The following is a 128,711-nucleotide window of genomic DNA, read 5'->3' on the forward strand; positions in this document are numbered from 1 at the left end:
TTTTCCTTTTCATGCATCTATGTCATCTGCATGTAAAAGATAACTATGCAAAATACTAAATGCTACAAGAACACTAAAAATAAAATAAATTATTCATTTATTTGTCTTTAAAAAACTTACGATAAAAGAATATTATAGAAGTGAAACGTTTGTTCATTTTTTCATAAATTCAAAAAGAAAAATGAACAAATTTCGTTTACATGTGCATCATACAAATGTGTAAGTCATGCGTAGGCTATATTATCTACATACATATATGTATTAAGCAATTAAAAAACATGAGAATAAAATAAGTTGACGGCTTTTATGTACATCATACATGCATACATACATATACATAGTTACACACATACACATTATATACATTCTAGGCTGTAAGGTACAAAATTAAAATATGAACCATTAACTAAAAGTCCATTGCATAACATTCTTTGTTTATGGACGTAGATTCAACCACGTAAACCATTATTATTTATCACTTACTTTACACTTTCATTATATAAAAATATAGTCCCAAACAACTTAAGATATTATACTTAGCACAAATAATTAAAAGCTTTAAGCTAGTCATAAAAATTTAACTACTACTAGCACATGAACAGTACTATAAAATAAGCAAGCAAACAAAACAAAAGCAAAAGATGGCGAATAATGCTATAGCTCCTCTGCATTAAGAAGCAGGCAAGCAACCGCTTCTTCACCCCATTATCCATCTTTTCAGTTAGCAGTTATCTTTCTCGTCATATTAATAATATATAATTTATGATGGCGGAGGATAGTACATTATCGTTCTCCATGGCTTCCGTCGTTGAAGACGTCCAACCGCTCTCAATCTCAACCTCTCGATTTAGACTCACGCAGAGCACAGGAAGCCGGTATGGTTATGTTTATTGCCTAATTTTGTGCAGGAATTTGTATTATGTTTGTGTTTATGCGTAATTCGTAGCTTTAACTGCAATTTCTTCGTCTAGTTTCTCGTAAATTATATCGGATCTGAGTCCATGGCTCCGCTTTATCTCTGTATATTGTAACCTTATTGACTGATTACTATTTTTTGAACTTGTCCATTTTTGGCAGAATTTTGGAGACTAGTTTATTATTATTATTATTATTATTATTATCATCGTTTTTTCTTTTATGTTTTTTTTTTATAATTGTTTTCTAGTCTGAGTTATTTACCATTCTGAGTGCGGCAGAGTACTGAAATATAATATTTCGAGCTTTAGTATTGAGTGTACGGTCCGGTTTATCTCTATATATTGTAACCTATTTGATAATTTACTATTTTTTGGAAACATCAAGTTAGCTTGTGGATTTTTAGCAGAATTTTGGAGATTAGTTTTTATTATTATTAATATTTATTGTTTTCTCTTTATGTTTTCTTTTCAATGTTTTCTAGTCTGAGCGTCGGATTATTTAGCGCTCAGCGGAGGGCTGGAATATAGTATTTACGGTTTTGGTATCGAGTCCACGGGTCCGGTTTATATTCATCTTTTACCATCTTACATGAAATTTTGAAATGTGTATAGCAATAAGAAGATATGAAGGTGCAGCATGGTTGAGAAAAATGGTAGGAGTTGTTGGAGCAAAGGATTTGCCTGCGGAGCCTTCAGAGGAGGAATTTAGGCTCGGTTTAAGGAGTGGGTTAATATTATGCAATGTGATTAATAAAGTTCATCCAGGAGCTGTGTCTAAGGTCATCAATTAGTCACATTGGGTAATTATTAGTTGGTTTTATTTTAATTTTATATTAATTTAGTTTTTGATTTGATCAGGTGGTTGAAAGTTCATGTGATTCGGCTGCTGGACCAGACGGAGCTGCGTTATCTGCGTATCAGTATTTCGAGAATGCTAGGAACTTTTTAGTGGCGGTTGAACAGATGGGGTTGCCTACCTTTGAAGCATCTGATTTAGAACAAGTGAGTATTTAATTATTGAGATATTATGTGATTATTGTGGATTTGTGGTCATGATCATGGAAAATGATGATAAATGATGGTAATGTTTCTAAATTTCAGGGCGGAAAATCTTCAAGAATTGTGAATTGTGTGTTGGCACTTAAATCCTACTTTGAGTGGAAACAAACAGGTGGTCATGGGACTTGGAAATTTGGGGGAACTGTGAAACCGGGCACGCCTAGCAAAAACATTGCTCGCAAAAACTCAGACCCGTTCACTAATCTTTGTCGAGGATGAATTTGCAATCTCAAGAAACTGATAATAATAACAAAACGGTAGGTAACCTTTTGCATTAGAACAATGAATCATATTACTCACTTTTTACAGAATTATTTAGTGGAAGATACTTAACAGTTCTTACCTAAATATGCAAGTTGTTCATTAAATGATAGGAAAAGGTAAGTATGTTGCATTAAATGGTTAAAATATAGTAATATTTTGCATTAGATGGTCACAAAACAGCATATTTAGTTGAAGTGGTGAGTTTGTTTCAGTAATTCAGTAAAAGGTAATAGCATTTTCTTAATACTTGCAATGTTCTTCTATGCAGCATAATTCATCCTTAAGTACACTCGTTCGTGCAGTTTTGATGGATAAAAAACCTGACGAAGTTCCTGTTGTAAGTTTCAGTGAATTTTTGTGAATTTGCGTATAAAATTAACTAAATTTCAGAAATACTGTCCTTTATCTTTCTTTAATTTGATAATACACCATTTGATGTTTTGATGGCATTTCTGCTTGTGTATCTTCTAGAATCGTTGCTAAGTAAGGTCATGGAAGAGTTTGAACATCGTATTGCAAGTCAAGTCGAACTGGTAATCTATTTAATCAATAATCATGTATAAACTTCCAAATTGTTTTGGGCACCATATTTACGTATCACTTTGATTTTCTGTTCAACAGCAAAAGCCTGTTCCCAAAGATTCTCCTACTTTAAATGGAAACCGAACTTTTCTGAAACATACATCTTGTGATGCCAAGGTAGCTTTGTTTGTTCATGATTTTTTGTTTTCCCCAAGTGAACAACTTTAACACTATTTCATATGCAAGCACTAACATGTTACATTTTCAAAAAGGGGTAGCGGTGCAGCTTGTTGCCCGCTTGCCTTCTGTTTCGATGTAATCTAAACATTGAATTCTTTTATTATCTTTAAAGGTAGAAGAAAGAAATTCTGCAACTGTAGTGAAAGATAAAATCTCTCATAAGAACTCCATTCATGATGAAGAAATAAAAAAGAAAACACAAAATACATCAAATGGCTTTTGATGCACAGCAAGAAGATATCAAGGTATGTTCCATTTTTTTTAAAAGTTTATGCTCCTTTATGTAGTTATGTTAATCAACCAGCTTTTCAGGCATTAAAGCAAACTCTGTCAACCACAAAAGCCGGGATGCAGTTATGCAAAAAAAAATTCCATGAAGAAATTCAGAACCTCGGTAAGTTTTAGAATAACATATTTTTATGTTAATCCTTCTCTCAGTTAGTCATTTTCTAAAACTAGTTCTTTCCCTTTGTTCTGTTTGTAGGTCATCACATTTTCGGTCTAGCTCATGCAGCTTCAGGATATCATAGAGTTCTTGAGGAAAACCGAAAGCTATACAATCAAGTACAAGATCTTAAAGGTGTCTATAAGCTTCCATAAGTCTCATCACCTTGTTTCTAATTGAATGTGCCACAATCTCTCACGTTTGTATTCTCATAACAGGAAACATTAGAGTTTATTGTCGGGTGAGACCGTTCTTAGGAAGACAGTCAAACGTTACAAACACCGTGGATTGCATTGAAGAAGGAACAATTACCATCAACACCCCACCAAAGTATGGTAAAGGACGAAGATCGTTTAATTTCAACAAAGTTTTTGGACAAGCAGCAACCCAAGGTTGGCGTTTCTTCTCATTTATACAATTTAGTTATTACTCGGTTATTATATCTTTATATGAATCGCATCTTGTGCATACTTATGTGAATGTTAGAGGAAGTATTTGAAGATACCCGACCCCTAATTCGCTCGGTTCTTGATGGTTACAATGTTTGTATATTTGCTTATGGTCAGACTGGATCTGGGAAAACACACACAATGGTAACTTACTTTTACATTTTGGTAAATAAACTAGAATGTATTATGTACATCAACCAACTATTAACACATGTTTTTTTTAAACAGAGTGGACCGAAAGATCTTACTGAGAATAATCAAGGAGTTAATTATAGGGCGTTGAGCGACTTGTTTCTTCTACCAGAGCAGAGAAAGGGGACTCTTCAATATGATGTTTCTGTTCAAATGATTGAAATATACAACGAGCAAGTACGGGACCTCCTCGCTACTGATGGCTTAACTAAAAGATATCCTTTTTCTTATTATTAAAAATAAAGCAACAAATTTTACTTTACTCTTACTTCTTAATGTAACATAATTTAGATTTCCTTAATCTGTTATTACATTAGAGATACGTAACAACTCACAGAACGGGTTTAACGTTCCAGAAGCTAACTTGGTCCATGTTTCATCCACATATGATGTTATTGATCTCATGAATTCAGGCCAAAGAAACCGGGCCGTGGGTGCAACTGCTCTCAATGACCGTAGTTCTCGCTCTCACAGGTTACCTTAAATCAATACTTTTGAAACTTTATAAAGTTGGTACATCGATTGACCTTTGACCGTTTAAATTTCGAAAAATGCAGTTGCTTGACTGTACACGTTCAAGGGAGGGATTTGACATCAGGAGGCGTTCTTCGTGGCTGTATGCATTTAGTTGATCTTGCAGGAAGTGAGCGGGTGGATAAATCTGAAGTGACTGGAGATAGACTAAAAGAAGCCCAACATATTAATAAGTCTTTATCAGCCTTAGGAGATGTCATAGCATCGCTTGCTCAAAAGAATGCACATGTGCCTTACAGAAACAGTAAACTCACACAATTACTCCAAGATTCACTAGGTAAACAAATGCAACTGTAATATTGTATACATGCATATTCGATATACTTTTTGTGAATTGAATATTTAATGTTGGTTGATGTTGTACTGTGTTAGGTGGGCAAGCAAAGACACTTATGTTTGTTCACATAAGTCCAGAGTTGGATGCTGTTGGAGAAACACTTAGTACACTTAAGTTTGCTGAACGGGTTGCTACTGTTGAACTTGGTGCTGCACGGGTTAATAAAGACAGTTCAGATGTCAAAGACCTCAAAGAACAGGTCCAAAAAACCAATTTAGCCGCCACGTTTATTGAAAACTATTGTTTTTTTAGAACAGTTGATTAAAATTATAATTCATATTTGCTTTCTCAGATTGCCAATTTAAAGGCAGCTTTAGCACGGAAAGAAGGCGAAAATGAAAGTGTTCAGGTTCGAAGGAAACTAACAACAGAAATAGGCAACATTGAGGTAACTGTCACCCCCAACACCTAAAAATAACTAATAAAAGAAACAGCATTATAAGCCTCACAAGCATCATTATGGTATTGTTGATATGGGTTTGCACAAAACTTAAATAACCGAATCCAACTCAAAAACTGACGGGTTAGGTTTTATGCTCTCGAAAAAACCAAGCATTCAGTTCGATTTCTGTTTTGCATGTAACTAAAACCGAACATAATTTATGTTTTCATTTTTTATTTTAAGCATAAGTTATTTAAAAGAATTTTAGAGAGAGTGTTACCCAAATACTTTAGCCCAAATTTATAATAATCAATTAATTATTATTTAACAAACATATTTAACTGAAAGTTTTAGGCCCAAAATTATTATTTTTGGCCAATTTTTTTTGGCCCAAAAATTACAAGTCTAAAATGGTAAAACTGAAAAATTGAAACCTAAACCGAAAAAACTGCAACCGATCTGTTTCATAAACTCAAAACCTGAATTTTTGGTTTCTGTTTCAGTCTAAGCCCAAAACCAACCCATACACACCTTAATGGTTCGTGCCAGTTCCATCCAGAAATTGGTAAGAACATGATAAAATGACCAAAATACCGCCTTAAACTATTTCTGCCACATCTAGAGTTCAAAAATTTCAAAAATGACCCTAAACTAGTCAATTATTTTATAGTAAAGTCAAGACATTTTTATCTTGTTACACTTCTTCAGCAAGCTTATGACCAGAATTGGCATAAATGAAATGATAGATTGATATGTAGATGTCCACAAAGTAATCTTTTAAATGAGTATGCATGCATTTTCTCAATTATCCACTATTTCTAATATATGAAAACAACATTTTTATTTATGTTACAGGCAAGAAAAAAGTACAGGTCAAGGCAAAAGACACAAAGTATTGATTTAGATGAGCTGTTAGGAAACTCGCCACCATGGCCACCAGTAAGCAGCCCAGGTGAAACGTACACTGAAGACGATAGAGAAACCGGGTCGGGTGACTGGGTGGATAAGGTGATGGTAAACAAACAAGATGGATCACGTGGCACAGTTGGATGTTGGGAACCAGAAAATCCTAGATTGTCTGAATCCTTTTTCCAAAAATATCTTCCGGAACAAGCTTATAACATGTTTCCTAGTGCCAACGGGTTTGATGTTGCTACAACCGATGATCTCGATGAACTTGATGCTGCCACTAGTGATTCATCTGAGCCGGATTTACTCTGGCAGTTTAATCACTCAAAACTTTAAGTTTGACCAGCGGTGGCATGTCAAAAGTCAATAACTTAAACGCAAAGTCAACAAGGAGCCCAGAACTAAGGTAGTAACTCTGAACTCTATATCATATCATGTCATATCATATCATATTTACATATCATATAAAAAAAGTCTTTTAACATATTTGTTTGACGCATTGTAGTAGAACTATGATTCCGAATCTCGCACCTTCGCCTTCAAGGAAAATGACAAATGTACCCCTGCAGCGAGGCGGGAGGCCTGTGGCCTCTGGGGAAGTTAAAAGGAAAACTGGGAACAGGAAGTAGTAAGATCTGCTTTTGGTTTTCTTGTTTTCATTTATTTGATCTTATTTTATTTTATATAGAGAGTGAGAGTGATGAGAGGATTTACATACATATTATGTTTTTCTTTTTCTTTTTGGCTTTTTTGTTAATATCTGAATTAATTGTTTATGTAATATACAATATATATGTGTAAATTTGTCACAATGATTTTTTGTTGCTTGCATCTTACTTGGCATAAAGTTGCTTGCATCTTACATAATGTGACATAAAGTACAGCTTCATAAATTTTTGGACAAAGAGACCAATGGAACACCTTCTTGAGCTATTATTTTGACACTAAATAGTTTAGAATATGATGTGGCCAATGTAATAATTTGTAAAGAAAGTTTGAAATATGATGTGACAGTTTAGAATCAGATACGATGTGATAGTTTATGATAAAACTGGGTTAGCCAATTTGATGGTTTGTGAAGGTTTAAAACAGATTTTCTTTTCTTGTTTGAACCACCAAACAAATTATTATTCTTATGCGAAGGGCCAAACAAGATGCTTATCACGCCAGCCACAAGCCAAAACAAAACACTTGAACAAACAAAACGCCTAAACGTTGTACACTAAAATATCCCCGGCCAATCCTCCCAAGAAAAAATCTAAGATTTAGATTATTAACCCAAAGAAAATCGCAATCCTTAATATCCCAACGCCGGTTCAAAATAACTGACTTTCCTTCAAACACCAATTTATTCCTTGCCTTGCCTCTCATACACCAAAGCATGATGAGAATAATAGCATTGACGCCTTTGTAGATGCTCTTGCTCAAATTTGTTACGTGTAAATGTGTGATGCGATTGAGATTAACTTTTGAAAGCTAATCAAACGAACTGCTTTGACCCATAAATTTTACGTAGTATTTGGTTGATACAACACCAATTCGAAGAGTAGTTTGATGTTATGCGGTTCGCTTGAGAGTTCAAAAGAAAAAAAGAAGTAACGTTTGACACAAACAATATTCATTTTATTATTAAAAGCAAGTAAAGTAAGATTACAAAATGTAGCTAGACATAAATTCAAAATGTAACCATACTATCTACTCCCTACCTAGTCATGGATGATGGAATGTATTAGAATCGAGGCCTCATCCGCAGCCGGAGCTCTGTCCTCTGTTAATTTCCCACGCAAACAAACAAACACATAATTTTCTTTTAGTTTCACTCTTAACTTTAAAAAAAAAACATATACATATACAAAATTTAAAATAAAGTGAGTAACCTGAAAGTGTTCTCGGCAGCCGCGCCACAATGCTATCGATAATGTTCCTATCTTTCTCATTCTCGATCACTTCTACACTGTCCCCTTTACTCTCATTTTTGCCGTTATCATTACCGTTACTTGTACATTTTCTTCGTTAATCCTCTCGGATTCGGCTTCCGGTGTATGATCACTAGGTTTGGGGCTACTAACCAAATTGGTAATGAGTTGATTGAACAAACTAGGAGTAGTGGTTTCCTTCTCTTCTTCATATTTAACCCCATTAATCATTTCATCACCATTGTACTCCTCTAACACAACCACCCCACTTGCTCTTTTTTCAAGTCTTCCAACACCACCCTTCTCGTCATCAGCATCTCTTCCTCTCTTGTTACTAGTCTTCTCTTCAACCAAATCACCTTCCATCTTAGATTAGATTCTTAGTTATTAGTTATGATACCTTAAAAAACGAGTATGTGATAAGGTCAGAATAACGTAGTCCTGGTTATATTATGAAGATCTGTGCTTGGTGACACGTGCTCTGCACCCAACCACTTTCCTACACGTGGTACCTCCATAAATTGTCGGTTCTTTGAACGGATGAACACTTTAAAAAGATCACATACTTTGTCTCCTACTTAATTTAATATATTCGTTAAAAGTATTAAACCAACCGACCTTTCAGCAGGATTCCTTTGAAAATATGTTTCAATGAAAATATTATTTGAAAATACTCACGTTGTTAGGGATGTAAGAAAAACGGATGTCCGTCTACGTACAGTTTGTTTATGTCCGTTTATTTAACAAGTAAATGGACATGAATTAAAAGTTTTGTTTGGTAAGCTTAAAGAATAAACGGATAGAGGTTGAATTCGTTCAATAGTGTTCGTAAACGTTCGGTAATGTGTTCGCTTACATATGTCCGAATACATCCATTTGCATTCGTCCAGTATTAGGTTCTGTTAATGTGCGTATTAATATTTTGTAATTAATATTTTTTATTCATTTGTTTTTCTATCCACATATAACCAAGTTAAAAGATAAACCTTAAATCTACCATACACCGCTACCACCATTCCACCAGACGTCCCGGCTTCCACCACCACGGCTCTGGTATCCGACCTCCTCCACTGTCCGTTAGTGCTTGTTTGTCTATTAGTGTCCGCTACCATATGTTTACAATATTACGAGCGGACATGAATAAACTTGATCGATTTCTTAATAACTAACACATGCACAAATTTTCTTTCGGTAGAGTGTTCGTGAACCGTCCGCTAATCCGACAAAATCTTAATAGACGAACACAAACAAGGTCTCGTTCGGTTCTGTTTGTTTACAACCCTACATGTTGCAAAGTTGCACGTCTTCTTGTAAATTAAAACAGTTGTTGGAATAAATTCAAAGCACGTGGTCTTTTCTTTTTAGTCAAGTTATGGAGTCATGGAGGTGAGTCATCAATTGAGTCGTGCATTATGGAAAAAGAGTCTGCCGAAAATCAAGTCCTTTTAGTTTATTTATTCAGTATTTGTTTAATGTATTCGTGGGTTTCGTGTCCTGGTCTTTTAAGTGGTACGTGCTTTGTTAGTGGTATTTGTTATGGCTATTTTGTTTCCTTGTACTATTTAAACCTTTGTTTGGTATTGAATGAAAGTAGAGTCTTTGGCAATTTGTGTGAGTTCCAAAGTCTGATTACCAACATTGTGGTATCAAAGCCACCATTAAAAGAGTCTTGACGTAGGTTATCGCGGTCTACTAAAAAACAATTAATTAAATACTTAAATACCTATAACTAGTACAGGTAAGTAAGGTCGTCTCCACAGAGACTCAAGGAAAATGCAAGTTTATTTAATTTATAACTAATTATTTAATCTAAGCGGACAGATGATGTCAAGCGGTTTTTATAAAAATACTTAATTAAAACTAATTATTACTTAAAAAGATTTGTAAACAATATTAATTAAAAAGCATTCATTCTAGGTTCGGGTTATGTGTTCCATACATCAATCACAGATTCTTTAGTCTTTGGTTTTATAATAATTGCTAGTCCTATGGTTTGATTTATGATGACAAACGATACCCTAACCGAATTGTTGACACAAATGAACCCAGACTCCACAATTGTCAAATCTATGTCTAGGACAACTAACTTAATGATAAGGTTTGATGATTCTAGTTCAATGACACAAGAGCTTAACCCTAAATGTTGATAAACAACCAAACAAAGGTTACACAAATCAGTAATCGCAAACACAAGCCTTAATCAACCAAATAACTAATTAAGCAAGACAAATTCATATAAAATCAATCAAGCTATATTCATTAAGCATAAGAATCTGATCATAACAATATTTCACACAAAACCTTAGCCTAGAACGAACACACACGACTAGCCGGACATCGACATAATCGTTAAAGCACTTATCTTGATGAACATATGATCAATGACGGAACCGGAAGCTTCGGGATGGCTGAAAATTGTCCTAGAACACCTCTTCTGGCTCTGGAAGTCGTAATATGCCGAAAAGGGTCGAAAAATCTTTTATATAGTGAACAACCCTAATTTTTGCCGACATTGAGCATCTTCGCGTATCGCGAAGTTGCATGTCCTGCATCTTCACGATACGCAAAGATGCAACTGACTTCATATTCGAATTCCTCTCATTGAGAAACATGAAATTCATATATTATGGATTCCGTAACTCATTTTCTAGGCCAAGATATGCCCGTTTTACTAAAACACACTTTCTTGGTAACCCATGTTGTTCAGTTTTCACTTCGGCTTCATGTTTCTCATCCAATCCTCTCCCAAATCCTTCTTAACCCTCAATACATGTTTCCTCATGCTTCCATCATCTCGAGGCTTGCTTAATCTTCATCTGGATGGCTCTGAATTAGCTCGTTTAAGCTCCTTAACTTCCAATGTCCTGAAAACACATAACAACGCTTGAAGTATCAATGTTCATTCGATTATTTAACTAAAATAAACTAATTAATATATGAAATAAACTAACTTTTACCCAACCATCAAGTCTTTTTCATAATTTTCTTTGTCACATGGCTACTACTTCATCCGAACTTACTCAGTCCTCTACTCCCATCTTTAAGGGTGAAGGGTACGAGTTCTGGAATATTCCTATGAAGACGCTACTAAGATCGAAAGGGCTGTGGGAATTTGTGGATCAAGGCTTTTCTGCAACAGACACCGATTTAGACCGATTGAAGGAAAACACTAAGGAAGATGCAAGAGCCCTCACGTTGATCCAGCAAGGGGTGCATGACAGTGTGTTTTCCCGTATTGCTGCTGCTACAACATCGAAGCAGGCCTGGACCCTTCTCCAGACTGAGTTTCAAAGGGACTCAAAAGTACTTGCCGTCAAACTACAGGGTTTGAGAAGGGAATTTGAAACCCTACAGATGAGAGACAATGAAGCTGTGTCTGATTTTCTGTCAAGGGTTATGAAGATTGTGAACAACAAAAGGGCTTATGGTGAAGATGTGTCTGATCAAACCATGGTGGAAAAAGTGTTGCGAAGCCTGCCGACAAAGTAGGACCATGTGGTTACTGCTATTGAGGAGTCCAAAGATCTTACGACCCTTTCGTTTGATCAACTCATGGGATCTCTATAGTCTCATGAGGCTAGGGTTAACCGGTCTGTGGATCCTGTTCCGGAAGAGCAAGCCTTTCCGGCTGAAGGAGATGGTTTCCAGTCACAAAATAGAGGACGAGGACGTGGGGCATATCAGGTTAGAGTCCGGGGACGTGGAAGATCCTCTGCTTAGGGGAGAGGTAGCATTCAGTGCTACAATTGCAACCGGTATGGTCATGTCAAGGCAGATTGCTGGGTAGAATCGCAAGCAAATGCAGCAGTCAATAACGATAATCTTGAAGAAGATGAAGGAGAACTTTTTATGGCAATGGGTTTCGATAAAGAAGTTCAAGGCACCGGGGTTGCTGAAGATGAGGAAAAACCACTGCTTATGGCACAAAATGGAAGTAGTGGGAGCAAAGTGTGGTTCTTAGATAGTGGTTGTTCAAACCACATGACTGGGCAACGTGTGTTGTTTAAAGAACTAGATGAAAGCAAGAAAGCATCAGTAAAAATGGGGAATGGTAAACGTATCCAAGTTGAGGGGTCAGGAACTATCAAGATCAATGTTTCTCCAGGAAAAAGTAAGATCATCTCACAAGTTCAATTTTCACCAGCCTTAGGTTACAACCTCCTAAGCGTTGGCCAACTAATGAAGGTGGGCTATGCCCTATTGTTTGATGATGGGGAATGTGTAATTACTCACAAACAATCTGGAGAGCAGGTGTGTAAAGTCAACATGTCAGCTAACAATGTATTTCCTTTAAGTATTGGGCAAGAACATGCCACTGCTCTTGCCGCCATGGAAACAACCCCAACAGACCCCTCGTTATGGCACCGTCGTTATGGTCACTTGCATGACAATGGGCTACGAATGCTAAGTGACAAAAGCATGGTGTCTGGCCTACCGCGAATACAATCATTATCCTTTTGTGATGGTTGTGTTTATGGAAAACTAGCACGGCGCTTGTTTCCTCATCATGCTTACCGAACTTCACAAGCACTACATCTGGTTCATGCTGATTTGTGTGGCCCTATGCCCACACAGTCTCTTGGAGGTAATCGTTATTTTTTCTTGTTGACTGATGATATTACTCGGATGAGTTGGGTATTCTTTCTTCAAAAAAATCAGAAAGTCTTGCAAAATTTAAGCTTTTTAAAGCAAAGGTTGAAAAAGAATTCGGAAAGTTTTTGAAAACTCTCCGGACTGATCGAGGGGGAGAGTTTTGCTCTCGGGAGTTTAACGTTTTTTGTGAAAAAAATGGAATATGTAGGGAACTTACCGCTCCATACACCCCAGGATTGCAGAATGAAAAAATAGAAGTGTTGTGGAAATGGCGAGATGTATGCTTAAAGCAAAAAAATTAGGTAATCAGTTTTGGGGTGAGGCTGTATCAACAGCTGTGTACCTACTCAACCTGTCTCCAACTAAAGCCGTGGCTGAAAAAACTCCCTTTGAAGCATGGCATGAAGTTAAGCCCTCCGTAAATCATTTAAGGGTTTTTGGGTGTATTGCATACGGGTTAAAACCATCCCCACAACGAAAGAAACTAGATTCTAAGGCCGATAAATGCATCTTTGTTGGGTATTGTTTGAACTCAAAAGCGTATAGATTGTATTCCAACAAAGAAGTCTATCATCACATCTCGTGATGTTGTATTTGATGAACAAGCAGTGTGGGTTGACGAAGTTGGTAATAACTCAGCTCCTGTCATTCACGAAGATGAAGCAGGAGAACAAGTGCAAAACAGCGGTGCAACTTCCATTAGAAACCAAATTGAAGAAGAAACTGATCCAAGGTCAAGCGGTGATAGTAATGACAGGGTTGAATCCAGTGAGTCAGAAGGTAGTCCAATCAGGGTACGTTCTTTAGATGATCTTTATGACTGCACATCTCCTATGTTAGATGAAAGTTGTCAGTTTGCTTTTTCATTGGTTGAACCAAAGTCATTTGTTGAAGCATCAAAACATGAAGAGTGGATGCATGCAATGAAAGAAGAATTGCATGCATTAGAAAGGCATCGTACATGGTCATTAACCAAACTGCCTAATGAGAAAAATGTCATTGGTCTTAAGTGGGTCTATAGAACAAAGGTTGGTTTGGATGGGAAGGTAAACAAGTACAAGGCGAGACTCGTAGCTAAAGGGTACACCCAAGAGTACGGGATCAATTTTGAAGAGACATTCTCATCGGTGGCTCGTTTTGAAACAATTAGGTTAGTTCTCTCACTTGCTGCTCAAAACAAGTGGGAACTATACCAATTTGATGTTAAGTCGGCGTTCTTGAACGATCCGTTGGTCGAAGAGGTCTATGTAACACAGCCTCCAGGGTTTGAAATAAATGGAAATGAAGACAAAGTATATAGGCTTCACAAGGCCTTGTACGGGCTAAAACAAGCCCCCCGCGCTTGGTACAGTAGAATCGACTCATATCTTCAAGGGCATGGATATGAAAGATCAAAAAAATGAGCCTACTGTGTACATAAAAAGGACTCCAGGTAATGACATTATTATAATTTGTCTTTATGTAGATGATATAATTTATACCGGGTCCTCTCAAAGTTTGGTAAAGGTTATGATAAGTGAGTTTGAGATGACTGACATTGGAACGTTAAAGTATTTTCTGGGTTTGGAAGTAGTTGCAAGGGATGATGGGTTCCTGATACCCAATGCAAGTATGCTTAAGACCTGCTCAACAAATTTGGCATGGGAAAATGCAAGGCAGTTCCGGTCCCAATGAATGTCCATGAGAAACTACGAATGGATGATGGTAGTGCACCTGTTGATGAAAAGAAGTTCAGGAGTCTTGTGGGTGGTCTGATCTATCTCACTCACACGAGACCTGATATCGTCTTTTCTGTGAGTCTAATCTCTAGATTCATGCATAAGCCTTCATCCATTCATCTTGGGGCTGCGAAAAGAGTTTTAAGGTATGTTGCGGGAACTATTAACTATGGTCTTTTGTATGAAAAAACAAAGGCAGTTCAGCTTGAAGGGTTCAGTGATAGCGATTGGGGTAGTGCCTTTGAATATCGAAAAAGTGTATCTGGCAATATGTTCTCAGTTGGGTCAGGGGCAATTTCGTGGTGTTCCAAAGAACAACCAGTGGTAGCACTCTCTACATGTGAAGCTGAATATATTGCAGCAAATTCAGCAGCTAGTCAAGAGGTATGGTACGTGCTTTGTTAGTGGTAGTTTGTTATCTAGTGGTTATTTTGTTTCCTTGTACTATTTAAACCTTTGTTTGGTATTGAATGAAAGTAGAGCGTCTTCGGCAATTTGTGTGAGTTTCAAAGTCTGATTACCAACAACAGTTACTTGTTGTTTTCTTTAATTCGTAACGATACCGTCATTATCTATAGTAAACAATGTGTGTAACATGTCCAGTGATGAAGCTTGGAGAAAAATAGGTAAATTTACACTACACATAAATTTTTTTTAGAAAAAAAAAAGTAAATTTACAATATTCCTGGCACTTACAAACCTTTGCCCATGAACATGTTTGATTTAACATTATACTATAAATAAAATTTTGTATCTTAAAAATAATTTAGTTAAGAAAATAACAAATTATATTGGTTCACTCACATGATAACAAATGTGTCTAAAGAAACGAAAACGACTTAATTAAATTTTAAATCGAAACGAGGATAAAAAATTCTCCACAAACGCTTTTATAAAAAATAATTACTATTCTTATTATCTTGAGAACTAAGGATGGCAATTTTAACCTAAACCATTTTAAATTGGTCAATTTGGGTTGTTTTAAAAATTATATGAGTCGGTTAGGGTTATAGATTTTAACTAAATGCGTCAAAATGGGTAACTTGAAATTCCACCTTATTTTCGGGACAAAATGGGTTGACAAAATTAAATAAATGGGTCGATGTGGGTTAATGTCTTAAGGGAAAATGGCAGGTTAGGGTCGAAATGGGTTTTGGATTGGAACGAGTTTGGTTTAGGTTTTGGCTCGGATTAGGTTTCGAGCCGACATGAGGTTTCGCACTGGACGGGTTGGCTTTCGGTTTCTTTTGTTTCTTTTCGTTCGATTTTGGATTCGTTTTCGGTTTTTTGTTTTGTTTTGGTTAGTTTTTTCAGTTTCATTTCTGTTAGGTTTTAATTTTTTAGTTTCATTTTGATCGATTTTTTCGGTTTCAATTAGTTCGGTTCAGTTTTGGTTTTCCGTTTCGGTTTCAACTCATTACTCGGGTCAACAGGTTCGGGCTTGAACGGGTCGGAACAGGCCAAAACGGGTTATGAATCGTTTTTTAAGAGGACAACGTAAGAAACTTTTTTGTTTTGTTTTTTTACTTTTTCTGTGTTCGATTTATATTTTGAGTTATGATTTTTTTATTATTTTCTTTGAGGGTTTTTTGATCTTAATAAAAAAAACCCCTAAAAAATTCATAAAAAAAATTATAACTCAAAATATAAATCGAAAACAAAAAATGTAAAAAAACAAAAATGTTTCCTCCTTGTCCTTGTTCAAAAAAAAACAAGAAAAGAAAACGCTGACCCGAAACCTGTTTTGACCCATTCCGACCCAGAGCCGTTCCAACCCGAACCTGTTGACCCTAACCCGTTCCGACCCGAACCAAAACAACCTTTTTTTTTAATTAACCCATTCTGACCCTAACCCATTTCAACCCTAACCCGTTCCAACCCATGACCTTTTTCGACCCAATCCAGCCCATTTGCCACCGCTATTGAGAACGTAACTCAAATTACTTTTTTGGCTATCTTACTGAAACGTATCAACTTAAATTTTTAAAAACATTAATTAAGTATTTAATAGGAATAATATTATAATAACCTTGTGTATGAAATATCAATAGAATTTCAAAGTCACATTGCTACAAACACTAGTACAGAACATGCCTAAAGATGCGGTTAATTTTCCCATAAGATGCGGGTCAAGGACCGCCCCTCATACCATCGCATCTTCTGATAAAATCCAACCGCACCTTCTTCAAACCGCATCTTCCGCTCATTTAAATGTTTTAAAACTAAACCGCACCTTCACATTAACTGCACCTTCTTCTCTTGTATCATGAACCGCTTATATGAACCTTTTAATTTAATTTAATATTTGAACCTTCCAAAAGATGTTGTTTTGATGACCGCACCATTTGATTATTATTATTTTTTTTTTAATTTCCAAAAAGCAAATAATATTATATGTAATATAAAGTTCCAGAAAACCCAAAATAATAATATACAAAACGAAGTTTCATTGTCACAAAGATAAAGTTTCATTGTCACAAAATAGATAGGTTTAAACATAATACACACTAACTTTCAAAAATGACATCTTCATTCTAACAACTCGAACTCGAACAGATGTCTTCATTCTTGCAACTTGCGACTTGAACCGATGTCTTCATTATCATAACTCAAACCGTAAAATCACCTAACAAAACATAGTACATTAGTAAAATGAAGCTTAAAAAATATATGTAAGTGTTCGCTAACAAAATAAACGGTTCACTAGCATTAATGAAATCACACTCCACACAAGATCCACCTGACCCAACCCATGTATCTTCTTCGGCTACTCTGTTTTTGTACAGCCCAATTCTCCTCTAAATATTGGGCCGTTAGATTAAACAAGCATTAAATAGTAGATTTGTCTAACCTTGAGATACCTCAACAGTCCAGCAGCCTTAAAGCATTTGTACAGTTTGTTGTTGGTCCATAGATATTAACTAAATAAGATTATCAAAACATTAGTACTTGTGTAAAAAATATATGTGTGTACATACAAATTGTTATATAAACAAGTTTTTGAAAATTTACCACATTTAAATAACCATCTTCAAAAAGATTTGATTTTAACACTTGAGGCTCGTAATTGTCTTCATCAACCTATATTAACAAACAAACTGTTACAATACTAACAAATCAAACTAAATGAACAAAAAATATGAGAGTAAACGGTTCGGCTACCAGCTGATAAAATGAACCGCTCGCCAAGTTCTCATCATGAGATTGTGGGGAGCCACGACTCACTTGATCAGCCTAAAATAGCAAAGCAAATTATTATAACATATTAATATAACAAATCAAACTAAATTAAAAAAATATATATTAGAGTAAATTGGTTGGCCTTTTCTGAAGATAAAGTTAAAGCGTCCGAAGTGTCATTGTCATTTATTTGTGACGGGTAACTTGTATGACTCGGTGAAGAGGAACTCATATTCACTCTTGAGGGACTAGATGACTTGCTTGGTGCCGTTTGGTTCACAAGCTACAATTTAACAAAAAAAAAAAAGAAATATTCTAGTAAATAGTGATACACTAAAATATATTTTAAAATATAAACAAAAATATACCTTTATCGCTTTTCTTGGCCACTGAACGATTTGACCAACCAACTACTCAACCTTACCAACTTCCGTTGTTTTTGTTACATTGTAGACATCAAAATCTTTATATGAATCAACAATGCCATCCACGGAAACCTTGACACAATCTACCATTATTGGCTTAAAATGTAAAACCTCACCCATGGTCGGCCATGCCTTACCTTCAGCCACCTTTACTAGTGAGTCACCCACACTTATTAGCAACTCACATCGGGTTTTGCTCTACAAAACCATTCAACATTTTTAATACAGATACATATATACACACACGTATAGCAAACTATAAATATATTACCATGATAGGTGGATAGTTGAGCGGTCCATCAGAACACGTGTCCACTTGTTGTACTGAGTTTCTACCATAGATCACATTTTTAAACAGGCCTCCATGGACTTTAGTATAACCTATAAACTCAATATAACAATATTAATTTCAGCAACTCAAGATATATATATATATATATAGTCATTACCTATTATCTGGGACACCGTCCGTGATCGGCCCCCGTGCTCGGGTCCAACAACTCGAACCTGCGGGTCTTCCTTATTTTCATAATAACTTCCATCCGCTATCATAACTTGCTCCACCCGATACTATAGAAAACATTTGTTAAAGCATCTAACTATAACATTAACAAATCAAACTAATTCATTTCCATATAACTAAATAACATAATCATTTACCAAAGCAGCAGCCTTCTCAATCCCATCATCATCAAGTGAATACAGCTTGGTTTTTTTGTTTTTTATTGCATGACCCATTATAAACAACCTAGAACGTGAGTTTTGTATTCCTTTTAAGTCCCGGGTAGCTTTCCTCAAGTTGGGGCCATATGATATCTTGCTTTCGTTTCAAACCTCTATAGCCTTTTCGTCCTACCTTAGGCTTATTTTTGTTCTTGGAATTACTAGCTTTTGCTTTTTCTCTTTTTGCCTTCACATAAATCAACAAACTGTCATCAATTGCATGCAAACATATACATATAATATTATTAATATTAATAAACAATCCAAATATACCATAGCCTCCTCACTAGTCCTTTGTATAACGAACACCTTCCAATCTTCTTCGTCAATAAATGGAAATTTTTTATAAGCTTTTGGGGCATTGGGATCAGGGTCCGGATTATATATATACTTTGAAGCAGTCCTAGATCGAAAGTTTGTGCCAAGTCTCATTGCCCACTTCCTCATATATTCTTTAGGTGCATCAGTCTCAATCTTCCAAAATTGCTATAGGATAAAAACATTAAGTTAAAATAATAACTTTATAGGTATTTCATATTTGTTACAAGTTAAAATATAATACGTACCTTCGTTTCTGACCATACGTGATCAAAATCTTTGTCTTCGAATTTGCACATTGGAATATGAATTGGAAAGCAATGTTGAACCATCATCCCGTAGTATGAACTGAAGTTGGCAAGTATTTCCTGGTCTTCGTGTAGCGGCATATTATTCTCATCAAATCTCATAGGTAACTTGTCCTCAGGAATGTTCGTTAAAAAAGCAACAATCCCGCGTGATATTTTCTTTATGTTACTCATACCTATGGTGCAATATATAAATATTAATGAAACTACTACACGTGCAATATATAAATAATGAAATTGAAACAAATCTTATATCGGGACCACCTACAATCGCTTTCTTTATTCACAACCGCATCAACCCAAATATATAAATAATGAAATTGAAACAAAACAATTACTTTGGTTTCGGTTCCCCACTGCCTAACAATTAACAAAATATATAAATAAGAAACTGAAACAAAACAATTACTTTGGTTCTGACTTACTGTGTTTGAAGTGGCAAAGGGGGCTGACGAGTAGTTAGGGTTTGCCGATAGATCGACGAGCATGCAGTGACCCGAGCAGTAGTCCGATTGGGGGCTGACGAGCAGTGGTCCGAGTAGCGGCTGACGATTGGGGCTGATAGATCGACAGCAGTGGTCCGATTGGGGCTGATAGATCGACGGCGACGGTGGTCCGAGCAGTGGATGACGATTGGGCTGATAGATCGACAGCAGTGGTCCGATTAGGGCTGATAGATCGACGGCGGTGTGCAGATGGAATTTGACTTTTGAAATGAAATTAGGAGGTCTGCCAAATCTTATCTACCGCCAAATCTTATCTACCGACATTCCGCCAAGATTTACATATATATTGTAACAATAAATAAAAAAATACTTGTATAATAAACTTAATAACATAGATAAAAAAATACTTTTAAATTAGGTATGAGATCGGTACCGTACCGGTACCGAAAATCCCGGTACCAAAGATCCCGGTATTGAAGGTAAAAAATTCGGTTCGGTACCGGTGCCAGGACGGGACGGGACGGTACCGGTACCCGTACCGAATTTGCTCTCCCTACTTTACATCGCTTAAGACAATAAATAAAACAACAAATTAAACACGTCTTTTTTAAAAGTCTTAAATGAAATCATACAAACAATCCACAATGTCTCCTTTACACTAATAATCAAACGCGTCTATTAATCATCATCATTCTTGTTTATTTTGCATAAAATAAAATTATATTAATAAATTGGTTATTAAAATTAAAAAAAATAAGTAAATTATATTAATAAATTGACTATATCAAACCTTCATCAACATAACTCGTCGGTGTATCCCGACAAGCTTTCTTACCCTTCACCTTGTATCCCGGCAAGTTACCATATGCTGGAAAATCATTTATTGTGCAGAAAATCATGGCACGCAATTGAAAGTGCTCTTTCTTATAAGCATCGTATACATTTACACCTGAATCCCAAAGGGTTTTTAAGTCATCAATCAAAGGAGACAGGTACACGTCAATATTATTACCAGGCTGCCACGGACCCTGAATCAACAATGACATCATAATGTATTTTCGTTTCATGCATAACCACGGTGGAAGATTGTAGATGCATAAAAGAACCGGCCACGTACTATGGCGACTACTCATGCTCCCAAAAGGATTGATCCCATCTGAACTAAGCCCAAACCGTATGTTTCTCGCCTCCTTCCCGAATTCATGATACTTGTTATCAATGGTTTGCCACTGAGGTGAATCTGCCACGTGTCTTAGTTTTCCGTCAATTACACGTTCTTCAGAATGCCAACGTAATAATTTTGCTTCTTTTTCGTTTGAAAATAACCTTTTGTCTCGGTATAATAGGGAGATACCACAACACTTTAGCTGGTGGTCGTTTTTTTGTTACCTCATCGTCAACGTCACCCGAATCGTTTATTTGATTATACCTCGATGCACCACACACAACACATTTATGTTCATTTTCATATTGATTTCTATACAATATACAGTTATTTGGACATGCATGTATTCTTTCAACTTCCAATCCCATCGGACACATCAACTTCTTTGCTTGGTATGTTGAAATTGGTAATTCATTGTCTCTTGGAAGCCTGTCATGCCAAAACACTAACAGTTCTGTGAAACTTTTATCACTCCATCCATTTTTTGACTTTAAGTTAAGCAAGTTCAACACTGTATCAAGTTTCTTAAAATTAGAACCAGGATATAACAGGTTTTTTGCATCTTCTAATAGGTGTTGTAAATTTTCAGTTTTGGCATCACCCATGTTAGTCTCCATGTCATGTAACATTTCATTTGTGTTGTCATTAGGATCATTTGAATGGTTTTCATCGTCTTTGGGGTCATTTGAATTTTCATCATCACCATTAAGGTTTAATGGGCCATTGTTATATGTGTTATCATTAGTGGTCGATGACGTGCTAAAATCAACGAGTGATTCTCCATGCCTTGACCAACAATGGTATCTAGGCTTAAAACCATTTTCGAACAAATGTGTCTCTATTTCATTGGTATCATTACAATATTTAAAGTTTTGACATTTGGAACAAGGACAACAAATCGACCGACTTCCTTTATTGGTGCGATGTGCTTCGGCAACCCTAAGAAAACTTTTAACACCCTTCACATAAATTTCGGATTGTCGCAAAGCTTTGTACATCCAATCATCACGATTCATCTGAAAATTAAAATAAACAAACAAATGATGTAAATGTATGTAAACAGGTGCTCTAAGGTAGTGGATCCTAACCCACTTTTTGAATATTCTATCTCATATGTATATATTTTAACGTGCTAACTATTTAAGAAAAAATCGGCAGCATTTCCCCTTAACTCCTCAAGTATGCGTATAAAACGCAAACCCGATGGAGTAGGAGAAAAAGCTACCGTTATTTCTTAAATAGTCAACACGTTAAAATGTATACACGTCCTAATGAGATAGAATATTCAAAAAGCAGTCTCAAAGGGGACAATCCAAAATTTATCTCTATTAGATAAATTTTGGATGAGTATTCTCTAAAAGGTTATCTTAAATGCATATGTTAAAAAGTATATCATATATAAAATATCTCTTAAAATTAAAACATACCTTCAATTAATTGGCAAAATTTAAGTTGAGAAATCTAGAACTTTTTTTGCAACGAGGAAGAAGGAGTTATGAAGTACTGTTTAAAAGAAAAAGAAGACGATGTAAAATTTTGAATTATAGCCGTTTGAGATATTGAAGACCGATTAATGGGAAATACAAGAAAAAAAATAAAAGAATAATAAATGTATTGACCGCATCTTTTGCTTTCAAAGTATTCAAATTTTGATTTATTTATTGGAACCGCACCTTTTCATTTAAATTTATTAAAAATTCAAGTTATAAATCAAATTTATCAAAAGGTGCGGTGGAGTTTTGGAACCGCACCTTCTGAACTTCACCCCTCGCACCTTCTGCCCATTTGTGTACCAGTGAAATATATCCGAGCACAGTAAATAACTGACCAAAAGATAAAAACTTCTAGCTCCGCCATTGATTCGAACATCGTGGTCATCTATCCAAAATATTACTATCATAAACAAATCCATTTATACCATCCTACTACCAAGAAGTACAATCTTTTTTGTTGCTAGAATCCCTTTAGTCAGTTATTTGTGTGGGAAGGATGCAGTCTTTTTGTAGTCTTGGCTAGATGAATATCTGTGTGTGATAAGCTCGCCGCTGCCATGATGGGTTGCGGCATTTGGACTGTTGCAGTGTCCTAGCCTCACTAAAAAACTGACCATTGTTCCTTTTCCCAGCCCTTCACTCTCAACCCATATATGACCACCCATCAGATTCACAAACCTGTAATCACATTTCTCTAAGTGAGAAAGTAAATATATACTAAAACAATGTTCAAGGAAATGGTTAGCAATGTATCCGTGCCTTATGTGCATGCTCTTGTTTACGATCGAGCTCTCATAATTAAAAGGAAATTAATGTTTGAAAACAAGATTTTAGAAAGGAAAAATCAGTAAGATGGTCACCTTTACCATTATTTTAATAAAATAAGCTTTACTTTTAACAATTTTCAGTCAACAAAATGCTTGAAAAGTGTCTACCGCAACAGATTTCAATGTTGGTACATCCAAATAGAAATCTAGAGACCTTATTAAATTTACAACTGGGTATGCCATAAACGCTTCTAGTTGGCTGAAAATATCAATGTATTTTGCAAAAGAAAAAAGAAAGTCTATTTTGTCAAAAAAATGGTCACTTAAATTTTCTCTTTTGTCCCATGGGAATATTAGGTGGTTAAGTGGTGTTTCCTATAACCAAAATCTTTAGGTTAAAATATTTTAGTTGGAATTTTATGAAATGTTTGAAAAAAGTGATTTTCCATTTGAAGGCCGGCCACACGAGATGGACTAGTGAAGGAACCGGGGAAATGGTGGGAAAAAACGGGCCGACCAGGTTTATCATCCCCTCAGTTTGTCCTGGCTTTTTTTTTCATAGAAATGGGATTACTCTTGAGTGGTTTTGTGTTTTTGGAAGAAACAAGGATAATGGGAAAAGGTGGGATGACAACATGATGTTTGAGGAAAAATGAGAAGATACTAGGAAAACGTGGAAAAAGCTGAGGTGACATACGGGATAAGATCAGGAAAATGAGGGAATATCGGAGTACTTGCTATGCTCTAAGAAAGCCATATATATACCTTTTACAGATGGCAAGTCCAAGGTCTGCACCATTGTTTTTAATGGAACCATTTGCGAATTTGGAAAAAATGTGTGGAATATCTTGTTGTGCAATGCCACTACCAGAATCCTTAACCTGCACAAGCACTTTAGTACGTCTTATTTTCTAGAACATGCATCTTATATTCTCATTAAAACATTGTTTGTTTGGATCCTATCAAATTATATATGGTATGCGGACCTGTACAAGCAGGTAAAACAAGCCATCGCTCACGGTGGGGCAGAACTCAGGTGTTCGCCACTCGCTTACAAAATCAGAACTCAAAATGGAGGCCTCAACCTTGACATGACCTTCCTTAGTGAACTTAACCGCGTTACCAGCGACATTCAATATGGTTTGCATAAGCCGTTTTTTATCGCCAATCCCATAGGTAGGTAAATTCAGATCAAAGTTTAAGGTCATGGATATGTTTTTCACACATACGACAGGGTGTATTGATATTATCACCTGCAACAACAAAATCATGGTTTGGGTATGCTAAAGAACTTAAAAGTTGGGGGGTCTAGAAACCGAATTAACTAAACTGTAACCAGAATAATTGATGAAAGCGAAGCAAATAAAAAACCTATTGTTGGTTTTATATGTGTTTTCTAAAAACTGGTTTTTCGGTTAGGTTTTGATTCTTACATGCCTTCTGTTTCGATGTAATTCAATAACAATCCATTTGTAGCATGGATTCTTACATGGTTTTGATTTTGCTATTAATAGAAAATTAACCAGAATAGCCGAACCCTAACCTAACTTAAAAAACTGATTTTTAAGTAAGTTATAAAAAATTAGTAAATTATGTTGCACACAAAAAAATAGGTTCAAATGTGTAATATTTAGTTTAGCATTAAATAACCAAAAAAAAAAGTTAGAAGATTCAAAAGTAAATTAATTATTTTGGTCCATTTTCTTCAGCCCAAATGGTAAAAACAAAACCGATTGCTAAAACAAATAACCCAAAAAACAAAAACCGAATGGTTTTGAAAACCAAAAACCTAAGTATCTGTTTTTGGTTCGTTTGAGACCCAAACTGACCCTATTACGTGCGGTTTGAGAATAATAAAACATGAAATACATGAAAAGCGGAGACAATACCTCACTAAACAATTCACGGATGTCAAAGATTTCATTTTCCAAGTGCAGGGTACCATCTTCCAACCTAGAAAGCTCAACAACATCATTTATAAGTGCCGCAAGAAGGTTACTACTTCTAAGCACCGTCTCGGTCATGGCTCGTTGTTCCGGAGTAAGCTCAGTTTCAAGCAGAAGAGACGACAACATCATAACCGCATGCATTGGTGTTTTCATTTCATTATTCATGACACCAAGAAAGTCATTCCGAGCATGAACAACCATCTCTGCCTCTTGTCGGGCCAACTCCAAAGCCACATTCTGTTGCATTAACTGATCTCGCGCTCTCATAGACTCTTCAACAATCGCAGCATGAGACAACGCCACGGCAACCTATAGAATAATGAAAACCCAGTAAGATACTATGTATTATATATATATATATAGGGAGAGGATCAAGAGAAAACTCACATTTAGAGAGAAAACTAAAAAACTCCTAAACAATTATTTTTAATTAAAAATAAAAAAATATTTTCAAAATTCTGTTTTAGCCATTATTCTTATATTTTCTTATATTTCACTCGAAAAATATAAAAAAAATACACAAAAAAAAACCCCATGTAATGCACATACGAATTCCACATGTGTATTACTATGTATTTTTGAGTTTAATAGTGTTTTATTGCATATATTCAATATTTGTGTATTGTATATGTGTAGTAGTGTTGTATTATATGGAAAAAAATAATAATAAAATAAAAGTTGATGTGGTGCACATGTGCGTTAATGTTGTATTACACATACGTACTAATGTGTATTCGATGTGTGTATCAGTCTTATGTTGCATATATACAATAGTGTGTATCAAATATGTGCAATAGTGTTGTATTCTATGCAATACAAACACTTTTGCATATTGCAATGTACACTATTACACATGCGCACTATACCGACGAGGTTACGACAAGTTTTTTTTTTGAACCAATAACAACATATTAGAATAATGAAAAATAAAAACTTCAAAAAATTTTTTTTTAAAAAGTTAGAAATAGTTTTTTAGAAGTTTTATGAGTTTTTAAGTTTTCTCTTTAAAATGAGTTTTCACTAGAACCCACCCATATATATATATATATATATGGGAGATTTCAATTAAGAATCCCTTTGAGTTTTAAGAACTCGAAAGAACTCAGTGTAACGATTTTTTTTTCGAATTTTTTTTACACATGCGTAATATATGTAAGTTACATACACGTAAAAAAATTACAGAATTTTTTACGCACCGAGTCGACTTTTTACACACGTGTAACGGATGTAAAAGTCAGTGTAACCACTTACACACACACACAGATATATATATATATAGACTACTGGGGAAGGATATTTTTGAGAACCATGTTGAGTTGTAAGAACTTAAGAACTCTCATTTTAGACCACACATTTAATTAAATGAATTGGAATATGTGGTTGAGATTAAATCTGGCAAAAAAGTCAAAGTAGGAGAGAGAATAAATATGTAACTGATTACAATAACTTTTACGTCCGTTACACATGTGTAAAAAGTCGACTCGGTGTGTAAAAAATTCTGTAATTTTTTTACGTGTATGTAACCTACATATATTACGCACGTGTAAAAAAATTCGAAAAAAAAAAATCGTTACATTAAGTTCTTAAAATTCAAAGGGGTTCTCATTTGAAATCTCTTCATAGACTACTTATATAGAAAACTTAATAAAATCATATCTTTTAACTATTGTATAACACTATATATAATTATATAACAATAAGCTCTAACTAATATATACGCGTAACACAACCTGGTCCGCAACAGCCTCCACAAGCTCCAACTCATGATCGCGCCATTTCCTTAAACCATTCACCGGCAAAACCAAAACCATGATCGCAAAACTATCTCCAACGCTATCAACCCAGTCATCGATTTCAAAATCAGGGAGAATCAAGAGAGGGACACGAACAACAACAGCCTCAGGCACCACGTATCGGTCCAAGCCAGATCTAACCCTAGCCAAGGGGCTCAAACCATGAACTCTCACCGGGCCCGGGCTATTCAACACCCGAGTCACTTCACTCAGACTCATGGGAACCGTAGACCCCACCGGTATCAAATTATTCAAAGAGTGAGACACCTGAAACACCATACCCTTTGGCATCCACAATGCACATTCGTTAAGATCCAATGTCTTACCTAACTCGATCATCGTGGTTTTCAGTATAGTATCGCGATCAAGCGTGCTTCGGATTTCATGCGTCAGCATTCGAACATGCCGACTGGCTTCTTCCTTTTTAATAATCAAACCCATCTCTTTATCAAGATCTTCTGCTCGTTTTCTCAGAAACCGCTCTCGTTTCTTGACATTGAGCAACTCGGGTATGATATGAACAAGCATTAAAGCGGTGATGCATGAAACGAAAGCTGTGGACAATTTAGCCACAGTCATAACCATGACAACAGTTCTTGAGTGCGGGGAAAACATCCAAAGGTTTATGAAGTGCGTCGAACCGCAGAGAACGATGAAGGCACCGAACTGCAGGAGGACCCATCGGTACGGGAAGTAAGCCGATTTCTGGACGAAGTAGATAAGTTCTAAGGGGATAGAAAAATAGGCAAGTGAGATGAAGAAATCTGATATGTATTGATATTTGACCAGGACATGATCATCAGCTGGCCAATGGGTCTCATAGCAATAACAAGACTCCATGAAAGCTGCAAGATTTAGTTTAGACGCTGGTGATGTAAATTAATATAGAAAAAAGAAGAAGAAATTAAAAGGGTGGGTTAGAGTCTGGCAGAGACAGATATTTGATCATGTCATTCACGAAAAAGTTGTCACCCTGCACGGGTTCATCTTAGGAAAAAATACTTTTTCCTCATTTGCTATCATTTTGGGCCCTACCTTTTGATTTTCTATATTTTCCACATCTTATTATTATAATCCTAGTTTTAGAGCCCGTGTCACACACGGAATAATTCAAATTATAAAATTATAAGTAAAACAAATAATTACATAGTATATATGAAAAAAAATGTATAAAATCTATGCTTGTATCTATACAATATGTACATACATTGATTTTATTTATATCACAAAATGATTTTTTAAATGAACTTAATAAAAAAATGTCCGTGAAAAAACGTACCCGAGAATGCTTCTTTCTATTGAAAAATTTATTCTCGGTGTCATATATGTATAATTGAAAGAATTTTGGTTATGAACCAACTTCGGAAATAAGACTTCTCATACGATACTAGTTCTAACCACTCAGCCTAAATACAAAAGGAGCGTTACCTTTTATTGATATATTTATCAATTTACCACCCATCAAAGGAAAGTATAACATTAAATTGTAACAATGGATATTCTTCAAAAACTATGTTTTTTTGAGCTACACCATGAAAAAGATTTTGATAAGTTTCAGAGTGCTTCTTGATTTTATCATAATGACAACGTAAAAAATAACATGTTAACCCATTAAATTTTGTGAATATTTTTGTCCTATTTGAGCATAGTTTTGCATGACATGCTTCCAATACAACGTTCTGATCGCTATTGAGGAAAAATTAATATTGACATAAATATTTCAAATTTGATAAAAGTTAAGCATTGATAGGGATGGGGTTGACAATCTTTTCTTAAATTTTAATGGTTGAGAGAAAAATAGTCAGTTTGTCAAATCCTGAACCTTTTGATTATTTCAAAAAATGCCTATAAAAATAAAATTGAAACTCGAATCATGTTTAAAATTCTAACTTTCATACTTTTGACAGTTGAAAGTCAACACTTAGAACCCATAACAAATTTGACGATAAATCTATTTTGCAATCTCAAACTTTTAAAAATACTTAAAATTTTTATTTTTGACCCGTAACAAATTTTGACCCAAATATAGTTAACTTATACCAAACAATCTATTTACCAACTTTTCGCCCATAAAATCAAATTTAAGTTTCACAAAAAAAAAAAGCCGAAACAATTTTCATTTGAGAAACATGATTTGTTGTTGATTTTTGGAATTCACTAAGTATTTTGAGAAAATATAGTAAAATAATATGTTAATATTTATATTTATAAAAATACATAGATATTATATAAATATAATGCAAAATGAAAGTGAATAATTATTGAATACATATATTAAGGTATATTAGTTTTGGAAGGAAAAAATTGTGAGAATTAATCAAAACATGACAAATATCCACATTTATTTTACTTTACTAGAATAGGTAGATGCGTACATATTTGGTGAGATGATGAAATATTGTCAATTAAAAATTTAATGATGAATATAGTTTATAAAAAAAAACATAAAACAGTTGAGATGTTAAATTGTCATCATGGTAGGATTTTGGAAATTTATTAAAGATTTTTCTTTTTTTGGTTTATGATCACAGGCAGTTAGCTAAGAAAAGGATTATCAAAGCACACGAAAACCATAGAGTTAATACCAACTCTTCGTTATGATTCACCAGAAATATATCTTAGGCGAAACGAGAGAATTGTAAACTAATTACCAAGAGTGTGCCTCGAAGTGAAGGCCCGGGGGGGGGGGGGGGGGGGGATTGAAGCAATCAGGTTAGGCGAACGGGTACACATCCCTCAACACCATTTCCCTCATTAGTCACGTTTGCATCACGTCAGCTTAGATCTCGGATCTTCCTTTGAGATTATTATTTCGGCTTTTAGAGAGTGATGAGAGTAGTTGGATGGATAAGACTATTTTCCAAAAGCTTGTGTATTGCATGACCATGTCTCCTATATATTGGAAGAGCATGACATGCAATAGAGGTGTACAAAACCAGTTTTAAACCCAAACCGAACCGGTTTATAAATTGAACCGGTTTGGTTAATGGCTGGTCAAAACCGGTTTGACTTAAACCGGTTCGGTTTATAAACCGGTTTAGACACAAGATAGGTCGACCTGGTCACGTCGGTTCAGTTCGGTTTATAAACCGGTTTTAGCCGGTTTTTAAACCGGTTTTTCTCAAACCGGTCCGGTTTTAAAACCGGTTTGGTAGATCTTAAGGGGAACCGGTCCTGAAACTGACGGTTTGGGTCGGGTTGGAAACCGGTTTGGGTGAAACCGGTTTTTTTGTACACCTATAACATGCAGCCATTCTTATTAATAATAGCCCAATGGGCTTTTGTTTACATTGGCCTTAGGCCCAATACATAATAACGAACAAAGACAACAACATACGTAACGTAAACAATACAAACGACTATTAATAAACAAAATATGACCCAACAATTTTAACATCCCTTCAAAATAACAAACATATATTTCAATCAAAAATTTTCACACACAAAGTTATGTTAAGAGAAACACACTTTTGTAATGATAATTACTATTTTTTTCTTCCAATATTATCAATTATATACCCTTTGATTAATTTGGTCGCTAATTATATCAACACCCACACACATTTGGTATTTTTGCTAGATTAAAAATATGTTTCCTTTTCTTTTCTAGATTTTTTTTTCTATATTGAAAGTAAGTGTGGTTGTTTTCTTTTCTACAATTCTTCCATTTGGCAAGTTTCAAGATTTTTTAAAATTCAACACCTTACTTTACAAAGTTTGTTTATTACCCCAAAATTTTATGAAATCAATTTATTAGCAAACCTTATAAAATATGAACAACTAGTTTATGTATAAGCACTATACTACAACATTTAGTTCATTTTGACAAAATCATAAATCTTTATTGATATTTCCAAATAGTTATTTAAATATTTAAACAAAAACTTGAGATGTTAATTTGACAACTTCACATGATTTTCAATTGAAAAATATATCTGGGTTTCAAAAACTTGTCATGAAAATAATTTATGACTCTTACAATGCCTAATATTGCATGCATGATGCATGATGCATGGTGCATTGTTTGAGTTGTACAATCGTCAAAACTCGCATGTTATGTGTTTCAGTGAGGTTGTTGGTGTCTTTGAAAACATCCCATATAGTATATTTTTTCTCAAAATTAAATTATTTGTTGAATTGGTTACTCGGATTCCGATTGGGGAAAGTGATTGGTTATCAGAAGATGTGTCAGTAATTTTTGTTCTTTTTTTTAAGGGGGGGGGGGGAGGTACTTTGATTATTTTAAAAGGCATGAAGCAATTTACTGAAGTAAACTATTGAGCAAATTTATATGACGACTTGTGAAATTGTTGAATTTTGTAAATTATGGTTGATCTTAATATTCAACCTTCTTTACCAGTAAAGCTATTATGTGACAACAATGTTTGCAATTCGCATTATTACATATCATGTCTTTTATATGAAGAACAAAGTATTTTAAAATAGACTCACATTTTTAAATGGAACATTGTAGCGGATATTCTTAAGGTGTTTAAGATTGATATTGAAACCGGCTTGTGAATGTCATTACAAAAGGTTTGTGCTACTCTTGACATAAATTGTGTGCGAAATCATATTCATATATGATGGACATGTTTGTCATTTGAAATAAAGGGGTGTTGACATATCTACAATTCCTGATTTAATAAAAAATATGTATATAAGCTATTTCTAGTTATGTTTAGCATTTGATTCTTTTGTATTTGAGCTTGATAATGTTTGAGTGGTCATTTGATATTTTAGCAAATATAAGGGCTAAATGGAAGTTATTGGAAAGCTAGAGGCCGGAGACAGAAATATGAAGGCGTATAAGATGACCTTTTGTCACTCTTCGCTTATTCGCACCGCTTAACTTCGAGACTCTATCTCAAAATCCTTGTTTACGATTCTCTCATTTAGCCGAAGATTTTCCGGTGAATCATGTTGATCATGAGGTTTGTATCTTACGTATATGTATTTTTGTTTGTTGTATATATCGTGTCCACTTTATAACAAGTTTTTGCAACTAATTGTTGTTCCAGGGTTTTTTTTCACGTATTTCGATACTCGGTACTTTCTAAGTTTTGATCGGATAACCGTTTTATTTTCTTTGATTTATCAAAAGTCTTTTTATCAAATCTACACAAATCTTCAAAATCCCCTAATTTGTAAAGCAAATGATGGCAATTTAACATGACACAAAAAAATAATAATAAATAAATAATAGAAAATAAAAATAAAAATAAAAAGAACCCAATTTTATTATTATTTTTTTAACTCATATGTTCTTTATAAGATACTGAAAATATTGAAAAAAGAAAAGGTAGGGCCCAAAATGATAGCAAATGAGGAAAAACTCTTTTTCCCAAAATAAACCCGTGCGGGGTGACTGAGATTGTGTCACTTTTTCGTGAATAATATAATCTGTATATATTGGCAAAACCATAAGTCATTATTATTATTATTATTATTATTATTATTGTTTCCTTTTTTCTACAACAATAATAATAATAATAATTCATTACATCAACTTCTATACTAATTAATTATTCTTGCAGGTTGCTAAAAGCTTTCATGGATGCTTTGGTGACCCAATGGCCAGCTGCTGATACCCTCATCAAATATCAATACATACTTGATTTCTTCATCTCACTTACCTATTTAACAATCCCATTAGAACTTATGTACTTCGTCCTGAAATCAGTTTACTTCCCGTACCGATGGATCCTCGTGCAGTTCGGTGCGTTCATCGTTCTCTGTGGTGCGACACGTTTCATAAGCCTATGGACGTTTTCCCCACACTCAACAACAGTAGCCATGGTTGTGACTATTGCTAAAGTATCCACAGCTTTAATTTCATGCATCACAGCTTTAATGCTTGTTTATATCATACCCAAGTTGCTCAACATGAAGGAAGAAACGGGTAGGTGTGTTCGAAAGCTGGCACATAAAATTCGAAGGACACTTGATCATGATACCATATTGAAAACCGCAATGATCGAGTTAGGCAAAATGTTTGATCTTAATGAATGTGCATTGTGGATGCCAAATGATCATGTGATGGAGGTATCTCACTCTTTGCATGGTTTGATACCGGTGGGGTCTACGGTTCCCAAGAGTCTAAGTGAAGTGACTCGGGTGTTGAATAGCCCTAGCGTGATGAGAGTTCATGGTTTGAGCTCGTTGTGCCCGTGGGCTACATCTGGGATGGAACGATACATAATGCCTGAAGCGGTTGTTGTTCGCATACCTCTTCGGATGCTCTATAATTTTGAACTTGATAACTGGGTTAATGCCTGCTATGCGATCATGGTTTTGGTTCTTCCGGTGAATGGTTTAAGGAAATGGCGCGATCATCAGCTAGAGCTTGTGGAGGTTGTTGCGGACTAGGTTGTATTAGAGAGAATATATTAGTTACAGTTTACTATAATTATCATATCATTTTATTGTTCTTTCAATAATACACTATATCTAACAGGGTTTTTATTATTTTACAAGTTGTATTGGAGAAAATATATTAGTTACATTTTATTGTTATGATGTAATTATCATATCTTTTTATTGTTCTATCAATAATACACTATATCTAACAGGGTTTTTATTATTTTACAGGTTGTATTAGAAAGAATATATTAGTAAGGTTTTATTGTTTTAAGATTATATCATAATAAGAATATATAATTTAATTAATAATTTAATTAGATTTCCTTTAATTTGTGAGTAGTGAATAGACTATCAATAATGCATAATATCTTACAGGGTTTTCATTATTCTATAGGTTGACGTTGCTCTGTCCCATGCTACAATTGTAGAAGAATCTATGAGGGAGTGGGAGAAGTTGATAGAGCGGAATGTTGCTTTGGAGTTGGCCCTACATGACGTGGAGGTGGCACTCGCGGCTCAAAATGACTATTTATTTAATGTCATGAATAATGAAATGGGAACACCTATGCGGACAGTTATGACGTTATCGTCTCTTCTTCTTGGAATTGAACTTAACCTGGAACAAAGAGCCGTCAACGAGCCGGTTCTTGGAAGTAGTAACCTACTTGCACAACATATAAATGATATTGTTGAGCTTTCTAGGCTGGAGCATGGTACACAGCACCTGGAAAAAGTATTTGACATCCGTGAATTGTTCATTGAGGTATTGTCTCCACTTTAATTTCTTGCATCTCAAGTTTCATTACTTTTAATAGGCCCGTCACGTGTGAATTGGCCGCTTTGGGGCTCAAACAAATCAAAAACATAAAATGCGGTTTTTGGGTTTGTGAAAATGTGTGGGGCCCTTTGGGTTGGGGGGTTGAAATTGCACTAGTTTTGATGCTATTTTACTAATTTCATGAAAATAACGTTAAAAGTGACGGTAAATAAATCATGCATCATGTGGCGTTGATAGCCGAAAGACAAAGGTACATATACCAATCGGCATGTGTCTCGATGGTTGAGTGCTATGTACCTTTATGTCAAAAGCTTGATGCAAAAGTACTATCAAACGGGGGTCTCATCAGAAGTAGTCTCTCTATTCCTATGAGATAGAGGTAAGACTGTATACATCTTACTCTTTTCAGACCCTACCATAGCTTTGTTATTGGTGGGATTTAATGAGTACGATGATGATGACGACGACGATGGGTTTTCTCGGTTTTCCATTTTGGACGAGAAAAAAGTTGGACCAATATAATGATCAATTTAGGCTTAAAACTTTGGGCTTAATTTATTTTGTTAATGATTAATTGAGTATTACGCATTTGAAATGAAAATTTTTGGCTACACTTTTTATTAATTTCTAATAACTTAAAACGTTTTTTTTAGGTTTGTCTTGTTCCAATCAGTTTGGTTTTTGGTTGATAACAAAATTAAAACAAACCAGAAAATCATCTTTTTTCATATAAAACAAAACTGTCGGTTTTTCAATAGGCATTGGGTATTTAAGTGAACTCTTATATCCTCGTGTGAGCTGAAATCAGGGCCGTCTCCGAGGATTTAAATACCTCGGCCGAGCTGAAAAGAAAAAGGCCCATAGCCTTAACGAGTAACGAAATATATAAGCTAAATTTTTTACATGAGGCTTAATGTTATAATAATAAACATAGAAAAATATATTATTAAAATCAAATACCGTAATAATTAACGATTAACCAGTGATTCGTGAAACTCTCCTAAGTCCTAACATTGGAAAAAAAAAATAGTTTGGTCCTTGGTGGCTAGCTTGGTCAACCGTGGAGGAGCCTGGTGGTTAACAACGAACCAACATTGATGGTCGGCTGGGTTGGTCGTTGTTCAGCATTCGCAAAGAAGGAAGGAACCAAAGAGAAATTTCAATCGACCGCTATTTCTTTTATTTTATATCGAGTTTTTTTTTTAATTTTTTTTAGTTTTTAGTTTTAGTTTGGGCCCAATAATTTAAACTTAATTAAATGGATTATGGATAAAAAATAATTTCGGGCCCAATAATTATAAGATGATAAAGAAAATATGTTTTAAATTTTTAATTGTATATATAAAAAATATAGATATGAAAATTTTTGGCCCCTAAAAATTACGTGCCCTGGCTTACTGTCCAACCGGCGCCACCCTTAAGCCGGCCCTGGCTGAAATATTCACCACGTGACATGGTTCGGTTATCATGGCTTGGTGCAAATTCCCTAACTTTTAAGTTCTTTAACATACGCAAACTATGATTTTGTGTTGTTGCAGGTTGATGATTTAATACACCCTATCGTGTGTGTGAAACACATATTGACGTTCCTGACCTTCGATCGGAATTTACCAATGTATGGGATTGGTGATAAAAAACGGCTTATGCAAACCATAATGATCGTTGTTGGTAATGCGGTTAACTTCACCAACGAAGGTTATGTCAAGGTTGAGGCCTCCGTTATGAGTTCTGAGTTAGCAAGAAGGTGGGGAATGCCTGAATTCGCCCCTACAGTGACCAACGGCTTGTTTTACATGCTTATAAAGGTCAGCATACCCTATATAATTTGATAGGACCCAAACTATGTTTGTTCTGAAAATAATGGACATGCTAGAAAAAAAATACTAATATTGTTTGTGCAGGTTGAGGATACTGGTAGTGGCATTGCAGAAGAAGAGATCCTTACATCTTTTCCAGATATTTTGACCCTGAAAATGATTGCATAAGAAACAATGATGCAGGCCTTGGATTTGCCATCTGTAAAAGGTACATGACCTTAGAACATCACAAAATGACCATTTTGACAGATAAGTTTGACAAAATACCCTTGAATGTTTCATTCTATAAAACTATCATTTTACCTTTCCGTTTTTTAGTTTTCACGTTGCACAACCTGTTGCGCCAGCACAGCATCCATCGCACTATATTGAAACTTGGGTCAAGATTGAAATTTTCTACTTTCTCATGTTTAGTAAAATATGATTTCAGGTTTGTTAATCTGATGGGTGGTCATATGTGGGCTGAAAGTGAGGGGTTAGGAAAGGGCACGTAGTTTTTGTGAGGTTGGGACGGTGCAACTCACCAAATGACCCAACCCATCATGTCAGCGGGGAGCTATTCGTACCAAGTCACAGATTGAGCCAAGATGACACAGACGATGCATACATCCCCAACAAAAAAAAGAGGCAGCGCCGCCAGTTATAAAAAAATTGAACTAAAAAGTTGAAAATAGTTGTTTGGTAGCAGGATGTTATGAATGGTTTTGTTTCTGATGGTTATGTTATGTTTGGAATAACATATACTTAATCGACTTATAGTATAGCTTTATATGGTTAACTTTCTTTAGAAAGCTTTCGGTCATAGTTTAATTATCAAGAAAAATCAAACAAGACCAAAAACTAGTACAAAAGCTACAAGTAGTATAACCAACAACAAACAAGCAAATGAGTAATCAAGTATCAACATAAGTTTATTAAAAACTGTTTTATAAAAAACGATGAAAGACGAACATGTCAAAAAACTAAACTGCATTGACTAAATAAAGCATCAACATATTCTTCACCTCACAACATACAAACCTCACTTCTTGGATTTCTTTGATGCCCTGTCAAAAACACAAACACAAAAATGTCACAAAACCATTCATCCAACGCTAAAAGCATCAAAAAACAAACATTTAGATTTTAAATTCAGCACTCACTGTGCTGGCTGTGATGCTGCTGGTGCCGCCACCGGGGCTGCTGCCGGGGCTCTCTCTTGCGGGCCCTATATAAAATCAAAAGCAAGTGTCACAAAATCACAAATAGTTAAAAGTAAAAAATTTATGTTTGGATTACATTGTGAAACTTTATATTACCTGAGCCAAACGTTCTTCTCTTCGTGCTAACTTCCTTTCACGGCTAGCCTTGTTTTTGGCTCGCTTGGCTTCAAACTGGTCAGAGAGCGTCTTTTCACGGGCCTTCTCAGCCTTTGACTTGTGAATGCTTTCCATGAGCACGCGCTTATTTTTAAAAACGTTACCCTTGACCTTCATGTACATATCATGATACATATGCTTGTCGATCTTCTTCGCCTCCCGATACTTACGGAGCAATCGCCTCAACACCCGCATTCTCCTCATCCATAATATCTTTGTTGGCAACCTTGCCTCTCTTGTACCCTTACGTTTACCTAAATTCCATTAAACAGAACCATTATTATATTACCAATCAACAAAACTAAAATTGTTTCTAATGAATATTGAACGTTGACTCCATACGATATGTATCATTCATAAAAACGGTGAAATACCATATCCTGAGTGACGTCCCTTCCTTTTGGCTTCCTTCATGCGACGTGCACGGGATCTTGAGTGAATCTTGGTGGGCTTCCTGATAATAAATCCATCCTTGACCAGCTTCCGGATGTTTTGACCTGAAAAACTCAAGCAGAAAACAAAAAAAATGAGAACTTTTATACTTAAATAAACTTAAAAATAGATGACATGTGTTTAAAAAAATTTCATAATCAATCAAATAAAAGATGCATAAAAAATGTGAATCTAAATAGACATAAGCCCAGTTTACCACAAACATTAAAGAGTAATCACCAAATAATCACAAAATTAAGAGTTTGACATATAGCAAATATTGTCATTTTTAACAAATCACAACAAGCTAATAATTCAGCATTTAAAAACACCTCACACAATACACCTAACTGTTTCACCTTTCACCAAGGTATCTGGCTTTTGTGTTTCAACTTTAGCATTTGATTATCATTTTATTTAAACTAAACTCAGATCATCAAATTCAATAACATTCTAAATTCTAAAGTCAACATTTAATCCATAAAAAGCTCAAAACTCAAATAAACTGTCCTAATAATCAAATTAAACACTAAACCAGTTGGATCCATAACTTAACAATCCAGACGCACAAAAATTATCAAAACCAAATATTCAATCCAGCTTTCAGAGTGAAGAAACGTGGATCGACTTACTTATATACGATCAACGTTCTTCGGGTATCAGTGTGCTGTATCACCGATGGTTTTCCGGAATATGAGTTCTTCCACCTACAAAATGAGCAGCACCGTGAACTTACCCCTCAGAAAGGGACAGAGGGGTCCTCTTTGAGGTAACCCTCCGGTGTGAGAATAAGATATTGTAGGAGAAGATGATAAGAATGTGAAAGTGAGTAAGAACTTAGAATATATTTTCTTGCTTACCTCCCACTGTGGAGGTGGTGTGGTATTTATAGTATTAGGGTTTCCAATGATTGGGCTCAGACCCAATTAGGGCCTTTTTGGCCTCCTCCTATTGCTTCGCGCCACGTGTCCTTAGGACACCTGGTGCTTTTTCATTGATTATTCTCTGACCAAGGTATTTCACCTGACCCATGTGCAATCACGTGGTAGCACATGGGCTTTGCTGAGTTGTCCACCCTTCATTGGCAGCTGTCAACATCAGCATATTCTTTATTCCTTAAAGGATACCTTCTGGAAGGTTGTCTGATGAGCACAATCATGGTTGTCCTTATCCTGATTTGGATAAGGACTGGTTGATTGTGTGCATGTGTGATATGCGCCTATCCTGGGGATGCGCGAGGTCTTCTCTTTATTCTCACCCGCAGATGTTTCATGCGCAGATGTGATATGCGTGAGCATGTGATATGCGCGAGCATATGTGATATGCGCCACGCGCAGATGCGCCACGCGCAGATGTGATATGCGTAAGCATATGTGATGCGTAAGCATATGTGATATGCGTGAGCATATGCGATATGCGTGAGCATATGTGATGCGTGAGCATATGTGATATGCGCCACGCGCATAGGTTTTGGCTTTGCGTCTTCATGACATCCTGATTTCAAGCCTCTTGTTTATATCTTGTGGGTTGACCCGCCTCGCTCGATGTTAAGACGGGTGCATACCTCTTCACAGAGCTATATGAATTAAGACACTAACAACAAGTAATGATTACGTACGTGAATTGGCCATGGAAATCTCATTGCCTTCATTAGGATCTAACCAAACCTTGCCTCTGCCGCACTTGAGGACACTGGCGGCAAGCCTCTTCTGCAGCTTAAGCGACACCATCTGCTTCTCTTAAGCAAAACCCACACCACACAACACAGGGTTGTTATGGTGGCTTAAGGACTGATAACTTTTTATATCATTACACTCTCTCTCTAGGGTTTACATATGTGTCTGGACTTGCTTTTTATGGGCTTCTAGTATTTTATATTATAAGCCCAATATAACAACCAAATGGGCCAAATTTGTACAATTTTGTAATGTTTTAAAAACCGGTTTTTTTCGTATCCGATTTGGCTAAATTAAGGTATAGTCGGGTCGTATCAGGAGGCTAACTTGAATAGTTTTATTGTAATTTCATATAAATGTAGTTTCAACTCAAAATATAATACAAAAGCACTCGATTTTCAAATAAAGTTTTTTAAAATAAACGTATGCATCGAGTTCACAATCAACGTTCTCAGTTTACCTGTTTTACAAAGTAATTTTTAAAAAATATGAGCCGCGAAATATCAGAAATCTCTTAAGCTTAAAACCGTTTTGCCGGTTCAAACCACTATTTTAGAAAAAACCGCCGGTTCAATGTTCTAGAAATTCGTCCAAAAACATCTGGCTCAAAATACCGGCCTACTGTATGAAACCCGATATTTCCGGTTTAGGTGTTCAACGGACCGGTACAAACCCGTTTTTAAAACACTAACAATTTGTACGGGGTGACCACGTTATAGCCATTGGTCAAATATAGGGTCGTGCTTACAAGTTATCCACCATCTCCACAATCATTTAGATATTTTAAACAAATCATTAAAGAATATTATATTATAGAAAACATATGTATAAATAGGGTGACAAGGTAAGGCTTCTACAACACAACTTATATTGTTGCTTATTTAGAAATCTCCATCTATAACCATAAAGATGGAATCAAGTGCTAAGCGATTCGCTTTGATTGTTGTTTTGTTGTCGGTGATTGTTGTCTTTGCTTCGGCTGACGGTGGTTATGGAAAATCACAGCCAGAGGGATATGTTCCACAAAAACCCGCTACCCCAAAAGAGCAAACGGGTTATGAAAAACCCAATCCTAAGTTGCCAACAAAGCCCGTGATACCAGCACCAAAAGAGGAACATGTGGGTTACAAGAAGATCGATCCTAATGTACCAACAAAGCCCGTGATACCAAAAGAGGAGCATGTGGCGTACGAGAAGCCCAAGCCAAAAGTACCAACAAAGCCCTTGGTACCAAAAGAGGAGCACGGACCCTATGAAAAGACGGGTCCTAAGTTGTCAACAAAACCCGTGATACCAAAACCAGACCATGAAAGTTATGAGAAAAACTATCCTAAGGTACCGATGACCAAAAAGCCGGTTTTACCCAAGCTGCCTGAGCACCCGAAGAACATAGCAGTTCAAGGTCTTATTTATTGTAAACACGGTTCCAAACTCCTCCCACTTCAAGGTAAGTTTTATGTAAAACTAGTTTATTTATATAAAATCATATTATAAACATACATGTATGAGTTTATATAAAATCATATTGTAAATATGTATATTCAACACGCTAAAGCATTAAAAATTTTACAGGAGCGATTGCAAGAGTGACTTGTTTGGCAGTGCACAAGAACGGATATGAATCCGCCCCGTTTTCTTTCTCGAGTTGTCCAGCAAACGACAAGGGTTACTTCTTGGCCAAAATACCATCATCAAAGCTTGTAAAAGACGATTTATGGGAGATCACAGAGTGCAAGGCATTCCTTGAAAACTCGCCATGGCCGAGCTGCAAGGTTCCGGAAGATACCAATGGAGGAATTACTGGTGCTCGTGTTACATTTTCTCGTCATCTCAACAACAATGGATATTGTTTGTCATCGGTAGGCCCGTTTATATACAATCCGGGACATGAGTCACTACCCAAAGAAGGTTACTAGTCTCGTTGATTAATTCTATCATCATCCAAAGAAGTCTTATTTTTCATTATCTTTTCTTTTTGTTTTAACAATCGTAAACCTGTGTGATTGATTATTCATTTCTTCATGCATGCATGATATGTTATTTATTTTGTGCTGAATTGATATTGATGGCAATGACTCATAAGTCCATATTTTTTTGTTAAATATTTCATCGTAAAAACTCATATAACCATGTTGATAATAAATTATTAAAACTATGATTTAAAGCTAGAGTGGTTGTTGGGATGGGCTAAAAGTTGAACATCACATTTACTCGGGAAACCTGTGGGTTCTTTTATACTCATGCATGCACATCTTTCAAAAGTTTCTCAGCGGTAAAAGAAAGATGTGTACGTGTCAGAACTTACAAGTGTTTATATTTCTCGGTACCGACTTGCCAGATTTGGAGTCATCCGTTGATAAAACTATTGCAAGAGAAATCAGTGATCCATGATTATAAGTAAGCTAGACAATATGTCGATATAGTTGTTCATTAAACATCCAAGGATGTCACACTACAACGCTCTTATAAAATGCTTATAAATGAACAAAAGAAATATTTAATTTGCAAATCTCGTTATTTTATTATCATTATCATTATCATTACTACTATTATCATTATGAGCAGTACTATAATTAAGTTGTCATTTTGTTATTATTTGTACGATGTATTATGCCGCTAACATCTCTTTTTCATTTTTCGATTTCTTTATTTGTTTTTTATATTTTTTTTATTTTTTATTTGATTTTGTATTTCATATGATTACCGTTGGGGGCAATACCAACCGAAGAATCTAACTAAAACATCTAATAAACAGTATAACAAACAAACATTAACGAACACATTTTCGTGTATTTAGTTTGTCGAACTTTTGATTTGGTTACAACCCTAACAAGAGGCATGCCCCCATCTTAACTAAAAGCATTCGATCTTAAAATCTCATTTAAAAACACCTATTCAGCCATTCTCTCAAAATATATCGTGCAATAACTAGAACAAGTGTGAGCAACGCCACTAGTAACCATCACTGGATTTGGTAGCGTAACGAACGAATCTAACGAAAACCAGTCGAATCCTCAATTGGATATTAGCGAATTTCTTTTTTTGATCTAGTTTTGGTACTGTTTCCTATTTAATCATTTTAAATACGTTAATTTTTTATCTTTGACTGTTGATGAATGTATTTTTGGCTTTAGTTAGTTATCATCATGAACCTAACTGATACCAACCAAGTTTGCGACGACTTGCAGCCCCAACGAGGGGGCAATACCAACTGAAGAAGAATTTACTTTTTGGGTTTAGTATGGCGGCGTTTCCAATTTAATTTTTTTAAATATGTTAATTTTTCGTATTGGGCGTTGACGAATGTATTTTTAACTTTAATTACAATACCATCACGAACCTAATGGATACTGAATTCACAATGACTCGCATCCACAACAAGCATGTTTTACCAACCGAAAACACATCTTTTTTAATATGTTTTTTTTGTTATAAGCTATAAGAGTGCCAATATTATTTTCGGCATTTACTAATTTATTTGGGGGGGGGGGGGAGGTCGTGACCGTAATTAACGTCAGTGATACCAACTGATTCGCGTCGTTGTGTCGGCGCGACGCGGCTGGTTTTAACACCTAGTTATCATTATTATTATCGCCTTTTTTTAATAGAAAGCATCCTTTTTAATTAAAAATATTTAGCTAAATAAAGTAAAGTTCTCGATTGTATATTATATATTTTTTTCATATTAAAAAAATTTGTCATTTTATGTAACAGTTCTCTACATAATAGTTTGGTCGACCATATGAATGTGATATTGATGTTATAATATATGGAATAGACGATTGGTTGTCCATTGCTAGGTAGACTGATGGTTACTAGAAGCGTGGCTCACACTTGTTATAGTTATTGCACGATATATTTTGAGAGAATAGCTAAATAGGTGTTTTTCAACGAGATTTTAAGATCGAATGCTTTTAGTTAAGATGGAGGCATGCCTCTTGTTAGGGTTGTAAACGAATCAAACGTTCGACAAACTAATTGCACGAAAGTGTGTTCGTTAATGTTTGTTTGTTATTTTTGTTTATTAGAGGTTTTCTTTTTATATTTTTAATACATTTTCTAATCTTGTTATATAGATTTAAGCAAAATTGTTGATACAAGCGACCGTGGGACTAGCTTGTTATTATTATCCATGTACTTACGCGGCTAGAGGTTTGTTGGGCCGGTTCTAACACAAAGGGATGACCACGTTATGGCCATTAGTCAATTATAGCATCGTGCTAACAAGTAATCCCACTATCTTGCATCTCCCAAGTCATGGACACAATCTTAAATATTAATTGAAAAAACATTAAAATAAAAAAATTAAACATTCAAATATCTTACCATAATGGTATTTCCCTTACATATTTTATTATTATTATTATTAGCTTTTATATTGCGGTTAAACTGCGACCTTATTATTAATATTATTATAACTAGTAGTAGTTTTTTTTTATATAACTGTTAAACTTTTTTTTTTTTTTTTTTTTTTTTTTTTTTTTTTTCATACACATGTTCTTAGAGCCGAGGGTCTCTCTGGAAGCCACCTCTTTATTCCTTTGGATAGAGGTACGGTGTGCCTACATCCCACCCTCCCCAGACCCTACCTATAGCTCTGCTGTCGGTGGGATTTTACTGGGTATGATTGATTGATTGATTGATTGATATCTATAAATAGAGTAGCAGGATATATAGTCCCTATAACATACCCGACATTTTTTCTCATTTATACAACTCCATCTATAGCAACAAAGATGGAATCATATGCTACGAGATTTGGTTTGCTTGTTCTTTTTTTGTCGGTGATTACGATACTTGTTTCAGCTGATAGCGAATATGGAAAATCACAGGATTATGGAAAACCCAGTCCAAAGTTACCAACAAAGCCCGTGATACCAAAGGAAGAGCATGGAGCATACGAGGAGCCCAAGCCTAAGTTACCAACAAAGCCCGTGATACCAAAGGAAGAGCATGGAGCATACAAGGAGCCCAAGCCTAAGTTACCAACAAAGCCCGTGATACCAAAAGAGGAGCACGGGCCTTATGAGAAGACCGGTCCTAAGTTGCCAACAATACCCTTGATACCAAAACCGGACCAAGAAAGCTATGAGAAAAACTATCCTAAGGTACCAATCAGCAAAACGCCGTTGGTACCCAAGGTGCCAGAGCACCCGAAGAACATAGCCGTTCAAGGTCTTATTTATTGTAAATATGGTTCCAAACTCCTCCCAATCCAAGGTAAGTTTTATGTAATATACTAGTTTATATAAAATCATATTTTAACTAAGCATATATTAATCTATATAAAATCAAATTGTAAATAAGTATATTCAAGAAACTAAAGTATTAAAAATTTTACAGGAGCGACAGCAAGAGTGACTTGTTTGGCAGTACACAAGAACGGATATGAATCCGCGTCATTTTCATTCTCGAGTTGTCCAGCAGACGAAAAGGGTTACTTTTTGACTAAAATACCATCATCAACGCTTGTAAAGGACGATCTATGGGAAATCACAGAGTGCAAGGCTTTCCTTGAAAACTCGCCATGGACGAGTTGCATGGTTCCGGAAGATACAAACGGAGGAATTACCGGTGTTCGTGTTACATTTTCTCGTCATCTAACCAACAATGGATATTGTTTGTCATCGGTAGGGCCGTTTATATACAATCCGGGGCCTGAGTCACTACCCAAAGAAGGTTACTAGATCAATTATATCGTCCACCAACAAAGTTTTTAATCTTTTTTGTTTTATTTTTTTACCATTGCAATTCATTGTTGTATTGTTGATTTCTTCGTTATGTTGTTTGTTTTGTGATGAGTCAATATTTGACGTAACAAATCATCAATCCATATCATTTGTTCTACAAATAGGTGATAAAAATTAAAAACTCATTTAAGCATGCTTGTGTTAAAATCTGAAGCTAACTACACGAAAGGTCCCAACCAGGGGTGACAAAACAAACCCAAATGCGTTGTTTTGGGTTAATATGGATAACTTTTAAAATTCAAAATAATGAGGATGGATCAAAAGAATTTTTCAAAAAGGTCAAGATGGTTGGAAAAATGCTAGTGACTTTTGGTTACGGGTTAAAATAAACTAAAACAAGCTTCATCTTATCTTATTTCAAAACAAAGCCCACAATCTTAATTTATTGAAACTGAACAGAAATCAAAAAAATCAAAACTGAATAGAAAGCGAAAACATCGAAACTGAAAATAAACTGATACCGAGATACTGACCAAAACGAAAAAAAAAAATCAAAACCGGACAGAAAAAACCGGAAAAACCAAACCTAAACCAAGACATAACCATTTTTTTTAATGAACGAGGATAATGGGAGAAACATTTTGGTTGTTTTACTTTTTACGTTTTTTATTTATATTTTGAGTTATAATTTTTATATTAATTTTTTTGAATTTTTTAGAGGTTTTTGAAACCCTGTTGTATTTTAATGTTTATTTGGGTCCAGATGGGCTAACTTAACCCATGTTGACCTTAACCCATTCTAACATTTAGAAAAAAAGAAAATAAAATAAAATAAAAAACCCATTCTGACTCATACTCATTTTAACCCATACCTATTCTGACAATCTTATCAATGACCCAATCCAGCCCATCTCATTCACATTACCACCTATAGGCTCCCAGTAGACAGTAGTATGTCATTTTCTCGGGCTGGATCCTTAAGTATGAGTAACTACATGTTTAGTCCAAGTGTAACACAAAAAAGTTCCATAACATTTAAGGAAGTTAACTTTTTCAAGTAACTGTGCTTGTAAAATGATCAAAATGCCTTTAAATAGAAGTCAAAATAATATGTTAAATGAGAGTTAGGTTCAAATAAGAAATTTGATTTTTCTAAGAATGCTAAGAATTGGGGTATTTTAGTCTTAACACTTTAATATCAAAATCCACTTACTTTAATCTCAAAACCCACTTAAATTAATTTGAAAAACCCATTTATATAAAACCCACTTATATCTTCACTCATCTCCTACAACCACCACCACTCCACCTCCCAGCACCACCACAACCGTCACCTCGTCGGAAAAGTCTATAGAAATTTCGCCAGAAAATTTCACCGGAAAAGTTGTCGGAAAGTCACCGGAAAACAATACTCGAGAAAAATCGCCGAAAAGTCGCCGAAAAAAAAGTCATCGGAAAACGGCCGCCGAAAAAAACACAATGGAAAACACTATGAAAAACACAATTTAAAAAACACAATGAGAAAAAAACACTATGAAAAAAAAAACATAATGATAAAAACACAATAAAAAACACAATTGTATGGCACAATGTAAAAAACACAATGAAAAAAAAAACACAATGAGAAAAAAAAACATAATGATAAATACAATTATATAACATAATTTTGGTAAAACACAATACATAAAAAACCCATTATTTTTTTTTTTATTTTTATATAACAATATGGTACTCATATAAAAAATAAAAAGACACTCGTTATTATGATGAATTTGTTTTCAATAAAAACGTCGTAAAAAATAAGTCATGGACGTTTTAAAATGATGGGGGAATTTGACATGTATCTTGCATGTGGAGATGTGTTGTATTCCTTTTATGCCATTTCTCTTATGTTCACACATGATTTCCATCTAAACTAATCTCATCCCTTCATGTTCAAAATCAATGAACAAGATTACTTCTTATCATTCCTACAAAACTATACTTCCTATTATAACCTAACACTGCTAAATAATGGGCCCACAAAATATTAAGAAATAATAATAGATTAATGATATGCTTAAAATTACACATATTTATTTACTTAAAATAATTTAGTTTCCTTTAAAGGGTATAATAGTGAAAACAACATTAGCGTTTCATTTTCTTTCTTTTCCTTCACTTTTCATTAAACTCGGGAACAGACAATAAAATCACATTTTTTTCTTTCCTTTATTTTCCCTTCTAGTTTTATTTCCTTTTTTTCTCTTGTTAAATAAAACTTGGAAACACAGGGTAAAAGAAGGAAAGCAAATAACTTCCATATAAATCAGATCTCATGTTGTCGAGTTAAATAAAAAATTTTAGGGCCTTTACATAATTACTTTATAAAAGAGAGATCAAAGAAATTTGAGGGGCCTTTACCAACCAAATCAAGCTAAAGCTTTGAAGTTGTGAAGGAAGTTTATAGTTTAACTAGTGTTTTACCCGGCGCAATGTAAAACACATGCAATGGTAAAACCCAAGCGTTGTCGGTCGCAAGTGTAGAGACGGTAAGACGACGCGAATTCGGTTGATTTCGGTTATATATGTTATCGTACCGGAACTAAAACCAAAATAAAAAACGATAATAATAAATTTATGATGGACCAATAGGGTGCGTCGGCGGTAAAACTCGATCTTTGTCAATCCCGGACGTTAAGGCGGTAAGTCTACACAAATTCGGTTGGTTTTGGTTTATGTCACATTCGTTGCGGTACCTGAAGTAAAAAGAAAAAAAAAACAAAAACAAAACAAAATCAGCATTCAGTCGGTTTTCTTTACGTTTGTTACGCTACCAAAACTAAAGCAAAACGAGTTAAGTATACTCAAATTCGGTTGTTTTCGTCACATTCGTTACAGTATCGGAACTCAAAAACAAAGCAAAAAACAAAATTGACATTCGGTCGGTTTTCGTTAAGTTTGTTACCGACCAAAACTAAAACAAACCAAAAATGACCAATAAGGTGCCGCAAAGTAGCCCAATAACTTCTTAATTGTATTATATAATTGGCTTACTAATGGGTAATAACTTAATATCTTGATTATGGGTCAAGTCCCGGATCGATAATTAAACACGAACTAAACGAATAACTCTTGTTTATATTAATTAGAAAATATTACTCAAAAAACTTATTACAACTCTCAAACCCTAACTCGGTTTGACACTTGATGAACCCAAACTTGGTTGCATCCAGATGAACCCTAACTCGGTTACATATCGTTGTGTGTCTCTAGATGAACCCTAACTCCGTTGCATCTCACTCGTGTATTCTATAATGTCTAACCATGACTTGGTTTATATACACTAACCTAACTTGTTATCTAAGACATTACCTATTATAATTACATAACAATTAGGAAACATGGTTTGACTAGGAAACATAACCAACTATGACCGTCTTGTCAATATTAATCTTTCAAGTTCACCGACTTGTAACTTGAGTCCGAAATTACTTCCAACAAAGGGGTGTTTGGGATTCCTAATTTTACCTCCTTATAACTTTTGGGATAAGTTAATAAGTTACAATATTGTAACTTATTAACTTATCCTCTCACAATAAGCCACATTTCCAAACACCTTTTAACTTTTTCAAAAGTAAATAAGTTATAAGTTGCATAAAATAAGCAATCCCAAACACCCCCTGAATATATTTTTTTTTTTCAAAATCCGATAGATACCCAAAGACAATGCTAATAATGCAACAAAGAAAATAAAGCATAAAAGCAAAAATCCGTTGCACTTCTTCACAGACTATCAATGAATCCACGCGAATCCATTATATCTTGCATCGCTGTCGTACACAAATCATCATTATTCATACAACGTGTGCTTGGACCTTCTTCATGCACTTCATTACTAGTGCCACTTTCTGTGGGATTGTAGGATTTTTGTTGTACCCCGTTAAATGCTTCATCAAACCTGCCAACCTTCTAATATAGTTGAGGATGGTCATTAATGCTATCACAATACACACTTGGTACCCATACTTGTAATTAACAAGCATATCTTTCGATAGTGCCCACATAGCCTTCTACACTCCAAAAGTTCGTTCAATGATATTTCACAATGAAGAGTGATAATAGTTAAATGTCTCTTTCGGTCCACAAGGAGCACGTATGACACTAGTCTGTCCACGTTGAAAATCAGGTATATGACAACGAATGTTTGTACCTTTGTATGAAGCAAGATACCCTTCAGAATTTGGGTATCTGGCATCAACAGCATAAGATTTATCTGCAAATAAAACAAAGAGTTGTTATTCGTTGCAAACAAGTATGAAAAACATAAACATTGGATTACTCAAAAATTAAATTAACCACCTTGGATGTGGAAAATGTAGCTTACGTCTTGAAAGGGTTTGTTGAAAAATCTTGTGTCATACGCAGTCTCCTCTCATCCGGTCTATACAAATGTAAAGCACATGCTAAAATCACAAACATCCATTATATTTTATGTAGCATATCCCTTTCGACAATTGTACTTTACTTGATCGCTTCAATGGAAGATTTAAACATGTGTTAAGAGAAAGAAAAAGAAGGCCCATACAAATATAAAGCACATGCTAGAATCACAAACAACCATTATATTTTTTTTTGAAGCTTATCGCTTCGATCAATGTACTTCTCTTAATCGCTTCAGTGAAATATTTAAACATGTGTTAAGAGAAAGAAAAAGGAAGAAATATAACTCACATTTTTAAAGCTCAGAAAAACGTCATCGAGAGCTCAATAGAATTGATAATGTTTCATAAGACGCCATTGAAAGTTTGCTCTACAAATCCTTATATACCTCATCCTTGTTAGGTCTAAAAAATAGGTGAAAATTACAAGGTAACTCGGATGAGATTTGTAGCCATTGTCTCTAAAAGCATGAGTAGGTGAGTACTAACAAATAAATATGCATTTCAAAATCAAAAGAACATTGAATGTTTTTAGAAGGCCCTTAACATAGAAGGTGGAACCGATTGAAGGGGGCTGTCAACTATTTGAGTTGTACTCAGATGCGAGATCGGTGCTTCGTCTGCTAGCAGAAGCAACTTTCTAGCAATGCTCAAACGAAATATTTCATTTGCTCAAACTTTATACAATACATGCATTACTTTTATAAGCATGCGGATAAACTTAAATGTGCATTAAAAATGAGGTTGTTACGTTTTTTAAATGTTGCATTCAATTAAAAGTTCAGGGCATTTATTGCCAATCACTGGGTTTTAAGACACGACAGGCGAGGCACAGCACAAGCTAATTTTAAAGGCACTATTTTTTAATTATTATTGCTTTTGATTAGTTGATATATCCTTTGGTAAAAGGGTATGGATCAGTGAGCACCCCCACTGATCCGATTTGGCACGCTCCTCATTCAAATAAGGCCAGTGAACATCACTCCCTCCTATCTCATTTCACTAGTGATGTGAGGCCACTGATGGTGGTCACGCACATCATTGGCTATTCATATATATTTTTTTTCTTTTACAATTGTTTATAATATTAAACAATGAAATGGTGAAGAATGACTGAGAATGAAGGGAATGATCCATACCCCTAGTTGAAGGGGTGATGAAGAAGGGAGACAAAGTTGATGTCTCGCATACGTGACGAATGAGGGGGAATGGTTCAAATGAACCATACCCACTAGCCTTAGACCACGCCCAATGGTTGAGGCAAGCTCACGGAGTCACGGAATGGTCCTACATGGCTGGAAATCTCACTAGTGATGGACAGAGAACGCCTAGTCACTAGTGACAAAGTGCCAATGAGGGTGGTCATGCAGGCCATTGGATAATAAGCTTTTTTTTGTTTTTTGTTTTTTTTCATATTCTTTTTATTCCTTTTTGTTATTAAATAAAATGGGATGGTGGAAAATGAGTTGAATGGTGGGAATGAATGATAGAGGAAAAGTTTACGTGACAAATAATAGAGAATGAGCAAAATGAACCATAACACATAGCCTTAGGGAATTAATTACCGATATTGATGTATGATGTTCACGATATGGTTTTAGGTTAAACCGTGAGCCAAACCAACCATGAGTAGGGTTTTTATTCTTGTAAACCGAAACCAGACCGAAGATAACAGGGAGGAAAAACACAATTTTACTTGAATATTTATTGTATCACAGCAATACAATGCACATGGTGGTAAATGAAATCTCAAAGCTGTGTAAAATGTAAATATCTCACTATTTAATCCTTAAAAATACATTTACACCTATACTATTCTCTTCTATATACACTCCCCCCTTCCATCTACTACATTATTTCATTATCATTGTGCAACAAATGTATATATGTGTATATAACTACAGAAACCCGAGAAAAAGAATTGTGTTTATTCTGAACCGACAAAACTTGTTACCCTGCATCTGTTCGCGATCAGTAATTAACATTCGCGTATGTGTTGATTTTCGCCTAAACTAGGCCAACTACACCCTGTGGACCATCCTAACACACCAAGGACAATGTCAACCCTTGAACATGCGCTCACCTAACCACCAAAACACACATTTAATATTTTATAAAAAAACAGTTAAGTTATAAACTACTAATAATGTAATAATGTTCTTGATACATACCAGATTGTCCAAGCTTGCTTCAACATGAAAAAGAATTACAGCCATTCCTCTTCCTCTGTCAACCTCGGCCTGTTCAATAAACAGGAAGATTAAATAAATGTGAGTAAATTGCAGTTTCGTTCTTTATTTATAAAGCAAATTACACTTTTCGTTCTTAAATCAAGGAAATGACATTAATCATCCTCATGTTCATATGTTGTAATAATTTTATGCTCTTTCCTCTAACGGGTGTTTGTTTTCTTTAACTCCAATCATGTGCACTGCACTTGAGGTATTTTGGTCTTTGTAACAAAAAAAACACTTAAAATTAGAAAGTTATCAAGAAATTAAATACTTTAGTTTTTTTTTATTAGAAAGACTAAAAAGGCCAAAATACGCTCATGTGCGATGCACATGACTGAAGTTAACAGAATAATTAGCGTCCGTTAGAGGAAAGAACGTAAATTGTTGCAGCATATAAGAATGAAAGGTGATTTCTGCTATTTTTTTTAGGTTTATAAAATATTTCACTTTTCAGACCTCAAACTAAGGAAATAACAGAAATCAACTTTTATGTTTACATCATGTAACAATTTACATAATTTCCTCTTGACAGGTTTTAACTCCCTCCAGTCATGGCACTACACATGAGGGTATTTGGTCTTTTTAGTATTTCTTTTATAAAAAAAACTTAGGTATTTAGTTTCTTAATAACTTTTTATTTTTTAAGTTTTTTACTTCAGAAGACAAAAGTAACCCTCGTGTCAATGCACATGACTGGAGTTAACAGAAAGAATTATCGTCTGTTAGAGGAAAGGACACAAATTGTTACAACACATAAGCATAAAGAATGATTTATGTTATTAACTTAGTTTAAGGACGAAAACTGTAATTTACCCTGAAATAATAAAACAAAAATAAGAGAAATGAAATACTTACAGCACATGAGCATATACTAATGCCGGCATCTGCTAACGCTAGGGTGATATCAGCCATCATACCTGCACATCAGTTAGATTTATGAACATTCATATTGTAAAAAAAATAAATAAATAAACTTTTTACCTTTTCGATCTATACATGCGATGCATAACCATTGGATGGAGTGTCCTTGAAGTTTACTCCATGATGAAACTTTCCCATCAAGCCAGCTTTCTAAACTTGGTAAAACTTCCTTATACATAGGAATATTAGCATACATCAATTTTCCAAACTCAACTTCATGTGAGCTTGATTTTAAACTCACATGTTGCATATGGTTCACTTTACTGACTTTAATACTACCATTTTTAAACCAAAAAAGATCTTCATCCACCATTTTTGAAGATGACATTTCCATAACATTCATTAATATCTTTTCCCATGTATGTTGTGTCCCTTTAGAATAATCCAACACGTCTTCAACTTCACTATCGTCTTCAGTATCAGCAATAAATCCGTTTACTGAATCAGCGGTTATTTCAGATGCAGATAGTGCAGCTTGCTCCCTTAAAAACTAAACATAACACCAATTAAACTAACATACATAAAAGAATGATAATTAAGTAACTTACTTTCATAATTTTGTGTCTGGCGCTACGTGTTTTGGCATGTTGTAGCCATTGTTTGTGCCTCTGGAAAGCAGATTTGCTTGATAATCCCTGGTAATGATGAAAAAACCACATTTTTAGGAAATTATTATAAAAGATGAAACCTTATATTTTATCTAATATAAAGTACATTATAGGTTACTATCTCCACAACTTCAGCATTTGCAAGCACGTGCAGAGGAGGAACAAGATTGCCGTTGACCTGCAAATGATATAAACCAAGCAATTATTGATAAGCATGTAAAAGAACCCAACGTTCAGTGAACCTTTCGTGAAATGTTCGGCAGGACTTCATCTTTGTTCATTTATTTAATAAACGAACGAACATGAACACACGTCTTGTGCTTTTGTTTATGTTAGTTCATTCACGCTCGTTTATGTTCGTTCGTATACGTTCACTATGCCTGGTAGCTTATGCTTGTTTAGATTTGTTTGTTTCTATACTCAACAAAACTACAACTTAGTCTAGTTTTATTTATTCTTTAGGCCCAGCAGATTGATGCTCATGTTTAATTGTAATTAGTGTTCACTCGGCTACGTTTGTTCATCTATGTTCAATTATGTCCGCTCGTTTATCTAAGTGAACCATTCATCTATACTATTAACAAATGAGTATGAACATGCATTTTTTTCTTAAAAAACGAAAAGAAAGCCCCATTCATTTAATTGTTCATGCTCGTTTGGTTAAAGCTAAACAACCGAATACGAACTTGTCCTATTCGTGTTCATTTGGTTCAATTACTAGCTTAATTATTAAACTTTCAAGAAAAAATATTCCATCAGTCAAAATGCCGTTAGACTTGCCTTTGCAGCTACCATCTTGTTTCCAATTTCAGTGTGTATCATATAAGCATAGTCAATGACAGTTGCTCCTTTGGGCAGATTTTTGATCTGTCATAGTAAGAAGACAAATACAATAAGAAACCAATTTATAAGAGAACTCGAAAAGGGAAAAATTATGTCAGGCGTTTATTTTTTTTTACCTCTCCTCTTGGTGTAAATACAAATACACGACTACCTAGAAGATCTTTGGTGACTGTATCCACAAATTCTCTTGAACTCATATTACCAACAAACTCCTCTTGCCACTCTCTAATTGCATTCAACCAACCAATCTGACAAAAAGGAGTTTAATGAATGATCAATAAAAAAGTTAATGCACATCCTACCGGATAGGAGTGTGCATGAAACCAAAATAACCGACATAAACGAACAGAGATAACCGAACCCAACCCAAAACCAAAGGTTTGTTTATATGATTTCTTCAAAAAAAAGGAACTCCCGTTCAGTTTCGGCTTTGCATGTACCGAAAATCAGACTGACTTTTATAACCAAAACAAACCCGTAAAAAAACGAATTTTGTTATTGAATTTATGGGTTATAAATTTTATTATTGAATGCTAAGTAATTTATAAAAAAAATAAATAAATAGCGTAACCCACATATTTAGGTTCAAATATGTAATAATCAATTAATCATTAATTAACAAAAAAATAAAAAAAACAGGCCCAAAGTTTCAGCCCAAAAATTTCAAGCACAAGTAGCAAACAAAAAAAACCCAAAATCGAACCGAACTCATTGTGAAAACCGAAAAAAACTATACCAAACGGTTTTTAAAAAATCCAAATTTTCAGTTTTTGTTTCCGAAACGACCCATGCATCCCCCCCCCAACCACCACCACACACCCACCCTACTATCAGAATAGTAGAGGTGCCAATTTTGATCAACTGTATAAACAGTTCGACTCAAGTTTTGTGAAAAAATAGCTAAAATGAAACATGTCGAGCAGGAAAAAGCCATGAAAACAGTATTTATAATGCTAATTGGATTATTATTAAAATACGAGAATCTTTGTAATAAAAATTGGCAGACTTATTATTCATTAAAAGAAATAAATTTGGGACAAAATTGTTTTTAGTCAAACAGACCCGTAAAGATTTTACCCATTCGGACCGAAACCCTTCTTACCCTAAGTGCCACATTTGCATTGTTAAGAATGGTTGTTTTTCCTCTCAAATTTTTATCTTCGCAAGACACTGTATGTCTGATCAAGTCATTAACAAAAACTTTCCCACTGTAATGAGCAGCAATGCCTCTATTTGCTATCAAGTTCATCTCTTCAGTTCTAATCTGCAAAACATATTATAGCATTTTTCATGTAAAACTTGTAACAGCAAATACTAGAAAAATATAATATAATATAATAATATGAAAAGAGGGTTTACTGAAAACCTACCTGAACTTCGAGACGAAATGTACTCTCGTAAAGAAATGGAATTACAGTAGTATGAAGACTTTGATAACCATTAGGTTTTGGGGTTGCAATGTAGTCTTTCATCTGTGAAAAAAAGGTGTAAATGTAAACAGTAACACAAAGAAGAACATAAACTTTCAGAACTGCCAAATGACTAAAATACCCACAGTTCGAGGTATAGGGGTCCAGATCCCATGAACTAGCCCAAGAACATGGTAGCATATCTGTTGTGCATTACATAAAGGGGCAACACCAACACAAGGCTTCGGTTTAACAATAATGCGGAGCTGTAAAACAAATGCATAGGTTCATGTTAATAAGTTACAATAAAAGTAATTATAAATTCTGTGCCCATCATTAAGAAACTTTGATTAATTACCTGTGCAATTTGGTTAACTTCATTGATTGAACCTCTGGATTTGAGTACAGACTTATAGATGCTGCAAATAAAGAAACTCAAAATCAATAAAGAAAACTCTTCTAAAACAGTTTTATTTAATTATTCTTGGCACATTACAATAGTATATTAATATTATAAAGAAAAAGAGAAATATTACCTGTAAGGTTCCTTACATACCGATTGAACCTCAGTTTTCATAGCCACGAGGTTTAAGAACTGATCATCTTCAATCTTCTCAATAAGTAATTTACTTGCCTGAACATGATAATAATATATAAGCAACAAAATAGTTTGATTGTGAGGCACGTCTGCCCATGAGCTAAAAAACTTAATCTAGAAAATAAATAAAGTACCTCTTCAATTTCTTTCTCATGGTCTTTATAGAGTTCTGCTACCCGTCTCTTGATTTTACCATAATCTTGAGGATTTGTGTACATGAAGGACAAATTCTCAAGCTCAGACTGCATGATTTAAAAACAAAGAAAATGACCATATTTAGGTTCATATATAAAGCAAAAGTTAACGGAACTATTGAAACCGTATAGAAGTGGGAATAATATGAGATACCTTAATTTGGTACATTCCCAGTAGCTTTGCTAGAGGAGCAAAAACTTGCAGGGTCTCCATTGCAATGCTGGACTGGATGCATAAAAAGACTTTGAAAATATCTAAAAACAACAGAAAAATGAAAAATTAACAGATAATTAATGTAAATTTACTCCACCTGCTTATGTAGAGGCATATGTGAAAGAGTTCGCATGTTATGTAATCTGTCTGCTAACTTCACAATAATCACCCGGACCTGAGAATATAACATTCAGTGGCTGATGAAATTAACATTCGGACAAATTGAATAAAAAGTATGAAAATAAAAATATAAATTAGTAGATGACCTCCTCTGTCATAGCGAGAAACATTTGTCGAAGATCATGTGCTTTAACGTCTTGTACGGGTTCATTATTACACTTGAGCTTCCCAAGTTTAGAAACCTGAATCAATAAAATTATTGAATAAATTAAAGTGTCATAAATGCAACATGTTGAGAAAAAAATTATGTAAAAGTTTCAAATTGAGAACCTTTGTTTCTCCTTCAACAATGTGACGAACCGTGACACCAAATTCCTTCTCTATTCTTTCAAAAGTAACAACGTTTGTATCTTCAACAGTGTCATGTAATAAGCCAGCAGCTATTGACTCCCAATCTAATTCCTTTTTAAATAATTACTAGAAGTTAATAAAACTAAATGCATTACTTTAATTAAAATGATTTACAATATTGCCAAACTCACTAATTCCCCCAGAATTCGAGCGACTTCAACAGGGTGAATAATAAACGGTTCTCCACTGCGTCTTTTTTGCCCATCATGTGCCTCAAAGGCCAGCTACAGAAAACGATCAAAATAAACTATAAATAAATGCATTTTTCACATTTACTTCATAGATAGAAATGCATAAACACTACAAAGAACTTACTTTTAGAGCATCATGCACTAAATCTAACTCGTTTGATGTAAGGTATGCGATATCAGTTTTAAGATCCTGAAGTAGTAAAATAAACCATCAGTGGCCCGTTTAAGTTACACTTTTACATACTATTAGTGTATCATTATATAGTTTTGATCAGAAGCACCTCTGACAAGACAACAACGTGACATACCTCCCACAATATTTCAGGTGAAAGTTCATCATACCCTGATTGGGAAGATGACAAAGAACAAGAAACTACCCATTTTCTACAGCCAATATGAAGCAAACTTGATTTTAACAGTTTTCTTGGAGGAATGAAGTCTGAAGTTTCAGAGGATAACCATAATCTCTTTCCAGAAGCTTCACATCTCTGGCATAAATATCAAGTGGAATGACACATATCATCAGTACATATTTATAAAAAATGTACCACTTTTATAAGATATAGAAAAACTTATGGCTGTCAGGTAACACATTTTAATCCCAACATTTATGCACTCAGTTGTATCAACTTATCAAATAGATGCTAAAACTGCCCTCTTCCACTTATCAACTTATCCATATGACTCTTTTAAGTCTTGAATGATTTCATCTTTTTAATCATTTTTAGCATTCATAAACGGCTGGCCCAGACCCCATCCTAGGCTCGTCAGGCGTTTAGGGCACCGTCTCGGTTGGGGCACAAACATTTTAATTATACACACACACACACATACATACATATAGCAATTTTTTTTAAAAACATTAGCAAGTGAAATTGGGCCAAAAAAGTCTGAAAAAAAAGGGCCTAGTAATATAGCAATTAGTCTGTTTTTGTTTAATTGCGCCAAAAAAATCTAAAAAAAGGGCCTAGTAATTTAGCAATTAGTCTGTTTATGTTTAATTGGGCCAAAAAACCTGAAAAGAAAATTACATAAGACCAGTTTTTGGGCACTCAAAATCTCAAAGATATCCCTGCATTCATTCATCTAGTAATCAAAGTAACCAGTCACAATAATGTGCTAGCTTCTACTAATAGCAAATAGCAGAATCAACTACCTTAAGTCTAAGTCTATCTACTAGATAACTCAATCAGCTTAAAACATTCCACACATTTGAATCCACAAACAAACAATAAACACAATAAACTACAGAGCAAGCGAGAATTACACGAACCGAATGACAATTGGCGTCAATTTGTCCACTAACCAAACCAGACGAATGCGCAGTGGTTGCTAAACAGCCCGTCAAAGCCCTCGGTGCCTTCCAGGCACACGAAACCACACTACAATCATACCGTCCACTTCCATCCGCTTTCGGAAGCCTACATACATTCACACATTCCACTGACACTGCAACTTTACACATAAACCATCAATCAAACCCTAACTAACATCAAACATCAACAAAATCAAACAAACACACGCACCGGATAACGACGGAGCAGAAGCCATAACTAACAATCAGCATCGGAACATAACATAACAGACAGAAGTCTAACAGAATCAGTTATCAATCAACAGAAGGTGAAAGAAGTAGGGTTTATGGTGGGAGAATTAACGATAGATAGATATATGTATGTATGTGAGGATGGATAGATAGAGGTTAGCGAAAGAAAGAAAGCCACACAAATTAGTGTTATGCGAATAATATTATTTAAAAATGTGTGGTTTTTGAAAAATAGTTGTTGGTGAAATGAAATATTCGTGGCGGACCAGTAAGTAAGAGAGTACGTGAAGATAACGGATATTCCGTTTGTTTTCCCTCTTTGTTATCAGCCCATTACCAAGACTAACGGTATTTGTAGATGTTAAACTTTCTTTATTCGGCTTCGTGTCCAGGTTTGAGTTTATCCTAATTCCGTCTACAAACACATCTCTCTTTGGCGGGATACTGGGATGGAGACGTCGTTTCAACTCAGACTGGTAAATTTCAAATTTCAAATATACAAAATGAGTATGATATTAGCCTATTAGGTGATATCTGATGTGATTACTTGAAACATATTTACTTTTAATTTAAAAAGTACCTATGAATATTTTTTACCCTGTGTTTGTGTAATAAAGTAATTTGATAAATTTGACTTTTTGTTTTTATATTACTAATTCTAATGATAATAAATTTATAAAGAAAGTAAAATAGTAACAAATGTATTTGAGAATTTCAATTCGTAGCTTAACAAACTAACGGGCATATCTTATATCCAATAGATAATAGCGGTGGGCTCATAAAAATTTTTCATAAGGGTCGAATTTTTTTTGCTCGCTGCTTAGTTGAATATCGCTATATAAATTTTTTTTTGTCCAGTTCGGCTGTTCTGATCAAGTCAAGTCATATAGAAGAAAAGATTATCAAACAAAATATAATATAACATAAAAAAATAGACTGGGTTGAGAGTTTGGACTTAGGCTTGCAATTTGAGTATAAATTGATTGAGCATTTGGACTTAAATTCGTATTAAAATTGTTTGTGTTAAACTCAAATATATTTGGATAAATTATTTATATGCATTTATGTAATTATAATTATAAATATTTAAATTTATTTTATTAGGGTCGTTCACGAAATTCATGGGATCGTTCTAAAAATTCCACAAGAGGCATTTTGTTATTTTTGAAATTCTGCAGGAGTCGATGTCAAAATTTACATGAGTTTATAGGGAGTTTAACACATATGTACTAACAAAGAAAATCACAAAGGACGACCGACCCCTATCATATCTACCCATATGGTAGGTCCATCCGAGACAAAAAATAAATAACCTTGTGTGAGATTAGATATGGGACAATGTTTCACAGTCAAGTACGTAACTAAGATTACCGACACTTGTTTCATTGTTATCCTTACACTTTTATCCAGTTTTCCTTTGAATGGTTTTCTTCCAACTTAATCGTTGAAAGTTAGCTATTGAGGCTTTGATGATTGGGTATTACAACTCATGAGATATGGGTATAATTGCCTACAATGTCAACCAAATTACAAAAAATATGCTAAAGTAACCTTGCAGTGGGCATGGCATGGGAACTTTGAGTCTAAACATATTATCATCGATTCCACAATCACTCATGAAGACTCCTAAAAAAATAGGTCTTCTCAACAATATCTAAAAGTTTGTACTTATCATGAATGCCTATTTCCGAACCCATAAGTCCATATTCAAGCCGCCAACCATTTGAGAGTCTAATTTCAAATAGTCAAGCCGCCAACCATCAAATCGTTTAGAATTTTAGATCTATTTCTCAACACATAAATAGAATTATAAAAAACGCCAATAGCTGGTGAGTGACGGTGGAGTGGTAAGGGAGAGACTTGGTGTTTCAAGTGAACCAAGTTTGATTCCTATTCCCGCCATTTAGTTTGACAACATCTAGAGATGATGAGAGACTAGACGAACACGGCGATCACTAGTTCGATCTTTGAACTAAACAGGCTTTACCTCACCGCACGGTCATGCCTTCAGACATGTGTTCACTGGCATTGGCCTTAGGCGTGGATTTTCCCCGGTTCCAAAACGAGTGTATCCCGATTTGATAAATTTCACAAGTAGCCTGTTTAGAGGATTCATTTGTCATTTAAAAGAAAGAATTATAAAGAAAAACATTTAGTGCATACTATCCATTTGTCATAAACCTTCAAAGATAGTTGCATTGAGCAACAACTTCGGGTATTGTTACTTTTACTAGACAAAAGCTAATTAATTAAACATATCAACAAGTCTTTCAATAGTGTTAATAGTAACATGATGTTATTTCAATATTGTGTATCCATATGACATACACAAATTTAACATCATATTATACTTCTATAAATATCACCACTTTAACGATAATAAAAATGTTGTTGGTTTTGCAAAATATTTATAAAATAACTAGAATGTTTTTTTAATAAACTGGAATTTAAAAGAATTGACGTCAACTTTAAAAGGGCTAACCAAAACAAGACTCATTTAATAAATTTAAAGCTGAACATGACAAATTTAAGTTTAAGCCTTGTAAAAAGTTCTTATTTTGATTTTGAGTGTTTTTTTTCTTCTTAAATGTTAGTGTTTGTAGTTTTATTTTAATTTTTCGAAAAACTGATGAAGTGAAATTAAATTTCTATCTTATTTTAAATAATAATTATATTCATTATACTTATTGATCTTGCATTTTTAGTGTTCGTGCCCAAAATCATACTCGTGAACTTTTTTTTTAATTTCAGTAACACATTAATCTATTAGTCTACCGACCTTTTAGTTTTTATTTTTTTAATTTGATAGATTACTATATAAAAATTAATATCATAAGAAATGTACTTGGAAATCTCAATGGTTAATTGCAAACTAACGGACATACCAAATACCCAGGGTATACCGAACACCCAACAAGTAATTAGTGCTCGGGCACATTATGAGTATGGGGCAACATTTGGCAATTAAGTATGAGATCGCCATCATGAATATTTGTTACATTGTCATCCTTACTCTTTAAGTCTTTATCTATTTCCACTTTGTTTAATAACTCGATCATCGGAGGATGGTTATCGAGGCTTTGACGTGCAAACCTTTCCAATGGGTTGTTTTATGTGTTGCGAGAGCCACATTGGCCGCATACACTGCAACTCCCTGGGTTGCCACCCTCGCGAGCGAGCCGGCTCGCCTAGGCTGAATTGGAACGTTGGGCCTTGGGCTTCATTTTTTGATGGTTAGGCTCAAAAAACCTTTTTTTTGTTTATATTTATTATCTGTATAAACCCCCCATTAACTTTAAAAAATTACCAAGACTCTCAATCTCTCTACACTACTTCAAAGTAGAGTTCAATGGTACGGGTGTTAAATATGGATCAATGGGATGAGTGTTACTGGCCGGATATGTCTTTTGGTCAAGACGAAGACAACATGTTTGGCACCACTGAGATGGAACATAACATGAGTCAAATGCCACCATCGTCTCCTGGCTTTTTTGTTCCGAAGACACAAGAGATTCATAAAGAGGCCGCAAAGAGCAAACGAGCCCAAAAAAAGAAAAACCAAGGAGGAGCGGGAGGCTCGAGCCAAGCAGTTGAGGAGGTCGTTCTTAAAAGAAGAACAACTCATTGGACAAAAGACGAAAAAAAGGCTTTGTGTCGTGCTTGGGTTAAAATATCCTAAGATCGAAATGCCGGTATTTTACTTAACTTTTTTTTTTGGTTTCGTATAAACTTTTAAAAATATATTTTAAACATTTGTTAATCTTTATTTAATTGTAGTAGAATATCAAAAGCATCGTATCTTTTGGGGCAAAGTGCAAGAATTGTTCTACATGATGGTAGGAAGTAGGGACTGCACCGAAAAAATGATATTGGGAAGATGGTCTGAAACTCGCAAATTTGTCGGACTTTTTACAAATTTACATAACAGAAACAATCATCGAATGCGAGCAAGCGGGAGCGATGATCTTCAAGTCTACAAATTCATGTGCGACGAATGGAAAGCCGAAGTTTTCAACAAAAGCGAAACGGTAAAAGCGTGGGACGATGACTACTTGTAGCAAATACTCAAGTCGTGCTCGAAATGGGTCGAGTTAGTTGAACCGGACCATGATGGTGGTTCAATGCCAAAGCGTACGAAAACTACTTCGTTCGGTGCATGTCTCATCTAGTAGCTCTGATTCTCATGTGGGGTTCGACCTAAACGTGGATGGTCAAGAAGATCAACTACAAGTTCTACGTCATTCAATGGGAAGGGATCGGGGGGGGGGGGGGAAGATCAACCACAAGTACCGAGGTCGATCCGGAATTTGTCGAAGATGTCCACAATATCGAGTGATATCGAGGTGGCTGCCGAGGCGAAAGTTTCAAAATAAAATGTTTAGAAAGTTAGACTTCTTTTACCAAGGACTTTAGCAAATTCGATCTCATGCACCTTCGAGGTATTCGAACAAGAACAAGCGCTTGTTCTTGAGAAAATCAAAGCAGATCAAGAACGAAGGCGAAGAGCAAGAGGTGACGGAGTTAGGGAATAAACTTGTATTTTTTTATTAAATTTGTAATTTTTTTATATTTTTAGGATGTTTATTTATTTTATTTGTATTTTCTTTTATGTTTTTAATATTTTAATACTTTTTTTATTATATAAATGAGTTTTTTTAGTTATATTCCTGTGTTATATTAAAAAAAGAAAAAAAATCATATAATTCGCTGAAGTCACCTTTTGCCTAAACCACAACATGCTTAGGCGACTTTATAGTGGTAGCTTCAACGAGTGTACAGTAAGCACTACATTCATTGCCCGACTTCAACAACAACACATAGTCTTGGTTTCACTCAAGACATAGGGTAAAATAGATGAAAAAAAACCTTATTGTTCAAAAAAAAAAAAAAGAAAAAGAAAAAAATAATAATCATTCATCAACCATCAAAGCCTAACTCCAAACCCAAAAGTCCATCCCATTCAAGCCGTCAACCATTAAAGGCAGGCGTTTAACTCTTGATAAATATGAACTTGTATAATAATACATGTTTCATTAAACTTTAGTTATAGTTACGTTGAGAAAACAACCATGACTTTTATTGGTCTCTCCACTCGACAAAATCTAATCAAATCAACATATCAACAAATCTTTCAATAATAATCTTGACAACAAATTATTCTCGTATATATATATTTACATATTAGAATTCTGATACACCAATTTACCTACATGCAAAAGCCAACAAGGCAACAATCAAAATTTAACCCAAATAAAAGAACCAAACCAACGGGGAAACATGTGGTTCCGTTGTGTTTTTTATGATAGATGATTTTATGATTCGGTTACGATTATATATGTATAAATAATGAATTAATTGGACCAAGCGAACCACATTAAACCAACCTTTGTTAAATTATTTTTATCTATTATATAAGATACGCTATATTTCACAAAACTTATGTTATAACTTTTTTAATATCATATTAGTCGCGTTATATATCTTTTCTTGATATTCAATTTGACTCAAGTGTGTAATATATTGGGTATATTAATTGAGCTCCTACATTCAAGTTAATTTAACCATCCAAACCATTATTTCCAGTAGCAGAATTAACCAGATTATTTATAACTGAATCAATCAATTATGAAAATCTAAAAACCAAAATACCGATATGTTTGGTTTTAACCCAAAACCATGCGAAGCAAACTATACTCACCCTACCAAACTATTAATCTCATTCCTTAGTTTACAACGTTACGTGTCGTATCCCGTTGAGCGTGAGGAATTTTCCTCCACATCAGCCCATGGTCATGACTACAGCGTGCCCTGAGAGCATTAGTGGGTTGTATAGTAGTTGTGGGTGTGTGCGGCAACGAGCAATGGAGGATGAACTTTACAAATAAGAAGTTGAGAACTTGCAAATTAAAAAAATCAATTTAATAACCCAAATTTTAACACCTATACATAATAATATTTACATTACAGTTTATAAAATACTCTTTATTCTCTTATACCAACTATGCTAAAAATCTAAAATTTTTAGATCTCTAATGGCACCCCCATCTTCATTGTCGGCATCATATATATGAGGCATACGATATCGTTTGTTATAGAATTGTCAGGGCCAGCTGGGGTAGTGCCGGTCGGATCGTCGTCCAGGGCACGCAAATTTTGGGAGCGAAAATTTTTTTAATACAATCAAAAATATAAAACTTATAAAATATGATTTGGTCTTTACCATCTTATAATTATTCGGACCAAAATTTGTTTTATCCATAATCCATTTAATCAAGTTTAAATTATTTGGCCCAAACTAAAACTAAATAATAAAATAAAAACTCAATGCAAAATAAAAGAAATAGCGGCCGATTGAAATTCCTCATCCGTACATTCCTTCTTTGCGAATGCTGAATAAAACCTGAACAGCCAACCCAACCGACCACCACATTTGGTTTGTCGTTGGCCACCACACTCCTCCGGGGTTGACCAAGCCAGCCACCAAGGACCAAGCTATGTTGTTTTTTCCAATGTTAAGAAGCTTCACGGATCATCGGTTGATCGTTAGTTATTACGGTATTTGATTTTAATAATATATTTTTCTATGCTTATTATTATAACATTAAGCGTTGTGTAAAAATATTAGCTTATATGTTTCATTACTCGCTAAGTCTATGGGCCTTTTTATTTTGACTGGACCGAGGTATTTAAATACTTGAAGATGACTCAGAAAATTGTGGTCGACGCCAAAATGTTGTTGCAAGATGGTGGGAGTTCAACTAGATGCTTTCTACATAATATAATTTTAAAGGATAGATGCTTTCTACATAATATGATTTTAAAGTATGAGAGACACGGTTTATCCACACTTGGAAATATTAGCCAACCAATATTCTATTTTTATTTAAAGGATCCGTGCTGAAGATTAATCCCCCATCAAACAACATTCCAAATCATCCCTTAACTTCTTATATTTTTATTAACGTAACTGTACTTTTCTAGTTTTTCAAATTGTCACCTTTTTAAATTTTTGACATGCAATTTACAATCCAAATGTTTAAATTAATTATTTCACATACAGTCCTACAATTTGTTTATAGAGTGGTGGAACTTGAACTTATAAACAACTGTGAACTTATAAACAACTGTAAAAGAATTTGAGAAAACAAAATGTTGTCTCCCATGTAATTAGTAAGATATTATATTTGATGGAGCTAGCGTGAAAAGTAAAGTAGATTGCCACGGTTGCATGCACACCGAAGGCTCACGGGACAGATGTCATCAAGGAGCTAGATGAATGATACTGCTTGACCGTTTGCACTTTCTAGTTCAAATGGAGACTAAGACCATTCAACTATTTATCTTTATCTGCACCGCTTATTATTCTTCATTCGATCTGCTAACTAATGGTGACCCCTAAGCTTACGAGAACACCAAGCATGCGAGGGCGTCTTGAAGAAACCCTAGCTGCTCATCGAAACGACATCATTTCTCTACTTTCCAGGCATACATCTCTTTCTTTAACTTTGCTTTCACTTTGTTTGATAATATTATTAATATTCATGTGTATGTGTTTGTGTTTGTACGTGTAGGTATGTGGATCAAGGGAAGAGCATACTGCAGCCCCACCACCTGCTTGACGAGATCGACAACTTCATCGGTGATCATACTTCCCGCAAAAAGATTGCCGACGGTCCTTTCGGTGAAATCCTCAAGTCCGCGCAGGTTATATATATATAATCATATAACTAGCTGTTGTTCGATTGATTTGACTGAATTTTGTACGTCATTTTAGTTTATCTTTTGTTTGGTTACAGGAAGTGAAGAGGTAGGTCCCAGCAGAGCCCAGTTGGACCCGCAAGACTCACCTTGCAGAGGGTCGTCTGCGCAAGGACCAACTGGTTCCGCAGGACCCACCATGCTCAGAGATGAAGACCTTACGCGCAGTACGCCAGCTGTTCCCGCAGGGAAAGCCTCCCAATGGTGAAGTACCCCGCCTGTCCCCGCAGCTGCGGATACAAGCCATCAGGGAAGGCTACCCGCACTAATAGCAAGGCTACACGCACAAGGCACTAACTCTCAATAATTCAGTGTCACCTGAAGGAATGAGCAAGGCGGGAATACTCCCGCCCAAATGAGCCAGTCCGTATGCTTCTGGAAGATCTTTTGTACTATACCTGCCAAGGTATGGACAAAATAGACAAGATCTGACCAAAGCAGCCCATGAACCAATCACAAGGTGACAGCTCACCGACAATAGAACGAGGAGGAGCATGCTCTAGTACTGTTTGTCACTATTAGCCACTGCCTACTCACCAACCCTTGTCGTGGCACGCACAAAGCCTGCAGTTGGTGGAAAGGGAACAGTACACAGCCGGCCTTGTCACTATCAGCCGCTGCCTACCCACCAACCAGCATGGCACGTGCGTAGCCCATAGTTGGTAGAACATGAATATTATACAGCTGGCTGTACCTGCTTGGAAACCTACCTTCGGCTATAAATACTCCAACACCTTGGAACGGTATCATCATCTTGTATCTTACCTTCACTAGCTATTTCTCTCAATATAAACTTATATTCAGAGCAATCTAGTCTGATTCTCACGCCGGAGGGTGGTCACAAGGAGGAACCCCCCCCTCAGTGACGAGCTCACGGTGTCTGTTTTGCAGGTCATCTGAAGAACATCCTTCTTTGCCGGACCTAACCCTCGTGGGAAACATTACTTAACCCCCAGATTATCCATAATCTGCCCGGGGTCACCTAGTGCTTCTTCATTGGCGCCATCCGTGCATAAAAGCTAGAACTAATTCTCAGTTTTTTCAAAACTTCTGAAAAAATGGTTAACGTTACTCCGGTCCCAAGGCCAGTAAGTGACCAAGAAACCCCGGTAACCACAACCCCAGCTACTGGGGGGAACACCGGCGGTTACACAAATTTTACGAACACTACCCCGGTTACCCAAGCCGGGGCAAGTGCAGTAAACAATATTTCACTGGGTTCACTGATGCCCAGTTGGAGAAACAGACGAGGCTCCCTCGCCAAACACTCGATCAAGTTAAGGCGTGGGCCGAAGCACGTCAGAAGGAATTCCAAGCTAAGTTGGATGAACGCTTGCGTTCACTCCAACAGGCTGACGAATTCGGAAGCACTCGACAACAGCACAACATGAACAGTGAGTGCGAGTACTCGGACGATGATCGGGAGGAATCCGACACTGACGCGAACCCTCGCCATAGGGCGAAAGGGAAGCGTAAAGAAACGGACTTCCAACCAAGAAGGAATTTCGGAGAAACCTTCAAACCAAGGAACGCGGGGGGAAACCCACGCGACTTCTCCAAAACCTTTAGACCAACTGCTGCAAATGCGGGAACATCCAAGTTTGCAAGGGACATTGGGGAAGCAATCGCTCCGAGAAGTGCCAAACAGATGTCCAACATCGGCACTTATGATGGTCTATCCGACCCAGATGATCACTTGAACAGATTCATAGCGGAGGCAACCGTCAGTAACTGGACGGAACCCACGTGGTGTTATATGTTCCAGATGACGCTGGTTGGAGCGGCGAGGGCGTGGTTTGATCGTTTACCGGTCCACCACATCTATGATTGGGCGGACTTTCAACACAAGTTCAGCCAACACTTCAGTCAACAGAGGAAATATACTGAAGAGTAGTGGACGATCCTCAACTGCGTGAGAGAGGAAGATGAATCTTTACTAGACTTCATCACTCGCTTCAACTCCAAAAAGCTGAGTCTGGGCAACATAAGTGAAGATCTTGTTCGCGCCGCTTTCATCCAGGGCGCCGAATACCCAGAGCTTATCCGCACGTTGACGGGTAAGGACGGCATGCCATCCACATGGGATGCCATCATGACGGCGGCCAAGCGCTTTGCCGAGACGGAGAAGCAACTGGGAAGGGATCTTCCCCAGAGTACACACCTCTACACGCAGAGGACCAGAGAAAACAATGTTCGGATCGCCCGGCAGAACAAAAAGAGGAAGCTAGGTATTTGGCAGTCAAGGGTAAACTTTGACACCTCATCCAGCTCTCGCCCTCTTGTTGGCGGAAAGGATAACACGCACCCTTCAAGCTGAAAACACCGGTGGACGCCACTCACCAAAAGCGTCACGGAGATATTTGCCACCGAAAAACTCCCATGGCCAAAAGCTCCAATGATCCGGCAGCGACCTAATGCGGATCAGAGCAAATCCTGTGACTTCCACGGGACAAAGGGTCACAATACAGATGAGTGTACATCCTTGAAGGATATTGTTAAAACATTCGTCAAGGATGGAAGACTTGCACACCTTGTGGCATCAATCAAGAATGGAGGAAGGAATGATAACCGGTATAAAGGCAACGGACGAAAGCCCGTTGACATCAGCATCCACATGGTTCATGGCAACATCAGAGGAAGAAAAAGACAAACGACAGAACCATGCGAATGGAAGGAAGCTGAGGTGCGCTTCCCGCGAGTGCCAGGAGGACCCAGCAAGGAAGGCCCTATCGTCATCAAAAGCCAGCTGGGGCATTACATAACTTCCCGCACTCTTGCTGACAACGGCGCCTCGTCAACGGTTATGTACAGGCAGTTCTTCGACAAGCTAGACGACGATGACAAAGAACGCCTGGAAACGGTTTACGCCTCAATGGAAGGGTTCGACGGCAGCACAAACACCCCCTGGGTATCCTATCTTTCCCCGTCATTCTCACGGACGGGAAATACTCCCGCACAGAAGACGTGGACTTCGTCGTGATGAGGAAGCCACACCACACATACGACATTCTCTTCGGGAGAGACGGGATGGCAAGATTCAACGCCGTGGTATCTTCAGTCCACGGCATGATGGGATGGCCAACTGCTGAGGCTGTAGCGATGATCACTGGTATCCCCCAGGTATGCATCGCATCTGTCTCATCTAAACCCAAATCAAAGATGGCTAAACCAACCATCACCGAACCAGAAAAATGGGCCCTCAATGGCAAATACCCTGACCAGACTGTTACCATTGGCCCAACAATCACTGATCCTACGCGCACCTTACTCAAACGCTTACTACAGAGAAACGCTGACATCTTCGCGTGGACACCAGCTGACATGACTGGTGTACCTCGAAGTAAAGCAGAGCATAAGCTCAAGTGTGACCCGGCTTTTACGCCAGTCATACAAAAGCGCAGAGTAATGGGGGCGGAACAGGCTAACGCGTGTAGAACCCAAGTCAAGGAACTCCTTGACGCGGGCATCGTACGCGTTAGTAGATATCAAACATGGGTTGCAAATCCCGTTATGGTACCGAAGGCTAACAAACAATGGCGCATGTGCATAGATTTCAAAGATTTAAACAAAGCATGCCCCAAAGATTGTTACCCGTTACCCGAAATTAACCTCAAAGTGGATTCATTAGCACCGTTTCGCCTTAAATGCTTCCTTGACGCATATAAGGGGTACCATCAAATCCACATGGCTGTAGATGATCAGGACAAAACCGCATTTCGGACGCCCGATGGCACATTTTGTTATCAAATGATGCTATTCGGACTTAAGAATGCAGGGTCCACATACCAACGCCTGATGGACAAAGAGTTTCATGCCCAAATTGGGAGAAACTTGGAAGTCTACATGGATGATTTGGTCATCAAAAGCCCTGAGCCAGAAGCGATGTTGAAAGACATCGAAGAAACTTTCAACACGCTCAGAAAGATAAACATGAAGCTCAACCCGAGCAAGTGTTCCTTTGGGATGGAAGAAGGGAAGTTCTTGGGAGTCATTGTTACTAAAGATGGCTTCAGAGCGAACCCTGAAAAGGTCGAAGCCATTATCAAAATGGAATCACCTACTACCATCAAGCAAGCCCAGACACTGAATGGACGCCTAGTCGCACTTAACCACTTTTTGTCAAACCATGCGGATAGGTCGTTCCCATTCGTGTCAACATTGAGAAACTGTTTAAAGAAAACGCACTTCCGCTGGACACCAGAAGCGGAAGCAGCTTTTCAGGAAATTCGGTCACGCTTGATCGAACTCCCAACGCTCACAGCACCAGAAGCGGGGGAGGAATTAATCATATATCTTTCTGCCACAGATAGAGCAACCGGGGCAGTCCTGCTAGTAGAGCGAAAAGGTATCCAGATGCCTATTTACTATGTTAGCCGTGTCCTAACAGACGTAGAAACCCGGTACTCCACCCTGGAAAAACTAGTCTTAGCACTTGTACAGGCTTCACGCAAGCTAAGACGATATTTCCAAGGTCACCCAATCACCATTCTCACCAACTTCAAACTTGCAAACGTTCTAGGCAAACCCGAGTTATCGGGACATCTAGCCAAATGGGCAATTGAGTTGGGGGAATATGCGATAAAGTACAAGCCAAGACCAGCCATGAAAGGCCAGGTCCTGGCTGACTTTATTGCAGAAGTCCCCGCTTCGCGGGAGAAAGAGTGCCAGGAGGAGGCTCAACCCTCCCCGGCACAGGGCATCAATGATGTCTGGTGACTCTACACTGATGGAGCAGCCAGCAACGAGGGTTCAGGCGCAGGATTGAAACTAACCAACCCAGCAGGCTAAGAATACACTTACGCTATTCGACTGGATTTTCCAAGTACGAATAACGAAGCCGAGTATGAAGCATTCTTGGTCGGGCTGAAAATTGCGCGTAAAATGGGAGTGAAAAACTTGGAAGCCCACGTGGATTCCATGCTAGTAGCCAACCAAATAAACGGAACGTACACGGCCGTGAACGACACAATGGTCCTGTACCTCGCACAAGCAAAAACCCTTATGCGCGATTTTAATGATTGTAAAGTCATACACGTCAAGCGTAGCGAAAACAAATCTGCGGATGCGTTAAGCAAGCTTGCATCATTAGCCTTCACCCATTTGGGAAAGGACATCCGCATTGAACTCCTTGAAGCACCATCAGTCCCGCACAAGGAAATTTGTGTCATCCAAACCGGCACAGAAACGTGGATGACACCGATAATAAATTACCTTGCAGCGGGTATACTACCAGAGTCAAAAACACAGGCAAGAAAAATACGTTGAAAAGCATTAAACTATCAACTCACCGATGACATCCTTTACAGACGTAACTTTCTTGGCCCACTCTTAAGATGCGTGGACAACCAAGATGCTGACTACCTCCTAAGGGAAGTACACGAAGGCATCTGTGGAGTACACGCAGGTCCACGCGCTGTTGTAGCTAAGCTAAACAACGCGGGATACTTTTGGCCGGGGATGCATACGGATGCGCTGGCATACATTAGAAAGTGTAGGTCTTGCCAGCTCTACGCACCCAACACGCATCGCTCGAAGAATGAACTTGTTCCAGTCACCTCTTCATGGCCATTTCAGAAGTGGGCCATTGATGTGACAGGCCCATTTCCTACAGCAGCAGGAAACGTTCAGTTCCTAGTGGTAGCCATCGACTACTTCACCAAGTGGATAGAAGCAAAACCCTTAGCCCAAACAACCGCAAAACATATTAAAAATTTTATTTGGGAATTTATTATTTGTCGTTTTGGACTTCCACAGACTTTGGTGAGTGATAACGGCACCAACTTTGCTGACAAGAAGCTACAAAAGTGGCTGGAAGAACTTCAAATCACCCACACCTTTACCTCAGTGGCACACCCGCAAGGTAACGGTGAGGTGGAAAGAGCAAATAAAAGCATCGTCGAAGGCATAAAGAAAAGAATCCTGGAACACAGATCCGGCTGGGTAGACGAAGTTCCACACGTCCTTTGGGCAAACAAGAACGCTGAAAAAGGCAAGTACGGGAGAAACCCCGTTCAGCCTCACTTATGGCACTGAAGCCATGGTCCCAGTCGAAATTGGTTTGCCCTCACCAAGGGTCTTGATTCAGCCAGAAGACAATGATGCGGAAAGATGGTTAGACCTTATGCTAACCGAGGAACGCAGAGACTTAGCCGCAGCGCGTGAAGAAAACTACAAGCGACAAATGCAAAAGTACTACAACACGCGGGTAAAACTCTGCAACTTCAATGTAGGAGACTACATATTGCGTAACAACGAGGCTTCAAACCAAGAGCGCCCAGGAAAACTGGCACCGGTCTGGGAAGGACCGTACATTATCAAAGAAGTTTTGGGAAAATGCGCATACCGGCTCGAAAGGCTCGATGGCACTCCTATCCCAAGAACATGGAAAGGAGCTCAATTACGCAAATGTTACATGTAGATCAATTCCAAACTTGTAAAGAAAAGGCCTAGAGCCACTTCTAATGGAAATGATTCTCCTTTATCACATTGTGTTGATAGCCTTACCTTTATACTTATGAACTTCCCACACTGATATGCCGGTATTCACCGCATAAATATGGGAAGAAGTAAGTCGTTGCGTGTGGAAGGCGGCAAAACCCGCATAAACACATAAAACGGTAAAAATTTCTAAGGAAAAGATAAGGAAAACCTTCACGCAGGTCAGCTATAAGTGAAGTTTGGACATCCCAATAAATGAAAGTGACGGTCCTACCCGCACAATCATGATAGAGGAAACTGAATATTAACCTATTGGTAACCGCGCGTCGAAAGGTTAACTTATTCAAAACACTTAGAAAATTTTAAAGGAAAAGATGAGGAAAACTTCCACGCAGGTCAGATATAGGTAAAGTTTAGCCATCCTACTAAGTGAAAGTGACAGTCTTATCCGCACAATCACGAAAGAGGAAGCAAAACTTTAGCTTATTATCTGCCACGTTGAAAAGTTAACTTATCTAAGTACTCAAGAAATTGCTAAGTTAGAACAAAATATGCGCGAAATAAACAAGGCAAGGCATTAACAAATAATCTTTATTCCATCAACATTCAAACATTACAAGAATTGCTGGGTACATACCCGCATACAAAATTAGGAGTCTACAAACATAAAAATATACTCTAATGGTGGAAAGGGATATAAAGTATCAAGCTTCAGGACCACTCCCACTTGGACCCGCACCATCAGTATAGTGTGGCGGTTCAAGGAAAGCTTTGAGGATAGTTAGCCCATCATCATCAGCAGCAATCTCGTTTACCTTCTCCACCACCGGATGCGGGAAGGCGGCATACTGATTCACTGCTTGGTCATGCAGCTTCAGTATCCACATTGTAAAGAGGGAAGTTGGAAGGCGGAATGCCTTGTTCAACAAACCCTAGACCAAGCAAGAAGCCAGCCTTTTCCCCATCCTCATGAGAAGCGTTGAGGGCTGCGCTCATCGCATCGTCATATGATGTGTTCGTGAACACCCGATGCACAACCTAAAAAATAGAAGTATATCAAAAACTCTTCTAAGGAAAAGCGTAAAGAAATTGTGAAACTACGCATACCTGAGACAACGCTTCTCGGAGAAACCATTCCTTGGTAACCAGAGCCTCCTGGAGGGCAGCTTGAGCTTCATTACGGGCGCGTTCGGCTTCGTTCTTTGTAAGGTTAGCAAGCAACACATCTTTGGCTGCAGCCTCTTCGACGCCCTTTAGCTTACGCTCAGTGTGGTCAAGCACCCCCATCTGGTCCAAGATCTCTTGGAGCTTCTTGGCATCTTCCATGGCCAAGGCATCATGAGCCTGCTGGAGCCTCTCTAATTTGGCTTTAAGTTCCTCATTTTCGATGCGTAGAGGCTCAGCAGCAGCTTCAGCCTTGGTGGCCCTCTCGGTTGCGTTCCGTGCAGTTTCCTTAGCCAACCGAAGCTGTTCATTAACAGCTTGGGCGGCCTTGGAACGGGCCTCGAGACGAGCCTGAACTTCAACCTCAAGGACCTTGAAGGCCTTCTCCTTCTCCGCAGCAACGGCAGAGAGCCTCCTGTTCTCCTCCCGGACAGCCCGCGCCTGAGCTACTTCTTGGATACGAGCTGCCTTTAACTTGTCGTTTTCACGACAAAGCAGCTCGACGCGCGGCTGCATCCGGGCTACGAGAATGCGGAGCTCATTTGTCAACCTACCCTCCTGGTAGCTTGACATTGCTTCCCCCAGCGCCCCACTTGGGGCGGCGTGGCACGCCCACTCGACGCATTCCACAGGCGTCCGAAGGGTTGTTCCTCGGCGGATGTTCCATCATGGAACATACACTTCATTGGAATCCGACACTGCAAAAGCAAAAAACAGTTAGGAAAAGATGATAAAAAAAATGTATATAAAATAAAATAATAAAAGGCCAAAATAACCCTACGCACCTGTAGGGTCGACGACAGGCCTGTAGCCACCAAACCCATCACCCGAACCTAACGGATATCCATCCAAGAGGTCAGGCAGATGGGAAGGAGGCAGAGATTGGCTTGACGCCCCAACCCCGGACATACCTGAAGGACCGGCCGTAGTCGCCGGCGCCGGAGGAGGCATAGCGGAGGCCGCCGTGGTAGAAACCAACGGAGGTGAACTCACCGGAGGTGAACTCACAACCGCGGCCGCGGCTGTGGAAGAATCCACAGAAACACTCACCGCCGGCTCAGTGAAGGAATCAGTGAATATGGCACTGACAGCCGGCGGAGACGTCGTCACAGTTGGAACAGTTGGCTCAACCGGGTGAGCAACTGAACCAACAACTGAAGCAGGCGCAGTCGCCTGGGTCATCGCCTCAGGTAGGTTGACCAAACCTACCGTCATGGGTCCGGAGGTGCTCCTCCCCGCTCCACCCTAGAATGCGGTAGCATCCACGCCTGCACAAAGAAGATATATAAGTATAATGGCGGAAAGTTATGCAGTTAAGATAAAGGAAGTATACTTACGGGTCCTTTTGAGCTTGAAGGTGCGAACGGGCGGGGACGAACCCGATGGAGCCGGCCTCTTCGTACCGGTCACCGTCATTGTCCTGGGCTGCTCGGAGGTGACAGCCGTTTCAACCTCCAGAGCAGTGGTCTCAACACCACCCGGGTTCCCCGCCGCCTCTTCACTCTCGGTCTCCGACTCAGACCGGTTCACCTGGTCGGCAGTGGAGGCTACCTTCGCCTTGCCCTTCCCGCCAGCAGCCTTCTTCTTCCGCGCAAGAAAAGGACCATTTGCGGATTCCTCATCAGAAGATGACAAGATTAGAGGAATTCCAGCAGAGGTTTCAGCATTCAGAGGGCGAGGGTTAAATACTCTTTTACCTGGCCGCGTGGCGCTCAGTATTTCGTGGCCTGGCGGGTAGGCCTCCACAAACCGATCCGCAGTCTGCGCAAGGATGGGCAACTCGTTCTCGTCAAGAGCACGAGTACCCAACCGAGCGAGACCGTCAGCTTCCCGCGGATGCAGGAGGGACTGCAAGTCATTTCCCTCTGAAATAAAAAGAAAAACAGTTAGAAAAAACCTTAAATCAACAAAGAAGACGGAGCATACCGTAAGGGATAAAGTTCAAACCGTATTCAAGTACGATGGAAATCTGTGGCGCATCCGCCCCAGCATCCTTCCACACCCTGCTCATACCGAGCATCACCATCCCGGACTCCGGAAAGCGGTAAACCGGAGTCTGGATCCGGGAAATCTTGGAGAACCATTCCGCCTCCTGGTAGTTGGAGGCGTGAAGGCCGGGGAGAGCTCTCCCATTCTTAAATGTCATCGCTATAGGGATGACACGGGCAGAGATGTAAAAGAACTCCCGCTTCAAAGACCGAAGACTGGGCTCGGTAGCGCAGATCTTCAAACCCTTGATCCGGGTGACTAGGGTGTACCAGCCTTGGATGCACCTCCAGGAGTAGAAGGTCATCAGGCGGTCGACGTGGGGATCCACGCCAAGAATGAGGCACACCCACTCAAAATGGCGGATCTTGGCGATCGCCATTGGGTGTACCTCGGTCAGGTGCACACCGTGTCTATCCAGACGACAGTATACAAACTTCGTTAACGGGAACCTAAGATTCCCATAGACGAAGAAGGCGGCATATACCCCTATTTTGCCCTTGGGTGCATCGTACACCGTCTGGTGTGGCTCCGGAAACTCAGGCTCGAACGGCTCGAGCATGAACTTCCGGACGATGTACCGGTAAAGCTCGATGGGAAGAGCACACTGGCATTCGCCAGCAGTGCTCTTATCGTCCTTATCGGACGTAGACGTCGGGTTCTCGACATACAAGTCAGACTCCTCGACGGTAGCTTCTGGATCATGAGTAAACATGTTTTGGAGGTAAAGAACGATTTCAGGAGAATGCTCGACAGAAAGTTAAGAGTATTCGCCGGAAATCGCTTAGAAGAAGAAGAAAGAAGTGAAAGTGTGGATTACCGTGAACCCTCTCCCCCTTTATATACTCATCGCAATGAATGCGATGAATTTAATGCGGAGGAGAGAGAAAAGAGCTGGTGCAATGAAACTATGACACGTGGAAAAAGCAAGCTGGCAACAGCTGTTGACGGGACGCGCGCCGTAAAATCCGCACCCACGCGCCCGAAAAATCGCGCCCACGCGCCTGAAAAAGCGTCTGGAATGACCATATATTGTCACGTCGCCATAACTTCCTGCACGTCCTGACACTGTCAGAAGAAACCGTCGGACGACGTTTCAACAGTTTGGACTGTTCTTATCCTTTCACCAACTCTTCGAATTTCAAAAAGATTCAAAAGTAAGCGGGACTATACCCCTTGCCTTGGCAACCAAGTAACTATAAGACAGGTGCGAGTACAGTGTCAAAGCAAAACCCTTCACATACTTAGCACCCGCAGGGAATGGACGCCAAGAATACCTTGGAAGTAAGATAACTATAAGACGAGTGCGGGTACAGTGTCAAGGCGAAACCCTTCACATACTTAGCACTCGCAGGGAATTGAAACCAAGAAGGATCTTCTGGGCCATGCTTGCGAAAAGGGAAATAACATCCCCGCATAGCGGGAACGTTGAGAACTAGATTGTTTGAAGCTCCAGGATGGAATTGGTTCTTTAACATAATTGATCACTATGTTTAAAACTACCAAAACCTCGTGGAGAATCTACACAAGTGAAACTCAACGCTCCTGACTTGCGAGGAGGTTACACACCTACCCGCATCATACCCAAAGATCAAGCAGAAAAGTCGGGAATTTCTGCACGTGACATTAGGGAAACCGCGGGAAGAATCCCCACGGACAACCTTAAAACTAAATCATTTTCAAAACCCCTTGCTTAAGTCCAAAGTTCACCTCACTTATTAACAATTCATGAGAAGAACATTGGACTGGGGGGATTTGAAGAGGTAGGTCCCAGCAGAGCCCAGTTGGACCCGCAAGACTCACCTTGCAGAGGGACGTCTGCGCAAGGACCAATTGGTTCCGCAGGACCCACCATGCTCAGAGATGAAGACCTTACGTGCAGTACGCCAGCTGTTCCCGCAGGGAAAGCCTCCCAATGGTGAAGTACCCCGCTTGTCCCCGCAGCTGCGAATACAAGCCATCAGGGAAGGCTACCCGCACTAATAGAAAGGCTACACGCACAAGGCACTAACTCTCAATAATTCAGTGTCACCTGAAGGAATGAGCAAGGCGGGAATACTCCCGCCCAAATGAGCCAGTCCGTATGCTTCTGGAAGATCTTTTGTACTATACCTGCCAAGGTATGGACAAAATAGACAAGATCTGACCAAAGCAGCCCATGAACCAATCACAGGGTGACAGTTCACCGACAACAGTACGAGGAGGAGCATGCTCTAGTACTGTTTGTCACTATTAGCCGCTGCCTACTCACCAACCCTTGTCATGGCACGCACAAAGCCTGCAGTTGGTGGAAAGGGAACAGTACACAGCCGGCCTTGTCACTATCAGCCGCTGCCTACCCACCAACCAGCATGGCACGTGCGTAGCCCATAGTTGGTAGAAAAGGAATATTATACAGCTGGCTGTACCTGCTTGGAAACCTACATTCGGCTATAAATACTCCAACACCTTGGAACGGTATCATCATCTTGTATCTTACCTTCACTAGCTATTTCTCTCAATATACACTTATATTCAGAGCAATCTAGTCTGATTCTCACGCCGGAGGGTGGTCACAAGGAGGAACCCCCCCCCCTTCTCAGTGACGAGCTCACGGTGTCTGTTTTGCAGGTCATCTGAAGAACATCATTCTTTGCCGGACCTAACCCTCGTGGGAAACATTACTTAACCCCCAGATTATCCATAATCTGCCCGGGGTCACCTAGTGTTTCTTCAGGAAGGTATAATTCTGCCTCCATACATAGCTCTAGCCGTCCGTCCTAGGCCGGGTGTTTGGGACTTTTTGCGTGTCAATGTTGACGAACTGAGCGTGGAGGAACTTAGTGTTTCAGAATACTTAATTTTCAAGGAGGAACTTGTGGATGGCCAGTGAGTATTACCTCTTTCATCTGTCACCTAAACTAGCTAGGAGAGCCTTTAATCTAGCCGAGTTTCGGTCGTTTAGTACCAGGCTTTTAATATCGAGCCATAGCTTGCTGAACGAGCTTTTCATTTATCTAGTTAAATTTGATTTAATGTTATATTTTTTATAGAAAAGTTGTTATGCATAAGATTGCGATAAAAATAGTATGTTTTACCCTATATACCCGTATATAGGGTTGAATTATTTTACAAAGGCTAACAAAAATGAAAAGTGTGAGAAGCCATAGTTGATTGGCATGTGTCAAGTGGGGGACCAAATGTAAAAGGGTATAAAAGTAATAGTACATATTTTCCCCACATGCAAGTCACATGTCAATTCCCCTATTTAAAACGTCAATAACTTTTTAATGCAACATTATTTTCTAAAAAATATTTCACCATAATAACAAGCGTTTTATCTTTAATATGAGTATGACTTTTTATATAAAAATAAAAAAAAATTACGTCATTGTCATTGTTTCTTTGTGTCTTTTCGTCATTGTATCTTTCTGTTTGTCATTGTGTTTTTTTGGTCATTGTGTCTTTCAAATCATCATTGTGTTTTTTTAAATGCTAGTTTATATGGTTGTGTAATAATAATACGTAAATATAATGATAAAATAACAACGAATTATCAAATACATAAAACACCATAAAACACAATGATGAATACATATAACACAATAACCTGAAACGTAAAACACAATGGTGAATACATATAACACAATAACCTGAAACGTAAAACACAATGGAAAGTACATATTATGCAATGATGTGAACGTAATACATAATGACTAAAACACAATGATAGGTAGAAAGACAAATAATGAGCACAAAGACACAATGACAAACCAAAAGACATAATGATGTAATCTTTGTTTTAATTGTTATCTTTAATATGAGCATCATTTGATAACACAATATAACACAATGCATAGAAAAACCCAACTAAAAATCATAATTAACAATCAATAACACAATATAAAAAACCTACTAATTTTTTTTATTTTTATTAACAATATGGTACTCATATTAAAGATAAAAAACCCTTGTTATCATGGTGAAATTGTTTTAAAAAAATAATGTTGCATGAAAAAGTTATGGGCGTTTTAAAATGGTGGGGGAATTGACATGTACCTTGCATGTGGAAAGAGAAAGAGAAAGTCAACAAAAATGGGTTATTACCTTTATGTCCTTTTCATCAATTTATTTTCTTAAATTAATCTCCAGCATTCAAATCTAAAATCAATGGATTAGATTCCTTCTCATCTTTTTTGTTGTCCTTTGTATTTTAACTTTACCCAACTTATTTATCATACTAGTTATAGAAATATAAAATAAAATAATTAATTAGTAAATATTAAATGAGCCCAAGCTTCAACTATCAACCTCCCGAATCTAAACTAGTTTTTATTTATTTAACTTTTATTTAGTATGCTCAATCTATATTTATATTAGAAAAATTGTAATAAGAATAATTAAATAGTATATTACATGTTATATATAAAACTATAATTATACGTATATAATAATTAAATAGTATATTACATGCTATATAAAAAACTATAATTATACGTATATGTTAAAATAATGTTAAAATAAATAAATAAATAGTAGACAAGCTAAGCTCTAGTTTGAGGCTAGCTTGAAAATTTTAGTCTTAACCAGCGAGCTAGCTTTAGATCTTTTCTACGCTCTAAACAAGCCGAGTGCATGGGCCCGTGAGTCTTCCACTAACAGGCCCATGGGTTATTTCAATATGGTCAAAGTGGCAAGAATAATGATTTCATCCAAGGTGGTTTCAACTTTGAACCAATTTAATCAAGTCTTGCTAGCCCATTCAATAATTGTTCCTACTGGAGCCGACCTGATAAAACCTGACCGACCCTAGCTCTCGCGGTCCGATTCTAGGGTATGATATTGGGTGGCTTTCGGTTTTGGTTCCTGGCCAGTCTTGTCCGGTTTCGACCCGTTACTCACCCCTACTAACGGCCCGTGAGTTTTACGCTAAGTCGCTAACGGGCCTGTGAGTTTCCCGTTAACAATCCATTAATTTTCCATTAATGGGGTATCATAAAAGGATTTGAACTGATGTGGAAGAACACCTTAATTTACAGTTGCGGACCTAAGAGCCCGTTTGTGCTGGAACTTGATCTGGAGCCATTCAATGCTACATTTCCTCTAATGTCACGCTCTTCATCTATCGGCAATGGAGTTCAGTTCCTCAACCGCCACCTCTCGTCCATCATGTTCCGTAACAAAGATTGCATGGATCCGTTTCTTCATTTCCTTCGCGCCCATAAACATAACGGATACGTGAGTTTAATCTTTTAATCCACTAAAACATGTATGCTTGAGTTCAGTACCTTCAGTTTCCAAATAATATTAAGCATTTTGCAGGCAATGATGTTGAATGACCGTATACAAACCATGTCTAAACTCGAGTCTTCGTTAGCAAAGGCGGAGGATCATCTCTCTAAGCTCCCACCTAATACACCATACTCTGAGTTTGAATATGTGTCAGTATATAATATCTCAATTCTAATTCAAGTTACACTCACAGAAAAGAAAATTTGAACCTTTTGTTGTTAATCATGTGGATGCAGATTTCAAGGATTGGGGTTCGAGAGAGGTTGGGGAGATAACTCTGAAAGGGTTCTCAACATGATGCATCTTCTCTCTGAGATTCTTCAAGCACCTGATCCTTCAACTCTTGAAAAGTTTCTTGGAAAGATACCGATGATTTTTAATGTTGTTGTGCTATCCATTCATGGTTACTTTGGGCAAGCCAATGTTTTGGGTTTGCCCGACACGGGTGGTCAGGTTAGGTGCTTCCTTTAATCTTTTATTTGGTGTATTGCGCTTGTGCATGGTCTACATATTGATGGTTGTTTTTTGTGTTTGAAATGAAGATTGTGTATATATTGGATCAAGTGCGGTCATTAGAGAATGAAATGCTGCTTAAATTAAGGCTGCGAGGACTCGATATCAAACCCAAGATTCTGATAGTAAGTATTATTACTTTATTAGTAAATTGGTTACAATTGTTGGTTGGGATGTTCACGGTCCGGTTTGGACAGTTTCGGCCTGGGCCAAAATGCTAACTACAGTTTCAGAAAACTACTAAAAAATAATTGAATTTATTCAATTTCTTTCAAAATGATAGATATAGTTTGAATTAGACGGGCCTGTTGCAGGTTTTAAACCGTCGGTCGGGCCGTTAATTAAATGGTCAAAACATAACAGTATAAATCACAGACCGACCAACTTATTTGAGTTTGGACGGTTCAGAGAGTTTTAACGGTTTATGAGCACTAGTTGATTTATATAACTACGGTTTTTCTTTTTTTTTTTTAAATCAGTTTCAACGGTTTGTGAGCACTCATTGTCTAAGCATATATTTATAAGTGCAGTTTTTTAATTTTGTTTTAGGTCACTCGATTGATACCGAATGCCAAAGGTACTTCATGCAACCAGCGACTAGAGAGGGTCAGTGGAACCAAATATACATACATATTGCGTGTCCCTTTTAGGACCGAGAAAGGGGTACTCGGTAAATGGATATCAAGGTTTGACATATGGCCTTATTTGGAGGCGTTTACAACGGTAATTCAGTTAATCAAATCGCACTCCCATAACCTTCCTACAGTTAATAATCTTACACTTTCACTATACTTATCTTGTTTAATCGTTAACAGGACGCTGCAAGTGAAATTGCTGCTGAGTTGCATGGAGTTCCAGATCTCTTAATCGGAAATTACAGCGATGGGAATCTAGTTGCATCCTTATTATCTCAGAAATTGGGTGTAACACAGGTAAAGTATATAAAAAGTTTTGGTTGAATAAACCCGTCCACGATTCATTTTTCTAATACAAGTATACAATTATAACAAAAAAATGAAATCACAGAGCAACATTGCACATGCGTTAGAGAAAACAAAGTATCCGGACTCCGACTTATATTGGAAGAAATTTGAAGAGACATACCACTTTTCATGTCAATTTACCGCCGACCTTCTAGCCATGAACAATGCAGATTTTATTATCACTAGCACATACCAAGAGATCGCAGGAACGTAAGTGCAATCCTTAATCTTTACACACAATATCGAAACATCATAGATGACAACGCATACATGATATGAGTGTCATATTTCCGCAGGAAGAATACTGTCGGACAATACGAGAATCATTCAGCATTCACGCTTCCGGGCCTGTACCGTGTTGTTCATGGTATAGATGTCTTCGACCCAAAGTTCAACATTGTGTCTCCAGGGGCAGATAATACAATTTACTTTTCATATGCCGATAAGGAGAAACGACTCACATCTCTACATCCCACACTTGAGAAGCTCTTGTTCGACCCCGATCAGAACGATGTGTATATGTAACTCGTTTATCTTACGCTTAAATTGCATTTTAAACCCAATATTTTTTACTATACATTTTAATTCACTCTCTAAAGTCTAAATTCATGTCGATGCAGTGGTAATATAACCGACCCATCTAAACCCATGATTTTCTCAATGGCGAGGCTTGACCATGTGAAGAATATAACCGGTCTGGTCGAGTGCTATGCTAAAAATAATAAGTTGAGGGAACTTGCAAATCTTGTGGTTGTTGCTGGCTATAATGATGTGAAGAAATCAAGTGATAGGGAAGAAATAGCAGAAATTGAGAAGATGCATGATCTTATAAAGCAATACAAGTTGGATGGTCAGATGAGATGGATATCAGCCCAAACAAACCGTGCTCGAAACGGGGAACTTTATCGGTATATCGCGGATGGCAGGGGCATCTTCGTCCAGGTAAATTTTCATATTGATGAATCATTTGTACTATGGGTGTGCATGAAACTCTAAAAGCTGATTCGTAACCAAAATAACCAACCCCAAACAAAGCCGATGATTTAGTTTATGTTTTCATAAAACCGAACTCTCAGTTCCGTTTTGGCCTCGAATTTAATTAAAACCGAATTGAATTTACGGATTATCATTTTTACTAATAATAGTGTAACCCAAGTATTTTAGCCTAAGTGTGTAATAATCAATTAACTCTTTTAAATTATTATTATTATTGTTATTATTATTATTATTAAGATAGGCCCAAATTCATCATTTTGGGTCGGTATTTTTCAGAAGTTTCAAACCCATATCGATATCGAAAATTGAAATTTCATTTTTTGGTTCGATTTGGGCCTAAAAATAGATCCACACAAACTTAACTTTGTGTTTAAATGAAAATGTTAGCCTGCTTTCTATGAAGCTTTTGGGCTAACTGTTGTGGAGGCCATGTCATGTGGGCTCCCAACATTTGCCACGTGCCATGGGGGTCCCGCTGAAATCATTGAAGACGGTGTGTCAGGGTTCCATATTGACCCATATCATCCTGACAAAACTTCGGCTACAATAGCTGATTTCTTTCAAAAGTGTAAGGATCAACCGAGTTATTGGGGTAAGATATCCGAAGGTGGGCTTAAAAGAATAAGCGAAAGGTTAGTATCTATCTTTAATGGTGATCATTAGTAGTGTTTTGATAGTTAATAATTAAGATGCTTGGTGAATAAAAGAAGTTGTGATGTAATTGGTACACATGGAAGATCTACTCGGAACGGTTGATGACTTTAGCCGGAGTATATAGTTTTTGGAAATACGTGTCGAAACTTGAGAGGCGTGAAACCCGACGTTACCTTGAGATTTTTTACATTTTAAAGTTCCGTGAACTTGTAAGATTCTTAGCCAACATATTAGTTTCTACTTGGAGAAGTTTGAGAACCATGATTAAATCTAAAAATTTAGTCCTTTGTTTTAAATTTCATGGGAAAAATCATCTAAAGGTCACTTTGCCCAACAAATTACCTAAGTGGCCTTTTTTGGTCTAGTATTTTAAACTCCAAGCAATTTACTACTACTAGGAGAAGTTTGAGAACTTGGATGAAATCATAAAAATTTAATCCATTGTTTTAAATTTGTTGGGAAAACTATAGGTCACTTTGCCCAACAAATTACCCAAATGGCCTTTTTCGCGATTAAATTGTTAAACCAAGCAATTTGTTAGCGCTGTTTTTTTAGTCACTTTTTTTAGTGTATGTTACGTGCCCAAGGGACTGAATGATGGTATCACAGATCCACATAATTTTCAAATTTTCAAAAACTTCATGAAGTGAGCTGAGATTTTCAAAATGACCAATATTTCCAACGAAATACCTAAGACGAGCTTTTGGGCTATGCGATGTGCGATGTTGTGCTTTTCTGGTTGGTTGGGGCATGATCTTAAAAGTATTTTTGATACACTTATATTTTAGTTGGTTGGTGCTTTGTGACTTTTGTGGAGGGTCAAAAGGACAAGTTTACCAAAGTCCTAGTCAAATCCTTTAGGTAATTTGTTTGGCTAAAGTGGGCATTTGCATGGTGTTCAAACTTAAAGTCAAGTGTCATATCTTGCATTTAGGTCATGATTTATAAAAATTTGGGTTTGATTGCACGCAGGTGAAGTCGGTTCCGTTAGCCGTTGACGATGAGCCATAGGAATGGTTATAAAGAATCGCCCACGGTCTTCTAATGTAATCCAATCACAGATTGGTAACATCTTTCTAGTTGTATATAAATAAATAATAATAAAGTGGGAGTACCCCATTAGAGACGTTGGGCTCAAGTCCTATGTTTGTATGTTATAGTTTGTATTACAAGTAGTTTCGGAGTAACATATGCACATAATGTATGAAGTGCTTCCCTTCTCGTGTGATTTTTTATTTTTCTTTCTTATATGAAAGGTTTTTTATTATTCTTTGATTCTTTCTTATATGAAAGGTCTCTAATTATATTTAATTAAAAAGGTTTATATCATGGGCTTATACGAAACTAAATTAAGTTGGTTAAAAATAACATGCATAGACTGTGGGGTTATAAGATAAGTATTCATAATATGTTGGACGCAACTAAGTAGCTGAAGCTTTACAAACATTAGGAAATACAACTAAGTAGCTGAAGTTTTACAAGACATTAGGAAGTCGGAATTGTCAATTACGCTAGAAAATATCTGATCTGTTTTTAGGGTGGTTGTGTGATATTAGGCGGATGTTGAACACATTAAACTAACGTCCAAGGACTTGGACTTTGAATTTTCTGTAACACCGACTATATTGGTTGTATGTACCATAGACCACGTAAAACTGAATTTTGTTCTAGATTTTTGGATGGACTCAATTAATTTCCAATCAGTCGGTTTATTTAACGTGCAATCCTTTTGTTGGGATCTCCTATTTGTAGAAAGGAAAGATATCTATGTAATTGATTTTATTGATATTGAGTAGAAGATTTCAAAGCCAATTATGAAACGCAAGAAAAAATATATATTTTTTAGAAAAAGAAAACAAAACGCAAGAAACGAGTTACACCAAAAAGAAAAAAAAACAAACAAACTAGTAGTTAAATTGGTAAATGTGACTTTTAAAGTTATAATGAAAGTATATGTAAAGTAAAATAATTATTATATAAATTGTATTTATTAAAATAAATCAAAATAGGTATATTCGCAAATTTTTTTAATTAAAGATAACGAAACAAGCAATTGAATTTTTAGATTCGATAAATATGAAATTAAGGGGCTTTAGAGGAAGTTGTTGGAATTGTGGATGAGTAAATGTGCTCGGATGAGTAAATGTGCAATTAAGGAGCGTTTGTAAGGAACATATGCAATTGTCGCTAATTAAGTAACGTATTTACAATCACATATAACAAATTATAACCACGTAACATATATCTTTGTAATTACATATACGTATATATTCTGTATATATTCGCATATTATCTTTTATAGGCATTAAACATCCATACTTAATTACGTACCGGTTTATATAATCACGTAACGGCTTACATAATCACATAACGCTTTTAAAAGATTTACCAAAAGACAAATTGGATTGTATTAATTTCACAATTTTGCAGCTGGTCAATAATAATCTTATCTGGAAAAATTTTGCCAGTCCTGCGTTTCACCCTATTTTTTCAAACTGATGTTTTGGAGTTTTTGATCAGAAAGATGATGCAGGTCGATTAATATAAAACTTATCTCGAAACAGTCTATAAACGGCTAAGACAGCCTCGAATCAAATTCTTAGAAATAATAAGAGGCTATATTAATTATGAATATTCTAAAGTTATATTATAATAACTATTAAAAGATTTTGTGTTATTTATTTACGTTTTTCAACGGCAACACATACATCTATCTATTTTATACTCCTAAACTACTTCAAATAATGTGCACCCACGCCATGATTTAAAAAGTGGTTTTCTCCCCTAAAAACAAAAGTTGTACTGCCTAACCAAGAGTGAAATGTCATCATATAATAGTTTCTAGTTTGAGAGAAAAATAGTCAATAAATGAAAAAAAGTAGATTTATTTATTCAATTTATCTTAACAGTATGTAGTGTGGACGTTTTTGAGGGGTCCAATTATATATGTGTGGGCATAAAATAAAAGTCACCTAGCCTAACGCATCTTGACTCCGATTTCATGAAAAGGTGGTCGTCTTAGCCGTGAGTGAGGGGATGAGTGGCGTTGGAAACGGGGGCATATAATAGTAACACATTATATAGGACAAGCTCACACTAAAACCTTTTTGACTTTTATAACACAACATTTGTCCATTTTTTAGGAACTTTCTCCGCGTCTCTCTTGCTTTAAAGTTAAACTTAAAGGATTTCAATTAAATACCAAATATCTATTGATGAATTGATGTTCACAGTATGTATATGTATAACCTTTTGAAACAAGATAAAGTCTTAACAATGTAAAAAATATTGTTTATAAACATCCAGTGTATTCATATATGTTTTTCCACCAAACCCTATCGCCACTGATGAAAGTTCCAATCGACTTCACACACTGTTGCTGAAATCAGAGCTTCTAACCAATAATGTTGTCGTCTTGAATGTTTTCATCATGTGTCCGCTACCTACTACCACTATCACAACCATTGAAAAAGTCAAAACTTACAAACTTATAAGCGAAACATGTATCAAATGAACGAGGCAAAGCAAAGAACATTTAATATAGCAAAGAGCAGGGATATGCACATCAAGCTCACAAAATAATCACAATCAATCCAAAATTTCACGTATACAGCTATTCACTAAAAGAATATATATATATCCTATGATTGATATGTACACTCAAGATTATGATTCAAATGGACAAATGATGCCCATACACACAAAGATCGAAGATTGGTACACAATGGTGAGGCTACCGAATCAGATAGCTAGGTGAAAGTGGTTAGTTATCAGAGTCAATGGCAAATGGCAATGTATACCAATGTTAAAAAAACTATGTACACATATGGGAAGTCATTATATGCCTTTAAACAATCACCTAACAAACAACGACAATGCAAATCTTAACATAAGAATATGCGATGATGCCTTGAAGGTAACAAAAAGATGTAACATGATTTGTAAGGCTAAAAGCTTCAAACTTCAAGCATATACAACAATTATATGACAAACAAGTTAAAACACATATTCTATAAATAAAAAAAATAAAAAAAAAAAATCTTAACTGTTTGATAGGTTTATTGTTTGTCGTATTTCAATTATTTATTAAATACTGTATTTTTATGAATTACCCACACGAGTCTCAAATTAGTATTAAAATATTAAAAAAGATGGAAAGAAATCCACATTAAATGATTAAAAGGAAAATGATAAAATTACTTAAAATAGAAGGGATGAAATTTCACACTTTATATTAGATACTTTGTTTTCTTTTAATTTAAACTAGGATAGAGCCCTTGTAATATGTGGGTAGCTAAAAAATAAAACATAATGGAATGATATAAATCTATAACAATTAAGAAAAAGAAAAGACTAACATCAATTCATCTTAGTTGAGTTGGTAAGCCACAAGCATTTTAAAAGCAAGATAGTTGTGACATTTGTCAATTTCGGGTTATTTTATACTTGTATTCTTAATGTAAACCCGACCCGTTTTGTATCCCGAACCTTTCGATATTATTAAAATGATGAATTTTATGTTACATATTTGTTTTATAGTTGTCGGATCTAAAAAAACACCCTTTTTGGTTCTTAAAATGCCCCGAAAACGCTCAAAACGAATTCCAGGGACTAAAACTACCAAAATGGAGACTTGAAATACCCATTTGTAATTTGTGCTTTCTTGGGTCTATAACCAACCTATTTTCATGAAACGCCCTTTATGAAAGACCATTCAACTTACCATATATATACAAACCCATCTTCTTCATTTGTGCTTGCTCATTTCCTCATTTCTTTCTCAAATTCTTGAATTCTAAGGTTGTTCTTCATAGTTTGACTCTCAAGGTCAAATTAAGCTAATCTTTCATTCTAACTAACTTCTCGATACTTAAAGCTTGATGTTACAACATATACAACATATATATAATATACACTCCTTGTTTACCTTTGGTCTTTCATTTCTTCGGTCTCGGCTGGTTGAAATGTCAGGCTAGTAAGGCACTGTTACATGGAGGACTTTGTAGTCCTTGTTTATATATTTAACAAATCTAACCATATAACTTGTTATACTTGCTTAACTTCTGCATATTTTAGCTTATTGTTCATATTTGTCAAGTTCCATGGTATTGGGTATGTGGTGACTAGCCTCGGTTTCATCCCAAGTTGAAAACCGAACCAAAAACCAAACTTTTGTTTAAAAGCTTTATTGTTAACTTTTTGAATGTAAAACTTGAGTATTATTATTTATAAGTTACTTTACAAGTTCCATGGTAATTGGGTATGTGGTAACCATCCTCGGTCTTATTCTGAGTCAAGGACCGAACCAAAAACCGAACTAAACCGAGTTACTCGCTTAAGACACACAAGTGTGTTTTTAGCCACCAAAACTCATATTTTCCTTCAAGATTATATTTTAAAACAATTTTAATTAATTTCTAAACATACTTGGCATGTCGTAACCAACTTGATCTTATAACAAGTTCGGACCGATAAAGTCGTACACTCGCTTAACGAACGTTAAGGTTCTTCATAATAGAACTATATACTTGGTTAAGTCTATTTTGATTTTATTGAGTTATCTCATAACATTTATTATTTTGGGAAGTTAACTTTGAGCTTGGCCAATTATTAAGTCTCGAACCGATAAACCCGAACACTCGTTTAAACCTCGTTTTGGTATTCTTACAACCAAGGGTTTTGCAATATTGCATTTTAACCCCACATAGGTTGAGTAAAAAAAAACTAATGAATAGAATACCGAGACCCGGTTTCGAGTAAACTTATTTTACAAAACTCATTTCTTTAATATATCAAATATTTACATTTTAAACCCTAAACTTTATTTATTTACTTTATTTGTCATGTATTTTACTTTAAACCTTTCCAAGATTACCTACTAACACAAGACCCGTTTAATATAGGTCTTGCTCGTTAAACCGATCTCTTCGATTATTCACGACATGAACTTTCAAGTTACTTGTTAAAGTGAGTACGTTTTCATCCCCCGTTTTCCATCTTTCGTTTTAAGGGTGACATTGCATACTTATTCAAATTCAAATGATTTATACTTGAGTCTTAAACCACAACACTTATTGTATATGTTTACTTAAATAAATGCTCTATTTGGTGCAAATTCTTGAATGCTAAGGCGGGTAGCCTCATCAAAGTATGATCATACGTTAATTCTGAGAATATATGGTATCCCCATATAGAAAGGTGTCGTCAATGTATTCTTATTGACGATTTCATTATTGTCGTCAATGTATTCTTATTGACGGTTTGTCAATGTATTCTTATTGACGATTTTATTATCTAAATTGTTGCTATTATTTATTGTTTTCATATACTAGTTGTGGATTTCATACTATATACTTATTGTCCAAAACTATGAAAATTGCTCATCAACCTTTGTGTTGACAAACTCTATTTTATGCATTGTTACAGATTTGATGTTAGCTTGATTGGATTACCTGAAGAAACTTATCATCTTGGCTTTAGGATATTAGAAAATGAAAGAACAAATTATTTGTTTATCTATCTATTTGGCATTTTGTATGAACAATTGTTGTGTTATTTATGATGATATGGATTTAAATGAGTTGTTTAAATATTGTCACTTTATAGTGTCGTTGTGCAATGAACAATCATGTCACGCCTCGACGTTTCCGCCTTCATTGGTCGGGGTATGACAGTAGGGAGTTCGATTCCCATTAACAATATATTTTTTATTTTATCATTCATGAATAAGAAATTGTAAAAATAGAAACTTGTACATTTGGCAGCGTGGAAGGTCTAATTGAATGACATGTGGATTCATTGTCTTGCTTTAATAATATAGGTAGATTTTTTTATTTTCCGGGCCTTGAAACTGTGGCCTTTAGGTGATTAAAATAATTTGTCTTTGTCAGCGAGTCACTAACTCCGTCACTCCGGACTACGAGATATTGGGGTGTTCAGTGTTCTTCAGGTTAGTTATTTGGGTTTCAGGTTTTGTAATCGGGTTCTTCGATTTCAAAGTTTTAAATCTAGAAATGAAATCCAAGCCAAATCTCTCACGGTTTTTTCGGGTTCGAGTAGTTCGGCAACTGATTTTCTCAGGTTGGATTAATTGGGTTTCGATTATCTTAGAACACAAAAAATAAAAATAAAAATAAAATAAAAACCACAATGATAAATTTAAAACCACATTAGGGATGAGCAAATTCGGTACCGGTACCGATACCAAATCGGTGCCAAAGTTTTGAGTTTCGGTATCGGGACTGGTACCGGTATTTTTCGAATTTTTTACCTTTGATACCGGTACCGTCCCTGTACCGAACAGAAGATTTGGATACCGGTACCAAAAATTTACAATTTTCGGTACTGTACGGTACTGATCTCATCCCTAAACCACGTATGTTTCTTCACCTGTAACGTAAATAAGCAAATCATAAACCAACATAACTTGATAAAACAATCCAAAAAGAGTAAACTTTAACAAAATCCAACCATAATAATAAAAAAAACCAACATAAGCATCTCCAATCTAACGTGATTGGGGTGTTCGATTATCACTGCTTTTAGTCATAAATCGAAAACATTAGTAAACAATAAAAACTCGATCCATAACAGGTGGAATATGAACACTCAATTCGGGCCAAATTTTGATAAATTTAGCGACTAATGCATAGCTTAAAATACCTAAAATTATATTTGGCTTTAAAACAAAAGGTTTATTTGGGTTTTTCGGGTTGACCCAAAACCCATAATTCAAACCCATGAGCCAAACCAAATTACTTCGGTTCGGATTCAGGTTAGTCTTTTCTTAGGTTCAGAATTTCAGATCAGGACGTGCACGAGTTCTCTTAGATCGGATTGATAAATGATTTTTTCTTGATTCCTCATATATGATTTTGGTTTTCCATTAAAATAAGAGGGTTGTTTGTAATTGCACTTGCATCTAACTACGACCGCGAGGGTTGGCCTTACCAAACTCCAATCTTAGTTGGCTTTTCCCCTAAATATATATGCATGTTATTCAAATATAAATGTCAAACTTCTAACATGAGTCTTGACCTCTAATTTCAAATTCAACTTAAAGAATCATAAATGATTGCCAGCCAATCTAATCTACCGTTGACCGTCGGTGTATATTATATAAACCTACTAGGCTACAACCTTAAAAATTAAAATTATTGGCTTCTACCCATCAAAATTATTGGTGCATGTGTCTTGTTTGCGATGCGCACATATAATGTTTATATGTGAGAACTTTCTGGTGGGTAAAAACGAAATTACACTAATTTTAATGTTATTTTACAAATCTTGTGAAAATAACGTTAAAAGTGACGGAAACCTTTATTAAACTAATGTGTGGTATACAATTTGTTTAATAAATTTGTAACTTGTAAGTGTTTATAATTTTGACTATTTTCATGAAATAATATTAAATTAAAATAAGAGATACACAAAAATATAAAATAGATACGTGAAAAAAAAAACAATACATAATAATGAAAGATCGTACATAAATATATAAAAAAGGTAAAAAAAAGAAAAAAACTCAAAGTAGGAGAGATCCTTGTTAAAAAAAAAACAACTCTAGTGAGAAAATGCCTAGTCACATATGAAAGAGTACGAATAGCATCATTCCAATGTGGAAGCAATGAAGCATAGGATCTTGCATAAACTGGCTAAGGGAACTGAACTACAAAAGCACGATCCAACTTACTATGAGTACTAAGATAATTAAGTATGCCCAGTAACTTCCTATATTACAAAGGACTTACATTGGCCCTCAGTTGCAAATGAGAGGTAAAGGACAATTCGTGCTTCATAGAATAGTGGCATTAATCCTTAGTGAACTTTATTTGACACATAACACCTTTGGCAGTTTGCAGAATTTCTATTCCCAAAAAAATGTCATGAACATAGACGACCACATAAACCACCCATGAACCCATGGATTTAGAGAATACCCGAATGATCATTTGGAGAACCAGTATAACCTTTTGAATGAGAAGGAATATATGGAGATGGGATAGAAGTTGGAATAGAATCAGAAGTCGGAAACGAAAACGATGAGTTAAAATCATTAGTTTGAGGAAGATTATGTGGTGGAGCATGAGGAAAGTCTTCAAAGAAATGAGTAAAATCAATGGGATAAAAATAAAGGAATACTTAGGTTTTGTTGTAGAAGGAAAGAGGGCTTCAAAGAAAACAATATCACGAGAAACCAATACTATATTATTATGAAGATTGTACAACTTGTATCCTTGACCAAGAGGCCAAGGAAAATACAAGGAGTGGCTCTTGGTTTGATCTTATCAGGGCCATGACTAAGTGTGGTAGCATAAGCTAAGCAACCAAAAGTCTTAAGATCATAATAAGCAGGCATTTCACCGGTTAAAACCTCAAATGGTGTTTTATCAATAAGAATTTGTGTGGGAAGCCTATTAATGAGATGTGTAGTTGTTAACACAATCTCACCAAAACTAGATAGGTAGTTTGGACTGGAACAAAAGAGCTCTTGATGTTTCAAGTAAATGCAACACAAGTGGTTTGGTGTAAAATGCCTTTACTTAACAAATAAGCACTTTGAATGGAAGATGAACCTAATTCAAAAGCATTATCAGATCAAATACATTTTATAGTTGTTCCAAATTGATTAGTTATCATTTCAATAAAAACTTGAATAACAGGAATAACATTACTCATTGTGGATAGTGAATGTGTCCATGTAGTTCTACTAAAATCATCTACAAGTTAGAAAAGAAGCCGTTATGAAGACATGTGTCATATGGATTCTAAACATCAATGTGTATAAGATCAAAAATCTTGGAAGTAGATTTAATACTATTTGGAAAAGATAGTTTGTGTTTATCACACCCCGACCAATGAAGGTGGAAACGTCGAGGCGCGACATGATTGCTCATTGCACAATGACACTATAAAGTTAGAATATTTAAACAACTCATTTAAATCCATATCATCATAAATAACACAACAATTGTTCATACAAAATGCCAAATAGATAGATAAACAAATAACTTGTTCTTTTATTTTCTAATATCCTAAAGCCAAGATAATAAGTTTCTTCAAGTAATCCAATCAAGCTAACATCAAACCTGTAACATTGCATAAAATAGAGTTTGTCAACACGAAGGTTGGTGAGCAATTTTCATAGTTTTGGACAATAAGTATATAGTATGAAATCCACAACTAGTATATGAAAACAATAAATAATAGCAACAATTTAGATAAATGAAACTGTCAATAAGAATACATTGACGAACCGTCAATAAGAATACATTTACGACAATAATGAAATCGTCAATAAGAATACATTGACGAACCGTCAATAAGAATACATTGACGACAATAATGAAATCGTTAATAAGAATACATTGACGACACATTTCTATATGGGGATACCATATATACTCGGAATTAACGTATGATCATACTTTGATGAGGCTACCCGCCTTAGCATTCAAGAGGCTACCCGCCTTAGCATTCAAGAATTTGCACATAATCATGTAAAGCATATAACACCAAATCGAGCATTTATTTAAGTAAACATATACAATACGTGTTGTGGCTTAAGACTCAAGTATAAATCATTTGAATTTGAATAAGTATGCAATGTCACCCCCAAAACGAAAGATGGAAAACGGGGGATGAAAAAGTACTTACATTAACTAGTAACTTGAAAGATAGTGTCGTGAATAATCGGAGAGATCGGTTTAACGAGCAAGATCTATATTAAACGGGTCTTGTGTTAGTAGGTAGTCTTGGAAGGGTTTAAAATAAAATACATGACAAATAAAGTAAATAAATAAAGTTTAGGATTTAAATGTAAATATTTGAGAAATTAAAGAAACGAGTTTTGTAAAATAAGTTTACTCGAAACCGGGTCTCGGTATTCTATTCATTAGTTTTTTTCGTTTTTTACTCAACCTATGTTAAGTAATAATGTGGGTTAAAATGCGACATTGCAAAACCTTTGGTTATAAGAATACCAAAACGAGGTTTAAACGAGTGTTCGGGTTTGTCGGTTCGAGACTTGATAATTGACCAAGCTCACAGTTAACTTCTCAAAATAATAAATGTTATGAGATAATTCAATAAAATCAAAATAGACTTAACCAAGTGTGTAGTTCTATTGTGAAGAACCTTAACGTTCGTTAAACGAGTATACGACCTTATCGGTTCGAACTTGTTATAAGATCAAGTTGGTTACCGACATGCCAAGCATGTTTAGAAATTAACTAAAATTGATTTAAAATATAATCTTGAAGAAAAATATGAGTTTTGGTGGCTAAAAACACACTTGTGTGTCTTAAGCGAGTGAACTCGGTTTAGTTCGGTCCTTGACTCGGAATAAGACCGAGGATGGTTACCACATACCCAATTACCATGGAACTTGTAAAATAACTTATAAATAATAATACTCAAGTTTTACATTCAAAAAGTTAACAATAAAGCTTTTAAACAAAAGTTCGGTTTTTGGTTCAGTCCTTGACTCGGAATAAAACCGAGGATGGTTACGACATACCCAATTACCATGGAACTTGTAAAATAACTTATAATAATACTCAAGTTTTACATTCAAAAAGTTAACAATAATGCTTTTAAACAAAAGTTCGGTTTTTGGTTCGGTTCTCAACTCGGGATGAAACCGAGGCTAGTCACCACATATCCAATACCATGGAACTTGACAAATATGAAAAATAAACTAAAATATGTAGAATTTAAGTAAGTATAAAAAGTTATATGGTTAGATTTGTTAAATATATAAACAAATACTACAAAGTCCTCCATGTAACCTTGCCTTACTAGTCCGACATTTCAACCGGCCGAGACCGGAGAAATGAAAGACCGAAGGTAAACAAGGAGTGTATATTATATATATATGTTGTAACATCAAGCTTTAAGTATTGAAAAGTTAGTTAAAATGAAAGATTAGCTTATGAAGAACAACTTTAAAATTCAAGAATTTGAGAGAGAAATGAAGAAATGAGCAAGCACAAATGAAGAAGATGGGTGTGTATATATAGGGTAAGTTGAATGGGTCTTTCATAAAGGGTGTTTCATGAAAATGGGTTGGTTATAGACCCAAGAAAGCACAAACTACAAATGGGTCCTTCAAGTCTCCATTTTGGTAGTTTTAGTCCCTGGAGTTCGTTTTGAGCGTTTTCGGGGAATTTTAAGAACCGAAAAGGGTGTTTTTTTTATCCAACAACTATAAAACAAATATTTAACATACAATTCATCATTTTGATAATATCGAAAGGTTCGGGATACAAAACGGGTCGGGTTTACATTAAGAATACAAGTATAAAATAACCCGAAATTGACAAATGTCACAGTGTTGTCTTGCCTGAGGACAAATATCAATGTGATCAATAGAATCTAAGTGTACACTTGAAATAAAATTCAATCGTTTTAACTTGTAACTTAGCAAATGACCAAGTCTATGATGCCAAGTCTTAATGCTTACAACAAAATTATAAGAATTATTTGAAAAAACAAAGGAATTATTGGAAATCAAACTGTAGCATTCAGAAGATATAAGCATTTGATATGAGCCACTCTAGTGAAGGGGCTTGCAAGATACATGAGGTATTAGAAAAGTATACAATAATATTTGTATCATTACACAATATGAAAGCAGAAAGAAGTTTGTGTTTGAAATTTGGTACAAAAAGAACGATTGAGGAAAACAAGATGAAATTGAGGGCAACAAATCAGAGAATTGAAGTGAAAGATGAAATTATTGAAGAAGAATATTAGATCGGAGCCATGGAAGCTTTGATATCATATTGTAATAAGAGAGAAAACTATAAACAGTTAATTAATCATGCAAAGAACAAACCCTAGCTTATACACATAGAATAAGCTAAGTAATTCAACTAACATGCTAAACAAACATTTCACCACTGTTGACTAACGGTCAAAGTAACAAAGACTAACAGAAGTTGATAGTTCATGCAAACCCCATTCAGGGCCGGCCCTTGGGGGTGGCAGGGTGGTCGACGGCCACAGGCCCGCAACCCCGCTAGGCCCGAATTTTTTTATTTTTTTTTGTAAAAAAATTATATGTATTTTTTTAAAAATAATATGTATACTTAATGTTTAAACATAATTACATAATCACTTGCTTGGTCTAGTAGCTAATGGGTATTACTTATGACCAATAGGTTATGGGTTCTAACCTCACTTGAGACATCTTAATTCTTTTTTTATACAAAAGTTTTTTACACAACCCAAATTATAACCAAGTAAGCTCATATAAAAATTAAACTGTTTAAACCTAACAAAATACTCATTTTACTTAAGGCCTAAAAAAATTTTCGCATTCAGCCCAAAATTTTTTTTGCTTTTTCAAAGCCTGATCCCATTGTAGATATTTATGTTCATTTAGGTGGTGTAGAATTAGGGAGTGTTTCGCCATCCTAAAAGTAAGTTAAATAAACAATGATTATACATTTCAAGTACCTAAATCTTTGCATTTTAAAATCCATTAAAATCAACTGCTTACATTCTTCTTTTCCATTAAAGTTGTCAAAACTTTGCTTCTTGATTTCTTATACCGAAGCAAAACAGTCAATCGGTGTAATGTAGAGTTATCAGAGGGGCTTTACGATGGCGCGTCAAGGGCCATTGCTAAACAGAGTTCAATAGATTGGATAGGAGATTCAACAGGCGTGGATTTAAACGGAAATGATCAAATAGAGTTTGTTCAGATAGGAAGGTGACATCAGGACTCAAGGGTCAGCTAGATATTGAAATTGTTGCATGGTCCCTTTAGCATATTTACTTTACAATAAACAATCTAATTAATACATTAACTTGCTTTAAAATACAGTAATTACAAATCAATACCTTAATTATTTTTGTCATATCTTCGAGTACAAACATATTAAATATATACTTTTTTTAAAGGGAAAATCTCATAGAATAGTAACCAACTTTCAAAAGTGTTCCAATTAGGTCACTGATGCATATTTTTTCCAAATCGGGTCACTAAATCTTCAGATCAAGTCTCACCGATTTTGGTGTGCGTCAAGAAAGAAATGGATGATAAGATGTGGGTGTCGAAATTTGCAATATATGTAGTTAAATTTAAAAATTTTAAAAAAACGTTAATTATATTAAAATTTAAAAATAAAAAATAAAATTCACGTCGCCACTCAACGTCAACTTCAAAAAGAAGGTAAAAAATTTCCTATGTGAAACAAAAAAGAAATTGGCTAAAAAAACATGTTAAAACTTTTAATTTAATCAAACACGAAAGTTGAGTGATCTAATTGGAACACTTTTTAAAGTTGAGTGACCTAATTGGAACACTTTTTAAAGTTAGTTACTATTCTATGAAGTTGCCCCTTTTTTAAAATATATACGTTTACCTTTTTTTAGAACGTTCTGTTTAAAATAACTTAACACAAGAATTTAATACGATTAATTCTTAATAATTGCCAAACTATATATTCTTTGGAATGACGATTTTCTGTGTGTTAGGCCACTACATTCTCTAATTTTGGATAGCCCCTATTGTCTTACTTTAGCCAGACTATGTTCTTTTAACCGAGCCCACATTAGATTCAGAGTTTGGCTTTGGGCGCTCTCCTCAGGAAACTATAGCGTCAACAGTTGTTATGTCGGTCACCACAAGAGCAGAATTCTCTGGCGTAACACACGGTTGGATGAAAACCCGGGTGAGTTTGGAATTCAATCTGACAACCTCACAAGGCCTAGCCCAAATCATTCATTGCTATAATCCACTAAAAGTAACACAAGTGGTGATCGAACTTTGATCTTCACTAAATAACCCACACCTTCTATCAGTAGGCCACAAGTGGGATTAATTGCTAAACTATATGACAATAAATTTTCTAATCATAATTCAATTTCAATATTATTCCTATAGCTATTATTATTAGACCTATTTTTTATTATTTATTATTAATTGTCATTATTGTTACAATTATTTTTAGTTAGGTTTTATACAAGAAAGTCCGTTCTAAAAAAATTGTTAATTAGGTTTTAAAATATGGGGTCTTACATGTGTGTTTTGTAGGTAGCTTGCTATTAAATTCTCACTTTGACAGGGTAATAAGGTGGTTTGAGTGCAAATTTACTGATGTCTTTAATTCCTATAATATACAATATATTTAGCTGTAAAAAAAAGGGTATCTTGCTACTCTAGGTCTGAGTAGCGGAATCTAAAGAAAATAAAATAATAAAAAAAACAAGTTTGTTAATTCAACCAGCGCATTTAATAAAAATAAAAAACCTAGTATACAGTTTTTTTTTTTTTTGTCAGCCAACACTCAAACATAAATTTTATCAAAAACCAAGTCATATTCAAAACAAAGTTTTTTAAGCCTTATATGTTTTTTAAAAACTATTATTTTTAAGTATTTTGAATAAACAAACTAGTTACATGTTTAAAATACCACCTACAAACTAATGCTTATCAGTTTCTTAAAGCTTCCAGGAATAAACACAAAGTCGTGTTTTAATGATAAAATTTCTTTAATAAATTTATTTGTAAATTTTTGTCTTAACTTTCTTCTCAAATATTTGTAAATTTTGTTCCACATCGATGAATAAGAAAAAATAGTAGAAACTTTAGGTAATTTGTGAAAAAAAATGGATAAAAGATGAAAATAACCATATAACATTACATTTATTCTCCGGATTTATTGGTGACAAAGGAATCCGAATTTGACATGCGAACACGATATCCAAAAATAGTGACAAGTATTCATTTACAATATTAGTTCTAAAAACTTTCGTGGGCATGAGACCTGCATATTGTGTTAGGTGCTACATAATTGGTAGTCTGGTGCCGGGTCTGATTCTCTAAGATGTATATATCTGTTATCTTAAGTATACGTGTAACCAATTTTTTAATTTTTTATTATAAAACAATCTGCTATTTCACTAACTAGTAGTTATTATATTTTGAATTTACATAAATAAAAATGTTATATAAAAAGTAAAATAATAATAAATATGTTTGGGAATCTTAACAAGTTATGTTTATCGAATAACGAGATACTAGTGGACATAACTGTGATGGGTAATTACCCGACAGATATAGAGTCAGGCTTGAAACACGGGGTTCAGTCATGTATGTGATTATAGATTACTAATACCTATCCATTTTAGATCCAACTTGTCAAATAAAAAGATAAAGATGGAAAAGAAAAACTTTAATAAAATCTGTCAAAACATGAACATAGAAGGTCAGAGCACACACAATGCGTATTGGAACCAAAGGTCCGGTTCTATGTAGAGGTTGTCAAACTTAAGGAGCCAAACTTGCTTGCGTTGTGAAGCTCAAGTCCATGAGAAAGGGTTGTGGCTGCAAACTAGAGCCAAATGAGTTGGTCGACCACTCATACATACACATGTATATGAATTTTTTTTAAATATGATGTATATTTAAGATTCCCAATCACTTAGGGGTTGACCTTTTTGCTTGATCAAAAATAGGTTATTGGTGTTTAATATTGGCGAATAAGCCATTTGATCTAAGTGTGTAAAAGATGCTTCAGAAAGTGTAAGTGAAGTGTCATATCAGAAACCCTTATTTAGTACTTGGTAATGACAAGGTTAATATCTTTTGGTAGTAGTGAATAAAAGTAGACTAATTTTATTTGCAGCTAATATTGACGAATAAGACTAATAGCAATTTATATTGAAGAATAAGAGTTATTATCGAATATAACCTAATTAAATCAACCATTACTCTTAAAAGAATCTATGTCATATGATATGGCCCGTCTATAAGATTCTTCTTACAAAATATCCAACTACTTAAAAATCTAAACATGTTGAATTTACTATGCATTCAAGTGAATCCAAAACTCTTTATGGTCCCCATGTATTTATAGAGTTAAATAAAAATAAACGTTCAATATCTTAGAGCATTCACATTCAATTCTTCATCTCCGTCTCTATAATTACACTAAAAACACTAGTTTTTCTCTCTCATTCACTCACAACCACTTTTAAAAACATTAAAAAATTATAGGATGAACAGTGCGTTTCTCCAAATTTAATCATAAACAGTAACATTTTCCCTCTCCCCCTCTCACAACCATTTTTAACCATCTCTAAAAAAATAGGAAACCCCCTCACAAAATTTAAAGAATCCATTGGGAATGCTCTTACCATATAGAGTTTTGGTAGTTTTTTAGTGGTGAATACTTTGTAAGAGTAAAAATAGTTTATTTAAATAGGTTATGTTTGATAATAACTCTTATTCGCTAATATAAATTACTGTTAGTTTTATTCGCCGTTATCAATTGCAAATAGAATTGGACCATCCTTATTAAAAGATATTAAAATTATTTGTCACTATACCAAGTCCTGATAAGAGTTTACACTCCTCTTACACTTCCTGACGCATCTCTTAAACACCTAGATCAAATGACTTATTCGCCAATATTAAACACAAATACCCTATTTGTGATTAAACAAAAGGGTCAACCCCCCGAGTGACTAGGAATCTTAAATACACCCTATTTTTTTAAAAAAAATTTATGCATTTTACAAATACAATTTTAATATTTTTGATATGAGGTTTGTGAAGAATTGTGTTATGAAACAAATAAAGGTTTTTTCTAGAGAGATTTGAAATATAATGTGAGTTGGTGAGATGGAAGTTTATAGATACACAAAATAATTCCTTGTATTAATTTCTAGATTTAAAGATAAATTTTTATTCAATTTGACATGCCATATGCAAAATACCTATTGTATGATTTTCTCACACAAATAACCTTCATAATGCTAACATAACTATGCATAATTTAGTTTTAGGACAATCTAAACACTTGGATTATTAATTTATTTTCATTTAAAAAATGTACAAGTTGCATCCTAAAGACCAACCAAACATAGACGCGGTTTAAAGCTAGCCTTCCCATGCACCCGTTGACTTTACTCTATCCCAATTCCACTACTTCACATACTATAAATGACTCACCCATCCACCCTTTATTACTCACCACATCCACCTCACAAACATAATAATATTTACATGCATGCAAGCAATTACTTCACAAATGACTTCTTCCATCAATATCTCCACCACCCTCCTCCTCCTTGCCCTCCTCCTCTCCCCCGCCTTCTCCGCCACCCCACCCGCATCCTCCGCCACCACCGTCTGCCAATACACCCCTTACCCCTCCTTCTGCCGGTCAACCATCCCCATCAACAACTCAACCGCCAATGTCTACGACTACGGCCGCTTCTCCGTCCGCAAATCCATCTCGGCGGCTCATAAATTCTCCGAATTAATCGATAAATACCTCCGCCGCTCCTCCACCTTAACCACGGGCGCAATAAGCGCGCTTCAAGATTGCCAATATTTAGCTGGAGTCAACGTTGACTTCCTCACAAACGCGTTCCAAACCGTCGGGAAATCCCAAACCGCACTCTCCGCAATGAAATCCGAAGATATCCAAACGATGCTTAGCGCGATTCTAACCAACACGCAAACATGCATCGACGGTATCCAAGCCATCGCGTCCTCTTGGAGCTTCAAAAACGGCGTTTTGGCACCGCTCGCTAACGATAACAAACTATACAGCGTGTCGTTGTCCTTATTCAACCGCGGGTGGGGTGTTAAGAACAAAAAACACTCCTCATTCACCCGTAAAAATAAAAAACACTCGGGTTTTAACAACGGACGGTTGCCTTTGGTAATGTCCGAAAGAACAAAGGCTATATTCGAGACCGCGGGAAGGAGGAATTTGCTGCAGACTGATGATGGTGGTGACCAGGTGGTTATTAGTGATATTGTGGTGGTGAGTCAAGATGGGTCTGGTAACTTTACCACCATTATGGATGCGATTAATATTGCGCCCAATAAATCTGAAGCTGCGGACGGTTACTTTTTGATTTATGTAACGGCGGGTGTTTTTGAGGAGTATGTTAATATTCCGAAGAATAAATATTATTTGATGATCATCGGAGATGGGATTAATCAGACGGTGATCACCGGAAACCGCAACGTGGTGGATGGCTGGACCACTTTCAATTCTGCTACATTCAGTAAGTAATTAGTTGTTAAAGTTCAAAAGCAAATATAAAAAATAATAAATTTTTTTACTTTCCAGATCACCTTGGTTAAAATAATATATAGTCTTTTAAATAGCAAAAGTTCAAATACCTAAATATTTTAGGCTAAGATAATAAGTTTTATAAAATGGCTTTTATTTTTTTAAATAAATTTGAATTTGCTACTTTAAAAAATCTAATTTAATACAAACAAATTTAAATAGATTTTAACTTTGACGTGACAGATTTTCATCTATTCTTCTGCGTTAAAAAAAATCTGCTATATTGATGTGGGAGATTATGAACACGACATATTAAAATTCTAGCTGATACAATTTTTTTACTAAAAACAAAATTTTCTGGTAGTGAATTTAAGAAAAAAAACAGAGAGAGAGAGAGACCGTCTGTTTTATCAAACTTACTAGTCAAGATGATAAATTGTTAATCTTCACAAATTCAATAAAATAATCGGAAACCAGAATATTCAAAATAATATTTTTATAAAAAACGTTATGACTTTATTTTTTCAAACTTACTAGTCAAATGATGTTAATATTCACATTTCACAATATTTAAATGTTATGAAAAAGTTGACCTTTCAACTTTTTTTACTACTTTTACACCGGTAATTTGACTTTTTCAATCTTTGATTTACAGTCGTGACGGCGCCAAACTTCGTAGCAGTCAACATAACAATTCGTAACACCGCGGGAGCAATAAAGCACCAAGCCGTCGCATTACGAAACGGCGCCGATTTATCGACATTCTACAGCTGCAGCTTCGAAGGCTACCAAGACACGTTATATGCGCACTCCTTGCGACAATTTTACCGTGAATGCGACATATACGGCACCGTAGACTTCATATTCGGCAATGCGGCTGCCGTGTTACAAAACTGTAACCTCTACCCGCGGTTACCAATGTCGGGTCAATTCAACGCCATCACGGCCCAAGGTAGAACCGACCCGGGTCAGAACACCGGGACCTCGATCCAAAACTGTAATATCCGTGCCACGGAAGACTTGGGTTCGACCAAGACGTATCTCGGGCGGCCGTGGAAAGAATATTCTAGAACGGTTTATATGAAGACGTTTATGGACACGTTGATTGAGGGCGCGGGGGTGGCGGGAATGGTCGGGTGATTTTGCGTTGAATACTTCGTATTATGCTGAGTTTGATAATTCAGGTCCAGGTTCGGATACTAGCCGTAGAGTTAGTTGGCCAGGGTTTCACGTAATAAATGCAACAGACGCGGTAAATTTTACCGCGTCTAGCTTTGTAATGGGTGACGAGTTTTTACCACAAACCGGGGTACCTTACAACGGTGGATTGTGATTCTTGAGTACAAATGTACAGGAATTAACAGTTGACTCATTGTAACACGGGTGATTGATTTGTTCTTTTATTTAAATGAGTGATGTATAACATTTAATATTTAATAAATCTAATATAGTTGCATTTGCAATAAATATCATTTTGTTTGGCTTCGGGTTAGTTCGGGTCGATTTTTCAGCTATTTTCTAATTCAGGTTCTTGTTGCTTCGAGTTGGATTCAGTGTTTGGCTAATAAACAAACCCTCATGGACAATGATATCTTTATATGATAAATACATGTGCAGTTTATGTGCACAATTATTACATTACTCGTGTTTCGAATAGAGTTGAACATAAAAACGATAAAAAAAATGTTATCTTGAATATCTGTCGTAAAATTGGAAGTATCTCAAATGCATTTGTATGCTTTTAATGAAGACAACAATATATAATGAATGCCAAGACTTCTGACCACATTGGGAACCAAATTTCCACATTCATTGTATATTTTTAATAGACTTAACTAATGCTAGCAAAATTCCACCGCTCATTTTCAGTATGAATTCGTCGGCATCGATTTGGTTCGTTACGATACCAAAATATGATCATACGTAAAAGAGAAAGTCCAATAAAATAAAAAATCAGTTATGATATGCTCAAAAGGATGTCAACACGTGTTTTACTTCGATTAAAAACCATAAAATATATATTAATATCATTTTGATAGTACTGATACTAGTATCGATGTTGCTTGATTGGAATCATTGTGATACCAATTTGGTTTGTCACTGTACCATTACCGTACCAACACTCGCTACAACTTATGTTACATGAAAGATACTCTCTAGCTAGAAGCTAGAAAGAAGAAAACAACCAAGCAAAGAGGTCAAAAGATTTGAAACTATACTAATCCTTCCATTATAATGTGTTGCTGTTTTATCTTTTCTTTATCCAAAGATCCCTAAAGATTTGATGTCCTTAAAGATTTTCTCTAGATTTACCGGTTTGCTAATAAATAAGTCTTGTTTCTGGCCTGCCAAATGCACAAACAAGCAATAGAAATAATCCCGAAATCCTTTTCTTCGAACTTCACCTTTCATAGTTGTGTTGTGTATATGAGAATATCTCTAACCGAAAAGGAAAAATATTAAGGAATTTTACACCAGCTACTAACAAGTTGTCAAATCACTGTTACTATATAACAAGATGTAAACAAAATGTCTACCATCTCCAAAGCACCTCCACATAGCAGAAACGTGTGAGTTAACATGTATTTTTCTTCTATGGATTAAAGGCAACTAAATTCGACAATTGATCCATCTTCGCCTCCATCCAAAAATGTTACATTAAGTTAGAATCCATTTATTCCAATTCATAACAAAAAAGTTGTGTCCTCCTCCATGGAAAATTATATTTTAACCAATCCAACCAGGAACTAGCCTGAATTATCCCCTAACCACGACCATCTATCACACGATACCCGCACTTGTCTTAGAATATTGTTGCCGTGCTGCAATTTAGAGATCGTGACTAGGTGGCCTTGGGACACACTTTCGTCTTCACTTCCAATTTATACTTTGATCGTGCAATGCAAATAATTCGTTTACCCTGCATTTTCCATTACCCTCCACTGAGAATAAACTTGGGAAAACATCTTTAAAAGGCTTAGATATAGCCCAAGGATCTAACCAAAACCGAATGTCCTCTTCATCTTTCAAATAAACCATGATCATTTTTTGTAGTTTAAACATGCAATTGAAATGTTTGATTTCAACCTAGCAAGGTTATTTCAAACTTATGTAAAAAATTTCTTCTGAGGAATCGTTGACGGGCATTTGTGGTTTTGAAGGAAAGCCACAATAGTTTTCTTCCATAGACTTGGATCTTCACATTTATATCATGCCAAACCCGTTTGGTAGTAAATCATTGTTGGTGTCTTTAAAAGCGCAAGTGCCCAAACCCTCGGCTTTCTATGGTTTAACCGCCTGATTCCAAGTGACCCAATGAATCCTTTTCTTGTTATTGCATTCTCCCCGTAAGAATTTTCTTCTGATAGCCTCCAAACCATCAATAACTTTGCACAGAGCCTTATATAAAGAAAAATAATATTTTGGGAGGCTTTCTAACACAATCTTGATTAAAGTAAGCCTAGCACGGATAGATAACGAGGAGGCCTTCCATAAAGAGAGGCGAGATTTAAGGATTTCAATGAATACTCTCTAGTTGTCACACGACTCATACTAAAACCAATTAATAAACCAATATATGTGAAAATGATTATTAGACGATCCGCCTAATCCCTCTGTTTGACTCGTTAAGGGTAAAAATGATTTTTACAATTTTCCGATATCCGTTTAAGTGATCTAAGACCTTATGTATGTATGAAAACACTTATGATGCGACTTATGTAAATCATTTTGACTGAGGTTCAATAGATAAATGAATAAGAAATCGTAAATATGACAATATTCCATTTACCCTAGATATTAGGGCCGGTTGTCCATGCATTAGGGCCAGCTGCCCTTTGCGAAGCCTCCCCAACATAAACAAATAAGTAAATCACATGTATAATAAAATGAGGAACGCACGATCATGAATGCAAGCATACAATTACAATTGAATGCATATACGAACTAAAATAGACAAAATGATGAAAGTTTAGATAACGGGTGTAAATGGAAAGTGCATGCAGTTAACTGAAGGAGTTTATACTACAAGTACATAGAAGGAAAATCGTCAATAGATTTATACCTTAACTTCTATGATATCTCATAAACCTGTTTACAAACGTTCTTTAACCAACAAGGTGTTTTTTGAAAATGAGATTGATAGCTCAGTGTTGTTTGGGATTGCTTGTATAATAATCCAAGGAATGATGCTTTAGATATATATCTCACTACTGATCACAATACAAATATGTAATTCTTATTATAAATGCAATAATTTATAAATTGTCTATTATAGAGGTGGAATGTTCAAATCTTGTAAGGTGCAACTGTTTAAAAAAAGAATTAACTTTTTTTTTATTTATATAAGTCAATTTTTTTTTCTTTTTTTCAAAAGTGGATGTCGTAATTCATATAGACACTATAAATTATACAAGTTTTATATTTTTATAAAGAATTACATATACATTTAAGCATATTTATATAAATAATATTTGAGTAGGTAGTTTATTAATTTATACAGTTTAGTTAAAACTGAAATTTATTTTTTTTAAGAAAATAAGATTTATTTTATTTAGTTTCTATAACTTCATCAAAACGAAATTTGATAAGCATTCTGGGCCTAATGGGTTCAATAGAGTGCATTCAGAAAAATAGTGGGTTCGATTTAGTAGTGATTCTTAACGTACAACCAAAAGAGGTTATAGCCTAGTGCTATTAAAGTGTGCATTTCGTAGTGATTCTTAACAAATGGTTGAGGGTTCTAGTAAAACATTTGTCAATATCTTGATTTAGGAGTGAATTAAAGGGGGTGTGAGTTATTCGTTTTAAAAAACGAAAAGAAGATAATACTTTTAGAATTTTAAATATCTTAGTGTTGAAAGTGTGCTTCATGTGTCGGCAAAGGACAATGAGCAAAACTCTTCAGTTAGTTAATTTGAAGCGAGGCAATCCCAAAAAATAGTCGAAAGAGGATAATTTCCGCATGCGTCACCACTTCATTGCATGTATCACATCATGTCACATATGTATCGCTTGTGATCAGGTAGTTGCCATTAGTTAGGGTAGTATACTGGTATGTGAGACTGATGTTTGAGTTGTAGGTAAAAATAAATAATTAGATGAGATGAGTGTACTGCTCATTAGGTTACAAGTGAAGTAAAAGGATCAGGAAGCTTAAGATTTGAATGGATACCAAGCTGAACTTGTAACTTGCTAAGATGAACACCATTGTTAGTATCAGGAATTGTGACCAGCCTCCGGTATGAGAATAAATTTCGGGTTTCAGAGTTTGGATAATCGGGAGATAGCAAGTAAAAATGTAAGGATAATGTGACATTTGTGACAAAATCGAGTATGCCTTAGCATTTGTTTATCAAATAAGCGATTAACCACTTATTGCGTAACGAACAAACGAATAACCAAACGGGTCTGGTTATGACCCGGATATCCCGAGGGGCCATCTATAAGTGATATATGTCTGTTATAATCCAACATATTTATATTAAGGCCTTAGTATGATAGTAAACTAGTTAAGCGAAATCATGCTCGTTTAACTACCCGCTATGGATTTTAACGCGAAAAATAGTTACGAAACAAGCATTTTATCATCCGTTAAGCCAAAAAAAGACTTGCCAAACACTTGTTGGGGATGTTTTAAGAGATCCGTGAAAATATTTTTGATTTTTACAAACAAATAGTAGGTTTTTCTAAATTTACAATAAATTAGCCGAAAAACACTCGTTTTTGCACTGTTTGTCGTACCCGATAAATTTTTCGCACCAGAAACCAAACCCAAAATAAATTTGGCTCGATATTTTACGCACGGCACGCAAACCGAGGCACGAATGGTCAAAAGAGGGCCCCAAAGGGGACCCCCTTGGTGGCGTACGCTAAAAGGAATACAAAATCTCATTTTTTATAATACTTAAGACTTCTAACATGTTCCATGATGTTTTGAGAGATAAAATCTCATTACACCCGCTTAAGCTTTGTTCTTACCGATTCCAGCAAAAAAATTAAGGTAAGGCCCATCTATTTTATCAAATTAAACTTGTTTAATCATGTTTAATTTCAAATAAACATAGATTGATTATCAAAAATCACTTCTAACCATGCAAAAACCCTAAAAATGGTCCAAAAATATGTTTTGATCCAACACATGGATAGCAACATGTTTTGATAGTTTTTTTGGCCATAAACACGTATTAGAGGGTTTAAACGAAGTTTTTACGGTTTAGAACCTTAAACGAAACCCTAACTTTCATGGCTGTTCTATTGATGATACATGCTTGATTTGTGATATAGGACCTGTACCTAGCATATATAGAAGCACAAGAACCCGGAATTTGGATTAAGAAAGCGAAAACAAACCAAAACCGCAAAGGTAATACCGATTTACTCTATTACGGGCTGTTTAGGATTCGATTGTGATGTGCATATTGTTAGGCTATAAAATTTTTCAGGAACATCAGGGACCATAAGAATGAGTCCCTGTCTAAATTTGGTAATTTTTCGACCATCCGATAATATTTGGCGAATTTATTACCGAATTAGGACGTTTATTTGGGAAAAATAGTTAAAATGCTTGAAAAATTATGATACTTTTTTGGGGGAACTCATATTTGATATATTATGATCACATATGAAATTTGGGGTCATTTGGAAAACCCTAGGTATGTTTTATGCATTTGCGTTCATTCCGATTTTCATGGTCGTTTTTTGCTCGAAAATGATGTTTGGCAAGATTGTTAGCTTCTGGAATTGCTACAGGTTATTTTAGGAAGTGTTTTGGTCATTCAGGAATTTTGGCGGATTTTTAGGAAATAATTTTGTATAAACGGATGATTTTCGGGCTAATTATAGCACATAAAATGATTTTTTTTAAATGTATAACATTAAACAATTCCAGAAATATTTTTATAAAAATCTACATATTTTATTTGATAAGTTTCTAAATTTTTATAATCTAATAATTAACGGATAATTAATTGTGCTAATTTGAAGTTTAATTCTGACGAAAACCGGCAAGTTCGTGATTAACGAACTTGTTAGAATATCAGAACATCAAGAGTGATCAAAAAGCAGATTTTCGGATTAATTATGTAAAAACGAACTTTTTGTGAGAAATCCGGATAATTTGGATAGATTGTGCGCGTTTTTCTTCAAATCAAACTAAATAAACGGAAACGAGCCCCGTAACGAATCCAAACCCCTAATACGTGATCTTTTTTTATAACTTAATCATTTTATCAACCAACACATTTACCCAAGTTTACTTCCCCATAACTGTTTTCCAAACGCATAAACGAGCAACTTGGCCCAGCTGGTGAAACGGGGAAACTGAGCCAAGTTCGATTTTAAACATCAGACATTGAACAACATCACAATCTAAACCTACTGACACTTTCTGGGTGTTACAGCCACACCCAGACTAGCTATACAGCCAGCTTAGTATAAAGATTATAATAATATTAAAATATTAATATTATTATAATAATGACTATAGGGACTAAGTGATAGCAAGGGAAACGAACCCCAAGCTGACCTCGCCCTGAGTGCCTACAAAACTATGAGTTTCATGACCCCACCCTTTAAACTGTTTTACGAATTTTGGGGTGAAAAACATGTTTATATGCATTATCTATCTGAAAACGGTTCAGAACGTAAAATACCTGAACCTTCATATATGAAAAGTCTCTACAAACATAATAATAAACTACGTGCTAATGAAAGGTGATTATTATCGTGATTGATATATTAAATGGAAACATTACGACTGCCAAAACATAATGAAATCATTAGTGACAACCTGTTTATACAAATACGCTATATAATACTAAACACAACAGGTTGTGGAAATAGTGTGGTCTATGATAACCATGGGAATAACGTGGTCTCTAATGGCCATGGGGATAACGTGGTCTGTGATGATCATGGGACTATAGTGGGCAGAAGGGGGGCCACAATAGTACTAAACTAAAGTTGAGTATGGCCAATGAGCCAAGTTCTGCTGCAACTTACTAAACTAAAGTTGAGTATGGCCTATGAGCCAAGTTCTGCTGCAACTTACTAAATTAAAGTTGAGTATGGCATATGAGCCAAGTTCTGCTGCAACTTACTAAACAAAAGTTAAGTATATCCTATGAGCCAAGTTCTGCTGCAACTAAACAAACTAAGTTGATTATGACATGAATGCCAAAAAAATATTGTGATTATATATGTTGTTATGAGCGGAAAGGGGGCCACGGTGATTGATAATACATGATAAGTACTACATTTGTGTATATATATAAATATCTGTGTGTACACATTATGTGAATAGATGTAGAAAATACTATGTGTAGAAAATACTAATTATTAGTGTATATACTGTGTAATGTTTAAGTTTACGTGAAACTATTGTGGACGGAAGGGGGCCCCAATGGTTGATATTACGCGGAAAATGAAGGCACTTATTACGAACGAATAGTCACGATTTTATCGTAATTTCAAATTTTATTATAAACTTATACACATATATATGTGCATACAAAGATACAGATATACATATATAAATGTAATTGCATTTTCTTACAAACGCACGTACCTACAAGCTATGACTGTGTGGTACGCAAAACTAATTTCGTTAAAACTTATGAAACTCACCAACTATTTGTAGTTGACATATCTTAACGTGCTTTTCAGGTATTCAAAAACGTGAAGTAAAGTGCTTATGTGCTATCAGTTTGAGTTGTGATCGATGCTATGTAATATGGTACAAGCATTCAAGTTAAAAGTGAAAATGTAGACGGACTAGTTTTGATTGTGACATATAGTTTGTAAAAGAAGTTAGAACAATGTAATATATTGTAAATTAGTTAGTAATGTTTCTTTATAAACAATGTATTTGATACCAGTTGTATCTGTTACATTACCGTTTTACGCTTCCGCAAACCGCTTAACAGGGTGTGACAGATAAGATGGGGTGAAAATGTAAATACTGAAGAGGTATGTACCCGCCTCAACACCGAGCAAGGCGGGTCAACCCACAAGATAAAGACATTATGAAGGCACAAAGCCAAAACCTATGCGCATGGCGCATACAAAACATGCTCAGGCATCATATGCCCAGGCACCACACATGCTCAGGCATCATATGCCCAGGCACACATATGCTCGCGCATCACATGTGCGCGCGGCGCATCAGCGCGCGGCGCATATCACATGCTCGTGCATATCACATCTGCGCATGAAATATCTGCGCGTGAGAATAAAGAGAAGACCTCGCGCATCCTCAGGATTGGCGCATATCACACATGCACATAATCGACCTCGTCCTTATCCAAATCAGGATTAGGGCAACCTTGATTGTGCACGTCAGACGACCTTCCAGAAGGCATCTTTTTAAGGAGTAAGAATATGCTGATGTTGACAGCTGCCAAATGAAAGGTCGACAACTCAGCATGACACATGTGCTACCACGTGATTACAACCAACGAGAAAGCGCCAGGTGTCCCAGAGGACACGTGGCGCAGTGCGATTGGAGGAGGCCAACGAGGTTGAGCCCAATCAGTGGAAACCCTAGCACTATAAATACAGCACCAACTCCACTTTGATGGACAGATTCATACTCAATCATTGACAGTTACAAGCAGTGATATCACATTCAATCATATTGAATTACATTCACTCACAGTCAGTTACATACAAACACACAGTCACACAATCATACAGTATTCAGCTATTAAGCAATACTCTCCAGATTCCCTTACTCTCACATTATTATCTTCTCCTACACATACTTATTCTCACGCCGGAGGGTTACCCCAAAGAGGACCCCTCTGTCCCTTTCTGAGGGGTAAGTTAACGGCGTTGTTCATTGTGTAGGTGGAAGAACACGGATCCGGAAGAACCATCGGTGAAATAGTACAATCATAACCCGAGGAAAGTAGATATGCTACCAGTGAGTAGATCCACGTTTCTTCATTGGCGCCCACCGTGAGGTCTGCCCACTTTCACAGGTAGGGAAGCTAAAGAAACCTTGGTGGTAAACACCTGGGTTTCCTCAGGTCCCTTCGTTTGAGCATGGGGATGAGCGACAGGGGTGTCATCTTTCTTCTGTTTCTTACTGCCCCCTGCGCCAGATTTCCCCTTAGCTTTGCGCTTTAGTAGGGGCGCCTCCTCTTCCTCCTCCTCCTCTTCCGCGAGCTCCAGCTCGTAGTTTTCGAGCGCATCTGCAAATACAAGCAACAGAACTGTTAATAAACTTTGGTATTCTAAAGGAATAGGCATAAGTGCGAAGGCTTACCAGGCGCGTCGCTATCAAAGTCAAATTCCAGATCCACAGGGATGAACATGTCATCGAAGCGATCTGGGAACCCCACCTCCCCAGCGCCCAGCGGGACGGAGCCACCCTCCACTTGATCGTCGTAGGCGGCGTGGAAAAAGTCCTTGGTTACTGCGCAAAAACAAGACAAATAATATCAGCAAAGGCAAATTTTATTAACGCGGGAATAAAGCAATGCGATAACTTACGCAAGCCGTCCACTTGGATGACAGGCTCCGCCGCGCGGTCGGCCCACAGCTTACTTATGCCGACCCCCACCAGCGCCTCCTCGCGAATTTTCTTGGCGGGGGATGGTTCGGCGGTCAGTTTCTTAACCCAGGCGCCGGTTGGGTTCTTAATAACATCCGCATCCGCGGGCGCACAATCGATCGCGCGCATCGTCATGCGGATGGGGATTACACCAGCCCTGATGTAGAAGAACCTCTCAGACCAGTCATGAAGGCTCTTGAATGACACGGTGCTGCACTTAACCTTCTGACTGCGAGGAATAAAGGAGATCCAAGAATCTTGGATCTTGGGCTTGTAAAAAAATTGAAAGCGACGAGGGGTGGGCTCCTCGCGCTGTGATTTGCACATGAACTCGAAATGAGTCATGCGCACAAGTCCAAAAGGATGGACTTGGGATATATGTATCCCGAAAAACCGTAACACCGCGCCTACAAACCTTGTCATCGGAAGACGAAGGTTGCAGTGGGTGAAAAAATGGGTGTACAGTGAAATATAGCCGGGAGGCGGGTCCGCCGCCGTTTGCCCGGCCACAGGCAACATGCAGCCAAACACAGGGAGAAAACCCTGTGACGAGATGAGGCTGTCGAGATCGGCCTGCCTCAGTTTGCAGGGGATTTCATTCCACCTTTTCGTGGCCTTGGTCCTCCCTACTTCCTCCGATGTGGTCTCAACAACCCTCTTCCCCTTGCCCTTTTGCTTCAATGTCGACATCACCACAGATTTCACACGACGTCTTCGAGAGGCAACAGAGGTGATTGAGGGGTTAGAGGAGTCTGAGCTATCAGACATACAATAATAACAGCAACAGATAACAGGGTATTCGGAAGCAATAACCAGAAAATCGAAAAGATGGAAGCTTTGGAGAAAACAACAATGAAGATGAAGATAAAAATTTTTGCTAAGGGCCTGCTTTTATAGGCCCAGGAGAGAGAAAAGTGGCAACTGATCGGATTTCACGCGCCCCCACTCGCAGGTGTAAGCCAACGAGGGCGCGGCACGTGTCCCTAACACTGTTGAGGGGACATAAAAACGTAACGGACCTGCCACGGAGCAGAGACGCGCCCCCACTCGCAGGTGCAAACCAATGCGAGCGCGACACGTGTTCCAGACAGCTGTGCGAGGGGACATGAAAGGCAACTGTAGCACCTCGAGCACACGAAACGTCTGACACGTTTACGGCGCACGTCACCACCAACCAACCACGTGTTTGGACCCTTCGTTTCAACCAAATGGATAGAACTTCGCGCAACGATGGAAACAACCAAGAAAACGACAAAACCCCATTAAAAAGACCAAATCAGTAAGTCTAATATCTATCTTACCGCGCTAGCGCGAGATAAGACACACATTAGACTGGGGGGGCTTGAAGAGGTATGTACCCGCCTCAACACCGAGCAAGGCGGGTCAACCCACAAGATAAAGACATTATGAAGGCACAAAGCCAAAACCTATGCGCATGGCGCATACAAAACATGCTCAGGCATCATATGCCCAGGCACCACACATGCTCAGGCATCATATGCCCAGGCACACATATGCTCGCGCATCACATGTGCGCGCGGCGCATCAGCGCGCGGCGCATATCACATGCTCGTGCATATCACATCTGCGCATGAAATATCTGCGCGTGAGAATAAAGAGAAGACCTCGCGCATCCTCAGGATTGGCGCATATCACACATGCACATAATCGACCTCGTCCTTATCCAAATCAGGATTAGGGCAACCTTGATTGTGCACGTCAGACGACCTTCCAGAAGGCATCTTTTTAAGGAGTAAGAATATGCTGATGTTGACAGCTGCCAAATGAAAGGTCGACAACTCAGCATGACACATGTGCTACCACGTGATTACAACCAACGAGAAAGCGCCAGGTGTCCCAGAGGACACGTGGCGCAGTGCGATTGGAGGAGGCCAACGAGGTTGAGCCCAATCAGTGGAAACCCTAGCACTATAAATACAGCACCAACTCCACTTTGATGGACAGATTCATACTCAATCATTGACAGTTACAAGCAGTGATATCACATTCAATCATATTGAATTACATTCACTCACAGTCAGTTACATACAAACACACAGTCACACAATCATACAGTATTCAGCTATTAAGCAATACTCTCCAGATTCCCTTACTCTCACATTATTATCTTCTCCTACACATACTTATTCTCACGCCGGAGGGTTACCCCAAAGAGGACCCCTCTGTCCCTTTCTGAGGGGTAAGTTAACGGCGTTGTTCATTTTGTAGGTGGAAGAACACGGATCCGGAAGAACCATCGGTGAAATAGTACAATCATAACCCGAGGAAAGTAGATCTGCTACCAGTGAGTAGATCCACGTTTCTTCAAATACCTAGCTAGATGATTGAGTCGTTTATTTATAAGGTGTCGTGCACAAGGGCTCGTCCCTCTGGTTGATCGATCAATATATCAGAAAGTTGCATGCTCCATTTCAATTAAGCCTTGACTTGTGTCTCTTCCTTTTTCATCCACATGCCTCTTTGGTCATAAGAATTCCTTGTCAACCATTTGTTCTATGGCGGTTACGGAACCCTTGCCAATCTCTCCATGTCTCTACTAGTTGACATTTGTAAATGCCAAACTTGTTGCTATCTTTGTTTGGACCGATATGTATTGCTTCGAGATGAAGCCTACCTTCATCCTTGAGTTTTGGTCATTGACTATGATCAATATTCTATCGTCGAACAAGCAGAGATAACAAAAATTTCAGATATACAATAGTTTATCTTCTGTATTACTATGGATTCAGAATTGTTTACTTTTAAGTGTCTAAAAATTAATCAGTACACAAAATTATTTATAACATAAAACTTTTAAATCTTACCTAGACTCTCCTTTATTAAATAAATCCCACAAAGCTAAACTCGAGTGATGTGTTACCAACATTATTGCTGGAGGTAATGATTAAAAATTTTATGTGCTAGTTAATGCCTAATATATAGCAAAGATTATGTGCCACTTAGAGCGCAATTATGACAATAACAAGTTGCAAATCCTCTTCTCCAACTTAAATAACTTAGTGAATCCTTAAATAAACTACGAATATGCCATGCTTTGACACCACTTTATGAAATTAAATTTAGAAGTAAATGTAAAGATAACTGATAGTATATCCCATTCTAAACAGATCGATAAGTGTCTAGGGTGGTGAATTAGACCCTGGAGGCTTAAGTTTAACCTATTTAATTCATTAAACGAATTCAAAATTTTATTTAGAATCAAGTATTAAAAAAACAATAAAAAAACATATGCTTATTGACTATTTTAGTTTTATTTTCAGTTAACTTAGATTGATAACTTAAAATTATATTAATTTTTATTACACTGTGCAGTTTTCCCTTACAAACACCCTAGATTATTGATAGCAAACGGACCTTGAAAATCAACAAAAACTTCATCAAACGGAATAAAATGCTAACTTTATGTGGATATTTATCAGAAAGTTTTTAATTAAGTTATCAAATTATTTAAACCTTTAATTAAACAACTGGAGTTGGGCTTCTTAAGTTAAAGCCCAAATTGGTGAGCTTAAGAAAAGGGTGGCCCAAAGGAAACATGGCCCGTGATGGCTAAAGCAAGAACCAGACGAGTCGGCTATGGTGGGTGTGAGTTAGTTCGGTAACAGTGTAACACTTGAAGGTTCAAATTTATTTGGTGACTTAAATTATTCTGATATATTTAACCAAGTGAACCACATGTATAAAACAAGAAATATAGTTTTTGTAGGAAGGATAAGAAGTAATTTTGGTCATTGATTTTGAATATGGAGGGTTGAGATTAGTTTAGGGGAAATCAAGTGTGAACATAAGGGGAAGGGTATAAAAGAAATAACACATTTGTTGACTTTCTCTCTCCACATGCAAGGCACAAGCCAACTTTCTCCATCATTTTAAAACGTCAATAACTTTTTTTTACTAGGTTTTTATTAAAAAAATAAATTCACCATAATAACGAGTGTCTTTTTATCTTCAATATGAATACCATATTGTAATATAAAAATTAAAAAAAATAAGTGGGTTTTTTTTACAAATTGTGTTTTACAAAATTGTCATACAATAGTATTTTTATTGTGTTTTTTCCATTGTGTTTTTTACATTATGTCATACAATTGTGTTTTTTATTGTATTTTTATCATTGTGTTTTTTTTTTTTTTTTTTTTTTTTTTTGTAGTGCGTTTTCTATTGTGTTTTTTCATAGTGTTTTCCATTGTGTTTTTCATAGTGTTTTCCATTGTGTTTTTTCAGACTTTTCCGGCGAGGTGGTGGCGGTGGGTGACGGGTGTGGTGGCGGTGGGCGGTGAAGTGGTGGTGGATGTAGGAGATGAGTGAAGATTTAAGTAGGCTTTTAAAATTAATGTAAGTGGGTTTTGAGATTAAAGGAAGTGGGTTTTGATATAAAAGTGTTAAGACAAAAATACCCTCCTTCCTAGCCTTCTTAGGAAAATCAAACTTCTTATTTGAACCTAACCCTATATAATGATAACAATCAAGGGTCGTTTCTGTGAATCGTTTAAAAAGTTAGGGCCGAAGACGAAAAACAAATTAAGCCTTAAGTAAAAGGGTTTTGTATTAAGTTTAAACAATTACATTTTTAAATGTACTTACTTGGTTATGATTTAGCACCTTCAAAACTCTTTTTATAAAAATGGGCTTAAATTAAGTAAATAATTATATATGTATTAAAAACCATTTTTTTCACATACTCACTAAATCAAATATTAACAACTTTAAATATGAACCATATTTTTCTAACTTTCTTCTTATTTTGCTTCAGCTTTTGTGCTTTAAAGAGGTTATTATCTAAGCAAGGCCTATGGTTTTTGTTCCATATATTAAACATGTTGCTAATTACATTATCACAACAAAGTTTGTACTTTAACATACAACTCTTCAAAGATCTCTAAGTTTTTCAAAAGGTATAAATAGATAAAATTTTCTTACTTCTAGTACTCTGGTAGTCATTAGATGTATTTGGTGTCAAAACTTTTGTAAATAGTCTATCGTTAACGATACCAAGCGATTATAATTGTGTAGTTTTGTTATAGATTCGAATCATGTGTCACAAACTAAAAGACAAAGCGTACGTCCCCCATCAGTTTAACTCACTAGCACACTCGTGCGTCGCAACGTACGGGTACAAAAACTTGTTGGTTTTAAACATTAAGAATACATAATTTTTTTAAGAAAACTATATGTATAAGTTCAAAAAAAATTCGGGCCTACTGGGGTGATCAATAAGGGGACAATTGACCTCCTGGCCCCGTCATTGGGCCCTGACACCAATTTTGTTCATGGTCTGCCAACTCTAAATAGTACACTGGCCAACTAAATCATGTGAAAATACAAAAGTAAGAAAAAAATATACTTAGAATATTTTAAACCGAAATTAAGAAAAGATAATAGGTCTAGACCATGTGAGCAAATATATCATGTCGATTGCTCAACCGTACTTTAGCTAGGCCTAGTGGAGTTGAATTAGTTTTTTCCGGTATCCTCATTGGTACATGCGGGAGAAAATATACTTGGAATATTTTAAAGCAAAATTAAAAAAAGATAACGGGTCTAAAAAGGTAAGAAAAAGAAAAGAACTTTTTTTTGGAACGTCTACAAGCATCATCTGTTGTTACTCTTACTCATAAACTACTTGCATAAATAATCTAGTTTCATGTCAAGGTTTGAACCCTAGTCTTTACTCCTAAATATAAAAATATTTACCACTCAGCTAAGACTGAAATGACAGAACTTTATATTAAAAAAATTTATATATATTGAAATATAAAAGGATCACTTGATTAATTTCAAATGGGGAAGTGGGTAAGTAAAGAGGTAAACAACACGTTGTTCATAATGATACATTTCCATTAATATCTTAATACTCATATGATGTCCATATCCTTTTTTATCCCCTTCTTCACTTATGATTATGTTTTAAGATAGGTGTTTAATTGTTTAATATCCCAATAAAGTTATATATAAGAAGTGCTAATCAAGAGAGTATTTCAAATTTATATTTAATGATGAACCTATGGATGAATTTGGGGGTGGGGGTTAAACTTTTTGAAAGAAAACAAGTATATTTATACTAATGAGAAAAAAAAAGGGGGGGGGGGGGGGTCCCTCTGTAAGCTTCGCCTATGATTTAATGTATATTCATAAACGTCTTGACCCTTTTTAAATACTAATTCATCGTCTTTACATTCATATCTTGTCGTGTTTGGTTTGATACCCATCCGGTTCTAAGAATGCTAGCCCACACACATTATATCAAATCAATATTTGAGAGCAATGTTATGGACAAAATATAAAGTGACAATTTATATAAATAACCATTACCAATAACCTAATTAGTCTAACGCCTATCGAATTCATAGGTTGGCAAATGGCAAGTAATTAATGCCTATATTTGACCAGTGACCACAATAAAGTTATCCATGGGGGGCTTTAATGGGGGCACCAACCAATAATATTATGACATGTGGCAGAGAGAAAAACTGGATAAGGGGGGTGTTGGAGCCCCCGTTGGAGCCCCTGGCCCTGGTGTGGAGGGGCTCCAGCAGGGGCTCCAGCGAATTTTTTTTTAATTTTTTTATAAATATATTCAAACAACGTATTATTAAAAAAACTCATAAATTATTAAAAAAAACACACATTAATAAAAAAACATATTAATATCTAAAAATAAAATAAAAATTAAAGTACTAAAAAAACATTATTCTTATTCTTCGGCTTGATCTTCTTCGATCAACCTCTTTCGGATACGTTCCTTTTGCTTTTCCATTAGCATTTGATCAACCGGATTTAGGTTACTGAAGTCTCTAGTAAGAAAGTCCAAATCTCTCATTCGACTTTTTTCCTTTTTGTCATTAGAGACCACCTCCATGGTTTTGTTGAATTTATTGAGGGATTCAACAAGATTGACGATGTTTACGGCTTCCCCCTCAGCCGGTTTTTTCCCATTGGCGTCCCTTCCCAATGGCCGCCTCCTCGGCGGTGAAGACGTTTCCTCCTCCGCAATGTTTAGGTCGAATCCAACGCGGCAATCCGACCTGGTTGAAGTGCTATACGCTCCAGACGAACTAATTTTAGTTCGTTTCGCCCTTACTTCCGCATCAAAGTCCGGCGCCACCAACTCAACCCACTTGGAACACCTTTTCAACCTCTCCCACAACAATAAATCGTCCCACGTCTTCACCATCCCATACCTCCGCAAACACTCATGCCTCCACTCTTCGACCGTGAAATTGTAAACCGCCAAATCATCACTGCCACTTGGTCTCATACGACCGCTGTTCCTGTTGAAAAGATTAGTAAACAAGCCGACAAATTTTCTGATTTCGGACCACCGACCCGAAATCATATCGGCGTTCCGCTCTGTACTCCCAACGAGCATGTAGAACGTCTCCCTAACCTTTGTCCAAAAAATCTTGCTCTTTTGGTAGTCGGCTGCAAAATGAATAAATAAATTAGATTTCCATTTAACTTTTATATTTAACTTTTTTATTAAAAATCATTTTTAAAAACGTTAAAACAATTACCGCAACGCCGATCCTCAGAAATGACTATCCAAGCCCGACACAAGGCTTCCTTCTCATCCGATGACCACGGAGTGGCTTTCCGTTTCGTCCTCGGAGTCGAAGCCGGTCCCGACCCGTCCGTTGCAAGTTGTTTTTTCCGGTGGACGCGTCTTTTTGGTCCCATAGCTTCACCGTGTGATTCTTGTGTCTCCGGAACAACAAAGTTAGGAGACGGTTGTGTGTTGGATGGTTGAAAGCCGGATGATTCTTGCGGCTCCGAATAAAACATCGGTTGGTGCGGTGACGACCATAAATCGTCGTCAATATAATCTGAATCAAGGTTTGGGTACCAATTTCCAGCCATTTTTTTTTAAAAAAAGTTGTGAAGATGAATTGATTTTGGGTGAAGGTTTGAAGTTGTGGTATAAAAATGGGTGAAATGGGGTATTATATAGGAAAAAATTTTTTTTTTTTAATTTAATAAGAGCCCAACGGCTCTTTTTCTAAAATTCAACAAGCTCCTCTCTCTCTTCTCCCGCTAACAGGCTCACGCCTACATGGATTTTCGCGTTAGCGCCCCGTTAGCGCCCCGGTGGTGTGGTGTTAGCGCCTGGGGGCGCGAAAGGAGGGGCTCTAGCGCCCCCGTTGAAGCCCCACATCCCTCAGAATCATCATATATGAAAAGAATCAAGTATATTAAGATTATGTGTTGCGATTTAACTAATAAAGGCTAGTTAAAGTATTATGTAGGTAGTGGAGTTTTAACTTGCTCATTTTTAAGGCTGAGGGGTGTGGGGCTTCAACGGGGGCGCTAGAGCCCCTCCGCTCGCGTCCCCAGACGCTAACACCACACCACCGGGGCGCTAGCGGGGGCGCTAACGGGGCGCTAGCGCGAAAAAACATGCAGGCGTGATGGGGTTAGCGGGAGAAGAGAGAGTAAAGTTGCATAGGAAGTCGGAAAAGATCCGTTGATGGTTTTGATTAAATTAAAAAAAAAAAATATTTTCTTAAACTATAAATATATACCTTTATAAAATATACTTCATTTCACAATTATACACATTTCCTCCTAAAATCCTCTCAAAACTAACACAAAAAAAATGTCGTGTTACTCGTCTGATTCCGACTCCTCCGAAGAGGATGATTTGCTTCTTCATGTAGGGGGAGTTTTGACCGCAACCGTGATGGATCTCTTGCAAAATCAAGCCCATCAACCTCGAGTCCCGAGAGTTAGAGCACCACCTCGTGATCGTGATCGATCGGGTGCTAACGATACTTTGATTAGGCATTATTTTAGCCCTCAACCGGTATACGAGGAGTCGGATTTTCGAACTCGTTTCCGAATGAGCTTCATGCGTATAGCAAGTGATTTAGAGGCACAGTATCCCTTTTTTCAACAAAGGGAGGATGCTAGGGGTCTCCCCGGTTTGACCTCTCTTCAAAAATGCACGGCTGCTATCCATCAATTAGCGTACGGCATCTCGTCGGACGCTTTGGATGAGTATTTACAGATGTCGAAAAGGGTTGCACGTGAATCCCTTCATTTTTTCTGCCAAGGTAAAAAACATTAATTTTAGTTTTTATTAAATATTTATTACATTTTGTAATATATATTATATGTTTATAGATTATTTTATATACGTAGGAGTCATATCGATTTACTCTCGGAGATATCTGCGTAAACCTACAATGTATGACATCCAACGCATATATGAGGTGCACGCAGAAAAACATGGTTTTCCTGGGATGCTAGGTAGCATCGATTGTACACATGTTGGATGGGCTATGTGTCCAACGGCCTGGCGAGGTCAGTTCCACCGTGGTGATCATGAAGGGCCGACCCTTATACTTGAGGCGGCGGTGTCACAGGATCTTTGGTTTTGGCATGCTTTTTTTGTTGTTGCTGGGTCAAATAACGACCTTAATGTTATCGATCAGTCACATTTGATCAACGACCTTATCGACGGGGTTGAACCACCTCAATCTTTTGTTGCAAATGGAGAACTCTTCAAGTACGGGTACTATCTGGTCGATGGTATTTACAACGAATGGGCTTTGTTAGTTCAAGCTTTTACAGATCCAATCGCCGACAAACGGAAGTATTTTACGAAGAAGCAAGAGTCTGCTAGAAAAGATATTGAAAGAGCTTTTGGAGCTCTGAAAAAACAATATTATGTACTGGCGAACCCGATACGTTATTGGACTCGGGAGAGGATAATGGACGTCGTCTACACGTGTCTGATCCTACACAACATGACGTTAGAAGACGAGGGCAAAGCTATCTGCCAAAACTACCAAGGTGACATTCCGCCACAACCGTCCACAATCAGTGATCAACAAAGACTTCATAACATAGCAAATATCAAGAGCCGTGAGATACACGAGAATCTTCGACATGAGTTGGTTGAACATTTGTGGGCGAGGCGACCCGATGATCTTGTATTAGATTAGTGTCATTATTAAGTATTATTGTTTGTTTAATTTTTAGTATGTTTTTTTTTGTAATTTGAATTTTATATATTAATGTGTTTTTTTATTAATGTGTGTTTTTTTAATAATTTATGAGTTTTTTTAATAATACATTGTTTGAATATATTTATAAAAAAATAAAAAAAAAAAATTTCGCTGGAGCCCCTGTTGGAGCCCCTCCACACCAGGGGCCAGGGCTCCAACAACCCCCTTATCCAGTTTCTCTATCTGTCACACGTCATAATATTATTGGTTGGAGCCCCCACTAAAGCCCCCCACACCCCTCAGCCTAATTGTCATGTTGTGATTTATCTTGGTTTAACTAATATTTAAATTAAAAGTAAAAATTAAATAAGTGTGTATTTTCATAATTGGTGAGTTTGAAGTGGACCCCACCCACCAAGAGTGGATGGCGTCGGCATTGGAGGGCAAAAATTGGTCTAACGCTGGAATTATAATTGGAGTGTTGCGATTTGACGCCCCTTTAACGGGTGAGGTGGCTGGATGACGCCTTCCAATTGAATCCACAAACCAAGCAAAAGTTATGACAATCTTCAACCTCAACCATATAAAAAAAGGTAGATAAATAAAAATAAAATAAAATTCACTAAAAGATGGAAGATATAGAAGTACCAAAAGATGATAGAACAATGAACAGATGTGATGTGATTATGAAAACTAGTCATAAATCATAATCACCAAAGGCCAAAGCCAGACAAAATAAAGGATCCGGGTCACCATGTTTCATAGTGTGTGAATCTGCTAGTCTTGATCTTCATCCTAACCTAAGGTATAGTCATGAAGTTTGAACCACCTTAAGGTTGCGTTAAACGAGTATCTACTAACATTGCAATTGGATCATTGGTGGGATATTGATCATATTAAAATGATTCTTGATTTGTATAAACCCTTCCGCTGTGTTTGTTTATTTATATTACTCTATAGAATAGAATGGTAATCAAGTTTTGAAATTGTTTAAATCAGGCCACTCATAAAATAGTTTGTTTCAATCAAGTCGCTAAAGTTTCCTTTGTGTTTCAATTCTAGATAATTTAACTGAATAGCGGGTTATGTAATTTTCTTTTATTTTTAAGTAGTTTCACATTGCAAAATATTTTTTTAAAAATTGAAAAAATTAGTAAAAATTAAGAAAAAAACATATGAAAAATTGCAAATATATATATACATATATATATGTGTGTGTATGTGTATGAAAAATTGCGAAAAAATACAAAATAATTAATATGTTCCTATTTTTTTTCTATGAAAGCAATTAATAATTCTACTATTAAATATTTTAATATCACTTAACTATCTTTTTGAAATATCTCTAAAAGAAACGACGGTTTCTTATAAAAAAATCCGTAACTTAAAAAAGGGTGATTTCTTACCACTCTTTTTTTTGTTTGTTTACAATTGTTCGCAATTTAAAATTATTTTTCTTAATTTTTAAGATTACAACGCAAATAAAACTTTAGTTACCTAATTTGAAATTATTTTTCTTAACATGCTATTTAGGTAAAATATCTAAGATTACAACGCAAATAAAACTTTAGTTACCTAATTTGAACAAAATATTTTATTAGTGACCTAGTTAGAACAATTTCAAAACTTGATTACTATTCTATAGAGTAATGAGTAATCCCTTTGAATAAACATTACTTGATGACACATTTTATTAAGATAAATTAACTGAAATGTCTAATAACCCTGATTCTAAGGCATTGACATATAAGTCGAGCAAAAGTCTCATTAACCAAGATCCACACCTTGATGTACTCTCTTACTAATACGAAAGTTACGTAACCGCCTACACTTTCATAAAGTTACGTATCCGTCTACACTTTCTTGATCGATTTTACGGGAAGTAAGCAAGAGAAAATTGAAAAGATAAAGTTTAAGGGATAATACGAATCAAAATTAAGTAACCAAAATTCAAGATTTGGTGACTTGTAGATGTACTCTATTTTGAGCCCACCACTTGGCTTAATTCCATACAAGTTTGGCCACGGAGCATTAATATTAGCTCCCTAAGAGTCTTAACACCATTCTCTATAGACTTTTAAGGGGCGATAAGAAGGGTTTTAAAGCCCCAACATTATAGAGGGGCGCTATTGGGTTGGGCAGCAATGTGAAGACCGGCACTAATTTATATATAGATGGTATCATGCTTTCACTCTCTCTCTCTCATACACACATACATGTGTGTGTATTGGGACGGTAAAATGGCTTTAAATCACAACGGGACATTATGAAGAAAGGTTTCAAAGTCCTGTTTCCTACGTGGCTATGACGTGAAGGGGCTTTAAAGCCCCTCCATAGTGTACAGCCTAAGAATGACAACTCCACGAATCTTTTGTTTTTTTTTAAATAAATAAAAATATAATTAACCTATCACACTATTTCCTTAAGTATTGTTATCATTTTATTGAAAGATGCATTTAGATTAATTGCATGCCCTCTCAAATGTGAAAACTATCTCCATTTAAAAAATATAGTATCGACATATTCGCGACAAAACTCGAATACATATATTACATTTAATAATTATGTAGTAAGTTAAATGTGTCGCGACTCTAATTATTTTCACACTACTACTAATAATAATTGTTATATTAGTAAGTAGTAACAATAATCATAATAATAATCAAATTAACAATATAATATAATAATAGTTATAAGAACCAACCTGAACCCAATTTGCTAGGGCTGTCAATTTATAACACGGACCTGTTAACACGACACGACACGTGTTTTAACAGGTTTGGGTTTGAGCTTAACAGGTTTCGTGTCTTAAACAGGTCGACATGTTTAAGACATGTTTAAATTCGTGTCCTAACAGGTTAAAGACCTGTTAACCTGTTAGTAACCCGTGTAGATTTTTATTTTAAAAAATAAATATATATACACTCCCAAAGTCTTAAACATAAAGTCATATTTACAAACGGCATGCCATTAACGCCCACCAGAACCCTATATTATGTTTTTTATGGATGTTATGCATTGCTTATATGGTTTTTTGTTTAAAGTATACTATGGATTTGCCGTATTTTGTTTCAAGCATGTTATGGATTTGTGGTTTTTTTGTTTCAAATATGTTATAGATTATCTATTAATTAAGAGTTTTATGCTCGTTTTGAATATTTTGGTTTCGTTACACATGTATTATTCATTGTGTCTTTAAAAGGGTCCTTAACAGGTCTTAACATGTTAACCTGTTACTAAACAGGTTCGTGTTTGGAAAAAATGACACGATTAGTTATCGTGTCGTGTTCGTGTTTAGCACAACATGTCATCGTGTCTTATCGTGTTGTGTCTTATCGTGTCCGACATGTTATGACAGCTCTACAATTTGCCTCAACGGTTGGGCTTACAAATGGATCATAATTCTTAAACACAAAGAATTCATTAAACATGTAGCCAAATCTTACATTACATAGTTAATGGCATTTATACCCGAGGCTACTTATTTCTTTCAAAACATAAGTCTGAATGAGTCAAACAAAAAATACATAAATAAACCGTAGGTCGGTATACCAGTATTCCGCCAGATAGCCTCGCCTCATATCCACCCATGCCAAGCCAACTCATACATGCTAACCTGATTTGTGACTTTGCGTACTAAAAAAGTATCACACATTCATACAACGTGGGTACAAACATTTCTTGCTTACCTTATTGTATTATACGTCTTAAGTCAATAGGTCTATTTTATCTAAATCTACTATCGTACCGTTTGATGATCGTCGACATCCCTGAAAGATTAATATTGATAAAGGTTTAAAGTTTAAAATGTTTGAGTTTGAGTCGAATTACTTTATTTAATTAGGAATATGTTTTCATTATTTTTATTAATTTATCTGGTTTCTTAGTTTGAGTCTAATTAGGTTTCTTGGTGAGCAAGTCATAGTTTTAGTATATATAGATGGTTTAGGGTCATTGTATTTTGTGTGGTTTTCGTTCTTAATAATATTGAAAGAGTCGTGAATAATTCTCATAAAATATTGGTGTTGTTCGTGACTTCGTGTTGCTCGATCCAGACAATCCCTTCCCATTACAGTATTATTACACATTAATCGTACAATTGTGGGTAAACCACAACTCATTCACTTATACCCATAGAATTATAAATAGCCTGACATATATGCTAATATAAGAGGCTAAGTAGATCTAAATCGTTCACTGACTTATATATCATTCTACTCATATTCATTCATCCTTATCATTCGTTAACATTCATACATCTTAAGCTCACTCTTACCAATATGCATCATCCTAACAAACATGCAGAAAAAGAGGATCTTGGTCTGTTGGCTTTCGATCTAAGCAAGGTCTTTTGTCTACCCAAACCCTTGAATGACTGCACAAGGTCCATGTAAAAAACTAATCAACTTTCATGATATGCTAGAACTTCAAAGTAATCGCTCCTCAAGAGTTCTTGCTTTATTAGGGGGTCCCGCATGCTCAAGTAATCGCTTGACCAAGTTCTAGCATGTCCT

At 36.3% G+C, this 128,711-nt stretch overlaps 5 protein-coding genes and 4 pseudogenes across 8 annotated transcripts; 5 read left to right on the plus strand and 4 right to left on the minus strand.

Moving 5' to 3' along the window:
- The first annotated feature begins 765 nt into the window (after positions 1–765).
- Positions 766–6,990, plus strand: LOC143571288 (kinesin-like protein KIN-14I; annotated as a pseudogene). Its single transcript, XR_013142072.1, has 19 exons — positions 766–875; positions 1,530–1,696; positions 1,776–1,919; positions 2,019–2,233; positions 2,509–2,587; positions 2,712–2,773; positions 2,862–2,939; positions 3,115–3,247; positions 3,315–3,396; positions 3,487–3,582; positions 3,666–3,839; positions 3,934–4,040; positions 4,125–4,303; positions 4,401–4,562; positions 4,646–4,899; positions 4,995–5,158; positions 5,252–5,347; positions 6,197–6,656; positions 6,759–6,990. The product of XR_013142072.1 is annotated as a kinesin-like protein KIN-14I (transcript).
- A 7,409-nt stretch (positions 6,991–14,399) lies between these two features.
- LOC143571293 (secreted RxLR effector protein 161 pseudogene) lies at positions 14,400–14,882 on the plus strand (annotated as a pseudogene).
- A 5,774-nt stretch (positions 14,883–20,656) lies between these two features.
- LOC143571294 (uncharacterized) lies at positions 20,657–22,954 on the minus strand. Its single transcript, XM_077056754.1, has 3 exons — positions 22,817–22,954; positions 21,307–22,058; positions 20,657–21,203 (listed from the first exon to the last, which is right to left on the minus strand). The coding sequence occupies exons 1-3, from the start codon at positions 22,952–22,954 to the stop codon at positions 20,657–20,659; spliced, it is 1,437 nt and encodes a 478-aa protein (XP_076912869.1).
- Positions 22,955–23,014: 60 nt separating this feature from the next.
- On the minus strand, positions 23,015–27,884 carry LOC143571295 (ethylene response sensor 1-like). Its single transcript, XM_077056755.1, has 5 exons — positions 26,982–27,884; positions 25,192–25,560; positions 24,289–24,555; positions 24,068–24,183; positions 23,015–23,213 (listed from the first exon to the last, which is right to left on the minus strand). Exons 1-5 carry the CDS (start codon positions 27,882–27,884, stop codon positions 23,015–23,017), a joined length of 1,854 nt encoding a protein of 617 aa, XP_076912870.1.
- A 4,713-nt stretch (positions 27,885–32,597) lies between these two features.
- Positions 32,598–36,496, plus strand: LOC143571270 (ethylene response sensor 1-like; annotated as a pseudogene).
- Positions 36,497–36,842: 346 nt separating this feature from the next.
- On the minus strand, positions 36,843–39,547 carry LOC143571271 (large ribosomal subunit protein eL19y-like). The gene is made up of 5 exons (XM_077056741.1): positions 39,411–39,547; positions 37,735–37,857; positions 37,301–37,614; positions 37,145–37,209; positions 36,843–37,048 (listed from the first exon to the last, which is right to left on the minus strand). The coding sequence occupies exons 1-5, from the start codon at positions 39,520–39,522 to the stop codon at positions 37,024–37,026; spliced, it is 639 nt and encodes a 212-aa protein (XP_076912856.1). The 5' UTR covers positions 39,523–39,547; the 3' UTR covers positions 36,843–37,023.
- An 11,811-nt stretch (positions 39,548–51,358) lies between these two features.
- On the minus strand, positions 51,359–59,028 carry LOC143571289 (putative GTP diphosphokinase RSH1, chloroplastic). Of its 2 annotated transcripts, none has more exons than XM_077056752.1 (23): positions 58,849–59,028; positions 58,590–58,771; positions 57,631–57,810; positions 57,447–57,512; positions 57,263–57,355; positions 57,051–57,182; positions 56,867–56,962; positions 56,698–56,775; positions 56,541–56,612; positions 56,327–56,434; positions 56,131–56,228; positions 55,953–56,013; positions 55,741–55,860; positions 55,556–55,657; positions 55,288–55,449; positions 54,302–54,433; positions 54,123–54,209; positions 53,449–53,520; positions 53,283–53,369; positions 52,795–53,224; positions 52,669–52,730; positions 51,751–51,819; positions 51,359–51,662 (listed from the first exon to the last, which is right to left on the minus strand). In XM_077056752.1, the coding sequence occupies exons 1-23, from the start codon at positions 58,871–58,873 to the stop codon at positions 51,558–51,560; spliced, it is 2,619 nt and encodes an 872-aa protein (XP_076912867.1). In that variant the 5' UTR covers positions 58,874–59,028; the 3' UTR covers positions 51,359–51,557. The 2 variants fall into 2 exon arrangements, with proteins under 2 accessions (XP_076912867.1, XP_076912866.1); XM_077056751.1 differs by having other exon boundaries at positions 58,596–58,771; positions 58,849–59,017.
- Positions 59,029–81,251: 22,223 nt separating this feature from the next.
- On the plus strand, positions 81,252–83,998 carry LOC143571272 (sucrose synthase 2-like). Its single transcript, XM_077056742.1, has 9 exons — positions 81,252–81,431; positions 81,516–81,634; positions 81,722–81,938; positions 82,028–82,123; positions 82,548–82,721; positions 82,814–82,930; positions 83,025–83,191; positions 83,278–83,502; positions 83,602–83,998. Exons 1-9 carry the CDS (start codon positions 81,300–81,302, stop codon positions 83,975–83,977), a joined length of 1,623 nt encoding a protein of 540 aa, XP_076912857.1. The 5' UTR covers positions 81,252–81,299; the 3' UTR covers positions 83,978–83,998.
- An 18,656-nt stretch (positions 83,999–102,654) lies between these two features.
- On the plus strand, positions 102,655–105,098 carry LOC143571274 (putative pectinesterase/pectinesterase inhibitor 41; annotated as a pseudogene). Its single transcript, XR_013142068.1, has 2 exons — positions 102,655–103,666; positions 104,330–105,098. The product of XR_013142068.1 is annotated as a putative pectinesterase/pectinesterase inhibitor 41 (transcript).
- Positions 105,099–128,711: the final 23,613 nt, after the last annotated feature.

Source organism: Bidens hawaiensis, unplaced genomic scaffold, assembly GCF_021521415.1.
Source record: "Bidens hawaiensis isolate Kalapana, Puna unplaced genomic scaffold, B.hawaiensis_p1.1 tig00025332_1, whole genome shotgun sequence".
Lineage (NCBI taxonomy): Eukaryota > Viridiplantae > Streptophyta > Magnoliopsida > Asterales > Asteraceae > Bidens > Bidens hawaiensis.

Coding starts and splice junctions, on each gene's coding strand:
- LOC143571294 (XM_077056754.1), bottom strand. CDS start 22,954: ATGGATTTGTTTATGATAGTAATATTTTGGATAGATGACCACGATGTT. Junction 22,059..22,816: donor GGTACACAAATGGGCAGAAG/GTGCGAGGGGTG, acceptor TTTAATTTTCAG/ATGAATCGTGATGATTGGAT. Junction 21,204..21,306: donor GTTGTGTGTGGTGCATCGAG/GTATAATCAAAT, acceptor CCGAGACAAAAG/GTTATTTTCAAACGAAAAAG.
- LOC143571295 (XM_077056755.1), bottom strand. CDS start 27,884: ATGGAGTCTTGTTATTGCTATGAGACCCATTGGCCAGCTGATGATCAT. Junction 24,556..25,191: donor TCCGTGAATTGTTTAGTGAG/GTATTGTCTCCG, acceptor TTGTTGTTGCAG/GTGATAATATCAATACACCC. Junction 24,184..24,288: donor TGTTTTACCTGCTTGTACAG/GTCCGCATACCA, acceptor GTGCTTGTGCAG/GTTAAGGATTCTGGTAGTGG.
- LOC143571271 (XM_077056741.1), bottom strand. CDS start 39,522: ATGGTGTCGCTTAAGCTGCAGAAGAGGCTTGCCGCCAGTGTCCTCAAG. Junction 37,858..39,410: donor GATTTCCATGGCCAATTCAC/GTACGTAATCAT, acceptor TGAGTTTTTCAG/GTCAAAACATCCGGAAGCTG. Junction 37,615..37,734: donor GGGACGTCACTCAGGATATG/GTATTTCACCGT, acceptor AATGGAATTTAG/GTAAACGTAAGGGTACAAGA.
- LOC143571289 (XM_077056752.1), bottom strand. CDS start 58,873: ATGGCTTCTGCTCCGTCGTTATCCG. Junction 55,658..55,740: donor GGACCCCTATACCTCGAACT/GTGGGTATTTTA, acceptor TTTTTTTCACAG/ATGAAAGACTACATTGCAAC. Junction 54,210..54,301: donor TATTTACACCAAGAGGAGAG/GTAAAAAAAAAT, acceptor TTACTATGACAG/ATCAAAAATCTGCCCAAAGG.
- LOC143571272 (XM_077056742.1), top strand. CDS start 81,300: ATGTCACGCTCTTCATCTATCGGCAATGGAGTTCAGTTCCTCAACCGC. Junction 81,635..81,721: donor TACTCTGAGTTTGAATATGT/GTCAGTATATAA, acceptor ATGTGGATGCAG/ATTTCAAGGATTGGGGTTCG. Junction 82,124..82,547: donor TCAAACCCAAGATTCTGATA/GTAAGTATTATT, acceptor ATTTTGTTTTAG/GTCACTCGATTGATACCGAA.